Source organism: Dipodomys spectabilis, unplaced genomic scaffold (genome assembly GCF_019054845.1).
Source record: "Dipodomys spectabilis isolate Male_0828 unplaced genomic scaffold, ASM1905484v1 ptg000096l, whole genome shotgun sequence".
In the NCBI taxonomy this organism is placed as follows: Eukaryota; Metazoa; Chordata; class Mammalia; order Rodentia; family Heteromyidae; genus Dipodomys; species Dipodomys spectabilis.
In genome coordinates this window covers 21,733,757-21,855,652 of record NW_024870773.1, presented here as the reverse complement: position 1 = coordinate 21,855,652, position 121,896 = coordinate 21,733,757, and the positions used below count along the sequence as shown (strand labels likewise).

General features: G+C 41.4%; 1 protein-coding gene and 1 long non-coding RNA gene across 3 annotated transcripts; one reads left to right on the top strand and one right to left on the bottom strand.

Moving 5' to 3' along the window:
* Positions 1–260: 260 nt before the first annotated feature.
* Prkcq (protein kinase C theta) lies at positions 261–84,991 on the bottom strand. 2 transcript variants are annotated; one of them, XM_042686116.1, is made up of 18 exons: positions 84,541–84,991; positions 49,969–50,095; positions 46,556–46,755; positions 43,494–43,554; positions 35,242–35,404; positions 33,440–33,471; positions 33,258–33,343; positions 31,756–31,885; positions 26,537–26,646; positions 25,107–25,224; positions 23,547–23,710; positions 18,828–19,001; positions 15,121–15,212; positions 12,439–12,501; positions 10,877–11,015; positions 6,394–6,582; positions 1,938–2,066; positions 261–1,614 (listed from the first exon to the last, which is right to left on the bottom strand). In XM_042686116.1, the coding sequence occupies exons 2-18, from the start codon at positions 50,084–50,086 to the stop codon at positions 1,459–1,461; spliced, it is 2,124 nt and encodes a 707-aa protein (XP_042542050.1). In that variant the 5' UTR covers positions 50,087–50,095; positions 84,541–84,991; the 3' UTR covers positions 261–1,458. The 2 variants fall into 2 exon arrangements, with proteins under 2 accessions (XP_042542050.1, XP_042542051.1); XM_042686117.1 differs by lacking the exon at positions 84,541–84,991 and adding an exon at positions 84,057–84,299.
* A 12,737-nt stretch (positions 84,992–97,728) lies between these two features.
* Positions 97,729–105,582, top strand: LOC122113157. The gene is made up of 4 exons (XR_006148392.1): positions 97,729–97,822; positions 101,252–101,353; positions 102,984–103,069; positions 105,291–105,582. It is a non-coding gene; the product is annotated as an uncharacterized LOC122113157 (long non-coding RNA).
* Positions 105,583–121,896: the final 16,314 nt, after the last annotated feature.

Sequence of the window (121,896 nt, the reverse complement as noted above, 5' to 3'; positions counted from 1 at the left end):
CCAAAACACGCATGCAAATGTTTCAGTGAAATCGATTGCTGTGTACCATTAGTATGCACTAATAATTAGGAAAAAAATAAATAGATTGTTCTCAGCCATTGGGTTTGATCTTTTTATCCACTATGCAGTTAAGAACTACTGACCCCACAATTACCAACATGACCAAGGTTCACTGTGTGCATACACGGACAAGTGAAAATAACATCCCTTTGTGTAATTAAATTGCTAATTAAAAAATGAAACATTAAGAAAAAGAGGAATACTAGAACCATCTGGGGAATTTTTAATGATTTCCAAGTTGTAAGACATCCATTCAACATTGGCTACATTTTGGCGAACAACATGACAGAAGCAAGTTCTTTGGGGGTAGGGGACTAGAAATTAAACTATTAAGAGATATCTTCCTCTGTTTTAAAATTCCATTTTATGTATCTACTTCTTTGTCCTTAAGTCACAACACTTTATCGAACTATACAAACACAAATACTTTCAAATGTATAATTACACTTCTAATTAAACAAGATGGACGACTACCTATGGCATGCATGGGTCATTTATCTTGCAGGATACCTACAGACTTGCCATGAAATCCCCAGTAATGTTATAATAAGAGATAGGCTCTCTTTTCTCTTAGAATAATTGTACACTTTGTTTCTTGTTTTGCCTTGAGATGTGAGGATGGTCAATGGAAATCAGCCAAGAAGAGGTGGGAGACAGCAGGGTTTTGGGAGAAGGAATAAAATCACATTCTCTTTGTTGGACTTTAAACTTAATTTCTCTATGGACAAGATACCCAGCGTTAAGTGTTCTAGTCAACCTTTCTTATCACTGACATGAGCTCTGCCCATTTGCCGTCTTTCTCATTTCCTGGGAATGTCATGGCCAATCAGAATGAACATATCGGTAAAGCTCAAGTTACAAGCTATGTTTATTGTGAAGAAACCCATGAAAATTTAACCAGCCCCTACCCTCAGCCATTTACACATCCATAGATACCCACAGAATGAAAGGGGTTAAGTGGCTCCTTGGCCTTGACTGAGGATGCCAGGCAATGAGCTACTTCGGTCTTGAAAAGTGATTTCTGCTTGTTCCTCCATTCATCAAGCATTCCATCCATGAGCCGTTGGTAACCTAGTGAAGAGCCATCACTTAAAGCAGGCTTAAGTTTCAAATCCTTCATAGTGTGGGAAGCCATTTTGTTTTCAAGTAAACCCCTAGGGTTAGTAATGACCTAACTCCATGAAAGATGCCAGCAGATAAAAAACAAGGTGTTGTCATTAATGAAAGCAGAGTTGGTTTCTGCTACAGATAAAAAAAAATCATGTGAGGAGCTAAAAGATCTCAGCCTCTATTGAGTGTTTCTTCGCTCTTCCAACCTGAAAAAGGAACCCAAGAAGTGCTACTTGAACCAGTTCCTGGAGGGAAGGAAATTCCTTCCAGTCTGCTGACAGAGGAGGTTCAGGAGATGAACCCCTCCATGCCTGGATTCATGAAGGAAAAGTTCCTGAACATGTTCTGGTCCATGCTGTTGATCAGCACTCCGTCGGCGAATGACAGCCGGGGCTTCTCGCTTAAGAATTCTTTGTCGAAATTGCTACAGTCGCAGGGTGATTTCTTGATTGAAGTTTAAGAGGGAGAAAAAGAGGAGGGGAAAAAAATTCAGCCATTAAATCCACGATCTCTAAGGTTAATAATCTGTATATAACATTTACTGATAACTTTACAGGGGCTTTTGAACTACAGAGGTTAAAGTTTGTAAGCAAGAGCAATGTCCCACTACCCCAAGTCACATGACCTAAAGAAACACATTGTGCCCAGGAAGAGAGAGGGATGGAGGGTAAGGTAAGGGGCTTGGAGGGGTAAGAAGCTGCCTAGGTTGGGTCATGCCCACCGCCTGTAAGGGAAGAAACCAAATGCTCCCATAGGGGAGTTCTTACCACTTTAGGTCTGAATGGGGGGTCGATCTCCTTTCTCTCAAGTTCTTCCCAGTTGATCTCCCGAAACAGAGGGTGCTGGCGGATGTTCCCCTTCACTCCCAGCCTCTTCTCAGGCTCCCTCACAAAGAGCTGCAAAGGACAGAGAAGGGGCAGTTGACCTTTATAGGAATAAACCATTAGAGTCAGGTAGGGGTGTGTGTTTCTTAGCATCCCAGACTCCTGTGTTTCTAACCTTACCCTTCTCACTCTCCTGGATGAAGATGAGTGAGGATCAAACTTTGTCCTGACCCCTCTCTCCCTGATGGAGCCTTTCTGCACATTCCCCAGTCTGCGCTTTGATTTCCTCCCTTCCTCTTTGTCCTGGGCATGCTCTACTTGAGGTCAGTAGACCTGATAAAAGATCGGCTTCTCTTTTTCTTATTGACAGGATCTCTGGCAAAGGGACAGACCCCACATCAACTTCCGTGCCTGGAAAGTGAGATATGTGCCCTCCTCCAGAACTGTTCCAAAGATGGCACGCAAGAGCAACAATACACACATGCATACATGCATGTAACTTGTACACACACACCCTCACACACATAGGCATATGCTGGAAAGACAGGACAGACACTGGAAAGCTTTTCAAACTTAAAAGAACCAGCCAAGGCCGCCAAAGATCAGAACAGTGTAAATATGAACTTGGAAAAGTAACAGGGTCTGAGCGTTGGGTGCCATCATTCCTCCTTTGTCCATCAGCCCAGTGTTTGTGTATAAGTGGCAGCGAGTTATAGGTTTTAAGGGAAAGGATGGATACTTCAAATAGAAAGCCTGGTGAAGGGCCAGGATCCTGCAGGAAGCTCCAGGAAGGACTTGTCTTCCATCTTTTGTTTCTCCTGCTTACAAGAGTGTCCAAGCTTAGCCAGGTTTGGTGCTGCATACCTGTAGTCCCCCATTTGGGAGGGAGATGCAGGAGGCTCTTGAGTTTGAGGCTACCTTGAGCTATAAAACATGTCTCAAGACAGCCTGGGCAAAGAGGCCCTGTCTCAATAGCTCAAAACAAATGAAAACCCCAGGCTTATGTGCTTTGAAACACTGATTTATTATGTCATCTTACTACCTGAAAACTGCAGAGGTGCCAATTACCAACTGATAAGACCTTGGCATTGCCCTAACCTCCCCTCTCCTTGTTACCCTAGGATGGCCAAAGAGTGCTGGAGTTCGGGGCTTTATAGAACCACATGAGACTGCCATCCGAGAGCTCTACTACCACCCGTTCACCTTTGGGTAAGTTTTCTGAGTGTCACTTGTCTTTGTGCTAGTCATCTGTGTCCATTCCTGTAACGAGGCACCTGAGACAATTGTCTTGCAGAAGAGAAAAGTTTTATTTTGGCATATGGAGTCAGGGATGCCTTTTCTTATCTGCATATCATACCTCTACTCTCATTTTTCAGTATATAAAAAAAGGCACCAAAGAGATAAACTTTTCTGTAGACTCAAAACCCAGCAGACAGATTCATTTAGAAGCAGAGGAAATCAGGGACTTACCCACCTATCTCGTCCCTAGAAATAATTACACTAAGTTCTTGACCATCACTAATACTATTTTTCCCCCTATTGGGGTTTGAACTCATGCTTGCGAAGCAGGTGCTCTTGCCACTGAGCCAGACTTCCAACTCTGTTTTCCGTTAGTTATTTTTTAGAGAGGGTCTCACTTCCTGCCTGTGTTAGGCTTCCCGCTGTAGCTAAGACAACAGGTCCACACTACCTTGTCTAGCTCTTTGTTGAGGAGTCTTGAACACATTTTTGCCCAAGCTGGTCTTGACCATCAGTTCTCCAAATCTCAGCCTCACAAGTAGCTAGGATTACAAGTGTGAGAAGCAGCACCCCGCTACTGAGGGATATTTTGAAGAAAGAAGATTAGACAGGGAAAGTTTATGTGTCTCAAAGATGGGGGACCCGAAACGAGGTGATTGTAATGCTTCAGTGAATTGTTAGAAGACTTCCTTTGGTCCTGTATGCACCATATGTTTCCCATCTGTTTTTTTTCCCATCAAAAATATGGGACATTGGGACCAAGATAATCATAACAAAGAACCCATGGAGTATATATATGTATATATGTATGTGTGCATATATCTATATCTAACTATAAGTAAAATAGATAAAGAGAAGCTGTTGGGGTTGCAGCTAGATCAGGGGGCTCCATCCTGTGCCAGCCCTGAGCATGAGGTGCCTCTGCCTCCAATGGTGCAGGAGACACCATGTTTAATTTTCTCTGTTCCCAGTGGATTTTCTAGCCCAGGCTTTTAAGCGCAACCCTCATGCTAAGGACTGAGTTGTGTCCCCTCAAAATCCACATGTTGATGCTCTAACCACCACTGTGGCTGTGGATAGGGGATGTAGGGAAGAGTTCAGGATGAGTGAGGCTCAATAGAATTAGTTCCCTTATCAGAAGGAGGCAACAGTATTCTCTCTCTCTCTCTCTCTCTCTCTCTCTCTCTCTCTCTCTCTCTCACCATGTAAAGACACGACAAAAAGGTAGCTACATAAGATCTAGGAAGAGAGCCATTATCAAGACTGACAGCCTTCGAACCCTGGACTTCCAGACTCCAGAACTGTGAGAAAGAAGTCTACTGTTTCCGTTGCTCAAGGTAAAGGATGCAATTGTATTTCTAGATGACAGGTGAGGGAAGATGAGGGAGAGCTGATCTGTATGTCTACTGATCACTGCCAAAGACAATCTGCAAGGCAGGCAATGAATGGGTGGAAAGAGTTTGTTTTGGAAGTGCCAGTTGATGCATACAGTTCACACTGAGTCCTTCATAGAACCAAAGGTAGAGTAGTTACCATCCTACTGGAACTTGTGTTTCTATGATGGAAAATCAAGCCCTTAAAAAGAATCAAGTCCTTGATAGAGCCAAGGGTAAGGTCCATGTAGCCATTGCAACACTGAAAATCGCACTGGCATATTTATTTTTATTGATGCCATCTTTCTTATTGGCTAATTTGGAAATTAGATTTCATTTTACCTGTGTTTCATGCAGTCATTAAAAGTGAATTTAATTGGTTATTTGGGGGCATTCTAGGTTTTATTGTGTATTTGGCTCATAGTCAGAAAGCAAATGCTGAACGAAACAGGTTCCGATTTTTAAATTGGGAGTTCCATTAACCTTGTGCTGAGAGCCTCGTGGATGCCTCTCACTCACGACAAGCTCATGATTCCTGGGAGAGCTCTTGGAGTTCTTCTCAGACCTCTAATGCTGCAGACAAGTTGTCACTTGTCTAAGGGAGGTGGAAATGTAATGCCCTTTAAATTGAATTCCTCTTACTAGTGAACAAAAAATGAACTCGGAAATAGTTTTCAAAGCTTTGATTTGAAACTCACGAATGGCTTTTGATACTGAAGAATCTATTTCCATTTTTTCATGGAGTGAAAAAAAAAAGCCCAAAATGACTCCATTCAATGGTAAGTCTTTTTTTTTTTTGGGTCGATGACATATGAGATTTTAGAAATCAAAATGTATCCTGAGCTGTCATGGGTGTCTGTCTGACTTCTGCCCTGCAGATGAACTCTGGGTACTGCTACGAACATGGTACAAGCCTGATCTCTCAGAATTTGTATCTGAGAATTTGTGTTCCTCTTTTGAATGCACCATGTGGACGGCATGCGGAGAGAAAAGCAGTCGGTCTGTGTGTATTTTAAGTACTGTTTGAGACAATCTGCTGTGTAAGAAAAAAGCAGTAGGAAAGAGGGCTGCTCAATTACTGTTTGGTATGTTACGGAAGGCAGGCAATAGTCTGAATAGCCTGTCTCTCAAAAGCTTCATCCCCAAGTGTCCCCAAGATTAAATATTTCAAAAGAAACCTACAGAAGTTTCTATCCATCCAAAAGAGGATGAGGGACAGTCATCCAGAGCATGCCTGTAATCGCTGCTCCAAAACTGAGCAGCGGACAGACACCATCTCTGACCAGAAAACAGATAGAAAAAGTCTTAATTTTGACATGGAGAGCCATGTGGTAACTGACGCTTGTGGGTGGGGTCATTTTCAACTGAGTCAGGGTTTTATGACTTAGACAAAAGTTGTTGTTCTTTTTTAAAGCTGAGACTGAAACAGAAGATTCATGTACCCTGCCTAGAATTCCAGAGGCAGGAAAGAGAAATTGGACTAACCCCATCTGTTCAATAGAAATTGCTTGAAACAGTCTAAAGTCGTGGAAATTGTTTTGGTGCATTTCTTTTGTAAATGATGCCCCAGAATGTTTATCTTAAATTTATGTTTCTACTTAGTGTACACAGTGTCCGAGCCTGAGTTGCAACAGGCAGTGGGTATTTAAGTCCATTTAAGTTAAACCAGTCCAATACCAGCAGTTTCACTCTCTGATATTTCAGTTAGAATGTAGCCATGCATGGGAACACTGAGCAGAGAACCGAATACAAATCTCAACGAAAACATTTTTGCCCTCATTTCTTACCTTTACCAAAAGGTCTTTGGCCTCCTTCTCGAGCCACCGTGGGTAAAAAGGATTGTCCATGCGGATGGAGTGGAAGAGCTCTTCTTCATCTTGCCCATGGAAAGGTGACTGGCCAATGAGCATCTCATAAAGGAGCACGCCAAAGGACCACCAGTCCACAGAATGGTTGTATTTCTGACCCAGCAAGATCTGTGTGACCAGAAGAACAGGGACATAATTAACAGATGAGGTTGATCACTGATGACACTTTTTTTTTTTGGGTCCGGTCACGGGGCCTGAACTCGGCCTGGGCGCTGTCCCTCAGCTCTTCAGCTCAAGGCTAGTGCTCTACCACTTGAGCCACAGCACCACTTCCACCATTTTTCTTTTTGCTTATGTGGTGCTGAGGAATCGAACCCAGAACCTCATGCATGCAAGGCAAGCGCTCTACCACTGAGCCACCTTCCCAGCCGGACACTTTTTTTTTTCGGTCTGTCTTGGAGCTAGAACGCAGGGCCTTGGGCACTGTCCCTGAACTCTTTTGCTCAATGCTAATGCTCTACCACTTTGATCTACTTCTCTGATGACATGTCTTAAAGCCACTTGGTCTATGATTTCCAGTCCCATCCACTTTTTTTTCTGTAAAGGGCATAATTTCATTCTTCTTTCTGGCTGATTAAAACTCCTTTGCATATATGTATCTGATTTTTCTCTGTTTAGACATCTGTTGGTGAGCCCTTAGGCTTTGACTAAAACTTAGCTATTGTGAATAGTGCAATAAACATGGGCGTGTAGGTATCTCTATTGCTTGATGACTTAGAGTCCTTCATGTAAATACCCACCAGTGCTAGAGCAGGATCATATATATTAGTTCTACTTTTGGTCTTTTGAGAAACCACTGTACTGATTCCCATAGTGGTTGCACCAATTTTCATCCTCATTAATATTACAAAAGTTTCTTCCTACTGCATCCTCATTCCTACCAGCACAATGTCAACATTTTTGACTTTGGATAAGCATTTTACTTTTCCTTTGGTCTTCAAGGGAAATGGTTGAACCCTGACTCTGTCTTCCATTTTCCCATCTGAACTGTGGGGGACTTGGGTGGTAGATATTAGAACCAAAAAGGCTGGTGCGTGTCTAGATTCTGCCATGCCTCTGACGTGAATGTATCACCAAGCCCATGTATTTTGGGGGGGATTCTACTGCTGCTGAGTCTTTGTGTAATATTTGAAAGCATCAAGCATCTTATGGCATTACCCAACAATGTCTGTCCTTAAAGGATAAAGAAAATGTGGTGCATAAATACAGTAGAATACTGATGGGTCATACCAAAGGAAGGAGGGAAACGCTGCCATTTGGGGCAACATGGATGAGCATGGTGGAATTAGGCTAATTAAAACAAATCAGCCCCTAATATAGTTCCACTTTCACAAGGTACTTCAAGGGTGGGTCAATGAATGCAATGTCCCTAATAAAAACACAACGAAACACAGGAACATAAAGGTGACTTCCAGATGGAAATTACTACTAATGCTGTGATAAATGTCTACTTGGAGAAACACATTCCCATTTGTGAAAAGTCAATGTCAAGTAGAACACAGAATTTTGCAATCTGCCACTAATTTCTAGCATAAACATGCTACCTGCTAGTTTTTATTCAGTATTTGCATATGAAAGTTCACCTTAAAATGGATAGAAAGAAAAACTTTGTCTGAAGGAATAAAGGTAGATCTTGAAAGAATTACAAGGGAAGAACGGAGGCCTACAATTAGTCTGTGAAACTTTCTTCAGCTTCGTTTGCCCAATGAAATGGGTCCACATGCAACTCCAAAGATTTACCACAAGGGGGTGCCAAAGGCAAGTGGAAGCAGCTCTGAGTAATGACAGTTTTTTTTGTAAACAACTTCATTTTGGCAGAGCAAAAATGAAAAGGAATTTGGAGGACAGGAGACAGCTGTGGTGCAAATTAAACCTTCTAGGCTAGGTGATGTTGAAAAAAAAGATGCAATCTTTCATTAGGAGGAAGAAGGAAAACGGAATCCAGAATCAAATGCAAACAGAATATTCATGGAAGGAACTCTAATAAGACATGACAGGCGTTTCCGTATAACGTATCTACATGTATAAGAGCTCCCTGGGGAGAATGAGGCTCATAGAAGCTATGATTCTCGTTTATTTAAGGTCTCCTAGTTAGCTGGGTGCTGGTGGCTTATGTCTATAATCCTAGCTACTCAGGATCGAAGTTCAAAACCAGCAGGTGTGTGAGACCCTTGTCTTCAGTTAACCAGCAAAAAGCCAGAAGTGGAGATGTAGCTCAAGTGGTAGAACACCAGCCTTGAGCAAACAAAAAGGCTAAGCAAGAGTGCAAGGCTTTGAGTTCAAGTCCCATTACTGCCAGCCCTGTCAGCTCTTCTTCTTTTATTCTCCTTTCTTCCCCCCATCTTTACCCTAAGGATTGAGAAGCACAACCCTCTAAAGCACAACTCGAAACTTGAGAAACCAGTAAATGACTAATAATGGTTGGATACCAGTGGCTCATGCCTGTAGTCCCAGTCACACAAGAGGTTGTGGTCTGAGGATCGCAATGCAAAGCCAGCCAGGACAGGAAAGTCTCTGACACTCTTAATCTCTAATGAACCCTAAAAAGCAGAAGTGACACTGTGTCTTAAGTGGTAGAGTGCTAGCTTTGAGTACAAAAGCTCAGGGACAGTGTCCAGGCCCTGAGTTCAAGCCCCAGGACTAGCATCAGAAACAAAATCAAATGATTAATAACGGCTTCCTCAGTTGATGTCACAGTTCCTTCCTATCTTTTCCATTGAGAAAAGTCTGTCTGATCTTTGGCCCCATGGAGCTGGTCCATTAAGCTCTACACAGACCTACGTTGAGTGCTAAGTGATCCTGTGGAGCCAAATGGCCTTGATTTCCATGAGAACCTGCTTTCTGCAGAGAGAGGCCTCTATTACTGAGATCCACATGGCTTGCCTAGGTAGCCAATGAGAATCAGGAAGTACGCGATGCCCCTCCTACCTGCCTTTACTATGGGATGAAACATAGATTGTCCTCATTCCCATAGCCGGGTACTGGGGAGCAACAGGAGATTAAGAGAAGAATAAAGGAGTCTTTTGTTGAGAAAGCCAGTGGTGGATCTGAGCCATATGAGTGTATTTTTAGGATTATTACAAAGGGGATCTGGTGTGCAGTGAAGTGTGTCTGCTGAGCTCTCCTTCATGTGTGCCCTGTTTAGCTTTGACTTCACTGCATTGATATTTGTGTTGGTGCTCACCTTAAGGAAGTGCAGATTTCTACTATCAGAAAGTTATTAAATCAAATGAGCAGTGTTCTGTGGCTGCCATGATTCCTGGACAGCTGGAAGTCATCCTTCTTTGCCTATCAGAGGTCAACCTTGCCTTTAGACATGGTCAAATGAGAATGAAATACACAAACACAGAGCAAAGCCACATCGTCCTTAGACTCCAGCCTCTGCAGTTAATTGGGCAATGACAGGGACTTGTTGCAGAAATTGTTTTATGAAAGATCAACCCTATCAGTTGATCCTTCTCTGTTTACCAGTTTATTTGGTCATTCGTTCATTCTTCCTTAGGCTAGTTAGTGACCTTTTAATGTGTCAGTCTCTGGACTGGGCCTTGTCTATTAAGGGGAAGATGGGCTCGCATCTATCTGTGGAGGAAGTGCCAGAGAAGCCCGCACTCCTGTAACCAATGCTCGCCTCCTGCTTTTCATATTGGGCCTGAGCTATGGAAGATGCAGTCACTGCGGGAAATTGCAGACATTTCTACATTACGCTTGCATCGGCCTGCGAATCTCTAGTTATTTCAAGTTAAAAAGTTAAAAGAAAAAAAGGGAATAAGAAACAGTACCAGACTTTGGAACCAACATGCAGTCATGTAGGAAGATTCAAACACACACACACACACACACACACACACACACACACACACAACAACAACAACAACAACAACAACTACTAGGACAAATACTATGCTATGGCAAGGACCAGATAGTTTACCAGTCTCTCTCTGGGGTGGGTACCTGGAGAAGAATCCATAAAAGGAAAGAGGAGGGTGGATTTCTTCTGAGCAAAATGCTGTTATAGAAGAAATCCGGGGAGGAAGACTTTGGCAAAGGCCTCTCTTCTCCCTGCGATCAGTTCCTCTAGCCTTACAATGACACCTTTGGACGGTAGTGGGATGCTATTTCCCCTGAGCATCTCACCAGCCATTCCCTCTGGCCAGTCTGAGCCGGGTGTGGTGTCTGAAGGCTGCTGGGGGTGGGCGGTGTCCGAGCCATGACTGAAAAAACCGTGGGATGTTTTGGCTTTGGCAAGGCATTAGGAATACGTTGCCTGACGTCCCTCTAAGGCCTCAGTAGCTACTCATGGGCATCTAGGGAGTGTTTGCTCCCAAACACCAAGTACCAATTTCAAATCCCGAGATAGAAAACCTTGGGATGAGCAGGGCCAGGCCAGGCGCGGCATCCTCACCTCGGGGGCGATGTAGTCAGGAGTTCCACAGAACGTGTTTGTCTTTGCCCCTCCTAGCATGTTCTCCTTACACATCCCAAAATCTGCGATCTTGATGTGGCCATCTCGGTCCAGGAGGATATTATCTAGCTTGAGGTCCCTGGAAAACGAGAGCGAAGCAAGAAAATCTCACTGGAAGACATGTGACTCGGTTAAAAGGAGATAGTTGTGGGGTGGCAGCTCATGTCTTCCCAGCTGAAGAGGGGCTCCCTGTGAGGAGCGTGGCCGGTCCTCTCCCCACCCCCATGCTAGCCTCCAGAACCACCCAATTTCTCTTTCTGGATGTTAGGATTGCTATGTGGGCGCTAGTCTGTCTCGGCTGGAGACTGGAAAGATACCCAGGCTGCTGTGGTACTTGCCCTAGATGAAAGAGAAGACTAGCATATAAATGCAGAGGAAAATAGTGAGTAGGCCAAAAGCAGAGAAAGACACACACACAGAGACAGAGAGACAGAGAGAGAGAGAGAGAGAGACAGAGAGACAGAGAGAGACAGAGACACACAGAGAGACAGAGACAGAGAGAGACAGACAGAGACAGAGAGACAGAGATAGAGATAGAGGCAAAGACACACACAAGAAACATGCAAAAACGAGCACCAGAGATGTCAAGCAAGCTTTGCTGGTCTCTGATGGCTCCGGTTTCTTAAGGAAACCTTATTTATGCTTATGGAAACATCCAACTGGAACTGGAACTTGCCACCAGCATGCATATTCTTCTAACTTTCCCATCACCGTGCCTCCTGTCCATGTCCTGCGCTTGTGAAGAGTCCCATGGTGAACGTCAAGCGTGTTTTTTGAGAAAAGAAGATGACCAGAATACCACAGCTCTCCTCCCAAGGCTGTGGCAGCCAGGGGTGAGATAATATTGTACAACAGAGAAATTGTGAGTTCAAGCACGGGGACCCCAGGAAGGTTTTATGCACTTTTCTATAGAGTATAGACCTGCAGGTTTCCACAGGAGTGTGAATGTTCCTGAAAGAGCTTCCTTCTCCCAGCCAAGAGGAAAACATTTCCCAAGCATCTCCACACATGGTAGAGGGGACACGTGGTACAGAGGGGACACGTGAGGGAAAGCAGGACTCAGGCAGCAGGAAGGGGGGTGAGGGAGGAAGTGGAAGAAGGGCAGAGAAAGGGAGAATAAGAACGAGGACCCAATTAAGGGGCAGAATAAGACTAGCTTGTAGGCAAATCATCATTCTGTGTAGTCACGAGGAGCAGCAGGTGTGGATGAGGAATGTTCTCCCATAGAAACACACTCACAGGCTGGCAAGCGCAAAGACACACCCAAGAGCTTAGTGTTTTCTTTTTTTTGCCCAGTCCTGAGGCTTGAACTCAAGGCCTGTCCCTGAGCTTCTTTTGTTTAAGGCTAGTGCCCTACTACTGGAGTCACAGAGCCACTTCTGGCTTTTACTGTGTAGGTGGTACTGAGGAATCGAACCCAAGGCTTCATGCATGCTAGGCAAGCACTCGACCACTAAGTCACATTCCCAACCCAATATTTGTTTTCAAAGAGCGTAATTTACCTATAGACAATTCCTTTGGCATGAAGGAATTGCAGGCCCAGGATGATTTCAGCAGCATAAAACCTGAGGTGTGGAGGGGGGAGAGGGAGGGGGAGGAGAGAGAGAGAGAAAGCCAAAATTCAGCATGAATGCATGAACAGAACAAAATACAATCCACTTGGTCTGATCTGTGAGGTGTGGACAGTGTCAGAATAAATAGTATTTGCCCATAAATGTTGTCAACTTTTTTTTTAAACAGGGAAAATGTCACTCTGTGTACTCTTATCATAAGAGATCTCTAGCCTCAGGTTTCAGAGTATGAAACAGAGCTACCCTCTCCTCCATCAGAGATTGTTCTTGCATTTTATACTACGCTTGTCCTGACATTATTTTGCTAATTAAAACTACATAAATATTGACTATGACAGCATAGCACTGCAGGAAAAGAACTTGTCCCTTTATTTCAGACTCTGCTTGGAGTTCTCAGACCTGTCACGTAGGCTCATAGCAAACAGACTTGGTTGGTTTATTTTCATATTGACAATGTTTAACCGTGGGCAGGACATACACGCCAAGAGGTGGAAGAAAGGAAATGAGGAGATGGGAGGTGATTAGTCACTCCTCATCTTCCATGGTGACAGGCTTAACGGAAATGAGTTTACATCAGACACAAGGCAGAGCTTTCTGGAAGGGAAATTTGCTGGGCGAATTCTCATGAGAGAATGCATTAGGAGTCCCTTTTGGAAAATGCTCAGGACATAATAGATAGAGAGCAGGTGTCCAACGTGGATTCCTGTTACAGTGCTGGACAGAGGATTGGGCTGACTGGATGGATGACTTCTAACACAAAAGCACTCAGTAGGTGCTTTGCGGAGGTTTTCTGAAGACTGCTGGATCACTAGACATGACAAAGCGTCAATTTCAGTGAGAGTGTTGTAGGAACTGCTAGACTAAGTCCATGTTCAACCCATTTCATGTTCAACTCCAACCACTCAATATGGACATGCAGAATGGAAGGAATAGTGAGCAGCAAGTAAATAGTAATAATAATTAATAATGATGATAATGATAATAATAATGAAGAATAATAGCAACGTAGCACATGACTAACATTTTATGATTGCTGCCAGTACTGGGGCTTGAACTCAGAGCACTGTCCCTAAGCTTTTTTGCTCAAGACTAGTGCTCTACAGCTTGAGCCACAGCTGTACATTCACCTTTTTGGTGAACTGGAGATAACAGTATCATGGACTTTCCTGCTCAGGCTAGCTTTGAACTGTAATCCTCAGATCTCAGCCTCTTGAGTAACTAGAATTCTAAGCAGGAGTCCCCGGTGCTTGGCTTCAAAACTACCATGCCTGTAATCCTAGCTACTCGGAGGCTGAGATCTGAGGATTGCAATTCAAAGCTAGCCCAGGCAGGAAAGTCTATGAGACTCTTATTTCCAATGAACCACCAAAAAACTGGAAATGGTGCTGTGATTCAGAGTGGTAGAGCACTAACCTTGAGCTGAAGAACTCAGAGACAGCACTCAGACCCAGAGTTCAAGCCCCACGACGACCACCACCACCACCACTACCACCAAAAAGCCATACAGTTAGATCTCTATTTATTATTATCTTTAGGTATTTGTGCCAAGAAGTTGCCATGACTTCGCTTTTAAATGAGCACTATAGTGCAGCTCCCTACCATGTGATGGTCAGGGTGGGTTTACTAGGTGGGAATTAGGAGTCAAGGGAAATGGCGCCCGCAGGTGCTGTGGGACCTAACTGCAGTCTGAGCAGTTCAGCACAGCCTGCTCTATTTCCCTTGCAGCTGCACCTTCTTGATGCCTTATAAAAGGAAGAATTATTTTCAAAGAGACTTAGTGTCTCTTCCCATTTCTTGCTTCTCATGCACCAGGAGCCCAGATAGATGCTTTCTACCTTGGCATTGAACTTCCCACAAAAGGCCTCAGCCAAATGTTTCATCCCTCAGCCACCTTGAAGATTCTGTTCTTGTCAGAGGGCAAGTATTTGCTCCCGTGCTCAATTATTTCAACTAGGGCGGGAAGCCAAGTACAAGTTTTTTTTTTTTAAATTGTGAAAATTACGTACAGAGGGGTTACAATTACACGGGCAAGGTAATGAGTACATTTCTTATCAAGCATTGTTGCCTCCTCCTTTTTGTTTCCCTTTCCCTTCCCTTCCCATCTCCTACATACAAGTTTTTTAAACCACGGAAAAAGGCATCAAAACAGAGTCAAAGTTCACTCTTACAAACTGGGAAGCCACTGACTGGCTTGACTGATATTCTTGCCAAGGGTATACCTGGCCCTGATTTGTAGACACGCCAAATGAAGAAGCAAGAAGAAACTATCTCTGGGTGCCGGTGGCTCACGCCCGTAATCCTAGCTACTCAGGAGGCTGAGATCTGAGGACTGCGTTCAAAGCCAGCCCGGGCAGGAAAGTCCATGAAACTCTTATCTCCAATAAACCACCAGAAAACTAGAAGTAGTGCTGTGGCTCAAGTGGTAGAGCGCTAGCCTTGAGCTGAAGAGCTGAGGAACAGTGCTCAGGCCCAGAGTTCAAGCCCCATGACTGACAAAAAAAAAAAAAAGAAACTATCACTTGGGAAAATATTCTGTGGGTACCAGATGTGCATGGATGGACAAGACCAGAGACCCCTCCCTCCCACACCCCTGTGCTCTGTGGAGGCTCTTACGTGGCTCTGGAGAGATCGAATTTGTGGCAACTTTGAATATGGTACATCAAGTCCCCACCATTGAGATATTCCATCACAAAGAAGAGGTTTTCCTGAGAAAGAAACAAAAACAATCCCAAATTGTAGCTTCTTTCATTAAAAAATATAATTTTATTTTTATCATTAAGGTGCTGTACAGAGGGGTAATCATTTCATAAGTTGGGGAAGGAGGACATTTCTTTTTGGACAATGTCATGGCTTCCTTTGCTTTCCCTCAGTTTCCCACTCCCATCCCTACCCACAAGTTAGGTAGTTCATTGTTTATATAGTATATACTGAATACCATGATTGCATTTGTTCATCCTTCCTTCCTCCATTTTTGGACCCCTTTGTCCACCAAAAGACAGCAAAAGGAATAAAGAGAAACAAAACAAAACAATTCTCCTCCCCACCAAATGCCCCCAAACAAACAACACCAGCCCTACCACCACATCACCACCAACTAAAACCCACATTTCCATTTCCCGGAATTTGTTTCAATAAATAGTAGTTTAAATGGTTGGAAGCCTCATGCCTTTGAGTTCCTCCCTTAAGAGTATAAAGTGTAGCTTCTTTAAAAAAACAGTTTTTAAAAAAAGAAAACCAGGATGAGCTTTTAAGCAGGTTAGAGAATTTCAGCTGAACCACGTTTCATCTTGAAATTGCCTAGGGAAAGGCTGTAAAAATCATTTAGCTGATTCCACCACTGAAAATCCTAGTGAGCTGCTCAGTAACCTCTCTTTGAGAGCTATGCCATGATCCCATGCATGGAGGCTGGTCTCATCCGCACTCACGGGACAATGAGACTCTGTGGAGCATGGAATCCTTGTTGATAATCCACTTATTGAAAGTGGTCAGGTGTGAGATGGAGCAAAAGATATGTAGGGTCAGCACCCTGGGTCTCTGACTCAAGGCCAAGACACAGAAAGATGAAACACTCAGTAAATCCCCACTGGCCATGCTCTGCGCATGTTCAGACTGCCTCACCCATCAAAGATAAAGGAGACCTGGGCCCTATCTTTGGGAACTCGTAATTAAATTTTGCTTTGTTATCCTGCTCGTCCTTAGGTCAGAGGGCAGGCAACTGTCTGAGAGCTGTGTTTCCTAGAAGACTAGTTCCCCACTAGCGCCCCCAAGGGGCAGCACTAGATGGAGGCTGGGTGGTCTTCAAATTGTGAGACAGTATTACTTCAACCCAAATGGTCAGTAGCTCCGTGAGCACCTTTGAATTTTCCAGGGATCTTAAGAATCACAGAATTAGTAGCCATGGAATTGGGGATGTTGGGCGTGTCCGTGCACGCATTTGCACCTAAAATAATCTCACGTGGATGACTTTTTAACAGCCTTAACCTTTACAACTCCACGTGAGACTCATCAGGGCCTAGGAGGAAATGGTACCAATGGAGGTGTGGGCCCTCAGTGACATTCACTACCTGCCAGCTTCCCCGCAGGTGCGAAGTAATGACTTGAGTTGTTTTTTTTAGGGCCAGGTCTCTTATGTCATTCTAAGCTAAGTGGAGCCTGTGGTGTCCTTATCTTCTCTTTTTAGTTCCCTCGTTCCAGGTCTCTGCCAGAACACTGGTACGTGGGGAGGTTCAACAGCAGAAGTAGGGTTCAATTCAGGGTGGACTACCCTAGGCTATCAGCCTCATGCTCACATATTAAAGGCACACAGATCACCTTGTCCCCCTAAACAAGGTTTGAGTTGATTAGAGACTCTGAGAGCTGTGCTTCTGGCATTCACATATCTGTGGCTGTGAGAATGATTCAAGCAAGACCACAGAGCTGGCCAAGCACATGATTGCTGGGAACAGAGTGGGGGGAGGGGAGGAGGTGTGTGTGTGTGTGTGTGTGTGTGTGTGTGTGTGTGTGTGTGTGTGTCCCACAGGCCAACCTATAACACTGTGTGTTAGTATGCTCACACCAGCATGGAGTTTCTTACGTATGGTGGCAATTTGGACTGGTGGAGTGATTTTGATTCTGAAGTAGTTTCATTTCCTCCTGATGTATTTAGCGGTCAACAAAAACATCCTAGAAAAATTTTTGCTTTGTTTTTTAAAAAACTTAAGGATTCATTGTCAAAAAGTCCCAAATAATTGTTTGGGTACGTTCTATAATTGTGTTGTGCTGTGTGTGTGTATGTATATGTGTGTGTATACACGTGCATATAAGGGAGAGAGACAAGGAGGGAGAAAAATGGCATTCTGAAAATCAGCCAACTCATTTATTAAGGCCTGTTTGTATTTCTCCTGTGAACTCTAATTAGTCAAGCTGCTCTCTTCCATAGACTCATTAGGGAGTGTTAGAAATAGCCCTCCTGAATTTCTATAGGTCTGTGCCTGGCCGGAGGGATTAGAGCCGAGTTGGCAGTGACTCCCTTAGTTGTCCCATTGGGTCTTCCTGAATTAACCAACACAGTTATTTTCCTTTACAACAAAAAGTGCAAATAGACCCCTAGTCATGAATTTTAAAGTGTTTTCCTTGATGTGGTTAGAGCTCTGAGGAGAGACAGCCAAGTAACATCTTGGGCTCCTCTACTTAATTACAGACACTTGTGGCCTGGGGAGGTGGTAGGGCATGGGTGGGAGGGTAGTGGGGGTGGGTTGCTTAGTTCCTTGGGACTGCTTGCATGCCCTTATCTGTGAAATGGGGGTAATAATAATGGCCACTACGTGGAGTTACTAGGAAGATTAAGTGAGCTCATGCTTTGGCTCATAGTAAGTGATTTATAGATCTGAGATGTCATCCTATGTGTTACTCTAGTTATTGAATATAATATATATGCTGAGAAATGCATATTTCACCAGCTCAGAAGAGTCCTAGGACTAGACAGAATTTTCAGTACTATAAGTTTGATGACAAAATGAGCATTTTCTACTGAATATTTTAAAAGTATTAAGTTCTCACTACTTGTGAAAAGCAAAGGAAAAAAGACATTCAAAATTCTATCTGGAGTGCTTTTGAATCCAAGAGCTATTCCACTTGTCAGTATATTTTGATGTTATTTTATAAGTAAAGGAAATCTTCAATGAATTTTACTTCTTAAAAGTGATAAGCTGGAGGCTCACACCTATAATCCTAGCTACTCAGGAGGTGAGATTGGAGGATCTGCTTCGGCAGAAAAGCCACGGTGAGACTCTTATCTCCAATTAACTACCAGAAAACCTGAAGTGGTGCTGTGGCTCAAAGTGGTAGAGTGTTACCCTTGAGCAAAAAGAGCTCAGGGACAGCGTCCAGCTCCCAAGTTCAAGCCCTACAACTAACCCCCCCAAAATTCAATCAAGGAGGTCAGGGGGGAAGATGAATAGAGAGAGGAAGGATGAATACTGTCATCATATTCAGTGTCCAGGTGTGAAAATGGAGTTAGGTAACTTGAGGGTTGGGAGAGATGGGGAGGGGAGAGAAAATGATGGAGGTAATGAAGTCAATTAAGATACATTGCACTCCTAAACTGACATTTTGAATAGAATCCCCTTGTACAGCTACTTAAAGATAATAAAAATATTTTTAAAAACTTCAAAGGAATATATCCATGATATTTAGGAGAGAGGGAATGTTTTAGATGGAGGGACCAAAGGTAGAATGAAGCAAGTAAGAAGGTCAACATAGACGTAAGAGCTTCACGACAGGCCTGGCGCGTGGGACAAGCTGGGGCGAGGGTGGGGAGGATATCCAAGCAGAAGCCACACCTTGGTCTGGAATGTACAGAACATGTGTGTTAGAAACGGATGCTCCCAGGCCAAAGACAGGACTCTCTTCTCCACCATGGTGCACTCCACATCGTCGTCCATCAAAACCACATCCTTCTTTAAGGCTTTGATTGCAAAGAATTGATTGCTTTTCTTGAACTCTGCTAGGAAGACCTAGAAGGAAGGGGAAGAAACAACTTGGTTATAGAATTTAGATCTCCTCCTCATTTAAAAGCATTTTTATTGTGAAGGTGATGTACAGAAGGGTTACAGTTACATAAGTTAGGTAATGAGTACATTTCTTCCCTATTCTCTCCCAGGTTTTCCCCTCCCGACTTCCCCCCTCCCAGCAAGTTGTATAGTTCATTTCCAATAGTCTAGTGGTTTTTACTGCTGAATTGCTTAACCCTTTTGTCCCACCATTTCTGTGCTTCCTCTGCCCCTCCCCAATCAGATAAACTTATATACAAGACATAGGGTACAGAAATAAAAAAAAAGTGACAGAAGGGAATAACCCAAAGAAGGAAGAAAAGAAGAAAAGAAAAATAAAAAGAAAAAAAAACTAGAACTGAAAAAAATACCATAAAAACCCTCTTGGAGCTCATTTTGATTAACATCATTTTATATGATAATAGTCACATAGCTCTTGAGCCCTTGAGATTAAGAATATCCTCCTTTAAGGATGTAGCACAGTGGCAAAGCGCTTGCCTAGCAAGTGCAACGTCCTGGGTTCGATCCCCAGTACCAAAAAAGAAAAGACAAAAAAAAATACAGTTAAAAAAAAGAATATCCTCCTTTGTTCTCACTGTGTGAATGTTTAGTCTGCTGTTTAATTAATCACGTCCAGGTGTAATTATTTGTATTTTACTCACCACTGGGTTTCCTTAAGATTTATAGGCACATTCTAACAGATGCTAGAGGGGATGTGGCCAAAAGGGAACACTGCTACATTGTTGGTGAGAATGTAAACTTGTTCAACTACTCTGGAAAGCAGTATGGAGATTCCACAAAAGACTACCCATAGAGCTTCCCTATGACCCAGCAATCCCACTCTTGGGCACCTATCCAATTGACCACAAACCAAGCCACACTAAAGCCATTAGCACAACCATGTTCTCCTCCCTCATTAAAGATGAGACAGAGTGCTGAGAGAGATCTGTGTTGGACAGGGAAAAAAGTGCCTTCACTAATCCCCCTCCATCCTAGATGGATGTTGGTGAGCAGTTAACCTGAGCTCCCATTTCCTTACGTGTAGGAGGAACTAGTATTGCTTTATCTCCTAACTTACAGGATTATGGTGGAAATCCAGTCAGAAGCTACGTGAGAAAGTAGTTGTGAACTCTATTAACATTATATTAAAACTATATTAAAACACCTGCCATTGGTTTCTTTAACTGACTTTTAGAGAATGACAAAGTCAAGGACAGCAAATTAGTACTGACTCACAATGTGTCTAGTTTTTAAAATAATCTTGTATGGATCTGTGGCTTGATCAAGAAAATGGAGCGTAGATGAGAATTCAAGTAAATGAATGATGCTTCTAGCTCCAGGAAACATGGCATGTGTTCTTCTAGACTTAAAAGTGGATTGAGATCAGGAGTAGCCATTATGCTGATAAGCCCTATTTTTCATAGGGAGTCAAACAGGAAACACAAGTTTCATAGTGTTCTTGGTATCATGAGAAAGGGAAAAATGACAGTCCCATTTGGTCCTTCCTTTACTGTTATCTGTGTGCAGGACTCAGTTCCCAGAGGAAAGGGGCATCCTGCTGTGGACATTTAGTTGAGAAACTCTGAGTTCCAAGCCAGCCCTGGGGATATTTACTGAGGCTTGTATGAGGCTTGTATGTTTAACTGAATGTCTTTCTTATTAACCTTGTTCAAATGTAGAAATTCACATGGGAACTCAGAAAGATAAACATTTCATTAACAATTAAAAGTACGCTTTTGGTAATTGCTTCTTTCAGTAAAACATCCTAAAACCAGTCATAACTAAGAAGCTGAAAAGGCAATTTCCATCTATATAATGTGCTTTCAATTTTTGGTAACAGGTTATAATTGGACATTAATTGCTGCTAAATTATAATAAAGATGGCCTGTAAAATTGCTTATTACACTCAGATTAACACCAAATGAGCCTGTGGTGGTTCATATTATTGTGGAAATGAGCTGAAAGAATTTGTGGATGCCAGACACTGAGTGCAGGGCAGGGAGATTTTTGTGGAAAAGCAATGCTTTGGGTGTTTAAATCCAAACTTACTGGAGCACAATCTCATTGAGCTATGTTGGCTGCTTGGTAGCATTTTAGTTTATTATTCAATAAACAGGGTAAAGTTTCCTGCCAAAGTTTGATGAGCAGATGCTCAGCATGATGTTGGCTTTGGATGAGAAAATTCATGGACAGGGGTCATGTGATGGGGTCACGTGACATGGGGGTCATGTGACTGGGGGGCCATGTGACATGGGATCCCATGACAGTAGTCAAGTAACCGGGGTCACATGATAGAACAGTGCTGGAGGAATATCAATATCAAACTTTAAACTTTATTACAAAGTTGTAGTTATAAAAACAGATTGATACAGGCACATGAAAGGTCTGAGGACCAATGGAATAGATTCAAAGACCCAGAAATGAACCCACAGATCTATGGCCAACTTATTTTTAATAAGAGAGCCCAAAACACAGGATGGAACAGTGCGGAAAACTGAAGTTAGATCCTCATATATCACCCTGCACCAGAATCAATTCCAAATGGATTAAAAACCTCAACATAAGACCAGATACCCCAGACATATTAAAAGAAGGCATAGGGAAAACATTAGGGCTCCTTGGCACAAGTTGAAACTTTCTATGTAAAGGTGCAGAAACACAACAAATCAAAGAAAAGTTGGATAAATAAAATGAAACAATTTCTGTGTGGCAAAGGACATAACCAGCAAGATAAATAGAAAGCCCCAGAATGGGAGAAGATCTTTACTAGCTATACATCAGACAAGGGCCTCATATCGAAAATATACTTAGAGCTAAAAAAATCACCCCCCCCAAAAAAACAAATTCTCAAAGAAACAACAACCCCATCAATAAGTGAGCTAAAGACTTAAAGAGAGACTTCTCCAAAGAAGAAATAAGAACGGCCAATAGACTCATGAAGAAAGGTTTAACATCTCTGGCCATATAAGAAATGCAGATCAAAACCACATTGAGATTCCATCTCACCCTAGTTAGAATGGCCATATCAAGAAAACTAATAATAACAGATGCTGGCAGAGATGTTGCTAAAAGGGAATGCTACTACACTGTTGCTGGGAATGTAAACTTGCTCAACCACTCTGTAAAGCAGTATGAAGGGTCCTCAAAAGACTAAACATAGAGCTCCCCGATGACCCAGCAACCCCACTCCTGGGCATTTACCCAAATGACCACAAACCAGTCTGCATTAATGCTACCAGCACAACCATGTTCATTGCAGCATTATTTACCATTGCTAAAATATGGAAATAAACCCAGATGCCCTTCAATGGACAAATGGATCAAGAAAATGTGGTATATATACACAATGGAATTCTATGCTTTCACCAGAAAGAATGTCATTGCCCCATTCATAAAGAAATGAAAAGCTTGGAAAAAAATTATATTAAGTGAAGTAGCCAGACCCAAAGAAATATGGCTGCATGGTTTCTCTCATTTGTAATAACTAGAATATGTCTATAAATCTACAAGTTAATCCAATGGATAGTAAAAGACAAATAATTACATTTGGACACAATTCAACAGCACTCTAAGCATTAACACACTGAGAAAAATGGAGGATGTTCTTAGGAGAGGATCACAATGGCTCAAAAGCCATGTGCATATGACCATTTAAAACAATGCTATGGAAATGAACTCTAGGAAATGGAAATAAGAGTTTTTTAAATTGTATTGTTTGTAGTCATTTCTTTTTTCTCCTTTGGTTTGTTCCCTGTTGTCACTGTTCTTGATTTCTGTAACCTTTGTCTTGTATATATGTTTATCTGATTTGGGGAAGGGAAGGGGAATCAGAAATGGTGGGACAAAGGGTGAACTAACTCAACAGTGAGACTCACTAGACACTATGTTGGAAATGAACTTTATAACTTGGGGCAGGGGGAAGGTGGGTGTGGGGGAAGTGGGAGAAAATGAGTGAGTGACACTCTTCAAAAAGAAATGTACTCATTACCGTATGTAACTGTAACCCCTCTGTACATCACCCTTACAATAAAATAAATTTAAAAAACTAAAAAGAAAAAATAAAGGTCAGGAGAAAGGCTTCAGAAGTAACCACCCTAGCAGTCATCTAGCACACAAAAATACAGATGCTATAAAAGGATACTCCAGGCTGGAAGAAGAGGTGATAGAAGACAAAACAAAACCAACAAAATGCCTGTGTGAAACAGGAAGTAGACAAAGCATCTTTCTGTGTCTTTGATGCCCAAAGATACCAAGCTCATGAGTATGCGGCGTACAGGTGTACCCTCAGCACAAGTGGTTTGGGGGACAAAGAACCCCAGGAAGCAGAGGCTCCCAAGGCCCTACAGTTCCTATGTCTCCATCGATTGTGGGTGTCCTTCGCTTCTCCCAGCATTTCAGGACCTGTTTTCCCACAGCATCCAGTCCCAAGAGTTTAGTCTCACACACCCAGGGCACTGATCTTCCGTCTCTGCTGTTTAGTCCATAGAATTCTACAGTATACTAACGTACCTTACCAAAACTTCCTTTCCCCAACATCTTGTGCAGGATAAAATCCTCGATTTTCAGTTTCATCTGCTGAGATGGTTTTTCGATGTTCAGTTCAGATTGTGGATGATGGCTCGTTATTTTATCTGCCCCATCCAGTGGTGACTCCCAGGAGATTCCTTGAGGCTCTGCAAATGGCAAGTTGGGGTTAAATGCCATCCCTGAAGTTACTATCAGCATCTCTTTCCCACTTCCCATTCTGAGGCTGCACCTACAATGAATGTGGTATGTCAGGCAGTGTTAAGGCCTCTCTAATTTGTGAGCCTGGCCACATTCTAACCAATGAAAGACAAGGAACTTTTTAATCCTTTCTAGAACTGTCAGAGCCTAGGCAATTGGGAAGTTTAATCCAATCTGAAGACATTGAAAGACTAATGAAGAACTTAAAAAAATACTTTTAATACTATCAGATCTTGGAATAACAGAAATTTTAATCCAATTTGAAGAAAAAGGATTCTAAATTGTCAGTGTGGCTTAGGAGGGGTAGGGTAGGGAGGGGACGGTGGGGGTGGGTGGATGGGTGGGGGTGGGGGGTGAGGGGCAGGAACAGTGGTGCCAATTTCCATAAATCACTCCAGAAATGGGTGTAGGGAGCACGTGAAATCCAGAAGATTGCTACAGAGAGCAACTGCATTATTCGTTAGTATTCAATTAAGATGCTATGCTCATCTTGTCTAAAATGCCATCTTCCTCACTGCTTGGTTCTTCTGAGATCTAATTTAAACCTTCCTTTTAGTCTTTGTATACCCATTTAGTTCTTGCCCAATGCCAGAAGCCATATAGAAAAACTTTTTATTTTTTCTGGCAGGAGATTGGAGGTATGGCTCAAGTAATAGAGCACTTGTCTAGTAAGCACAAGGCCCTGAATTCAAATCTTGGTACTGATGAAAGAATGAAAGAAAAACTTTTGAAATTTTCTTCATATTACAGTATTGTTACATTATTATAATATTGTTGCATTACTTCTACATTTAAAAATTCATTCACATTCTTTCTTAACTCCAAGAGTGACATTTTACAGTGCATATTGAAACAATTCAAGTCCAAGAATCAAATTGTGGGGAAAATAGGAGTGTGATGTGTGGTATGTGTTTAGGGCATTGGGCCTGGCCGTTCTTTTTTCTACCCTTAAATTTCCTTAAAAAAGTCTTTCAGGTACAGAATATGACCAACTCCTATAATTTTCTGACCATCTCACTTTATGATAGATTCCTTTCTACAATACCATTTAATACAGACAGGAAGTAAGAGTATAACTTTCTAAGGAAGGATTTGAAGTTTTTCCTCCAGATCAATTCTTCCTCCCATCCTCTCTCCCCAGAAAGATTTCCTAAGAATAGTCGTTTGATTTCCTTTCTGAGAAATCCCCGCCTCTTGGTTAGTGGCTGAATCTGTAATCTTTAAACAGGAAAGGGCTGTCAATTGAACCAGGTGAACTGAGAGTTTAAATCCATAGAACAAAGGTTAAGGCTGATCAAAAGTAGTGATTGACATTGATTGACAGGGGACCATTTCGACAGCTACCTCTTTTTCCAGGGGTGGGGAAGTTTGGTTGCCTTGTTTCACTTCGGATGGAACATGGGAGACCAATTTCGACTGGACCTTCTCGGAAGATGAGTTCTGAATCTCTTAAGGAGCGAGCCTGGATAACAGACAGATAGTCAGATGCCTAGCCTTGTGCCATGGGGGGACAGCTCAGTTTGCTGTTCCTGGGGACAAAAGCCATTTAAGATTCCTCAATTTAGACCTTATGCAGTGGCTCATGCTTATAATCCCAGCTACTTGGGAGGTAAAGATCGCGGGGATTGCAGGTTGAGGTCAGCTTGGGCAAAATCTTAGCAAGACTGTATGCCTGTAAACAAGTTTGGCTTGGTGGTGTACGTGTGCAATCCCAGCTACATGGGAGGCATAGGTAGGAGGATTACCAGCTGAGGTCAGTCTGGGCTAGAAGCATGATGACATCTAAAAAAATGACTGGAGGTGTGGCTCAATAAAGCAAGTACAAGGCTCTGAGCTCAATTCCTACTTCTCTTAAAGATTCCTCAAATGCACAGCATGATTAAAGCTCATCTTTGTCCAACACCCTTTGAATTCCTTATCCCCTGAGAGTTTTTGTATCCAAGGCACTAGTGGAGAATATACAACTACTTCAAACTTTTTGGGACCAACTGAAATCTTTCATGTTCTTGATGTCATTCTATAACAAGAAAGAACTGGTCAGTGGAGAAATAACTTCCATAGGCCACAGCCACCCTCAAAGAAGATTTGTTCTTAAGGCAGAAGTTCAGGGAGTATGAAGGCATAGGTAAAAGTCATCTTGGACTCAGTACTCTGAGGGAAAAATGGGAGACAAACCCATTAAGTAAGTATTTCTCTTCAAGCTATTTCATAGTCCTTATCAGTTATAAAACGGGTAATAAATACTCAGTGACTTTAATAAATTCATGTCATTCTGCCCTTCCTCATCTCACAAACAATTTAAGAACTCTCACTCTTGTGGCTCACACCTGTAAACCTGGTTACTCAGGACATTGAGATCTGAGAATCATGGCTCGAAGTCAGCTCAGGCAGGAAAGTCCTGGAGCCTCTTATCTCCAATTAACCATGAAGAAGCAGAAACTAGAATTGTTGGCTAAGTGGCAGAGTGCCAATCTTGAGTGGAAAAAGCTAAGAGAATTCAAGCCCCAGTACTGACACCAAAAACTCCCCAAACAAGCAAAAAAAAAAAAAAGAGAGAGAGAGAGAAAAATAAGTTTTCTTAAAGATCCACACAATACAAATGCATGGATTTAATAAGCAAATGCCTCAAAGGAGTATTGCCATGCAGATGCAAATGAGGTCCCAAAGGAGCTGCTCAAAATTACATTCCTTGACATTCTGTAAGTCTGCTACAGACCAGAGAGCAAAAGATTTGAGGTGACATAGGGGGTTTGCCAACTCAACACCTTCCCTACCTGCTGGGTGCTTTCGATCATTGCCAGTGCTTCAGCCATTAGCTTCTGGTTTATGCCACATAGGTTGGCCACTTTGGTCTGGCACCGGTGGTGGACATTCATGCCACATGCTGAAAGTAAGAAAGGGGGCAGTGAGCAGGAGGAAAGAACCCACTGGTGCTTGGAAATGGCATTCTCTTGGGGTAGGACCAGAGCCTCTTGGCTCCGGAGGAAAGTCGATGATCAGCATGCATCCGGGTTGGGCTATGTCTCTCTGAAGGTTATAGAAAGTAATGGAATAAAGAGGAAGCTCTCTCCCTCCCTGAACTATGTGGGGCTATTCTATCTTCCAGGCTGAAGCCTCAGTTTACAGAATGGAAACTGAGAATGGATGATATGTGTATGTGTGTGTGTGTGTGTGTGTGTGTAAGGGTGAACTGGATGAAAGGAAAGGGACCTGAGGTCCATAGGCTCATCCAAGAGGGAGGTCCAGTTAATAAACTCACTGGGTAGGACTGCTGCTCTGTGGCTGTGGGGTGGGGGACAGCCTTGAACCAAGGCTAATAGGGAAACAGTCAGGACAATCTGAGTCTCTTGTGAATAGAACTGGGAGTATGGGTAGGTAGAGACCCCAGGGACTTTTGGTTATTCACAGGAAATTTTATTTTATTTTATTCTAGATGCATTTGAAGGGAAAAAAGTAAAATCCTTTATTTTTTTTTTTTGGAATCCTTTCTTTGGAACAACAACAACAACAAAAAGCAGCATAAAATGAAGGGACATTTGAGTCTTGATACTCTTTTCCCTCCTATCTGACATCCTTGATGGTTGCCTTTGTAAACCCTTAAGGTAGCCACATTGACTTCTTTCCAGCTGGCTACAGGGATTCATACAGCCCCAGCACAGCTTTCTATATGCCCTTCTCATCCCCCTGTGGATGCTCAGTACAGACCCTTTCCTTTGGCTACAGCTTGCTTCTCTACTTTGGTCAATGGATGCCTTTCCAGCAGCTGTTCACAAAATGCAATGCCAGCTGGGCACTGGTGGCTCCTACCTGTGAATCCTAGCCACTCAAGAGGTCTTGTCCATATGCTTCCCCAGTAACCATTAGAATCCTATTGAAGTGCATTTCAAGGTAATAAAGAAACTGGTATTTCTTAGGTTTTGTTTTTTGTTTTTGCCAGTCCTGGGGCTGGAACTCACGGCCTGGGTGCTATCCCTGAGCCTCTTTGTGCTCAAGGCTAGCACTCTATCACTTGAGCCTCAGCACCACTTCTGGCTTTTTCTGAGTTGATAAGAGTGTCATAGACTTTTCTGCCTGAGTTGGCTTTGGACCATGATCCTCAGATCTCAGCCTCTTGAGTAGCTAGGATTTATAGGCATGAGCTACTGGCACCCAGTGAAAATGGTATTTCTTGCACTTATGGGTTAATGGTTTAAATTTACATCTCTGATACAGTTATAGAAAGTATCTATGATATGTAAACATGTCATATGGATCATATGCATATATGCACACATTAATTAAAGTATGGTATGTGCAGGGGAGAATTCTAGTGGTGTAACTCCTTTGAACAACAAACTTATTGTCTCATGATCTAAATACCAGGAAGCTGGTATTTGGGGTATCAGGAAAAGTCGAGGAGAAGAGGGGCAGATGAATGAAGAGGGATGGGAGGATGCAGTCATAATATTCTATGTAAATATATGAAAATAGAGCTAGGAAAACTGAGGGTGTGGGGTGGGGTTGGGAGGGATGGAGAGAATGACTAAGGAGGTGACATTGATCAATATACCTTGTACACATTAAGTTGTACACATTGGGTGCAACTTCTTCAAGATAATGAAAAATTTAAAAAGAAAGTAGCTCAGAAAGTAAGTCTTTGACTCTTGTAAGTCAAAAAAGACCTTTTTCCCCTTTCCTTTCCTTTGGAAAGGAAAAGAAAGAGAAGTGGGAATCGCTCTGGCTGTGCTAGGCAGAAGGTCTTATCTTGCACAGTGAGTAGGCACTAACGACCATACACAGCCACCTCCTCTCCAAGGGCTTTTGAGCAAGATTCCTAGCACCAAGCCACACTCGATATAAACAGTGTAGCTCTGAGTCCTTATGGATCAGCCAAAAGGGCTAATTTCCACTTCTGTGACCTTGAGATCCTTCTTGGATGAAGTGGGGAGACAGGGATGGGTGTTCCTGTCGGTCAGTGTGAAAACAATTACATCTCGTTATTCCTTTCAGAAAACCCCAAATTATGTTTTTTTTTTTAAATCAACATTGCAATGAACAACAACAAACACATAAAGATTTCCAGACGCTAGCTTAGAGGATTGAAATGCAACCAGTCTCTCGCTTCTACTTAATGTAACTAAATGTGATAGAATTAGGCAGAAAAGCCTGTCAAACACACCCTTTTAAAATCTTATCAGCTTATTAGTAATTTGTGTTCTGAGAGCCTAGAACAGAGAGTGGTGTAACCAAGTAGGTGCTCCACAAATACAACTGTGACATACACATTAAAATATCTAGGTGATATTTTAACAGTTCTCACCTTTAGTTTTTTGTTTGTTTGTTTTTGTTTTTTTGTGCCGATATTGAGGCTTGAACTCATGGCCTGCGTGTTGTCTCTTAACTTTTTCACTCAAGGCTGGCGCTCTACCACTTGAGACACAGCTCCACTTCTGGCTTTTTGCTGGTTAATTGGAGATGAGAGTCTCACGGACTTTCCTGCTCAGGCTGGCTTCGAACCGCGATCCTCAGATCTCAGCCTCCTGAGTAGCTAGGATTATAAGCATGAGCCACTGGTGCCCAGCCTCACTTTTAGTTTTATCAAGCCCTTACTTCTTTGGATAATTCATCATAAAGCAAATCAAATAACATTTTCTATGTAAATAAGCATATTATTAGTCCCAGTGTATATGCATAGATATAGCCAAAAAGATGCATTGGAAGCAAAATCTTTTATATATATTCAAAATCTCTAGCAGAGTAAAGATGATGTTTGTTTGTTTTTTTAATGATGGAGTCCAGAATTCTGCATGATCCTTACGTCACACTGAATCTATTTACTAGGGTTTAGGTCTTGGATGGACTGAGCCATGATTTTCTTACTTATTCTTGAAGTGCAAAGTGTGACACTTATTGAAGAGTGGGTAGAACTAGATTGGCATTTTACTTAGGCTGGCATTTTACTTTGCTCTTAAAATGGTAACCAGATCTACACTTGTCTTAGATGGACATGGTCAGGAAAGAAAGACCCTTGCTCTCATGGTAACATCACGAGTCTTTGTTACTAACCTAGGAGGTGGTAACTGGATCTCTGTGAGCTCAAATAGTCCCTTCTGATGGCTATTTTCATGGGAAATGTCACAGAGGAAAAGAGAAGACAGGGTAAAAACTAAGGGACCCTACCTAGGAAGTTAACTTATAAGGAAACAGGCAAGAATGAGACAAAGAACAAGGGATGAAGAGAACTGGAGAAGACAAGAAGAATCAACAGATGAGGGCAGGGCAGGTGGTGGTCAGCAGAGTGGAGAAGACAGGGAAAGTTTGGGGGGGGGTATTAGAGGTAAGAGTGGAAATGAAAAGGGGAAGGAAAGGGAGGGGAGGAGAAAGGGGAAGGGGGAGGTGAAAGAAGAAAGGAAGGGGAGCTACTTGAAATAAAGAAGGTACAGGGAGAAGGGGAGAGAATGGAATGGAAAGGAAAGAATGTTAAGGGAAAAGAACGGAACAATGCATTTTTACAGATGAATGTGAAATAATGCTAAGGAATCTTTGGGGAAGTTCTAAGCTCTGCCTTAACTATTAAATAGGTGCTCAGGCCAGTGAGAAGTTGGTTTCTCTGGTTGCTGTTTGTATAGTTAGAATACTTGGACATTTTTTCCCCCCATGAACTGTTAATGATATTCTTCAGTGTATCCTTCATATCCATATTTTGTTCAGGAACAGGTGTTTGGACAAAAGTAGACAAGTGTTTTTGTTTTTGTTTTCTTGCTCATGAAGGGATTGTGGAGGTTGTTTCTCACCGATGACCAGTGGCCACCTTGGTAGTGATGCAGAACCTAACCCTTTCCTCCGTTTGGATGTCACTCTGAGCTCCACCAGGTACACAAGCACTGCCAGGTAAGGAAGGAGAGACAGGGCAGAGTCTTTCACCTTTAGTCATGTGGCTGTAGTACTTAAGGAAAGGTAGCCCATGGCATAAAGTAGGATTGCAAAGAAAAACAGAAGGTTTATAGATTTAGTGTAGCAAATAAAATGTCTGTGTTATGGCTTCATCAACTGAGTTTGACTTTATCAACTAGGCCCTGCACCTGCTCTTTCTTTTACCCAGAAGGCAAAGGGCTATTTGTGTGTGTGTGTGTGTGTGTGTGTGTGTGTGTGTGTGTGTGTGTGTGTGTGTACTGGGGCTTGAATTTGGAGCTTTGTTTTCTCTCTGGGCTTTTCCATAACTAGTTCTCTACCACTTGAGCCAAACCTCCACTTCCACTTCCAGCATTTCACGGATTAACTGGAGATTAGACGCTTTCCCTGTCTGGCTCTGAATCAAGATCCACAGAGTTCAGCCTCCTGAGTAGCTAAGATTCTGGGCATGAGCCATGGGTGTCCAGTTTGTCTATTTTTTGTTGGATTATTTTTCCTGCTTACTTTTTAATCCCGCCATGACAGCATTCCAGTCTTTGAAGGTGAATGCCTTGGTAACAGGATTTAGAGGGAAACTGAATTGTTCTTTCAGGGTAGGGCTGAGTGGCCACCAGCAAGTAGTAGCATGAGCTAAGCTCTGCTATATTCCCAGCCCCAAGAAAAGAACAGGCAAGGAAAACTGGTTCCCAAGGGTTGGACTCTGGCTCATTCCTGGGCTCTATGTTAAACCATAGGCAGACATTCCAGGTTCAGAACCCACCAAGGAGAGAGCAGTTTGGGTCAGAGTGGAATGGAATTCTGGGAAGATGAGTGAGGTAGAGCAGAAAGGCTGACTTCATTAATCCCCAAGATTGTGTTGGTAGAACCTAAGATCATGGGGTCAAACTTTTGACCCCATGGTCAACACTGGGCTGTTCCTGCCTTCTCTGGGATGTGAGGAGAAGGGCGTTTTGGAGTGGAAAGAAAAGAGTCCCAGTGGCATACTGTGCCAAGAGGCTGGCATGCTTCGTCCCAGGTTTGCCAGGCTGGTGTGGACATTGTCCCTGCTCATCATCCCCACCCCCACCCCCCACCATGCTGCTCCGGGCTACACAGGACTCACCATCACACTTGAGCCCCTGCCTCGCCAGGCCCCACAGCAATGTCCCACAGTGCTCACAGAACGTTGGGCTCTTGTAGTTGTAGACTTTGAAGCGGTGTGGCATGTCGATCTTGAATCTCTCCTTGTGGAACTGGAAGACAGGCAGTAGGTGTGTGACCCTGTGCCCATCCTTGGCTCCCAGATTTCTAGTATCCTCACAAACACTTGAGCATTGTGAACAGAAAGCTGTCATTTACACATGGGCAGCATGAGTGTGGAATCCATCACAGATGCTGTTGGACCGTCTAGTGCCTGAAGAAGGCTGAGCGCCAGGGCCAAGGCCCCTGTCCGGGTAAGGACAAACATACCATCTGCATTTGTCCATCAACATAGCCAGGGATCATTCCAGAAAGAAGGGACAAAGGAGGGACATTGATCCAATGGGAGTTAGGAAAAACACTGCTCCCATTTAAACAAATGAAACTGCCCTTCCTGCTTTGGTAGAAAGATAGCCTTTTCTCTCTCCATCCAGAAGAGTACTTCACGGAAGATGTTCGAAACACCTCCTCTAGAGGAAGCATCTTGTCTCCGCTACGTATTTGCTTTCTTCATAACATTTAAGACAATCAAGACTCAAATTGTTTTGTTTTCCCAAGTTGCAATTTCCAGGAGGATGAGAACGGTTTTGCTTTGTCCTGGGCTATACATCTTTCATAGTCGAATGCCTTCTATGCTAGATACACAATGAATATATGTTGGATGAATAAGAAAAGGATAGAAGAAGAAAATCAAAATATTTCATAATGACTTTCTTATCTCAGTTTCCCTCTTATATGAGGTAAAAATCTAACTCGTCTTTATACTACAACTTGGCATTCATTCTGAAAGGAATATTTGCTTCTTGACATATGGATTATCTTTCTGTCAGGATCTTGTGCTAATTTACAAAATGCTTATGTCTCTTGTATTTTGTAATTGCCTTATTTAGTCTTTGTAATGCATTTTAATTTTTATTGTAAAGGTGATGTACAGATGGATTATAGTTACGTAAGTCAGATGCAGAGTACATTTCTTTTTGAACAATGTCACCCTTTCCCTGGCTCTCTACTGTCCCCATCTACAAGTTGTACAGTTCATTTTCACCATAGTGTCTAGTGCTCTTAAACAGTCACCTCTAGCTGTAGATCCTACAAGGTGTATTTGTTTATAACCAACTATCTAAGTAGGCTTTCTGGAAAAAGCCATGTTGGTTTTATTACCTCCCTTCCCACCCCTCCCCCACCTCGGCTCTGGAAAGTACACCTTTTTCTCTTGGAAATTAAAATTCATATTTGTATTTTTTTATTTATTTCCTAGTTTTGATAATTCAATCAATATCAGTACTGAAAAGAGTTCTTAGATTGACATTCATTGATAAGGCTACAGGTTTAAGTGTAGGCATTATTAAAATCATGAACTATAAAATTAAATGTCAAGATTAAACCAGGTATAGGATAAAGAGAAGAATGTGGTTAGGTATGTACCATAGTTTCTCGGCTATTGATAGCTGATCCTGTGCACTTCGCTATCACTTTATCGATGCACTTCTTGTGAATTGCTGCATTGCATTCTGAAAAGGGACAATGGCAACTTAAGATCTGCAGGAGTGAAGGAACAGCTGAATGAGAAGCAGAATGGCAATACAAGACAAGTCCGTTTTACTTACGTCGGCACTGGTAGCCCTGTTTGTTCAGACCCCTGTAACAGAGCACAGAGCACAGACATGATTTATTTGGTTGGTCAGGTGAACATCAGGACAAAAACATTTTAGACTGAGGGTAGGGATGGGAAGAGGGAAAATGAGGGAGAAAGATGGAAGGGGTGACATCCATCAAGATGTATGGTACTTACAGCCTGATTCGTGGAATTGGAACCTCTTTGTGCAACTACTTAAAAAATCCCCCCCCCCCCCCCCCCCGCCCACGCCGTTTTAGAGATAAGGAAGATCTCATGGTTTCCTAAAGCCAACACGTTTTCTCTGATTAAGTTGATGATAGCACTCCCATACATTATCTGCCCAGAGTAGTTTCTAAATTTTAAGTTGCTTTTGTGAAAAGTGTGACAATAAACAAGGAGATGTTGACTTTCCTTTCATTCTTATATTTTGTAAGCAGTTATGGGATCAATGCTTGACCAAAATGCACCAGAGGCTCTTAGCAGTCAATTTCCAGGTCCTAAATTTAAAACCCAAATCATCATCTCACTTGAAAATGCATCACTAACAAAGGAGGAGACAACAATGCTCCATAGGAAATGTACTTATGACTTTACTCATGAAATGGTAACCTTTCTGTACACTATTTTTACAATAAAAAAGTATTAATAATAAAAGAAAATGCAACACTTCTCACATACCCTTTGCTAATGTATAGACAATGATGTGTGTAACACATTTTGTTTCCTCTGTCTGTCTGAGAACATTTGCAACCAACAAAGCTCAGTGTGAAGGCAGATTCCAGACCAACAATCATATGAAAAATGAAAGCAGTTCAAGTGATTAGGTTAATGAAAAACCACCCAAATCTATGTGACCCTCGGATTTGTTGGTAAATTAGGACTTGTACATGAACTGATTCTGGTGCCCAGGGAGAAGAGCATCTCCTGGCAGGCACAGATGCTGAGATCAGAAACTGGAGTGAATTCAATCTCCAGTCTCCCATCACCTTGGTTATGTAGTTACTGATGCTTCAGCTGATCTCTGAGGTGAAGACACCCTAGGGTCTCATTGAAATTACTCATTCCAATGGGAAAGTGCCATCTGTTGCAAACAGTGCAGTGGGGATGGTGAGGCGGAGGAAGTTTTGACTGTAAAATCGTAGAAGCATGGTTAACAGGAGGTACTGCCTCTTTGGCTTCTTTCCTCTCATCCCTAGCAGCCTCTCATTTAGTCAGAAATTAAAAATCCTTTGGATTTCGTTATGGTTGGGATCTGAAATGTCCTCCAAAGGCTGGGTTCTGATTTGTGGTGTCATTAGAATGGATGTCACTGAGGAAGAGATTTTGAAGGGGATATCAGTCTCTCTCCTGTATCCCTCTCTCCATTTACTTCTCCTTCTCCATCTCCGTCTCCCTCTCCCCTTTTCTCTCTCCCTTTTTGCTTCCTGTCCACCATGAGATGGGCAGTTCTTCTCGGTCCTGCACTCCTTGCCATGATATTCTGCCTTGCCATAGGTAGGACAAAGCAGCAAGATACAGCAGTGATACACTAAAATCTCTTTGTGAGCCAATGTAAACCTTCCCATTGAGTGTCCCAGGTTCTTTGCCACAGTGGATGTTAACTAAGACAGACCTTGAGCCTGAGTGGAGTTGGATCCACAAGAGCCGCTTTGTGTTAAAGTCACACCCCTCAGATCTTGGCAGTCCCTGTACGGTTGTTGTTTCCCAGCATGCCACACTTGGTAGATTAAGACAAAATGGGACAAAATACCCAACCCAGAGCTTGTAGCAGAACACTGCAGTTAATCATACCAGACAAACTCATGGCAGACAGAGCAAAATGTGGGTTGTGGGAAAAAGGTGGCGGTGAACTCGTGACACTTGACGTGGTGGACTTTGGCTTGTTTGATGGCCCCTCGGCGGTGGTGCAGTGAGAAGAAGCCTTCGGTCTCAAATTCACTCATGTCCTTTGGGTCTGCAGGGAGAAAACAGAGCAAAGTGAAGCTCTGGGATGCGACAAGCTCAGCTCAAGAGGGAAGGGTGAAAGCTGGGTGAGGAACAGAAGTGGACAGAAGTGAATCCAAAGAGTTTTGAATCACTTACTCTGGCATTTTTTTTGGGGGGAGGGGGAGGGTAACTATAAAACTAGCACTGAGCACTAGTGAAATTGCCAGAACTTAGCCGTGTGGGTAAGATGCTAGGTTTCTTTCCTTGATTCTACAGTATGGAATTATTTTAGGGTCTGTTATCAGAGGATCGAAATGAAGTTGACTTGCTGCTTCCATCCTTCCATTCTTCTTTGATTGAGTGGTCTTTCTGCTTTTAAAACCGGAAATCTGAACTTTTTTCGGTTTAGCTGGAATTAGGAAGAATACTGCTGTGATAGACAACAAATTGGGTACAGACTTAATCTGTTTAGACAGATTGAACTGTGCTATGTGTGTAAGCAAAAGAATTCGGGGAAGTTGCTCTGTTCTGGTCACTGTGGAAAGGTCCAATAAATTAAGAGATCACTAGACTTGGAAAGAAGTATGTACGTTATCTTGTGTATTACTTAGTCATCTATATCAGTTCATCAAACTCACATGGGCTCCATCTACCTTGAGCTCATGGATATTGGTGATGGTACCTTGGATACTTAGTGTTTACAGTGACCTATCCCCAGATTAGTTTTCCCAAAAAGTCCAAAGAATTCTAAGATGGTAGAGTTCTGAGAATGACCAGCTAACACATAGGACCCCAAAGAGCAAAAGAATGGCAAGGTAAACATGGTTAAAGAGTCTGATCATGGGGCTGGGAAGTTGGCTCAATGGCAGAGCGCTTGCCTTGCATGCCTGATGCCCTGGGTTCGATTCCTCAGCACCACATAAGCAAAAAGAAAAAAGCTGAAGTGGCGCTGTGGCTCAAGTGGTAGAGCGCTAGCTTTGAGCTGAAGAGCTGAGGAACAGCACTCAGGCCCAGAGTTCAGGCCCCACGATGGGACCCCCCCAAAAAAAAACACCAAAAAAAAAAGAGTCTGATCAGGTAAGAGAATATAGCATGGTAAACAGTAAAGAAAAAAAAAACTCCCACAAACCTATGACCCTGCCTGAATAAAAGATTATAAATGCAATCATTGTAATGAATAGAATCACAGTTTTGTAATTTCTTAAAGATTTTTGAATCACTTACTCTTTTTTTGTATATATAACATCTAGAAGTTTAGTGAAGAATAGAAGTCCATTGTGTCTTAAAAGTAAAAAATGTTAGCTGGATGCCAGTGGCTCATGTTTGCAATCCTAGCTACTCATGAGGTTCAGATCTGAGGATTGTGGTTCAAAGCCAGCCCAGGCAGGAAAGTCTGTGAAACTCTTATCTTCAATTAACAATCACAAAACAGGAAGTGACACTGTGGCTCAAGGTGGATAGAGTGCCAGCCTTGAGCACAAAAGCTCAGGGACATCACCAAAGCCCTGAGTTTAAGCCTCATGAATGACAAAAAACGGTATAAAATGTTAACAATATTGAAACTTTCATTATGGCTATGCCCTGCGGAGGTCTAGCAATGCAAACACCTTTGCTAATGTGCCATATTTTCCCATTCCTGACAATGTCTGGGCTAGAAACTTACTAGACAAAAGAGAGACTGTGCAGGTGGAATTCTCTCCCATAGATACTCCGCCCAGTTTCAAGATACAGTTTAGACCTGACATCATCTCTATACTGGCTCACAGGTTTGTTCTACAGTAATCACAAACTCCAAGATAGAGGGAATTGCCAATAATTCTCTAGACAGTTCTGTGGATATGCTGTCATTTTTTGTCTAGTACTTTAAAGCTATGTAAGTCAGATTATTGTAGTTGGACCTAGGCAGAAATAAGCTGGCTTTGGTAGATGAGGGGTTAAATGAAGGTCATAGAGCCTCCTATCAGTTTTGGCAGATCTATTTTCAATTTGTGATTGTTACAGTATGTCATTTCCTAGTAAGATCTGACTCATTTTTGGTTTGAACAAGGCACAATGAAATGAAATAAGGTATAAATATATGACTGTAAATTCTACATAGTGTGTTTGTATATATTAGACTACTATAAAATTTAAAAATATTAAGAAGGTTTAGAAATGAATTTGTTTCCTTGCTTGCTCTTTCCTCTGATTTTTTAAAATCTCTAACCATTTTAATCATCATAAGAGTAAATACATAAGAACACAAATTAAAAAAATTTTGGTATTGTATTTCTGAAATAATTTGCTCTTCTATTTATTGGCTTGAATAAAGCCATTGGTTTAAAAAGATGTTTGGTTATTTACTTTGTACCAATGACTCCAAATATTACCAAAAAATCATTTAATAGAAGGGTCATCTGTTTACAGTCAGTCAAAATATAAGTGTTTCTGCAAAGCTCTGAAGTAATTGAGTATTCTGAAGAAATCTTAGATATTCTTCCTAACTCTTGAGCCTCTATGGTCACCCAGGGCAAAAGAGCATATTCAGGAAGAACAGCTAAGTACAAGAGGCAGTGTATGACAATGTAGAGTAGACTCAAGGACACAAGTATTATTAGGAAGTAGGAAAAGGACTTGCTAAAAAGAGACCAAAGAGAATCAGCTAAAAAATTAAGGGGAAGTTGGGTGCCTATGGTCTACACTTGTAATCCTAGCTACTCAGGAGGCTGTGATTGAGGATCATGGTTTGAAGCCAGCCTGGGCAGGAAAGGTCATGAGACTCTTAGCCTGAGTTCAAGCCCCTGCACTGGCACAAAAAATAAGAGGAAAAATGGAAACTGTCATATCAGACAAGCCCCCAGAGAATGGGGCCCTCAGCATTGTGTGGTGTCAAGGAAGATGAAGGATCAGAAAAAGGAACTTGTATAGAAGGCTGATATACTTGGAGGAAGCCACTTCAGAAAACTGATCTCACTGTAAACCAGACTCTTAAGATTGAAGAATTAAAACCTTAGTGAAAAAAGGGACTAATACATAGTCATTATGACTAACGCTATGTCTCCAAGAAATATTATAGGAAATAAAAGTAAAAAGGAGGGCAGTAAGAAGGTTAAAAAAGAGTTTATTCAAAATAGGGGAAGAGGCCTTAATACAGCATGTCTTGGCAACGCAAAGGAAACCACAGTCAGCAGGGATACTAGATTAGAGAGGAAGTGAGTTGATGAAAGAGGGCTTCTGGGCATGAGAGGCCTGAGTTGAAGAAAGCAGGAAGATTTTTTTTTGAGGGCACAGGAGCAAGGAGGGCAAGCATGTACAAAGAAACAGCTGCACTCTGAAGTGTACAGATAGAGGTTGAAGTCTCCATCAATTGTACTGAGCCAGGGTCAAATTCCAAGAAGGAGAACAATAAGAAAGATACTGTTGGGGGGTGGTGAGGGAGATGGGAAGGCATGGTAAGGGGGAACAAAGGAGGAGGCATCAATGCTTGATAAGAAATGTACTCATTACCTTGCCCATGTAATTGTAACCCCTCTGTATGGTATTTTCACACACACAAAAAAAGACATTGTCAGAATTCTAGAAGGATGGGCACCAAAAGGAAATTTGGAAAAGCTATTGTATGGGCATCAAAAGGAAACTGCTAACTGACCTGAGGAGTACAAAGGAATGCTCCAATACAAACTTACTGTTCTCTTTCAAAATGCCTAACCTGCAACTTGGTTAAAAACAAAAAAGTAAGATGTGGTTTGACCATTGCTACTCTGAAAGGAATTGAGAATGCAATGCATTTCAGAATACATATATTCATCAGATGTCACTGGGCTATGGAGGTAAGGAAACTGTACCAGCTAAGGTAAGGGAAGTTGGGAACAAAAACTCTATATAAAAGAAGAGATTGGTAGAGATGGTTTCTGAGCTGATCCTGAAGGATGAATAGTGCCTACTAATGTGTGGGAGGAGGTATGGCAGGCAAAAGAAGATGTTCTCTCTAGGTAGAAGACAATCAGCAAGGATAGAGAGATGAGTCCTTAGGATGAGACTGAGAGGTCCTGAAAAAGTTAAGAATTGTCAGAGTGGAGAGAGTGCAGCAGAAAAGCTCAGTGGTCATTCACATCCACTGGCGCTTGGTACAAGTGCCAGGTCACTCTGCACATTTGAGGACAGAGATTGCCTCTGTCATAGAGACACTGGTATGGTGAGGGTCAAGCTTGGGAAATATACATTCTAGCATCAGCATAGGTGAATGACTGGGATACAATGAGAAGGAACAAAATAAAGAGATGATAAAATTGAACAATATTGGCAACGAGGACCAATTATTGAAGTGGAAGGTGGAGGTTCAGGAGGCTATAAAACTTCCATGTTTTATAGGAAAATTCATAATTAACTAAGATCATGAGTATAGATGGCAGATTTATGGCTGAAAATAGACACTTTACATTTTGTAATTTACAATGAACAACATTTAAAGTATGTATGAGAAATCCAGTTGGAGAGGGGTCAACTCTGAAGTCAAATTATATGAATCTGAAATATGGGAACACAACCTTGCACTTGTAAAAGACTCAGAGGAGTAGCCTTTTCTAGCCAGGCTGTGGAGAACAAGAGTGGGGAATGAAAATTTTGAGGTCAGAACATCTATAGTGGGAGAGGGAGAAAGAGATAACAGTTTTTTCCCAAGTCTTTGTATTTCCTAACAGATGGAGTGATGTCACTCTTTCTGATGGAGGCATAGAATTCCATTTTATATATATATATATACATATATATATATATATATATACACACACACACATATATATATATATATATATATATATATCACATTTTCTTGATCCATTCATCTACTGAGGGGCATCTAGGTTGGTTCCATATCATAGCTATGTAAATAATGCTGCAATAAGCCCAAAGAAACATAGGTCCCATGGTTTCCCTTATTTGCAATAACTAGTATATGTCTGGTACAAGTAGAAAAGGTCCAAAAGCTATATACATATGACCAGATAAGACAAAGTTTAAGCAAAATGAACCCCAAGATAGGGACACAAGTGGTTTTTTCTTCCTTGATATTGTTTCTAATGTATTTATAAGGTACCATGTGATTTTTTTTGTTGCTTTGTATGTTCCTCCCCCCACAGTATAACCCCTGTTTTCACTGTATTTAATGTTGGTATAATTTGGGGAGGGGGAGGGAAAAAACAAAATGTTTAAATAGGGATACAGGCTGAACCCATTGCAACAATGAGATGTAGACGACACTATGTTGAAAAAATGGGGCTGGGAAGGTGGCTCAGTGGTAGTAGAGCGCTTGCCTTGCATGCATGAGGCCCTGGGTTCAATTCCTCAGCACCACATAAGCAAAAAAAGAAAAAAGCCGGAAGTGGTGCTGTGGTTCAAGTGGTAGAGCGCTAGCCTTGAGCTGAAGAGCTGAGGGACAGCGCCCAGGCCCAGAGTTCAGGCCCCACGACCGGACCCCCCCCCCCCCCAAAAAAAAAAAAAAAGAAAAAAGAAAAAAATGAACTTTATAGTTTAGGTGGGGAGGGGGAGAAAAGGGAGGAGGAGTGTAGTTGTGGAGGTGGGAGGGAAGGGATGGTAGGGGAAAAACAAAGGAAGAACCAACAGTGCTCCATAGGAAATATACTCATTACCTTGCTCATGTAACTGTAACCCCTCTGTACCGTATTTTCACAATAAAAATCTTAAGAAAAGAGATAACAGTTTTGTCAAGGGCAGATTTTTCAAGGACAAGACTGGAGTAATCTGTGTATGGAGAGCTAAGGTATTAACCCTTTTGTGGGATAAACTATTGTTGAGCCTTCCGTGGAGGGATTCAGGAGACAGGATATTATCTTCAATGTTATTCAAGTTTAAATTTCCTTAAACTTCCCTTTTCTCTTGCCTTCTCTTTCCACACCATCTTTCACACTTTTTATTTTCCTAGTGTACACATTTTAAGAGCTAGCTCACCTTTTTTTTTTTTTTTTTGCCAAAGGCCAGCCTCTCTACCACCTGAGCCACAGCTCCACTTTGGGCTTTTTGGGGGAAGAGTCTCACAGAATTTCCTGCCGAGACTGGCTTTGAACTCTGATTCTCAGATCTCAACCTCTTGAGTAGCTAGGATTACAGTTGTTAGTCACCAGTGCTCAGCTCATTTCTTTTTCTTTCTTTGAAAGTTTTATTATGGAAAAATTGAAATATGCACAAATCTGATGAAATATTAAGATCAATTTTCAAATGTTAACTATTCAGCTTCAACAACAATCAACTCAGAGCCATTGTCTTCTACTAGAACCTTATCTACTTTCCCTATCCTGTACCAATAAATTATTTTGAAACAAACCCCTTGTATTACATTACTTAGCCTATAAGAATTTCAGCCTGTCTGTAAAAGAACAAGGCTCCCTTTCAGAGAGAAACATAGCGATCATACATTGTTATCACACAGAAAACATGAAGAGCTATGACTCAATCATCTAGAACCCGGTGAGTGTTCAAGGTTTCCCTGACTGTCCCATACTATTGCTTTCATTGTATCTGGACACATAAGGAACTAGATGTGTTTTACAGAAGCAATGTAAATCTGAGCGAAAATTCAAGGGTTGAACATGGCTAATTCCAAACTCTAAAATAAAAAATCCAAAACTTTTTTCATTTTCTTGACCAACATTTGAACTCAGGGTCTCGTGTTTGCTTGGCTGGCACTATCACTTGGGCCATGCCTCTAAGTCCCTTTTTTGCTGGTTAACTGGTGATGGAATTTCTTGGATTTTCTGCCTGGGCTGGTTTTGAACCCTGATCCTTCGGATCTCAGCTTTCTGAGTTACAGAGATGAGGCCCCAGTGCTTAACACAAATCTGAAACTTTATGAGCACTGACAGACTGCAACAGGTGTAAAATTCCATGCCAGAAAATTGCTTCATGGACAAATTTACTTAAAATATATAAAATTATCTTCAGGCTATGGGCATGAGATATACATGAAACATTAGAAAATTCAATCTCTCAAGGTATCTCATATCTCATTATGGATGCTTAGATATCCCCAAGTCCAAAGTCAACTAAATCAGAAATTCTGATCTCAACCATTTGGGGTAAGCAATATTCAACCTGTAGGAAAACAAATTTAGGAAGAAGGAAAATCAAAGCAGTCTAGCATCAGGGAGTTCGCAAGTTCACTCTGCAGTGTAGAATTTGATGATTTTGGTCCATATCCATTTAAACAGCATTGACAGACTCTCAAAGGCATCCAACACACAATTCTAGTAATTTAGCTTCTGTGACTAAAGTCTATACAGTACACGGAACCTAAACTCTTTTAGCACTGGGCTTCCTTATGCTTTGTTGTTCCTGAAAGGAACTAATTTTCAACTCTAGCATTATGCCAGTAGATTTGTGGAGAATTTATTGTTAGTTTCTTATTTGTTTTAGTAATAGTGTAATATTTGTTCTGGAAATATATATATATATATATATATATATATATAGTGTATGTATGTATGTGTGTGTATGTTTGTATATATATGTGCACATATGTATGCATACATAGCAACACATTATCATTTTACATTAAATTCCTAAACTAAAACAGAGACTTAAAAGCACCAGGCATGAGTTCACCCAATTAAAAAATAAATGATGTAAATGTTTTGTATTTACATTTCTACTATATTTATTTATTTGGTGATACTGGGGTTTAAACGAAGGTCTCAAAACTCTTACTAGTGTTGCTTACTGCATTGACGTTCTACCACTTGGTCATGTTTCCATCCATGCTTTTTGCTGGCTATTTGAAGATAAAGTCTCAAGGACGTTCCTGCCTAGGCTGGCCTTAAGAATTTAATCCTTGAGCAGTTTGGTGTGAGCCCCTGGTATCCATCAACATTTGTGCTTTATTTTTATTTTTTTTCATTTCTAGTTGTAATTTCTATTTAATTTCTAAATTCAATTATTTCTGTTTCTTTTTCTTTTATGTCTGTCTGGCCCAGATAACTATGTCCAATTCATGTCTGTAGACTACTGAAAATTTTAATAAAGTTCCTTGTGCTGCTTTTTTCTCCTTGCAACAGTGAAACAAGTTACTCTTGAATGATAGTCTGTGCCCTTCCCACCCCCAAACAGGAAAAAGAACTGTCACTTGCCACTCATTTCCAGAAAGTATCTTGCATTCATGAGCATTCGGCCTTGAGGTTTCAGCTCTAGCTAGGGGAGAGAGGGAGAGAAATATCAGTCAGGATGTGACGCCAGCCCTGAGCTTGATGACGTCATCACCAGCCACGGGGTGAGGGGTCAGGGAAGAAACCATCGATTCTGTCCTTCGCTTGTCATCGTCTGAGCCGTGCAGCACCCCTGACTACAGACTTTTTGTAGGAAACCACCTCAGCAAGTTACCCACTCCCCTTAGGGAGGAAACTTTGCATAAAGTAGAGGCAAAATTTGGTTTTCATCCTGTGTGACACTGTTTATCTGAAGAGCTCCAAGAGTGCAGATCCTGAGTTTCATCACCGACAGAAGTAAGCAGCCATCAGGACTAGCTCCCAGAGGACAAAGTAGGGCTTTTGAAAAGAGAAATTCTGCTTTGAGAGACCCACGACCCTCCTGCTTTTCCCATTGGATGCAAACCCAGGTTAGATAGGAGAGTAGCCTTTGCTTTCAGAGAGGCAAACATTTCCTTGGGAATATTCCAGATGCTCCATGAAAGGGATTCTAATTAGATGGGTCTGATAAAAGAATATATATATATATATATATATATACATACACATATGTTGCAGACATATACATAGTATGTATAAAATGTATACAATTGGGCTGGGAAGGTGACTCAGTGGTAGAGTGCGCTTGCCTTGCATGCCTGAGGTCCTGGGTTCGATTCCTCAGCACCACATAAGCAAAAAGAAAAAAGCCGGAAGTGGTGCTGTGGCTCAAGTGGTAGAGCTCTAGCCTTGGAGCTGAAGAGCTGAGGGACAGCACCCAGGCCCAGAGTTCAGGCCCTGCAACCGGACTCCCCCCCCCCAAAAATAAAAAAATGTATACAATCAGTATATATGAATATAAGTATAAATGCTTATACATAAGTATATGAGTATATTAAGTATATATACATATATGCATATATGCTTATATATGTGAGCAATATAAGTTATATAGAAGGAATCAGAACAAAGTGCCATGTTAGGAGTTGATTCAGGATCTTACGTAATGTGACATATATTGGAGAACAGGACAAAGCTCAGAGGACATTCATTCACTAACCAATCACTAGCTTTAATATATATGTGTATATATTTATATATCATATATATTTATGTGTCATATATACACACAGAACATTAGTGGACTAAAATGAGTAAGAAAAGAGGTGAGTCAAAGGCATGATTTATCATCGCATTCATGGATTAGCTGAAATAAATGAGAGCTAGCAAGAGATGTGCTTTTAAACCTAGAGTTGAATTTGAATTGCAGTTAAATAATTTCCTACCCATGTGACCTTATATAAACTGCTCAGCCTCCCAAGATGTCTGAGAAACTGACATAATAGTAATCGCATTTTAGGATTACAGTTTTATGATAAACTCTGACTGCTTGGCTACCTGTAAGTTCTCATGTAAGCTTAAATAGATCAGTGGGTAGAGAGATGTTTTCAGTATCAAGTAGAGACATCATGGCTGGCAGATTTGTGAAGCGAGCAATAGAAATGAAGGCAAAAACAGAAAGAGAAGAGGGAGGAGTTGGGGCCTGATCCTCACTGCAGTGGTGCAATCAGTAAAACGTGAGGAAATGTGTTATTGACATTCAGGACACAGCGGTGATGCAGGAAACTAAACCAGGGGCAACGCAACTACTGGAAAGCGATGCTCATAGAAAGACATGTTTTTCTCTTGCTTCTGGGAGTAAAGGAGAAAGCCATGAGCTCAGTGGTGACCTGAAAAAAGCAGGAGCTCAGTCTCAATGCATTACTTACTCACAGAATAGTTGATGGAGATGAAAGGCAAGTTTGAGAGAATCCCTTTATAATGGAGGAATTAATTTTTAAAAAGCAGTTTATAATAGAAGCAAGGGAAACTATTAGTTTAAGATAATCTGAGATAAAAATAAATTAAGGACCTCTCTCCCACACCCCCACCACAATTACAGCTTAAAATCAGAAAAGGATGGTGAATTGGTTAAATAAGGATCCAAATGCCGCCTGAACACTATATGACCATCTGTAGCATCAGTTCTTTAACCTTTCCTGACTCACCTAAACAGCTGATCTAGAGGAGTCTGGATCCTTTTATCCAAGCTCAAAGCAGAAACACTCAATTGAAACCTCTGAACTACGTTCTATACACGTACCCACCTTCAATAAAACCTTGGCTTGTAGCTGTCTGTAAAGATTACATCAGTTGCACCAGCAAAAATTTGTATACTTTCCTAAAGAATACTTTTTCTTGTGTACCCAAAATGGACACCAAAAATGTAGTTTTGGGCCTTCTCTCATTCCCCTGTGAAACCTGAGAACTGAAACTCTTTTGTGTAGATTTCTAAAGTCTGAGGTATAGTAAAGCAAGAAATGGAAAAGCAAGATCCTCACCTTTGGCATAAATGATATACACATTAGTAAAATGTTTTCTGGGTTTCAGATCACGTAAAGGCAGATTTTATGGATACACTTTTATTTCATTTGGTGTCCTTAGAAGTTTGTATTAGCATTTTTTAATGCACCCATGTTTTACTCCTCCCTTTAATATTTCTAAACATCTGCTACCCCAACAGTTATAACCTAGATTTGCAAGAGTGGTGTGCTAAGCATGAGTTGTGGATGATGTTTTTGGTACAGCGTAAGCTATTTAACTCCATTATGGCTTAAAACGATTGATAGACAAACTTGAAAGAGGTCTTTCTGCTAGCCTCTTGCAATCAGATATCTTGAAAATAGTTTCTCCCCTTCAAGAGGAACTTTTGATATTTCCAAACTTAACAGTGAAAGATCAACCACAGATTTTCATAGCCTTCTCTACTGTTATGTAAGCACCAGAGAGATCTGAATATATTTATACATTTTGAAGCTCATAATAAATTGTCATTATCATTACTAAATCACTAAGGAGGAAGTGTATGCGTTTACTCCAGGCCTGGGAAATCCTGACAGAAACTTGGAGCTGGCTAACAACAAGGTGCATAGATTTGATGAACTAGAGTTCACAGATCCAACTCTTACCCATAGCTCTGTCCTCCCATTGTTCTTCCTGCATCTCTCGGCCAGCGAGTAGAGCTCTACTGTAGTTTCTGAAATGAGGTCCACATTTTTGCCTTTCACAATGATCTGCATCACTCTTCCCTTGTTAATATGGGCGTCGAAGGTGCTGTCCCAGGGCGGGTACATGGTTGGTTTCTTCTGGATATACATCTGCCCATTTTCTAGGACCACAAAGGTAGAATTCTCATGACTCATTCAGGCAATGTTAGAGAATCATTCAACTTAATAGTAACACCAACTCCCTCTGCTCTCTGGAATGGGTAATTCTGTTGTGAAGACAAAAATAACAGAGACAACGCAGGTGACAGAACACACCATTCCATGGTCGAGATGCGAGGTCATGCGCTGAATCTTCAGAGTCGCATGTAGGTTATTTATTTATTTATTTTTGCAAACATGTCAAAAGTTTAGTGAAAATACTGAAAGATGTTTGATTATCCCTTCAAACAAAGCACAACCTGAAACCAAAATAAAGGATACCAAACTGTATTCTAATTACTGACTGTAGGTCTTAGTACACACTCATTTATAAATTACCTTGGCTTATGTGTTTGTAAATAGAAGTTCTTCAGCCTTCTGGAAATAAATAAGAAAGTATAGTCTCAAAATATTAAGTGTATTTTGAGGAGATCCTTCAAAAGTATGACAAACATTATATGCCATATTTTCAGAAATGTTTATACCTATCACTACAGCTATTCCATTACTTTAGTTTCAGTAACTTTTCCAAACAAAATGCATTTAGGTAATTTAAATAATAGGCATCGGATAATGTCTTAGACTGCAAATATTTATGAGTTGATTGCTTCACTTTGGGAATGAATGTCTGAGCAAATAAAACTTTAAATAAATCTCTAAGACAGGGCACATACGTGGAATGCCTACACTCTAGAGGCTGAAACAGGATGACTCAAGTTCAAGGCCAGCTGGGGCTAGATGGGAAGACCCTTTCCCAAAATATCAAAAACAAAACACATAAAGGGAAAAACAAACTTAAACTGTTCTGCCTTTTGGTATCCTCCTTTATTAGACGGTTGGTCTTGGTCATGTGATTAATTTCCCAGGCATCCAGTGAAAATAATAGTCAGTATAAAACAACTGCAAGACGCAGTGGCACAATCTGGGTTTATAATGACAACCTCTTTAAAAAGAGCTAAACATTGCCATTTGGCATAAATACACTTAAAAGTTGAACCACTGCCTTCTCAAATTCTTCTTTTATCCTCTCTTTCTTTAGACAGTGCTGCGGTTTCAACCCAGAGCTGGCTAGGTTGGTGCTCTACCACTTGAGGTATACCTCCAGCACTATTTTCATTTTTTGCTGGCTATTTTGGAGATGGGAAAAAGAAGTCCTGGTTATGGTTAAGAACAAAGCTACAGACAGCATAGTTCCTTTATGAAAAGCTGGAGAAATTTTACTAGTGGAATTCAATAGTTTAGTCACATTTCTACCCACATTTGGATGAACAGGACCATTTTCAAAGGCTCACAAACAGAAAGCGCCTGCCACAGCCTGTTCATTCTCTTGACTCATCTCTCTCTCTGTCTCTCTCTTTCTCTCTCTCTCCCTCTTCACACAATGCAGCTTCACACAAACCAAAGTTCAAAATTTTCCTTAAGTCCTGTAAGAATAATACTTGCGTGATAACATTCAGAGTGATTTCTAGTGAGAACAAAACCAACAACACAAGAATCAAACCGAGAAATCGCTACAGTCCACAGGCCAATCTTTTAGAAAAACTGTTTCCTTCTTTTCTGACAAGGTCTCTTGATCCACATGGCTGATTAGACCAAGTTCAAAGGCAAGACCAAAAGAAGAAGGAAATTTCAAAAAAAAAGAAAAAAAAGAAAAAAGAAAAGAAAAGAAAAAGACTCTCCAGAGGCAAATGTCAGCGAGACCTAAAGCTGGAGAGAACGCCAGGTCCAGGAGACACATTGAGTCCAAAGCAGCTTTGAAAAACTTAGACATTTTACACTTCAAAGATGTCTGTGACATTTGCAAGGGTTTAGGTTGGGAGCAAGTGGCATTCTCACTTTTAACTAAACAGGAGAAAACTTGGGGCAGAGGGGAAAAAATCAAGATGTTCCAGTCTCCTTGCCTTTGATGTACTTAGAGTGGCTGGAGGGATGAACTGAGCCATAAAATGTTTTTGCTTTATTTTTGTTTTTTGTTTTAGCTATTGGTTTGAGGCAGCACAGTGGGATTTAGACTTCTCAGAATTCTGACCTGTTCGCCTCCAATGGAGGTTCCACCACTTGACTCAGTTTCCCCTTGCATCTGTGAGTGCTCCCAGTCCCCTACAGAGGTCTCCTAAGGACTACTCTCTGTAGAATAACAGACATTTTTCTGTATCCATCCTTCTCCTCTCCCTTTAAATGCCTTACTTACCATTACTTATCACGTTGTAGTTTGGACGATTGCCTTTTGCTATGAGAGTAGGAGCTGTCAAGGAAGAGAGCTCTTTCTGGACTTGCTTGCTATTTTTTGTATTGTGTTTTCCTCTCTGCTCTAGTCCCAGGGCCCTCAAAGTAGGCTCTTCAAGAACACTTTTGTGTATAGTAGATGTGAAGACTTACTTCTCTAGTTACTTCAAATCTCTACCCTTGTGGGCTGGGGGTCACACGTCTCCTGAACCAGTCTGAATGCAGGGAATCAGGAAAAGGTTATGAGGATGGGAAGGTTTTGGTATATAAACTTTCTCCTACCTTTCCCTTGGAAAGTCCTTAGAATCCTAAAAAGCAGAAGGAATGAATGGAAGCCGAAGGGACCACACACATAGTCCATTAGAAACAGAAGACTCTAAGTCTACGGAGGGAATCTTGGCTCACAGACACAGTTTGACCCCTTGACATGAACTTGCTGCTTGGACGTGTTCACCTAAGACATGGCTATACTTCCATTCAGGTAGGATCTTAGTAAGTGCAAGTTGCTAGAATTTGGATTATAATGGATCATGATAGATTCACTCCCCCAAACTTCACCAAGCTTAGCCAAGGAAACAATAAGCAGTCTTTAGAGTTGATCCCAAGATCAAATTAGATTAGTCAGTATTAATCTACTCGTAATCATTTAAAGCAACTAGGCTTATGAGTAGAGGTTATACATCCTCTATGTGCTTCTTCTGCATTAACACTTCACCTAATTTCCTCAACCTTTTGCCTTATCTTTGTTTATGTGAAAAAACCCAAAAACAGCAGTGAGTCTTAAGGTTCTAGTCAGTACGTATCACTTAGTATGCGTCCTTAAGACACACTGGACATTGATGTCTTGAGCTGTAAATTCCAGTTGAATCAAATGACCTTGAAGGTCTTGGAAGGACATCACCCAATATTCATAGCCAGAGTCACCTCCCCACCTCAGTCCCCATTCTTACCTGATTCAACATACTCTTTTACAAGTACGGCACAGTATGGGTTCACAGCCTCACCCTGACAGGACTGGCAGGTCCCACAGTCAAAGTTGGACAAACCAATCCGAAGAAATGGTGACATGGTTGCTCCCTGGAAAATGACAAAAGATAAGCACTGTTTCAGGCTGTCAGATATTTTTGCTGTTCTGTTCTCCACTTAACCAGTGTTTTATTATGGACAACCAGAGCCTTCAATGGATCCACTATCCAGCTGAACAAATGCTTCTATTTCCACTTCTGCAAAGCACATTCTGGACTCCCCCCAAACCACAGACTGACTTGCCAGAGATCTAGCCTGTCTGGAAGTGTGCATCCAACTTTGCTAGTGAGAACGAAGGAAAGAGCTAATTGCAAGCAGTCTCAGAGAGTTAAGTTTAATGGCTTCAGCGTGAAGCAAACGTTTTCCAGCATTTTGTTTTGTTATTCCTGAGGTGCACAAGAAACAGCACATAGTAATCAGAAAATGAGTTGACAAAGAGTGAGTCTATTTTAGTCACGCCAGTTAAATATGACACTGCAAATTCTTACATGGTCTATTTATGTGGGTATTGGAATTGTCTCTAGGCGTTTAGCAGCTGATCCGTATTCCTTTTGGATATTTTTACAAAAGTCTGTTTTTGTAATAGTCGCTCTCTCTCTTATGCACACACACGCATGCACAAACATACACTCACGTGCTCATACCCACACAGACATAAAATGAGCCTTTGAAACACAGACACTTAAAAAATATCTTAAGCCATTAGCTATTGAAAAATATGGTTTGAATATTGTATGAAAAACAGCAATGACTTACTCTCAAAAGATGAACTAAGTTCTTCACAAATGCAAAAAAAAAACAAAACAAAAAAACCCAAACCCCACCCCTTTTTTCTTTTGCTTTTTCGGTCTGAGACTGGTGTTCAAACTAGATACCTGATGCTTTGGCTCATAAGCTAGTGCTCTACAAACTGAACCAAAATTCCTCTTAATAATTAGGCTTGCCTAGAGATCTAGGTGAAAGTTATCACAGTGTTGGATACAGATTCCAGAAACCCAGTCTGGTTGATCTGCTGTTATGTCTTTGTTTGCTTTGCCCACTCACTTCAACTAAATACCTTTTCTTTTTATATATTTTTTTTAATTTTTACCAGAGTCTCCATGAAATATTATTGATCTGAAACTGAGGTCTTTTATTCAGCAACAAAGTTATTTCCTTGCTTCCTCCCTCAACTTGAACCTTTCTACCCCTATTTCCCCAAACTTCGTTAAGTCAACAAATAATATTGTTGGTCCTTCCTGCCTCTGTATGGCAAAGTCAGAGACAGTAACCTAGCTAGAGTTTTGGGCCTCTCATAGCTAATCTAACAAAACCCTAGGAGAACCTCAAGTACTCCAGAATGTTCTTTGGATAAATTGTGTGTCTGTAGAGAGACAAATTGACGGACGCTCTTAGTTTCACAGACATTGGTGAAGTCTTGATTTCCGGTAGAGTTTGGAAGGCTTATCAAAAGGAAGTAGTTATCTGAGCACCATTTATTGGGTGTTGTTAGTTTCTGAAATGTTTCTGCACAGACCACAGGGTGGAATTCCAGTCAGATGGGATTGTCACTGGGGGCATCCTTTGTCTCATGACTTAGAATTCTTGGGCAGCAGCTGGGCTACTGACTGGAAGTCCTGACAGGATTTCTGGGAGAACTTTTCCTTCCCTGGTAGTTTCCACCTGGGGGTGAGTTTCAGGTTGTCTTGATTTCTCCAGCCATCAGGAAAGAAATCCCTGAGAAGTCTCTGCTTTCATAGAAATCTTAATCATGGTAGACCTTGAAGGATTTCCTCTGTACAAGTAAGGGGAATTCTAAGTTAAGACCTAATTTGAGTGCTAATTTGAGGGCTAATTTGAGTCCAGGCGGATCACCAAGTCTGAGTTACTACCACTCTGACCTTTGGGAACTTGTCATTGCTATTTTCAGGGTGTGTTTCTCCATTAGGCAGCTGCACAACAGGAATCTGCCTCTGGAATGGATAGAAAGCTATGAGGTTGCTAGGGTTTCTCTTACTTCCTGGGAGAGAGCTGTGGTGAGCTTCTCCCTCATTCTCAGGGCCTTGATTAGATATCAATGACTTCCTTAACCAAAAATGCCTTCATTAGAGTCATTTGCACTATTCTCCTACCCATAAGCCTTTGGACAATTTACCCACAACATGTATCTTGTTTTGTTGTTTGTTGTTTTGGTTTTATGTGTTGGGCAATATTGGGATTTGAACTCAGGGACTTGCATTTGCTCAGTAAGCCCTCAGCCATTTTAAGTCAGGTTCACTGACTCTTTTGGTTTATTTTTCAGAGAAGGTCTCATGATTTTTTTTTTTTTTAAACTCTAGAGTAGGCTTCCAACTCTAACCTTCCTACTTCCACTTTCCAAGGAGCTGGTATTACAGTTGTGCATCACCATGTCAACTGTACTTCTGGGAAGGTTTAGTTACAGATCTCTGGAATTTGTGTAGGTACATATGTCAAGAGCAAAGGTGTGGGGTAAGCCTGGTGGATGAAATTAACATCAAAGACATCCGTAGTTGTTTGGCTCTAGGAGCTCAGAGCTGATGGTAGGGATAAGGGGAATTTCCCTGACTGTTAAATAGAAAGGAGAGCTCCTTGGGTACAAAATGATCGGCTAAACAGCATGCTTCAGGGCAGAACTTGTGGAGCTGTCCTCTGTACGTTTCAATTAGCCTAGTCTTACTCTCCATCCAACAGTCTCACACGACACAGCAAACAGGTATGTAAGATGACTGATTGGTCCGGCTTTTTTAACAGGGCAAGATCAGGTCCCTTCATGTACTCAGTCGAGCAATAAATTACATGCTCAGTTCTCCCCTACCATCTCCATGTTTTGCACTTATATTTCTACCAGTCCTCACTTGGAGCATACCACCTTCCTTTTCAGATCTGCCCCCTTCGTTTGCTTTGCCAGCTACGTGGTGGCATGACCTGCAACCTCTCTTGGCTCTTCCTCACTTGCTTTGTCTCCTCCCTGCTTGCCTTCGCCTACAGTTTTGCCTCATCTCCATCTGCATTGCCCCTTGTTTGACGAACTATAGCAGACGTGATTTATTCTGCCTTTGCTTACCCCCTCATTCTCTAACATCTCGATGCTATTGTCCATATGGTTTTAGGATCTTGCCATTGATTCTCCAATGGCTTCATAGCTCTCCATTTTTAGTAAATCTGTACCCCACTTCGGAATTGTGGTCCTGCTTCACTCCGTCCTTTGCCTCCCCCTAAGCTACCTTCTTTATCTGCAAGTTCCTGCTTAGTCTCCTCTTTGGTTCCGCTCTCCCCTCTTGCCATTACCATCCCACCCACTCATCTTGTTGAGATTCACTAGGTCCTTCTGTGGCGTCCTATGTACACTGCTAGACAGCAACTACCCCCTTTATATGCCTTGGCACTACCATTTCTAAAGACCGAATGTGGTACCATCTAGGAGTCCTGTTGTGATCTGATGTCTCCAGGTCTCTGCTATCATAAGTGGTGGGGACTTTGTAGAAACCCACCAGACTGTCTCCTTCTTAATCCTCAAGATGCTTCACAAACTCAACTCAAGTGTAGATAGAAATCTCATTTGCAATAAAGTTAGCAAAAGCCCCTGTGAGTGAGGGCAAATGGGTCCCTTAATTCCTTTGTCCTTAAGGTAGAAAAAGGATTTCCTCTGTTACCCCACTCCCTTGGACAGGCAGTTGGCCCATGGGGGATGGGAGAAGCAGCAGTATGGGAGCTCACATTGCCTTACTATAAATAGACCTATGGCTGTCTTCCCTAAGAAGACTGGATGTTAAGAGCATGGACCATGATGTCATCTACTCTGCTTCATAGCTGACACCCTGCCTCCTACCTGGTAGCTGCTCAATGCATTGGTTTTACTAAGGCAGTTAATTGGTAAAAGTAACCTGTTACGTAATCTCTTTCCCTCATATTTTTCTTTTACCTGCAAGGACACACAACAACCAAGAGAAACAACAGTCAGGGGTTAGAGGAAGTGGCACACAAAGGAAACATCCCAACACTGGTACAGTCAGAGCAGACCGATGCCCTCATGGGCTCAGCCACTCGAGTTCTGTAACCTCTGTCTCCCCTGTTTTCTCATTTGGAAAGTGCTGGTATTACTGCTAGTAGTCTCAAAGGACTACGAGGATGAATTGGGCGAACACACCTAAGAGGCTTAGAATGGAGCTGGCACATAGTAAACTCTCAATAAATTTTAGTTAGTAGTATTACCACCCTGATATGTTTTCTAATAGACTTTCTTCACTTTATTGATTTCTGCCAAGCAGGGCAGGAGAAGAGTAGAAATAGTCTTTCAGGGACACAGGGTATCTGAATTATGTGACCTTCATCTGCGCTCTGCTACCCAGCTCTCATCCAGCCTCCATAGATCTTCTGCAGAGTACCCTCTACCCTCAAATACGGCCATTACACTGCTAGCACTTACCCTGATGAACATTAGCTACGTCCATGGAATCATCCACATTTTTGCAATTCCAGCTCTAAAACACCATTGTAATATGTGCTTGAAATGACTCCTTCCAAGCGCCACAATTTCACCTTTAAGTGTGATCTCATTTGTCTTTGGCACATGGCTTTGATGCAGGTTATTGCTCGGTGGGTATACTTTAGGTTCCAGGAACTGAGCAGAATGGAGAATTCTGGTCCCCTGACTCACTGGATATGAGGCCTTGCTTACTGAAGCTGACTCACCCTGCATAAATCACTTCACCTGAATGCTTTTGTGGTGATGCTAGAGTTGTCCACATACCTGAATCTGATGAGGCTCACATTCACAGAGCTAGAAAGTAAATAAATGTGCTATATCTGCATAACAGCCCAAAAAGAATGCCAGGCTTTCTCTTCCTGTGCAATAGTGAGTCTCTCTCTCTCTATCTCCATCCCTCCTTCCTTCCCTCCCTCCCTTCTCTCCTTCCTTCCCCTTCCTTCCTTCCTTCCTTCCTTCCTTCCTTCCTTCCTTCCTTCCTTCCTTCCTTCCTTCCTTCCTTCCTTCCTTCCTTCCTTCCTTCCCTCTTCTCTCTCTCTGTCTGTCTTTTTTCTTTCTAAATTGGACTGCATATTAATTGCTTTGATTTGCCTAGAGAAGTCTCAGTGGCAGGGGAGAATACTATAGGAATAAAAAGTCATCACTTGTATCAAATCCTCTAATGTGCAGAAGAGAGAATCCAGACTAGTCACTAGTAAACTTGGAGATGAGAGGGAAACACATTTAATGTTTTCCAATTACATCAGCTCAGCTAAACTGGGTAAGCATTAGCTCAGAAAAAAATTTGGCAAACTAAGCTACATCCTACAGCATTTACATGATTTTGACTTTCTTCTCTCCTCCCCTTTCCTCCTATTCTTCCTCTTCTACCTTTATTCTTTCCTCCTGTTCTCCTTCATCTTTTCTTCATCGTCCTCATTCTTAAAATTTTTTTTATTGTTATTATGAAGGTGATGTACAGAGGGATTACAGGTAAAAGGTACATTTGTTTTTTTTTTTCATGTCTAGCATCTTTCCCCCCCCCTTTCTTATTGTAAAAATAGTGTACAGAGGGGTTACAGTTATATGAGTTAGGTAATGAGTACATTTCCTATCGAGCATTGTTACCTCATCCTTTGTTTTTCCCCTACCATCCCTTCCTTCTCCCCTCCACCCTCTCCCTCCCCTTCTCTCCCCCTACATTTGTTTTTGGACAATATCACCCTTTCCTTTGCTCTCGTTCCTCATTTCTTTTCCTTTTGTTTGTTGTGGGGCTTGAACTCACAGTCTGAGCACTGTTTCTGAGCCTCTATGTGCTCAAGGCTAGTGCTCTACCACTTGAACCATAGCACCACTTCTGGTTTTTTAGTGATTAATTAGAGATAGGCGACTTTTCTGTCTGGGCTGGTTTTAAACTGTGGTCCTCAGATCTCAGCCTCCTGAGTAGCTAGGATTATAGGCATGAGCTACCAGCACCTGGCTTCCTCATTCTTTTTGATAGTACTAGAATTTGAACTCTGAGACTTATTCTTCTTAGGCAGGCACGGTATCACTTGAACCATTCCAGGTCTTCCCATGATAAAAACAAAGAGTGGTACAATTATTTTCCTTTCTTATGGTATTACCAAGATTTAGCCAAATAGGAATTTGGGAACTTAGGCTCCTGCTGTGGGTTATATAAAGCTCACAGCTCTATCCGACCCATCTTTTCTCTGTTTCTCTTTCACAATTTAACAAATGACCCTTAAATTCAAATGGGTGCCTGGGAGAGAGGCTCACTGGACCCTGTAGGCTTTCATATCTCATAGCCCACCTGCCCTTTCTCTCCCTGCACTTTTAGTCCCTGGGAGGTGTCTGCCAGTTATGTGAGTAGATGTCATGCATATATGATAGAGCCTCATCATATGCCACAGAGCTCAGGAATTCATAGAACCAACATTTACCAGGGCACCAGGCTTTCCTTTCAACTTCCTTCCACATTACAGTGTTCCAGATGATTGGTATCTGTCTTGGAAACCCAGGATTTGTTACACAGATCCAGTACATTTGGAGTTCCAACTACTGTCCTTGAAGTGAGTAACTTTTGAGCTGGTTTTAGTGTGAGTATATGTATGTGTATTGACTAGTAACAGTGGTAGTTACTGACAGTATTGACAGTCACACTAGTAGTTATTATATTAAAACTCAATACACAATATTGATCCAATATAATTGTTTTCTTTTCTTTTTTTGGGGGGGAGGTCCGGTTATGAGGCCTGAACTCTGGGCTTGGGCGCTGTCCCTCAGCTCTTCAGCTCAAGGCTAGCGCTCTACCACTTGAGCCACAGTGCCACTTCAGGCTTTTTTTGCTTATGTGGTATTGAGGAATTGAACCCAGGGCCTCAGGCATGCAAGGCAAGCGCTCTACCATGGAGCCACCTTCCCAGTCCTAATATAACTGTTGTCCTTTGAACATTTTGTGCCACCTTAGTGCCTGCCCTAAGTGTGAGTAGTTACAGTGACTACATTGCATTTCACTTTTCATTTCTTTCTTTCTTTTGTAAGTGGCAAAGCAAGAAGTTTAACTGGGGGAGAGAAGGTGTATTGTTAAAGAAAGAGGAGGGCTTCAGCTAGATGGCTCAAGAATCAGAGAGAGAAGGAAAAAGGAGAAGGAAAGGGAAAGGAAGAGGAAGAGGAAGGAGGAGGGAGGGAAGCAGAGAGAGAGGGAAAAGAGAGAAGAAGAAAGACAGATCCGGGGGGGTGGGGAAGAGAGAGAGAGAGAAGGAGAGAGAGGGAAAGAGAGATAGAGAGGGAGGGAAAGAGAGAGAAATGTCCTGTTCCTCAGGCAGGAAATGGGAGTTAAAGACTTAATTTTTCATTTCTAAGCAAATCACCCAGCAGGTGTTCTACTCATTGGAGAAGATGACAAAAGTAAAAATGGGAAAGTATTAACTGGATACTGCAGATGCTTTTGCTTTAAGTCCCTGAGCAAAAAAAAAAGAAAAAAAAAGAAAAAGAAAATGCTCACTAACGACTTTTCTCCACCATCTGTAGGCAGATGAGTCTTCAGCTTGGTATCCTTGAGGGAGCTCTAACTGGAGGCCATGAAGCAGACTTATGAAGAAACTCCACTCCCCAGGGCTATAAATCTAAGTGTGGTGGTGGGAGGGACAGGTAGGGAGACAAGCTTGGCTTTTTCTTTTCCCAGCTTCATGCTTGGACACCTCAGGTATCTCATGGTGGTGGGCCCTGGGAGGAATCCTTAGGGAATTTTCCAGTGACTTACGAATCTGTTTCTTAGGCAGCAGATGGGTGGTGTACTTGATATCCATACTCTTACATCTATAATATAAGGATAATAACATTTTCCTACTGACATTAGCTTGCCATTGTTCACTTGGATGTATACAGATGGGAATAGGGAAGTACTCCTGCGTTTATGAATGGGAGCGCCATGTCGAAAAGCCAAATACTATCACAGATCGAGACTACAGTCATAGAAAAATGAGTTTACTCTCTCTAGGACTATGTTCCCACATCTGCAAAATGAAGAGTGGAGTAGATCCACTTCAGAGTCGGGTCTCTGAAAGACTGGCTCTCTATCTTTGTGATGAGGATTTAATAAACCAATTCACAGCAAATGCTTTTTTTAAACAGTGTTTGGTGGCAAAAGTAGCTAGTTGATCCCCTAGGAGTTTTCCTCAGCACTGGCCAAGTAGATGCACAACACACATACACACTTACTTTTGGCCATTCCTCAATAAATGTTTGCTAATGATGTTGAGTTTGTGGATATCCCTGCTCTAGATAATCCATGGTACTGTGGCATGGGGCAGCCCTCTAAAAGGCATCAAGGAAGGGGATACTGAGATCCTGGTCTCTCCTTTCCTGCCTGTTAAACCTATGAGTGGAGTGACATGGTCAGTTAACCTGACCTGGGTGTTAAAGACTGGACAAGAAATAGCAAAGCCAGCGTTCACTGCTGTGTACATCAGTAGCAAAAACACTCCTGTGCTCAACTGTGCTGCTTTACAGCCTCTCCCACTTCCTCCTGAGGGTGTGTGGATGTGTGACACATTTCAAAGAAAATACATTATGTATAGTATCACCACAGCAGGCGGAAATAGCAGTCTGCAGTCCTTACATGAACTGACGGTTTTATACAGAACAACAACATACACGAAACCCTCGATGTGTGAGCTGGAGAGACAGTGGTGGTCTGAGTCATAGATGAATCACATGAAGGATGCTGCAGATAACAGGGATGGCTCAGAGCAGGGCACCAGAAGGGTGGGAAAGCAGAGCTGGGACACTGTGAAAGTCATGGTGTTGGGTCACCTTGGCAATGACCTTGGCAATACCTTGGACAACTTGAATCTGGGACCCTTCCATAAGGGAAAAAAAGTCAACTCTATTCCTATCACTTTGGACTCTTGTGACAAAAGCTAAATTTAAAGACAAACAAACTGTCCATCTTAGAAGACTCTAGTAAGAAAGAAAACTATAACCACATACGTTTCCTGAAAGATAAAGACCTTAATCATGAAATACACTCATTATTATCCTCTAAAAGTCCTCCTCCTTTTCCCTCTCTTTCTCTTCCTCCCTCTCTTCCCTTCCTCCCCTCTTCTTCCTCTGGCTGATTCTCTGGCTGGGGGCTGGTGGGGGAGGGGATGAGCAGTGACAATCTAATGACGGCATTGGGTGTCACAGTTGACAGCACAAAACCAGCCCAAGTCACCCTCCTCCCCCCAGGAAGAAACCTTTACAATCTGGATAAGAGGAAGTTTGTGTTAAGTGATTTAAAAATGTTTGTTTTCCCGGGAAGGAATCCTGGGAGAAAAGACAGATGGATGTGTCCTTGGACTGCAACTGAGGAAAGGGTTAAGCTCTGCTGGCACAGCATTTCTTCCTCCAAACAGCACAACTTAGGACATCTTGGATCTCCTTTTCCTCATCCCAGCCCTCAAATTCTCCCATCTCAGGCCTTCTTGGCCATGGAGATGTGTTGAATGCCTATAGGAAGGTTGGAGAACTTCTTTTAATGAATTATTAATTAATTCATTTTAAAGGAAACTTCATCTTGTTCTAATGAGGGATTTTCTTCCTCTGGCTCTGCTTACCTTTAAGAGAAGTAAATGGGAATGGGACCTTCACAAACTTGGAAATTAATTAAAAATGCCTCCCACTTTAATGACATCCTCTTGTAATACATTCAAGATGATAGCTAGGTCTGTTGGTTTTTTGTTGGTTGGCTTGTTTTGTTTTTACAAATAGGGAAACAAGCTCAGAGAGGTAAAACCTTTTTCCCAGTGTTGCATGGGGAGCCCAATCCTGGAGAGACCAGGAACTAACTCCAGCGCCATGTCCTTCCCTCCCTCAGGGTCTACTCCAGAGGCTCAGTTTTTTGTTTGTTTTTTGTTTTTCCCTAATGTCCTATATGCTAAGTGCTGCTGTATGCGTAATTACTTTTAATTGCATTTGACCAAGCTGGTGGCTGTTGAGATCTTTGTGAAGAAACCTCCGGCTTCCCACTGTGCTCTGCACAGATCCTCACCGCAGAGAAGTACTAATTAAGAGGTGACTTTAATCTTTCACAGTGATTATCTGATGCTTCTTTGGGGTTGTCAAAAGACACTCCCACTCCGGGAGTTCCCGGTGATGAAGCACACTGCAGTCCTCTGATGTGTGTCCAGGGAGACCAGAATACACTGCCCTCTCTGCTTCTACTTCTGTCCTTCCCCACACTTCCTCCTCCTGCGGAGGCCTCTGCAGTTCTGAGCTTCCTGGCTGAGGGTGCGTGAATAAAAGGCAATGTTGGAAATACAACATCAATCTAGGCCGATCAGGGTGGGGGGGGAAAGAGGAAGGTGATAGATTTTTCTCTGTAGGAGGAATTATAAGAACTATAGGACTCTCTGGCCTCTTCACTTCCTTTTTTCCTGCCCTGGCTTCAGGGACTCCTGCAGGAAGAGATTCAGGGTGGAGGCTGACTGTGCTATGAATGGCAGGGTGACCCAACTGGGGGGCTGTCCTAAGTGAGACCCCCCAAGATGAATTGAATTTGAAGAAAATACATGGAAATCCATACTCAAATCCACTTTTGTCTCCTCTGGACCTCTAGAAAGCTCAAAGAATCAGCTGGCTTTGGGATTGGAGACATAGGAATGACTTCTAGTAGAGAGACAGTAGGGATTATGAACTTCTTAACATGCTCAACCTAAAATGATGCAGACCATGAAGTTGAAGGTCACAGGAAGTGATCACACCCTTCTTTCCCATGGAAGGCAAGAGCCTGGGCTGCAGAAATTGGACTGTGGTTCTAACGGTTGATTATGTCTTGTGCTTTCTCAAGAAGGCTGAAACCGGGGCTGGGAAGGTGGCTCAGCGGTAGAGCACTTGCCTTGCATGCAAGAGGCCCTGGGTTCGATTCCTCAGTACCACATAAGCAAAAAGCTGGAAGTGGCGCTGTGGCTCAAGAGGTAGAGTGCTAGCCTTGAGCTGAAAAGCTGAGGGACAGCGCCCAGGCCCAGAGTTCAGGCCCCACAACCGGAACCCCCCCCCAAAAAGAAGGCTGAAACCAACAGGAAGTTCCACAAGGAGATGGCTAAATTGGGGGGAAAATCACTTAACCCACTGGAGACTCAGCTTCTTTGCCTATGAAATGGTTAATCTCTGCAGTCTATTTTATTCCAAAGGCCTGCCATGTGCAATAGCTTGCCTGGTTTAGTAGGTGGACCCCCTATTGCACCGAAGTCAACCCATGGGCAGATGAGCCTTCCATCTTGGGGAAATAACCCTTGTATTCTCACGTGATGGGACCAATCTAGAAATGATCCGTGCTCACTAGCCATATTCAAAGCAAAAATAGTCATCGCGTATGGACTGTAGGCAAGCACAGGTAGGAAACAGAAACTCTGTTCTTGGAATACGTGTATTTTAGTGGAAACGAAATCCTGAATATGACCTCATGATAGAAACTGTGGAGATCCAAATAGGTGACAACAGAGCATCCATAATTCTAGAACTAGTTTTCCTTCTGAGACAAGAACAGAGCTTGAACACAATACTGAGGTGGGATTACCTGATATAATTCCCAACCCCTTTTGGTATGTTCACTTCCAGCACAGAGGGTTATACATCACGTGGGATGCTGAGATTGTGAGGACTCCAGGCTGGCCTGGAGCTGAACTAAAAAAGCTGGTTGTGGTGGCACAGGCTTTCATCGCAGCGATGCAAGGAAGCATAGTAGGCAGATCTCAGACCAGTTTAGCCCAGGCAGGAAATGAGACCCTATCTCAAAAATAACAAGAGGAGCCAGGTGTGGTGGTTCAAAGCTGTAATCCTAGCTATTTGGGAGGCAGACATCAGAGAGTTTTGGTTTGAAGTCAGCCCAGGTAGAAAAGTCTTCAAGGTGCCATCTCAATCAACATGTGGCATCAAGGACCCATAGCATCCCAGCTATAAAGTAAGTGCAATGGCTGGGCACCGTGGCATATGCTTATTATACTCAATGACACAGGAAAGTATAAGCAGGAGGATCACAGGCAGTTTCAGGCAAAAAGTGAGGTCCTACCTCAGAAATAATCAGAGTAAAGACAAGCTAGAGGTGTGGCTCAAGTGGTAGAGAACCTGCCCAGCAAGTGTGAGGACCAGAGTTCAATCCCAGTAAGGCAATACTCACAAGGAACAAACAAGGGTTGGAGAAATGACTCAGCAGTAGAGCAACCATCAATCAAACCCCAGTAAGAAAGAAAATGAAAAGGAAGTTTGAGGTTGTCATGGCTAAGTACATCATTCCTTTTCTAGACCATCTAGGAATTCACTGGGATATAGAATTCATACAGTAGAATAAAGTGCAAAGCCTAAGTCACAAGAGGGACGCTTTTTGCCTGACAAAATAGAATAATTTCTTTTTCTGCTTGACTTCCAATGACCTTAAAAGCTGGAAGGAAATCCCATTGCCAATGTACCTTTAACTAATACATGCTTCCTGCACCAGGCAGTCAGAAGTCCCAGGCTAGAGGTATGCTCCTGGGCAGGCCTAACTCTTCCTTGGTAGCAGGAGGTAGAAATCCTCTCTGCTGTGCTGTGAAGCTGTGTTCTTCACTTAGCCGGGCAGCTCCCACGTTTCCGTGTGTTCAGTTATGGGCCTGCTCACATCCTGCTGTGTTTACTTTGAAAAAGAAACCAAGGATAATGTCACACAGGTGGAGCCCAGGCATCTGAAAATGCCCTACCTTGCCACTGAGCCCCTTGCTGTATGGTTGACTCTTGTGTCTTTTTGTCTCTAATGTCTCCAAACACAGTGAAATGGGGAAGGGTGGTGTTGGGAAGAAGGAGAGTGAGAAGATGTCAGAAATATGTCATGGCTAAATTCACCAAGAAAGTTTGTAGAATGAGAGTTCGCATATCATTTTAAAGCCAACTCCTGTCACCTTTCTCGATTAGAGAGATAACCACTGCGTGGTAGTTATACTAGAAAAGCAAACATGTACCTCCAGATACTAAAAACACTGTCACTGGTGATCAAGTGCAGTCCCCCTGACAGGACAAGGTCATGCTTGCGGACAAGGTTTATATGCCTCATGGAGCTTTCCTCCAGAGAGAGACACTGAGAAGGGCTGAGGACTCGACTAGAATGGACACTAGCTTAGAACAGAGAGTTTCAAGGAAATCTGGGATGGGCCACACTCTGTCCTGTTATTTGATCTTTTTGTCCAAAAAAGGATCTCATTATGTAGCTTAGGCTGTTCTGGAACTTCCTAGGAAGCCCAGTCTGGTCTCTAACTCATGATCTTCCTACTTCAGCCTCCCAGTACTAAGCTTACAGGTCTGTACCACCACACCCAACAACATCACTTGTTCTTAAAGTACATGCTTCCTGGCTGAGCTGAGGGTGGCCTTGGGTGGCTTATATTCTTCAAAGGCAGTTGTCAGACTCAAAAGGACAGCATGTGACAACCCTCCCTGTCCTGAGAAGGAGACCAGTTGCCATAAGGTAGTGAATTTTCTAGTGTGCATACAGCTTCAAAGCAAATGGCCACCATGGCCATTTTCCTCTCAGGTAAATCAAACTGGTTTATCATTAATCTCACTACAGCCAAATTACTAATGGGGAAAAAATCAATCAGAAAGAAACCAGGCTGTTGATCATAAGAGTCACCATTTTGATTTTAAACTACTTGACATCCACTATGGAAAGTTCTGGGTAGCTTTCTATTTTACCCAGAGCAGCAGCATTCAAGGTTCCTTATCAGATAGATTTGCCTCTTTAACAACTTAGACACCCTTCGGACTACAGTACCAATTTTCCATTTTAATAATGCAATGACCACAGACTTTGCTGTTCACAGCAAGGAGCAATAATATAATTAACTCGACAGTGATTAACTCTAATTACTTAGGCCAAGGAAAATAACAAATTAACACAATGGAAATCTGGGTAGAGACTCTGTGGATTTGATTCAGGGTGCTTGGCCTCAGTTGTTGAATTCATATAAGAACCCTACAAGCTTCTATCTTATCTAAGCTACTGGAGGTCTGACCATCTGATGAGTTCTATCTACTTTGCCTTGCTAAGTGACAGGCATTGCTGGAATTTTCCTTTCCACCATCATTTCTCCAATGCTGGCACTCTGGGAGCAATCTCTGTAACTTACTAAACAAGAGCATTTCCCTATCTAATTCAACACAATAAGAACCATGGGGCACTTACTGATTATAACATTAGGAAGTAAGGAAACAAGAGAAGAAAACTTCTTGTTTTGTCCTTATGCAATTTATAATCTAGAAAGGGAAAGGAAGAAAGCTAAACTAGCATTTACTGTGCTGGGGGAGGGGGAGCTGTTCCTCATTTTTCATGATCCTATAACATCTGAAAGAACATCTGAAAATAGGCTGCTATGTATTTTCTTTCTTCTTTTTTTTGCTGGTCCTGGGGCCTGAACTCTGAGCCTGGCCACTGCCCCTCAGCTCTTCAGCTCAAGGCTAGTGCTCTACCACTGGAGCCACAGTGCCACTTCTGGCTTTTTCTGTTTATGTGGTGCTGAGGACTTGAATTCAGGGCCTCATGCATGCAAGGCAAGCACTCTACCACTGAGCCACCTTCCCAGCCCCTGCTATGTATTTTCTATGGTAGAAGCAAATGAGGCTGAAAAGATAAAAGTAGAATATTACTGAGCCTTAAAAAGGAATGGAATTCTAACACATATGAACCACACAGATGAACCACGAGGATACTGAGTGAAATGGAAGAAGCCAGTCACAAAAGGAACAAAGATTGTATTATTTCATTTAAATGAAGTACCTACTACAGTCAGATTCCTAGAGATCTGGAGGGGGATGTGGTTGCCAACGGCTTTGCGAAGGGAAACAGGAAATTGGGGTTTAATGGGTCCAGAGTCTCTGTATGGGAAGATGGAACAATTCTGGACATGGATGATGGTGAAAGTTTTGTTACTGAACTGTGCACTTAAAAACAGCTAACCTGGTCAAGTTATGACATATCTGCATATTTTCCCACAGCAACCAGAAAGAAAGGGTTAAATTAGATTACCCATGGACTCACAGCTATAAATGGAGCAATCAGGAACTAACATCACACACTAGATGTTATCCAGATGTGTCCCAGGCCCCAGGGTGTACTATTTCTGTTCCTCATCTTCATGTTACAATGAACAAACCCATTTGAACATAAAGGGCAATTAAAATAGGGTGGTAGTGGGAGGAGGAAGAGGGATGAAGGACTGACTCACCCTAACTTCTTCCAGGCTGAGGGAGAGGTCCTTGTGCACAGTTGATAAAGCTGATGGGGAAAAGAAATGTTGGCATGGTGCTAGGAAAAGAAGTAGAAGGTGCTGGTGGCTGACATGTGTCATCCTAGTCACTCAGGAGGCTAAGATCTGAGGGTTGCAGTTCAAAGACAGCCCAGGTAGGAAAGTCCACGACACTCTTATCTCCAACAAACTACTCAGAGAAAAAGCCAGAAGTGGAGCTGTTGCGCAAAGTGGTAGAGTTCTAGTCTTGAGTGAAAAAACTCAGGGACAGCACCCAGGCCTTGAGTTCAAGCCCCACGACTGACAGAAAGAAAAATAAAGTAGAAGGGATGGGAAGCCATTGGAGTCCAGAAAAGATTCTCTACTTAGTTCTGAGTGTATTCAGCTCGCTTATGTGTGAAAGCCCACACTGAGCCTTTTGTCCATTTATACATTCATCCACCATAGACACCAACCACAGCAAAGCTGTTAAGTTAGCAGATGTATGCCCCTGTCTCCCAGTAGATTCTATTCTAAAGGTGGTGATCAAATGCCTGTGAGACTGGATCCAACACATGAGACTGTGGAGTACAGTCAGTTCCTCACAAGGTAAGTCAGTCCATAGGTAGGGGGAAGCCAAAGTGGCCTAGGTTGGTTCCTGTGGCATTCTGGAGAAAGTAGTCTGTGGGGGTGTGTGGGCATTCTGCCATGAAATTTCATCAGAGTTTCTTTGGGATGGCTTTATGCAGGTGGAGTGGAACTATAGAATATTCTGGAAGGTAGCTTGCTTCAGAAGAGCCAATTTCAAGGACTGGACCAAAGTGAGGAGTCTGGGTTAGACATTCAATTAGATACTTCAAAAATAGTCAACTGGTAAGTAGAGTGATGAGATATCTCCATGTCATGCAAAAATCCTCTTATAGTGATTAATTAATTTATTTTTACTATGATAAAAACCATAGCAATCTTATTCATGTTTAGTTAATCAAGTGTTTAGTACCACAGCACTTCTTATTCATGTTTAATCAAGTGTTTAGTAGTGCTGTCTAAAATTTCCATCCGTCTATCTGTATATTTCTCTTTGCATTGTTGTGCACTCATGCCCAGCCCTTTTTTCATTTTGTAAGGAAACTTGGTACCCATGAACTGATAACTTCCTTTTCTTACCTTTCCCACCAATTTAATATATCTTTATGAATCAGATTACACAATAGGTCCTTCAAAGCACTATTTGTCCTTTTTTTGACTGCCTTAATTCCCGTTGCATTGTATCATCAAAGTTCATCTATATGGTGGCATGGGAAAAGATTTCCCTCCTCTTCAAGACAGAAGAGTATTCCACTTTGTGTTTATACCAGATTTTGTTTATTCATTTGTCAGTGGCTATTTGTCTTTGCTGCCATGAAGAATGCTAAGGAACAGAAGTGTACAAATATCTTGTCAAGACCTTGGTTTCAATCACGTTAGCTATAAACTAAGAAGTAGAATTGATGGATCGTATGTGGATCTATTTTTACTTTTTTTTTGAGAAGCTACCATATGCTCTCCATGGCACCTGTGCCATTTTACATTCCCAATAACAGTGCACAAAGTTTCCATTTGTTGGACAACATTCATTATTTTCTATTTTTCTGATAGTAGCCATTATAATGGGCATGGAGTGGTATCTCATTGTGGACATAATTTGCATTTATTTTCTAACGAATAGTGAGTTTAGCACCTTTCCATGCACTTTTTAGCCATTCACATGTCTTCTTTGAAGAGATGCTTATTCAAATCTTTGTCCCTTCTTAAAGACAGGGTCTTTTCATATTTTGAAGTTAGTGACAGTTATTAATTTTTAAATTGTATAATACATGATGTTTAGGCATATAAAAATATAAAAAATCCTAAGTGAACACTGCCATATCTATAATTCAATTAAAAAAATGTAACCAATACTGTTGAAGACTCCAGTTTCTTCTCCTAAAGTTGTATTCTCTTTCACACCCTCAATAAGAATTATTATGTAGATTTTGGAGTTGGTTATCCCCACCATTTTTATACATATGTAATATATAGCTATGCATTTCTAAAAATATATAATTTGCTTTTCTGGCTTCCATTTATCTTGCTTATAACATTTGCTCTGGTTGACATGAAGTCTCAGTTTATTCATTTCTGCTCATGGCAATTTGTTCTTAATCTTCTTCTTCTTAAGATTCGTTCACTCTCTTAATAATTCTTAAGAGTGTAAAAGAGCTTTGATTTATTTGTCTTATACCTACTGATGTTCATCATATTAGAAAATGAGACTGAAAGTTAAAAATAATTCTTAATAACACAAATCCTTTGAGAAAAGCCACACACACTTTTATGTCGCACAACATAGTTTGGGGAAAGGGATATTATTTGACACTTTTGCAAATCTGTTAATGTCTGGCTCAGGAGAAGACAATTGGTTTCTCCTATTGGCTTTGCCTTTGGTCTGTTGCTATCAGAACAAGAGGCCCTAAAAAAGCCCACCGTAGAGAATAAATGCAGATTGGGGAAGCAAACCTTCATAGAACTATGAAATTAGTTTCAACTTTGCAAATTCCCTAAAGGGTCTTCAGGAGCCAAAGGGTTCCTTGGAACATACTTTGAGAATTGATGCTCCATTGGGGGAGAATAAATATATATCTATATTTATAGCTATATATCTATGTATTCTGTTCTATTGATGTTCAACCTTTTCCTTCCCCTCCCCCCCCAAAAAAAAACCCAGGGACTTCCTAAGTCAGATGTTTGGGCCAATGTCATCCATTTAAATTGTTTTGCTGATACTCAATTTAGTTATAATCTTGAAGGCATTTTTTTTTTCTTGAACTATATGCTTGTTTCCTCCAGACTCCTATCTTTAAACTATGTGTGAGATGTCTCCACATGAGCTACCAGCCTCTCAAGTGACTAAACTGTGAATTCCACCTTTCCCTCTAATGCCTATGCCTCTTTTCTTTCTCCTGCCTTGATCAATGGAGTGACCATCCACCCAGTCTTCAAAGCCAGAAATGTGAGAATCGCCTTCCAGTGCTCCTTTGTTCTCACCTCCTGCAGGTCCCCGCACACATGGAGTCCTGCTCATTTCACCTGAGGAGTTCTGCTGTATTCTACCACATTCTTTATCTTTCAGCTTGAGAGCTTTAGATATATTATCTGGACTATCACTCATCCCTTTGCCTCTCATATACCCCATCCTTTTACATTTGACACTGCACCTTCCTCCCTCCCTCCCTCCATCTCTCCCTCCCTCCCTCCCTCTCTTCTTTTTTTCCCTTCCTCCCTCCTTCCTTCTTTCCTTCCTTCCTTCCCTCCCTCCCTCTCTTTTCTTCCCTCCCTCCTTCCTTCTTTCCTTCCTTCCTTCTCTCCCTCCCTTCCTACTTCCCTCCTTCCCTCCCTCCCTTCCTCCCTCCCTCCCTCCCTCTCTCCCTCCCTCCCTCCCTCCCTCCCTCCCTCCCTCCCTCCCTCCCTCCCTTCCTTCCTTCCTTCCTTCCTTCCTTCCTTCCTTCCTTCCTTCCTTCCTTCCTTCCTTCCTCCCTTCCTTCCTCTCCTTTCCTTCCTCTCCTTTCCTTCCTTCATTGCTTCTTTCTTCTGATGCCAGTCCTGTGGCTTGAACTCATGGCCTGAATGCTGTCTCCAAGCTTTTCTACTCACAGCTAGTGCTCTACCACTTGAGCCATAGCTCTACTTCCAGCGTTTGTTTTTGACAGTTCACTGAAGATAAGAGTCTTATGGACTTTCTTTCCCCAGGCTGGCTTTGAACTGTGATTCTCAGCTCTCAGCCTCCTGAGTGGATAGGATTACAGGCATGGGCACCAGCACCTGGATTATACTTCAGCTTTATTAAACATTGCTTCCTTGTTTTGAGGTATGAGTCTCCTTTGCCTGACATATACAACAAACTAATGAGCCACATGATCTCACCATTACACACCAACTTTCAAACATTAAGGACGTACAATTGTGACAAAAGATATATTTTAAACAAAGAAAAATGTTTAAAAATGTTTTGGTTTCTTAAGTTGTGTATCCTAAATAGCCTTGAATTGGTTTAAAAGAATCTTAAGCAAAACAAATCTTCCCGCACACAACTGTAAAATGAAAACAGACATACAGTGTGGCTTTTTTTTTTAAAGCCTTAGTAAACACATGGAGGAGATACATGCAGAAACCCACAGCTGATTTAATTTGCAAAACCACAGCCTTAGCTCAACTAAAGTGAAGATGACTTAGATAAAATATAACCAGAAATCTGAGATAAAAGATACAGGGTAAATAACTTCAGCTGATGGTTTAGTAAGCAAACACCATGGGTATAGGAGGAAGAGCTGAGAAGTAGCTGTGGTCTAGCAAGCTGCCCATGGACTCCTATGAGCCTCTGGAACATTGCGTGCTGAGGGGCAATCGCTGCTTCCTGGAATAGAGTCCTATCGGACTGCGTTCCCGGCACTTTGTGAGGTCAGCTTGACACACAGGAAGAGAACTAGAGATTTGGAAGATCAAGTGAAGGGATCGAGTTCCATCTTTTACTACTTTTATCTTTTATGTATGAAGACTGGAGGAAATTCTCAGATATTGTTTTTATCTGTAGGGTCTAAGAAAATGAATCAGAGGAAAAAAGATTCTTCTAGAAATAAAGATTTGTTGTTGTTGTTGTTGTTGTCTTTGAGTGAGGGTGTTTCTGACTCCAGAGGAGCATGCCAGATGAACAATGGCACACAGCAAGGTCCATCCCTTCAGAGGTGACATGAGTAAGGCAAGGGAGGACAGGAAATGAAGGCTGTAGCCTTGAGTTTCATGAGTGGGAATCTGGTAGGTCCTGAGGTTTCCTCCACTCATTTGTCTAGCTGCTAAAACTTCAACCATATGCAATAAACATTAGGGATTAAAAGTATGAGTGATAGACCTAATTATGAATACAGATTACATATGAGATTCCTTAGCATTGTAGTCACTTAGAAGCAAGTATACAACAACTGTGTAAGAAGTGTTGGACATGCATACACCAGCAAAGGAACACCATGATTGAGAGAATCAGGCATGGCCCCAGACCTGCTGGAGGAAAGAAGGCATGAGTTCTATTTTACTGGGGTCCTCTGAAGGAAGAATATGCCTTTTTTATCTTATTCTTTTTTTTTTTTGCCAGTCCTGGGGCTTGAACTTAGGGCCTAAGCACTGTCCCTGAGCCTCTCTGTGCTCAAGTCTAGCACCCTACCACTTGAGCCACAGCACCACTTCTGGCTTTTTCTGTATATGTGGTACTGAGGAATCGAAACCCAGGGCTTCATGCATGCTAGACAAACACTGTACCACTAAGCCATATTCCCAGCCCTTTTTTATATTATTTAATAACTCATCTGAACCTTCCTTTTGTTTCCTGCCTCCAAACCAGAATTCTGTGGCCATGATATCTAAGAATGTTTTTCTCTTCCTCACATTGAAAAAAAAAAGAGCAGAGAGCTAGCGATCTAGAAGCAGGCCACATTCTCCAAGTCCTTTTGACCTCTGCAACCCTTACGTTTGAGTTTCATAGCACCTGACATTACCTAATACTCCCTTAGTTATGTGGTTACCATCTTGCTCTACAAATGAAATTAGGTTTCCCAAGGGCTACTGCCTGGTTCCTTTTTTCTCCTCTCTAGTCTCTACACCCAGAACAATGTCCGACATGTTTAGGTGCTTGATCAATAAATATTTGTTAGTTGAATAAGTCCAGTCTACTCTTGGCTCATAAAAGGTTCCCATTTTCTCCCCATTACTGATTAAGCCACTCTAATGTGTGGCTTACAATCTTTAAGAGGATCTATGTCCAGTAAAATCCTAGCTGGCAGAATTTCAGGTACTGGAATAAACTGTAGCAAGAACTTTCTGGACTATTTTGAGATTAGGTAGAAACAGTGTTTTAAAGGCCCTCTGTATACCCTTCACCCAAATTATAGAGAAGTTAATCTCAAAAAAGCAATTTCCTTTTACAGCTTCATTTAGGAATGAATGTAGAGGTCCTCTAACCATGGAGGCTGGGGGAAGTCTGCATATTAGAGATGATAAGGACAAAAGGGAAGACATTAATTTAGCTGTGGATTTTTTTTGTCAGTCCTGGGGTCTAAACTCAAGGCCTGGGCACTATCCCTGAGCTTCTTTTTGCTTAAAGATAGTTAGTGCTCTACTACTTAAGCCACAGCGCCACTTCCAGTTTTTTTCTGTTTATGTGGATCTGAGGAGTTGAACCCAGGGTTTCATGCATGCTAGGCAAGTACTCTACCACTAAGCCACCTTCCCAGCCCTAGCTGTGGATTCTTTACTTCAGCCTCTGAGTAGGTCAATTGTCAGCCTTGACAATTGCTCTAATTTTTGCATTTATTCATTTCTAGTTTAATATTCATATATTTATTTTCTGAAAACTGCCTATTTGCTCAGATATGAAGTCTCCCTTGTATGTATGGTTTTTGTTTGGAAACCAATCAAAAACAAGATATAGGTTCGCTAAAGTTTCAAAAATTATACCATTTGCCAAAGCAATGCTTTCTTGGGTAAGGATATCTTTTGGAAAGTTTCAGAATCTACTGCTTTAGGAACCTATTAAATCACAAGCAATAGGCATAAAAGGGATTAGAAAATGAATGTGAAGTTACTCGTTCATATATACGAAAATATACTAGCTAAAAAAGCAAATTAAAAAAGTTATATCAGGCGAATACTAAAAATAAGACTGTCACAGTTTGGCAGACTAATTTGCTTTTTTTAATTCCCAGAACAGTTCTGTAAAGTTGAACCTCCAACCTCAAAGTTATTACTCAAGAATGTTAATCTGGCTGTATTTTCTTTTGCACTTTTAATTAAATAAAGTTTCTTCTTAGTGGCTGTTTGCAAATTACAGCAGTGTGTGTGTGTGTGTGTGTGTGTGTGTGTGTGTGTGTGTGTGTGTGTGTGTGTGTGTAGATCTGACGCAACTTGCCTTGTGTAAAGCTATTCAACAGGTGGGATGTGATGGCCCATTGGGTTTTGCACAGCTAAGAATTCTCAGAAGCAACTACATCACTTTGGTCAATATCTCTCCTCTGCTGCTGTTGATTGGTGCATGGCCATCATGTGACTGAGTGCTGCCTGCTAACTTGAGATGCAAGCCTGGATGTCCCACTTGTACTCCTTCCCATGTGAATACTCATGACCTGGTTGGCTGTGAGGATTGGAGTCCCTGTCTTCTCTTTACTGCTTTCTCTTAGCCCTTAACCATGGTACACTCATCAACATCTCTTATGTTGAGCTTGTTTTTCTAGTTTCCTTTGTATCTTCATTGCTTGTCTTTCATTTTCTCAGAGCATTCTCATTGGCTGTTCTTTCTATGTCAAGAACATGTTAGCTCTTGGTCTGTCCTACTACCATATTCTACTACCTTCACAGCCTTGACTCTTCTATTCATCATACCCACCTTCTTCCTGTTTGGGGTTTTCTGATCTCTCCCTCCACAGCTGTGTCATTTGCCTATACTAAGCTGACATTTAGTACGTGTTTCCTGAGTCCTTGTTGTCTGTTAAGGGTGAGAGCTGGGCTGGAGATAGAGACACAGAGACCTCCCTCCAGGAGCCTGTGTCAGAGCAGGGATGGAATGCAATTGTGCCATCGCAGCAAAAGTATCTAAGTGTACAGGGTGGCAAGACACACTGAGGAGCGACATCGCCTACACAGAGTCTTCTCAGAGGAGGAGACATCTCAGGGAATGGACAGCAAAGTGGCAGAGCGGAAGAACACTGCAGTCCTGTGTGACTCAGTATGGAGCTACTGTGCTGACACAAAGGTCATTTGGAGGACTTTTTAAGACAGGCAGAGTAAATAGCAGGAAAGATCTACCAACCCCTTGGCAAGAAGTCTAGATTCTATTCTGTAGGTAAATAGGGAGCAAGCACATCATTTGAAAGCAGACAAGGGAAATTGCTCAGAGTTTTGTTTTAATAGACTTCTGCTGCCAGGTACATCATGAGTGAAGCTGGAGGCTCAATCTTGGAAAACAAAGTCATCTTTATGAGATGTTAGTACATTAAGAGCTTAAAAGTTTGTGCTAGCTAGTGCTTCTATAGACACCTGCCATAGCCTGTCCCATTCCATCTGTTCTTCTGAGATGTGATTCAGGGTGTCTTGATCCTGCCTAGTAAGTAGCCCTATAATGGCTTTATTTAGTTCTTAGGAGCTTTTTGCCTTTGAGCTTGTGTCCTTGTACATGGGTACCCCTCGCTCTTAGGATCTCATGACTAAGGACAGCGCCCAACACAGCCATGAGAAAATAAAGCAGTGTTGTTTTAAGCCATTATGTTTGGGCAGTGTTTGATTGATATCCAAAGTAATAAATAAAGAATATAAAGAATAAAGAATAAACCCCTGGCAATTTCAGAGGAATGACATCAGTTCAACATCAATAGATATCAACTTGAACTTCATTCTTGATTACCCGATACCAAACCCCCTTCCAAACCTATGTCACATTTAACTGATTAGAGCTTAAGCTTTTTAGAAAGGAGTTCTTTGAGAATGTAATCCTCTGATCGTGTCTTGCAAAAATGCTAAGAAAAAGTGTCTGGCACAAGGATTAAAAGCCCTTGGAATTTGTGGTGAACTTTTCTTACTGGTTTTAAGACAGATAGCCAAACAAATGAGTGTTTCTTTTTTCTGAACCTGTAGAATATTTGTTTGCTAGTTCTTTAGCTGTATGGCTAAGTCTTTGGTGCTATAATGGTACATGAATATATTCTGTCTGTTCTGAATTCCTCAAGTATGTTCTTCAAAGGAAAAGGGGTTTGTTTCCACCTTCCATTTTTATTGTGATAATGAAATTCAAATGCCACACTTTGTGTTGACATTTCTCTCTGTCACCTCCAGCTATGAGAAATGGTTAATGGATGAGTTTTACTTCATTAATTTCTAAAATGATGTGCTAATTTATGCCCAGCAATATTAGCCTTTTTGGTCAAATAAATTGTATTTATTTCATTTTAATTAATTTTTTAAAAGAAGGCTTTTTCTCTTGGTTCAGACACTTTACTTTCCTACAGCGCTGTTAGTCACAGATCTCAAGTGTACTATAAATATTAACACATCTGAATGACCAGGAGCTAGGAAAGTGGCTCAGAAGTGAAATCTTGCTCTCTTTGGAATGAAGGGAAGAATATTGAAGGGCTGTATATTTGCCTTTGGCAAACACTCTAGCAGCTTCTGATCCAGAAGTTAAAATTCCACAATGTATTTTCATGGAGTTAATCTCATCAACGTTAAAAGGTGTTTTTTTTCACACAATTACCTAGAAAGGGCTTAGTTGTACTTAAAAGGTAGGGTAATTTAAGTTTTTCTCATGAAGGAGTTCATTTATGCCTACTTTTACTATTACCCCTGTTGCATAGCCTGAATATGTCCTAAATAAAATGGACACTGATTTATTTTTCTTTTTTGAAAAGAAGAATAAAAATTTTCCAGTCTTAGAGAAAATTCCATCTGTCTATTAATTATGGCTGTCTGTTCTTCCAGAAATAAAGCCCATTGGGAGAGAATGGACTTGTCTTTTTTTTTAAGAAATTAAGTTTTTATAATATTCTTTGTATGGCCATCACCAGTGATTGAGTTGATTTCCAAAATCAAAACCAATTGTAGTTACATGACTTCCATGTTTGGATGACTACAGTTGGTGAAGGGTTACACCTGCAACTATTGATTACATTTAATAATATACATCAGTAGTTACAATGGGATGGATTAACCATTGTCCAGGGCCTTGAAATGTATCTACTTCTCCACCATGCCATTTGTTCAGGTGAAATCCTGATCTGCCTGGAATGTAGGATACCTAGAAACAACAACACACCATTCGGTTCAGGAGGAAGTCTGGGGATCTTTGTACCTGACTCATCTAATATGGTGAAATTGATAAAAAAAATTTCCTCTCTCTCCTATTTCTGTGACTTCTGCTATCCACCTTCAGTGTTGGGTGGCTTTGAAAGATTGGCATGATTACGGTCAAGTAGGATCAGGCAGGTGAATGAAGAAATAAGACTCCACAATCTCTCTTTTGTTGCTTTTCCTGAAAGAGGTAAGCTGATTGGAATCCATAATTCCCTCTTGTGACAACTCCCAAATGTCCCTGGTCACTGCAAGGAACCTGAAGAACAGCCAGGTGGCAAGGGATTAGAAAGATGATGTGTCCAGATCTCACCTAGAAAGCTGGAATGGCACATTTCCCAGCAACCACTGGATAAGCAGATGCCAAAGACCAAGGTTTCCATGGACTTGACCTCCTCCCCACCCCCCAAAACCCCCCACATTTCAGACAGATTTCCTAAAACCCACCCTGAGAAAATGGAACACAACTTAGAAAGCTCAGAGTGCATAACAGTGATGCTTATTAGGCCCTGGAGATGAGCTATTCATATTTGGAAAATGATACATCATCAACTAAAGGAAAAGAAAAATACATTGTCTGGCTATGGAGGCTTCACAAGCCTTTACAATCCCAACTCCAGTCTGAGCTCTGTGCCAAGAGTCAGATAGAGCAAAAGGAATAGGAGACTTGGTAGGTACTCTTAGACAAGCTTACTCAGGAGGCAATAATTAAATTAAGATATCATGATTGAGCTTCAGTAACGAGCTGAGGAGAAGCTGTAAGTCCCAGGAGAAGAGGGAAAGCAGAAAAAGGAAGATAAATGCCTTACAAGTGACTGAGAAAAGGCATAACACATTAGGATAATTTGAAAAGAACTGCTCATGACATAGAAGCAAGTAGTGTTGTGGTTTGAATGGGGAGTTTCTGAACAAAGTGAGGGATGCACCTGGCACATGCTGGGAGGGCAGGCATTATAATTTCCCAATCCAAAAATTAAGTCTAGAGCTGGCATTGGAGGCATTGGAGCATGCAGAGGATTCATGGCAAGTCTTTCACAGTAAGAAGTGTCCTCTGCAGACAAAGATGAACATAATGAATAGCTTGCCCTTACGTGACCCCGGGCTAACACCTCCTAGGAGGGCAATGTCCCCGTGGAGTACAGTGCCTTTTTCCCTTTGAGAATTGTGCCGTTAATATGGTTGATAGGTTGGGATAGTTTTGGAGGTATGAGCCAGAAACCTAAGCTCTGGTTTTAACATTGTTTCAGCTCTTGCTTAGTAGTTGTTAGGAACTCATCGTATTTTTCCACTGCTGGGATGCATTTTTAAAATTTTTCAAAAGATTTTTTTTCTTTACTTTCATAGTTTTAATTATTTTATTGTTGAATGAGCCCCTATAGAGTTTATCTCTACTTAAAATATAGGTTAAATGTTTTTGAGAATGCTTTCACTAATTTTAATCTTTGGTACACTTCTATTATCTTAGTTTTTAAACTTATTCTTTTACTTTTTATCTTTCCCTCAACTGCTGTAATGAATTTTAAAGTAATCATGATTTAATTCTGAAGAATCCTTAAGCTCTTTATATCATTTAATTAAAATTATTTCTCAATTTTTTACCATTTTATTTTTTTATTAAAATGACTTCAGGGTCCTCAGTGTATCTACATCTTATATTCCTTATTGCTTCATCTTTTTGCTTCTAGTATATATTTTAGAATATTTTTACCATGACCTTCTATTTCTTGATCATTCTTAATCTTTTTTCCCTTTTATCACTGACATTACATGAAGTGAGAGGCCATGAAGATGACGGAGGAAGAAATCACCACATACTGAAGAGGCAAGGGCATCTTTTTCTTGTAGCAGGTCATCTTCTAGGACTTTGAATTGTAAAAATCTATTATAACCAAGAGTAGTAAAGAGTTTCAGGCAGTAAACATTACCCATCACCTCTACTTCTGATTTCTAGTAGAACTTATTGAGATAATTCCAGAAGCTAACAGGCAAGTTTTTTTTTTTTTTCTGGATGATAATGGTTCTGCTTATGCTGATATTTAAAGCACTAGATTAAAATTCCTTCCTTTTAACATGACAAAAAAATCCCATAGGTATTACAAAACTAAAACTTATGGGTATTCATTTCTTCTATTAGTCTTTATTGATATCTACTATATGTTAGATACAATACTGGGTGTGAATAATGTGTTCAAAACATCGTCCTGACCCATTGGAAGATGAGAAGTAAACACACAGTGCTGACATGTCCATCCTAAGGGTTGCTGCAGGATGCACACTGTGCTGTACATTTTACATAGATGATCAGACAGGTGTTTTGAGAACATGAGGAAGGAAACCAAATTCTGACTTGTGGAACCAGGAAAACCTTTAGGAAAAGATGCATGAGGCCTGAGTTCAGATAGGAATTAACCAAAGGAAGGAGAGGTTTAGGGGCTAGACAAAGTGTCCAAGAGAAAAAGCACAGGGGACCTCTGAGGGTCCTGGTGAGGCTCAGACTTGGAGGAATGTAAGGCCTGTGTCTGGAGAGATTAAGGTGGAGAGGAAAGGATTAGAACTCCTTCTAATCCTTCTTAAAGATGCTGTACTTCACCCCAATGGTCCTGAGTAGCCATAAGAGAACTTAAGGCAAATGCTTGAATCTGGGGTTTAGAAGGGTCTTTCCTCCTTAGACTAATAAGGAGGTTCAGGCAGGGATGCAGAAGAGAAATCCTGGTGGCTGAAACAGAGTAGAGGAAGTAAGGGGTGGAAAAGGACCAAGAGAACAAGCAAATATTCAGGGGGTAAACTACTAGATCTTAGTTTAGCTGAGCTATTGAGGTATAAGAAAAGGAATCAAGGAAGAATATCCAGACTTTAGGTTTGTAACAGGTAACAGCTATGCCAACTACAGAACTGGGAGCTGGCAGGGATCTTGGAAAGAAAGAAAAGAGAAAGATGGAGCATGCAGCCCAAGGTGTGTAGCACCAGACACATCTATAAACTATTGGGGATCAGTAGGAATTTGGGTCCCTAGTGGTTGGGTTGAAATCAGCAGGGAGATAGCTGTTGGGGCCAGTGAGAGAGAGATCAAGTGCCTCACACAGAGAGAAAATTGAAGGTCAGACTTTCAGGTTCATGGAAGATGAGTCAGAGTCTTCAAAGCAGAGAAGGAAGGAAGAGAAGTGGGAGGGGAAGCTGAAGGAAGACAAGACTCTGTGGATGCAGGAGCGCTTAGTAGCACAGCTATAGAAAGTCCAGTTAGAAAGGGGTGGGCTACAGCAAAAGTTTGCATGGAGGAGAGTGTATGTGATGCTTTCTGAAGGGAAAGCCAGGTGTCTGTGGGTCAAGAGATGTGGAATGAGGACAGAAGTGGTAAGTGTAGAGACTAGTGTAAAGATTTGGGTGGTAAAGAGGAGAGAGAGGAGGAAATAGCTGAAGGAAAGGACAGAAGCATTGCCTCTTTTTTTTTTTGGCAAAGAAAGAAGGGATTTAAACAGGTCCAATGCAGTGAGCACAGGGCCAGAAATGAGGGAAGGAAAATGGTGGTGGGAGAGAAGATACTCAAGTGAATGAGATTCATGAGAATGCAGAACTAAATGGCACTCGTGGGAGGTGAACGGTGGGACCCTTCTGGAGGTGAGGCATTTTCTTATTGCTGTTGTGAACCAAGGGAAGGACGGGAGCATGGGATGCAGATAAAGTGAGGTGCACAGCTCTGTGGTCATGAGGCTGGGGGGTTATTTCTCATCTGGAAAATTTCTCAAGTCAAACTGGAAGCAAGGCAGGCTGGTAAGGGTGAGGAGTAGGACAAGGGAGGCAGGTAAAGGCCTGGAATGGCTGGTGTAGAGATAGCCATGGAAAAGTGTGAGGGCTTGTGGGGGAGGGGGAAAGGGTTATACAGCCCATCTGAGGTTGGAAATCATGGACTTATGACATGGTAAATTTGCATGGTTGCATAATTTTTTCCAGCACAACTCATCAACCTATTTATAGATGCCGGGGAAAGTAGACAATTCGATTCCACAGTGACAGTGACACCAGATTTGGAAAGAAAAGCATGTCACCTCACATGGCACCACCAGGTTAAGATTCCCCAGCAGAGATGCTGGGGTGGGGGGTGGATGGGGCACATCATTAGAGGGATGGATGGCCATGTTTTGTTTTGTTTTTTTCCTTGCCAACTTCATGTTGAAAGACCATGTTCTATGGTCTTACTAATAGACATGATTTCTTCCCAATCCTCCTCTAATCCTTTAGGCAGCTGATGAGGTATCTGAAAGTTTACATTCTTCCTAGTAAACGAGGGATGTGAATTCCACACTTTCCCAGAGGAAGTATCTTCCCCAAACAGTCCAACAATGAATAAACTTTGGAAAATACAACTCATAGACCCATACAAAGAATGTTCAGTGAGAAGCCAAGAGATCAGGGTGAAAAACAGGGTGGTGAGTACTCAAAAAGTTAAATATAGATTTCCTACATGACCCAGTAATTCCACTTCTGTGTAACACCCAAGAGAACTCACTGAGGGATCTCAAGCAGGTCTGCGTGGTCTCACCTTTAGAATGCCGTGAGCTGCAAGATGGTCAAATGGTGAAAACAACTCAGAGGATCCTCCCTAGATGAATGGATAAGCAGAACACAGTGTACACGTGTAACAGAATATTAGACTTAAAAAGCAGAGAAATTTTTGGCACATGCTGTAACATGGGTAAATGAACCTTGAGAACATCAAGGTAAAATTGAAATCAGCCAGACATCAAAGAATGCCTTCTGAGGCACTTACATGGGTCATACTATCTGATTCTTTTGTGAAATATCTGGAACAGGGAAATTCACAGACAGATAGAAGAGTGCTTATCAGGAACTGGGGATATGTGTTTCAAAGATACAGAATTGCAGTATTTTGCATGATGAAAAGAGCTTCGTAGATGGAGGGGGGTGGTGGTTATGTACTTAGAGAGTGTACTTAGAGCCTCTGAACTATTCACTTAAAATGGTTAAGATGGGAAACTTGATGTCCTGCGTATTTTATCACATTACAAAATTTTAATTGGTAGACGAGCTGGTGCTGTGGTTTATAGCAAGAGTTTAATTGTCATATAAACCAGATTACCTCCTAGAAGGCATAAAACCTAAGCAAGTACTTTAGCTCTTCTGAGCCTTAATTTACTAATCTGAAAGAGATTAGTAATATCTAATTTACCAGTAATGGCTTTATGAAGACTAAATGAAGTAGTAATTTATTAAATATAAAATTCTGTTATATCTAGTACATAAATTACAATGACTTACATATTATAGTGACTTCAAGTATTTCTGATTACTATTATCATTAATATTATTAGCTTAATACAAAAGCTAACATCAACCTGTCCAAGGATGTACTGCTAAAGTGAGAAATTTTAATATCTGTTAATTTAATCCCAGAATACAAACCTATGATTCTAGGCTTGGTGGAGCTATCCCTAATTTCTAAAACCTCAGATTCTCTTTTAGCCCTAAGATTATAGGTAGATGAGGAAATGTTCATCATCCCTGGTGGTGAAGGAAATGCAAATAAAGACAACCCTGAGATACCACCTTACCCCAGTCAGAATGTCCCACATCCACAAATCAGCCAACGACAAATGCTGGAGGGGATGTGGAGAAAGAGGAACCCTATTACACTGCTGGTGGGAATGTACACTTATACAACCACTTTGGAAAGCAGTCTGGAGGGTCCTTAGAAAGCTAAAGATTGACCTCCCTTACGATCCAGTCATACCACTTCTAGGCATCTACCCTGAACAACAGGAACCAATATACAAGGACACGTGCACCTCCATGTTTATTGCAGCACTGTTCACAATAGCTAGGATATGGAAACAACCCAGATGCCCCACCACAGATGAATGGATCCAAAAATTGTGGTATTTATACACAATGGAATATTATGCAGCCATTAGAAATGACAAAATAATGGCATTTGCAGGGAAATTGATGGAGCTAGAAGGAATCATGTTGAGCGAGGTAAGCCAAGAACGAAGAGACAAACGGTACATGGTCTCCCTGATAAGTGGATGCTAAATCCAAAATGTTAGGTGACACGACAAAACTAACAGGACTTAAGAAACAAAGAACTCCCGCTCATCCGGTTGAACCACTACTAAATATCCCCATGCTGCTGATCACATATATGGTATATAACATGTGAACACCGTTATATGTTACAGACTGTGATAGACAATTTGCTCCAGGAAAGTTAGAATGAACTTGTGACTTTAAATGAGCATCATTATTCCACAATACTGTGAAATTCCAGAAATTATGTAATCACTTAATCACAATCAAAAAAAAAAAAAAAGAACCTCGGGGAAGGGAGGGAGGGAGAGGATGGTAGGGGGAAAACAATGGAAGGGGTAACAAGGTTCAAGAGGAAGTGTACTCATTACCTCACTCATGTAACTGTAACCCTCTGTATAGTATCTTTACAATAAAAAAAAAGATTATATGTAGAGGACACAGTAATCAGAATTTGACTGTGTATAAGCCATATAACAAAATAACAAAAATTATTTCAGTCCTCTTAAGAAAGCATATTTTTACTCATTTTTTCTGGCTCAGCATCATGTTTTCTACTTTAAATTTCTCATGATTGATGCCTTAACAGATAGAGTAGGTATGGAAAAACTAAGTTGAGTGTATGCCACTGAGAAATGTGATGTTTAAACTTGAAAAATGGTGACTAAGAACAAAAAGTATGAAGTTAATGTTGTATTTGTCACCAGAAGCCTAATCTCCCTATTTCAAGTTATAGATTTAATTTGGGGCATTTATGTATATATGCATGCACACATGTATGTAAATAGTAGGTAGGTAGCTATTTTTTACGTTTCATTTCTCTCACTGGAACTTTTCATCTTGTAATAGTATATGATTGTTATTATGTGACAGATAATAATTAAATGATTTGGGGGAAAATTATTTTAAAAATTAAGACAACCCTATGAAAGAAGAACTTACCTGAAATCAACTACAACCATATTGACTGTCACATTAATTAATACATCAGATTAATAGATCAGCAACATTCTCAGGGGCATATAACACAATCAATAACTATAACACATTAAATACATTAGAACAGGAAGTCCTAATTCAAATTCCTATTTCAAAGAAAGTCAAATACACTATAAATCAATACCACATGTGAAGGAGAGGCTTGTGAAATGAACTTGTATAAGTTCATTCTAGAATCCCTGTAGGTAGAGACTTGTTCCATAAGCCCATAGCCCTGAAAGAAAATAATGGACTAGGTCCACAGAGAATTCATTATAGAAAAGAATTTCATCTTTTCCAGGCGAGCATGAGAGAAGGTCTGTATTGCAATGGAATGAGGAATCTTGATAGAAATTACCAAAGACATATGCTCTACTTCTGGAGGCCTCAGATACCTGCTTCTAACTGAGAGACAGAATATCAGTGTTGAATAGGATCAATCACTGAGATCCTAAAAGGAATGTTGGTATGAACAAACATGTCTGTCCTCCCTGAAAGAGAGCTAAGATGGCAGGAGAAAGCCAAGTTGCAATGGTAGCTTGGTGTAGCAATGCACACTCTCACTGGAGGAGGAAGGGCTGGTAGGAGGGCAGGTGTAGAAGTTTGCCCAGGTCCCTATCACCCTGAGCCACCATAGCACAAGAGATCAGCGGAAATGAATGCAACAAAGCAGATGGTAGCAAGATTCCTTCCCCCAGCAGTTTACATTTTGAAAGCATAGAAGACAATCATGGGACTTTGAAAACAAAAGCTGCTAATGCCAAACAGGTTGCACTTGAAAATGAGAAACAAAAGTTGATAAGAGGAAAAAACAAAACAAAACAAAGGAAAAAGATAACCTCAATTTAGATGGAACATCTCTAACTTGCATGAGCTTTGCAGGTTTCTAAAGATCATCTTGTCTTCAAATGTATGTGCATTTAATCAACAAAAGAAAAGAGACACCTGCATCAAACAATGGTACTGGTTGCAAGTAGGGAGGGGCAGAGAGGGATCTTAAACAGCTGTGAATAAACTTCAAAAGTAATTGCAACCCAAATAGCAAAATGTCACCCCTTTCTACTAGACACAGCCCTTTTTTTTTTTTTTTTAAAGATGAAGTCTCTACAGTCAGCCTACCATCTTAGGAATTATTCAAGATCAGTTAACAGTGATTGGTTCATGGATTCTGGCCAGGGACCCAGGATTTTCAGAGCACCTGCTCGTCCATCCAACATCCCCAATCAGCAAAGGCCCAGTTGTGGCCAAGGCTTCTCAAGGCATTGCTCCTTCCATGAGCCTCCTGGATCCCCATGCTTGGAATTCCCTTTGCCAGGCAAAAGGAACAAAGGAGCAGAGTGGAGGAGGACAGGCCTTTTGGGCACACTCCATAGGCCTTGGAAGGCTGGGAGGCATAAACCAGAGGACTGGCTGTTGGGCATAAATGGCCCATTTTCCCCAACCACTTGCTGTTGTGGAGAGCAAGTCCCCTTCTCTCCCTATCCGTCCCTCCCCCATTTGTGCCAGGACTGAATGATCTTTGATGAACTCCCTGTCCAGCTCACAGAGTGGCAGGACAGGAACCTGGTGTCACTCTCCTGGCAGAAATGTCTAGAATCTTCCAGTGCAGAAAGCCCCAACTCCCTCCATGCCCACGGGGAGCATTTACACCTTTAGTATGCAAGCCACTTAAATCATAACTGTGGCTCATCATCATCATCATCATCATCATCATCATCATCATCATCATCATCATCATCAACAACAACAGTACAACAAGAAGACTCTAATAAGCAAACTCTGTTCTGTGAACCGGGGCCCCTCAGTGGGGTCATCAACAATCTTAATCAAGATGGCAGAATTAAGCACCTCAACTTTTTAAAAAATATATATCAAAGCAGCAGTTCCTCACCTCACTGGAAACCTTTGAAAAGAAATTTGATTTCCCCAGAAGATGCAACGTGTGGCATCCTGTCTACGGCTCCCCGCAAACTGGCAGAAAAGATGGGGTGCTGTCTGTCTATGGATCGGCAGCAGACGACACTTTTGGTCTTCCAGAAAGCGCACACACATTTGGCCAAGAACCTACAAACTTTCCACCGCCTCTCTGCTTCTCGGTTCAGGGGAGAGGGGAAAAGGAGAAGGAAAGAGGAGGCACCCCAAACCCAGACCCCACGGCAGCCACCCCACCAGCAACACACGAGATCAAGGTGCGTGCGTGACAGGCGAACCCCGACTTTGCTTGGGCTTCGGCTCCTTTTCGGTTTCCCTCTCCGGCTCACCTTCCCGCGGAGACCCCAGGCTCCTTCCTGACACCGTGGCCCTTCCCGGAGGGGTCCGGGCTCCCCAGCCCGCTCCCTCCCCGCCCCTGGGGCGAGGGGCGCAGGGACCCTTACCTGGGGTCCTGGCGCTGCGCGGCGGCTTCTCCGGCGACGCGGGGCCGGGCGCGGGCCGGGCCAGCCGCGCGCTCCGCGGGTGGCACCAACCAGGGGGCGCTCGTGGTCACCCTCCCCCGCCACGGCCCGGCTGGCCCGGGGAGGCGGGGGACCCCGGGACCCCGGGACCCCGGGACCCCGGCGCTCAGCCCTAGACCGGCTGAGACCGCCGATTGCGGGCTGCCTCTCCCTGGCTCCTCCCGTGTCCCCCCTCCATCCTCACGGCTTCCCGGCCACCTGTCGCTCCGCGGCGACCTGCACCCGAGCGCGCGGCCCCCTTCTGCGAGCCAGGAACGAGGGGCGCACGCCGTCTCCGCCCCACGGACTGGAAACCCGCAGAGAGCCTCCCGCGGGCGGGCTCAGACCGTCGATTCCAGATGTTTTCTCATTAGAACGACTTGCAAACGTGGCTCTCTCTCTCTCTCTCTCTCTCTCTCTCTCTCTCTCTCTCTCTCTCTCTCTCTCTCTCTCTCTCTCTCTCTCCCCCCCTTTCCCGCTCTCCCCACCCTCTTCTTTCTCCCTCCCTCCTTCTCCCTCTCCCTCCCCCCCCTCTTTTTTCCCCTTCCAAATTACCACCCAAGAAGGTTTGGGTTTAATTCGGATCCCAGGATAATGGTTTCTCGATTGCATTTTGCCGATTCTCTGCATCTGCTCATTATCTTTAATTCTTTAAATCTTTAAAGCAATTCAGGTTTTCCAAATTGAATGGCTTGAAACTCCGCAAGTCTTTAAAGTTGCAACACGGTCCGGAAGAGAGCGTTTCTCATTTTAGGATTTTTTTACATTAAAAAAAAAAGATACTAAAGATGATCACAATGAGAATAAATAGAGCAATTTTTTAACATGTGTCAAACAATTATTTTTTATTCAGATTGGAAATTAAAACTATGTTACAGAGTGATTTCTTTTCCATGTTGACACTAAATGATAACTAATATTTGATTGTTGCTGTAATTTACTAAGTTCAAATTAGTCTGAGCAATTAAACAGTAATCATTTCTTACCTCCCTCCCTCCCTTCCTTTGTTCCTTTGTTCCTTCCTTCCTTCCATCCATCTTTCCTTCCTTCCTTTTCACTCACTCTTCTCTCTTTCTGTCTGTGTCTCTCTGTGTCTTCTCCTCTTCTTCTTTCTTTAATTACAAGTGTACCAAAGAACCACAAGCCTTTGGTGATATTAGTTTCTGATTTTTGAAGTATAGAATATTATTTTAAAAGGAAATTCTGAGGCTCCAAAGTTGGCTAACTTGATTCAGTCATTCAGGACTGGGCTAGGAAGCCAGACACAGTGATTTTTGTATGAACCTAGCAAAGCTAACACACACACCTTTGAAGGTTAAACATACCTGGAGGCATGGCTCATTTGACAGCGTGCTTGGCAAGCGTGGGTCCTGAGCTCATTCATCAGCACACACACACACACACAAACACACACACACACACACACACACACACACACACACTCCTATCTTCCTTCCATTTGTACAAAGATCTAGCAGCAAACAGCATTGAGTTGTACTTGGAAGATGCTAGCTCAGAGGTATAAGTGTTTTGTCTCATCTGTGACATCACCAGAGCCAGGTCAGTCCCTATGATGTGTTAATGGTGAACATTTCACACACAAAATAAATATGTGCATTGAGAAACAAAGTGAAGGAATGATACCTACTGCATATTGTCTCTGCAAGGGCAGCAGAGACACTGCTTGTTCTAAATTCCCCTGGAGTCCTTCTCCCATCATCCTTCAGGGCAGCTTATTAGGTATGATTAGCCTGAGAAGAAATGGCAAGATGGTTGCTATGCTGAGGGCTTCTCACAGCCCCACGTCTGGATGTAAGGAGAAGAAGGATACGTACATTCATGTGTGTATGTGCATATGTGTATGTCTGCATATGCGTGTATATGTGTATAGCGGGATGTATATGTGTGAGGTGGGTGTATACAAGAACTCAGGGAAAGTTTGTGTGTTGTTAATTTAGTTACCTGTCAGTGGCTTTTAAAAATGTTTCAAAAGGTGATAATGTTGACTTTCTACTAAGTACCTATTTAACAGGCCATATGATGGACACTTTAGAGAGATGACATTTAAGCTTCATATCAATTTTATGAAGTAGCTATCAACACCACCACCACTATCACCATTATTGCCACTTGGCATATGAAAACAATGTGATTTAAAGAGATGAGTGGCTTGTGCAGGATCTTATCATCAGAATTCAAACCCTGAGCAGCCTGGAGTCAGCCTCTGGAATCATGCCAGGTTCTATCAAATCCTGCCTCCATTCTTATGATCACTATGTTTTTTTTCTCTCTCTCTTCTGCATATCTCGTCTCTGAAGACTCATGTACTCTAAAATTCTAATCTTACAATTGGAATCCCATTAATTTGAAGGCTAGCTCTTTTCCAACAATATTCATCATATATCTTAGGAAAAAATGTTCATTTGTTTAAAATTTTATTATAAGACTCCCAATGTCTTCTTGGTACATGACACAGGAACCTGTGGACTTGCTGATCACAACTGTCCACCAGCTTTCTTCTTCCTCAGACTCAGGATTTTCTATGATCAGACCCTCTGTTGCTGTAGTACATGGGACTGGTGCCAAAAGCTTCTCCATACCTTTGTTTCTTGGAAGAGGAAATGGCATTTCCGGGAGAGGATGACATGTGGGTGGTGAGGTTCCACTCCTTGTGTTAAAAAACAACTTTCAGTTCTGCACTTCTTTTCCTCCTTCAGTGACTGCCCCCAGGGTTCCTGGAATTGTGCTGAGTGTCGTGTAGGGACACTCCTGTGGTTCAGTTCACTTTAGTGGGGAGATAACACAGTTCACATGCTGGATCCACAGCTTCCTGGAGTGCTCGGGAACAGAACCAGGGAAACCCAGGCAACTTGAACTGAAAGCTCTCAAGACTCATTTTCTTGAAGGCAGCTTGAGACATCACTTCTATTATCTTCTGGACCAGTTGAGGAGGATGCACTGTCTCCATGAAAACCACCTCTGTATCCTTCTGTGGAATACCCTTCCAGAAGGGATTTAGGATAAAAAGTAGAGAAAAAAAATCTCTCTGTCTCTGTGTCTGTGTCTGTCTCTCTGTCTCTGTCTCTGTCTCTCTCTCTGTATATAGTGTGCCTGCCTCGATTTTGGAGAGAGGTAGGAATGATCAGCACAGATAATTTGAGCACAGTGTTAATGGACGAGGGCATTTCTATCCTTGCAGAAAGTCATCACTTGGAAGAAACAAATTTGGACAATTTTATAAAGAGCTTGGTCGTATAAACGACCATATAAAATGATGCCAAGCAATTGAATCCCAAGATAAGGTCACAAGAGGTTTTATCTTTGTTGCTGCTGTTTTTAATGTACTTGCAATGTACTGTGTGATTTTTTTTTGTTTGTTTTGTATGCTCTTCCTCCATGCTATAACCCCTATTTTCACTGTATTTGATTCCAATGCCCTGCATCTTGTATATACATTTTTCTAATTTGGGGAGGGGAAGGGAAATAAAATGCTGAAATAAGGATATAGGATGAACCACTGTAACAATGAGATGTACAAGACACTAGATTGAAAACGAACTTTACAGCTTGGGCTTAAATAGAGACTGAAGAAACATGTGGAACCTAAGAATTCAGAAAATGTCAAAATAATTCTAAGAGGTATGTGTTGAGGTAAAAGAGGCACACACTAAACCACATATTCCCATGTGCACCTTGGACAAGAGAAAGGGAGGTGTGTGTTTTCAACTCGACTATAGAGTTTCGAGTGACAATGGTTGCTATTGGAAGTCAAGTTTAAATTCAGAAGCAAAAACTGGCTTTTCTGTTGGGGCATGAATAAGCTTTTCTACTGCCGATAATAAGGTCAATAACTCATGCACTGAGGGCAGAACTGAAAGGAGAATGCAAATTTTAGCCTCAGGAGAAAATGGTCATAGTGCAGTTTGGGGGCATTTCATTACTTGAAATATTTATAGATACATTTAGTAGTGTTAAGCTACTTTGTGATCTCAGACAGGATAAGAGAAGTAAATTCTATTTCTTCATTTAAAAAAGAGATTCTGATGATGATGGACAAATGCCTTCAAAATGTATTATTTGGTCCCAAAGAGCAACCTGAGGATTCATGATTTATGTTATTTTTTTTCATTTTTGACTTTGCTCATATATTGTAAGTAGATCTAAGCTGACATTTTTCTCTTTGCTCTTCCTTTTTTTTTTTTTTTGTTCCTGTCTCTAGAGAGAGCAAACAAAAAATAAACAGCTCTGAGTTTGGGATTTAGCCTTTCACTCACAGAGCAGATATTTCATCTCCAAAGGAAAAAAAAATGCCAACACACATAAGGGTGTCCAATATACAACTAAAATGTACAGTGATATAGAAATACTGGTCATATTTAAACAATCATATCAATCACTTACAGTGATATATTTACTCAACATCAACATGAAGAAAAGCAAAAGAACTAATTGTTTGGTATGCCACATGATAACTTGATTGGACATACTGTTTGGAGAGCAAAAACAATGGGATGAGATGATATATTCATTTTTCCAGATAGACTGCAAATGTGGTGTATGTCTTCACGAATTCCTTGTCCTATAAATGTGTTTTTTAGTAAAGGAGCAAGCAAGACATGTGCACATTAAATTCTGGCAATTTCATTGGAATGACTGAGTAGATAAATCAAAGATTTGATGCTTATAAATGTCTAAAGGGAATGATGTCTTTGACATTAATAGTCATCTTTTATGTAGCATTTATATTATAGTAGTTTGCATATATGATCTTCCTGAACCCTTAGAGCAATCCTAAAATATGAATGTTATTCACACTTTAGAGATGGAGGCTCAGAGAGAGTAATTTACCTAAAATCCACAAGGCAAGTGAGTGTGAATGCCAGGATTAGAACCTGGGTAAACTTTATTCAGAGCCTGGTCACCAGCTATAGAGGCTACAAACAAGGGTCATACTCCATGTGCAGACTTTGAAAAATAATGTCTGTGTTTTTTTACATCCACTCATTTACCTACGAAGCTAGAAGTTAAATAAAAAAGGGAAAGAGGAAACGATGATAATTCCAGAGTCCAAAAACAATTAAGTGTTTGGTGTATATCGGCATAACTTTGAGAATTGTTTTATAAATGTAATATGATTTTTAATTTTTATGTGATTTTAATATGATTTTTAAATGATACTGGTTGTCAATAAAGTAATTGATATTCATCATAGAAATTAAGAAAATTATATATACATATATTAAAGTATATAAAACTTTAATCATTGACAATCTCAAAACATGAGGGTAGCTGTTGAGCCATTGATATTTTATCCTAATCAATGAAATTACATATCCTGAGTTTGAACCCAAGAGTATCTACATGATATGGTTTATAATTTATTCCACAGTGTCATTTAAAAATTATTTTGTTTTTTGCTTGAGTTGTTGATGTTTTCTTGAAATTATGAATATGATTTTTAGGCAGATGGTTAGAGCTTTCTAGTTGCTCTGAGTAGGACTAGTTAATTTCTACTTAAAAACAAAAAAATCACTTTCACAGGGCCTGGCCTGGTGGTACAGGTCACATTTGAAGGCTGGCCTGGGCAAAAATATGAGACTCTCTATAAAAAAACAAATGAAAGCATAAACAAGTGAGTTATGACCCAAGTGGTAGAGCACTCACCTAAGCCTCTCAGTACAACCCTAGTATTAGGAGGAAAAAAATGTCTCCCTTCTCCTGACACAAATACTTCAAAGAGTGAATTTCACTGTAAAGCTGCTCATATACCTACTTCCTCTCACCATGCCTTAAAGCTTTTCTTTGTATTTGACTTTTCTTAAGCACTTTCCGCTTGTCTTAAGCACTTTCCAACTTTTTGTTTACTAATTGGAGTGTGAGCTTTAGAGGAAAAAGCCTTTGGTCTAGACTAAAATAGTCAATATTACTAGGTAAATAAGTTTAAGTGCTACATGAATCAAATCAAGAAGCAAGAAGATCTCTTCTTCCTCCTCCTCCTCCTCCTCCTCCTCCTCCTCCTCCTCTTCCTCTTCTTCTTCTTCTTGTCAGTTGTGGGGCTTGAACTGTGGGCCTGAACACTGTCCCTCAGCTCTTCAGCTGAAGGCTAGCGCTCTACCACTTGAGCTACAGCACCACTTCCGGTTTTCTGGTGTTTTATTGGAGATAAGAGTTTCATGGACTTTCTTGCCCGAGCTGGCTTTGAACCGTGATCCTCAGATCTCAGCTAGGATTACAGGCATGAGCCACTGGCGCCTGGCTAAGAAGATCACTTCTTGAGAGCCTTTATGCCACATGATATAACCTGTTCAAAAGTCTTAGAATCTTAAGGACTCAATAAACATTATGGCCTTAGTGGCTCATGCCTGTAATTATAACTACTCAGGAGGCTGAGATCTGAGGATCTTGGTTTGAAGCTGCCTGGGCAGAAAACTCTTGGAGATTCCAATTTCTAATTAACTACCAAAAATCTGGAAGTTTAGGTGTGTGTAGAGTGCCAGCCTTGAGCAAAAAGAGCATAAATTCAAAAAGAACCTTTCAATTCCCAATACCAGCACAAAAATCAATAACACAAAACCCAAGTAGATACACGCTAGGCTACCTTTCTGTGCAACAGTGCCACTAAGCTTTCATTTTTTCCTAAGAATATGAAAAAAAATTGAGCTAAATAAACCAAATAACAAGTAACTGAATTTTTCTTTTAACAACAAGGCTTGATTTTATGGTCTTATACATTCTCTACAGAGTGCCAAAATACCAAAAGACAGTCCAGAAAACTCATGGGCATGCATCTATCTCCCCAAACCTCTCATGTGCTTTCAACTTCTACAGAATCACAACTTCTCTATTCCTTATAATTGCATTTGGGTAGAACTCAAATTTGTCCATGATTCTAAACTTAAATTATTCCATTTACTTCTTAGCTATGAAAGAACATTCCAAAAATTCCACACTGTACTTAGCAGCTCCCTGGATATAGTGGCTCTATTATATACATTATGGGGAGGTTGTGGAGAAAGTAGAATTCTCATGCAAAGTAGTCCAGCTTCGCAAAGTTGTTTCACAGTATCTGCTAACGCTGAACAAAGACATAACCAGTGACCCAGGAATGTTGTAGGCACGCACGCAAAACACACAACTGTGCACATATGCACTACATACATAGATGACATGTTCACTGGTGTCCTGTTTAGAGTTCTCTACAGCTGGCAATAATCCAAGGGTAGAATGTGGTACTCCCATTAATTGAAACCATGCAGCATGTCATAGCAAAATCAAATCTCACAAGTATAATCTTGAGTGCTAGAAGACAGGTCCTGTACTGTTTGATTTCATGTACACAATGTTCAAACACGAGTTAGATTCATTCATGCTCAGAAACATAGTTATTACATTTTGGGAGATGAATGGTGGGGAGGGGAAGGGGATCTAGGAAAGGTATTTATTATTAGAATATTTATGGTGTATCTTTTTACTCAGCCTGAGGGCATGATTTCATGGTGTGTCTACTTTGTAAACATGTCCATTGGTGATTTGTATGGTTTTCTGTATATGTCAAGTCAAATATAAAGGATTTGTCAATGGACTGTGATATTGTATTTATAAATCCTTTCTGTGTAGCCACAGTAGGGTTAGTTTCCCAGGTAATGAGGAGTTCATCAGAGTTCAGTGAGTGGAACCCAGGTGGCAAATATGTTCATTTTTCCTGCCCTGTGCTATCCACGATGCTAACACATGAAGCTTAATGACCTCAAAGAAGTCACTGGTGTTTTCTGAATCCCTTTTTCCTATTTGCTAAGTGAAGGAGCAAAGAAAATGTCTTTTCCAGTCCTTTCTGACCCTCACCGCTGCGGTGCTGGAGTTCCCTACATGCATCCACTTGTGTTCTCTCTCTCCTTCTTCCTCTCTCTCCTTCCTTTCTTTCCTTCTTTGGTCTAAGATTGTGCCTATCCTGTATTTCTTCTGATTTTCCATGGCAGTGCCTTGCTAATAGCAAATAATAACCCAATGTTTTTATAGGGGCAATAGTTCAGTAAAGTTAAAATTCCACATTATAGTCAGTAAAATGCCTCAAAGATCGAAAACTGAGAATTTTCCCAATGTGGGCAAAAAGCAGTTCATGATATTTAGGTAGAATCCAATAATAAAAGTGTGCAAGAAGGGTAGACGAATGAAGCAGTGATACTCCCTGGACACTGTTTTGAAAATAAACTAGACAACTTGTAGGTGGGGATAAGAGGGGGAAAAAAAAACAGGGAGAAAGTGAGGGAAGGGGTGACATTCTCCAAAAAGAAACACACTCATTTGTATAACTGAGTTCTATAACTGTAACCACTCTGAGCATCACCTTTATAGTAACAATAATTTTTTTTAAATGTGCAAGGAACAAATGAGATCACTGTATATTATTATTTGGAGGTAGCTGGTCTTCGAGAAGAAGTATGTAGTCATTACTACAAAGTAGGAACAAAGTAAAAAAAAAAAAAAAAGAGAGACAGGTTGGTTTAAGAAAATTGAATTTGAAGTCATTAAGGTTTCAGTGACAGAGTCCTGGGGACTGATAAAGACTAAAAGAAGAATTGAAGGGCAATGATTTCACAGTGTGTGTTCACACTTATTCAGTTGTGCTTAATTATACTCCTGTAGGGATGAAGCTGAAAATGTGGCTAACCTCAGAACAAACCTCCATTTGCTCAGTATAAATATCCTTGGAATGACTTCCTTTTTTTTTTTTTTTTTTTTTGCCATATTCTTCTTCATCACAGTTTCCTTGGTTCATTTGGACTTGGGTGGCAGGGTGCCAGGTCACTCTCCTGTATAGATTCACAACATCGTGCTGGTGATATGGACCGAACTGAAATGATAAAATTGCCAAATGCAGGCTCAGGTGCAGGAATGGAAGCAGCTTCCCAGGTGCCCTGAGAGGAGAGTAGGGGACAGTGAGCAACAGAGGGAGACCTATGAGGCCGCGCTGGAGTGGGTATCAGCTTCTGGCTGATTCCGTCACTTGGTTGCACCTTGGGTCTCTCCCCTGCCTCCACCTGTGCGTGTTGAGTGGCACACACTCTGTTACAATGGGGTAGCCATCAGGTTATAACAGAGTTCTGGAAGTTTCTATGGTGTTCCTGAGAAAGAAACTCAGAGGGAATTTTCAAAGAGTGGGTTTTGGTTTTGTTTTCTGGTTGGCTATGGGGCTTGAACTCAGGGCCTGGATGCTATCCCTGAGCTCTTTTTGCTCAAGGTTAGCACTCTACCACTTTTAGCCATAGCTTCACTTCTAGTTTTCTGGTGGGTAATAGGAGATAAGGGTCTCACGGACTTTCCTGTCCAGGCTGGCTTCAAACTGTGATCCTCAGATCTCAGCCTCCTGAGTAGCTAGGATTACAGTCATGAGGCCACCGGCACCTGGCCAGATAGCACTTTTAGAAATATGGAAGTAGCTGGGAACTGGTGGCTTATAACTGTAATGTACTCAGGAAGCTGAGATCCAGAGGATCATGGTTCAAAGCCAGACTGGTGGAAAAGTCCATTAGACTCCCTCTTCAAAATAACCAGTCCAAAACATGTCTAGAGATACGGCTTAGATGGTAGAACATCAGTTGTGAGAAGCAAACAGGAGGCACTGAGTTCAAACCAGCCCAAGTACTACAACCCCCCCCTCCCCCAAACCCTTGAAATACATTCAGCCCAGAAAAAATACTCTTACCTCCTTCATCACCTTCAACAGCCACACATGCTGGCAGTCAATATCTCTATGGATGAATACAGAGCCTTCTCACCCCTCCGACTCTGCTTGCCTACTTCACGGATGAGAATTAGTTCAAATAAAACAGGTGGACATTCCTAACCAAACAATCTTACTGTCCTCCTTTTTCTGAAACCACTGTAGAAAGAAGAGAGAGTGTGGTGTGGTGGAAAGAAAGTGGGCTTCTTGTTCAATGACCCCAAATCTGTGCTTGCTGTTATGTCTGGGCCTACTACTACTGGTGAGATGTTTGGACTTGGGGAGTCACATCTCTTGGTCTCAGTTTCTTTAGCTGTAGAGAAAGCTACAGGGCAGAGAATGTCCATTTGCACTGGTAAGATCCAAAGGAATGTAAGTCTCATGGATATTTGCACTTGTTTCTCTGCTCTGCAAGAAGACATGAGCTTTGTATTCAGCTGAGATTGACTGCCTAAAAATAACACCTTCAGTTTACTAGAACTTCTTGCCACAGAAGCAGCAGAAAGTAAGATGTTTCCATTTCCAGTGACAGGCACCTTGTATTTTAATGTCTTCCATTTCATTCTTCAGTGTTTTCACTAAAACATATGTGGTTTTCAAACACAGGAAAGAAAACATGGTAACCTGTGGTTATAATTTCCACTAGAAAAGAGAAACAGCAGAGCTCAGAAAGACACCTTGTGGGGAGTTCCTTTCTGCTTGAAACAGGAAAACCCATGTGAGAAAATTTTGCTCTTGAGATGATCACTATTAAAGACTGGCATTTTCAGATGGTGTTGAAGGAGGCCTTGTGGTGTCAGGTGTCAGGACTGAAAGAAAGTTGAACAACTAACTGTATTGAACACATGAAGTCTTTAGAGAGTTGTTTCTTCTTTTCTCCCCTTTAATGGAATCTGAGACATCAGACAGCATCTTCCTAGACATTTCCCAGCCAGCTCCAAGATGATCTTATGGGCATCCACTGGAAGAAGAGTGACCTGGAAAATAGATCTTCTCTTGTGGTGCTGACGTTCATAGTTATTTCCCACACCGGTTCCACCTTCCATGGGGCGGGACCAGTTGAGTTTGTTCTGTATTGAAATCAGTTCTTTAATAACTGTTTACAGATCACCAACTACATTTCTGATATGAGTTGCAGAGTTAATCAGGAAAGCAAAACACAAATGAAAAGCCATTTTCTCAAATCTAACAATCAAATACCAAAGCTATAAAGCAACTTTTATGTAAATGGACTTAAGATACTGTTATTTTAGCTTTTGGGGTAGTTGGGGTGCCAAACAGTAGAGTGAGAAACACTTTTGATCGAATCCCAGACATTGGCTCAAGAAGCCATGTTCTCAACCTTCAGGAGAAGTCTGTGTCTGTGGAGTCATAAAGTATAGGGAATTTTACTTTTCCTTCCAGTTGTCTTACTGGTTGTCATCAGATAAAAACATAGAATGTATAGCTTGCAGGCCTGTAATCCTAGCTACTCAAGAGACCAAGATCTGAGCATTGCAGTTCAAAGCCCAAGGGAGGAAAGTCTGTGAGACTCTTATCTCAATTAAATAGATATTTGGTAGTTAATTTACCAAAACAATACTGGAAATGGAGCTGTGGCTCAAGTGGTAAGCTAGCCTTGAGCAAATAAAGTTCAGGGACAGTACCCAGGCTCTGAGTTTGAGCACTAGGACCAGCACAAGTTTAATTAATTAATTATTAATTTAAAAAGAATACAGAGAGCCCGTCTCTTTAGTGAATCCAGAGGGACAGAGGCCAATGTTTGTTGTTCACAGGTGTGTTGGGTTCAGAGGGCTTAACAGCAGCATACACAGATCAAGAAAGCCAGTGGGGAGGGTTGTTCTGTACCTCAAGCTCTTATCTGCAGAGAGCATCATTTTATAGGTGGGTGTGTTTTCACACTGCACAGAGGAATATGGTAAAATATACACTTCTATCTGTTCAAGGTGGCACTGGGGAGCACTCCTGACTCTTGGTCCATGGCTGCTTTTTCTCAACAGAGCAACCACAAAGATCTGGTTTATAGCACTTGGCAGGTGTGTGGCTCTTTCATGCAATTCTGTGGGGCTCGCTTCTTCCAATGCAATCTGCCTGAGCAAGTTTCTCACCCATGCTTTTTCCTCACTGAGCTCAAGCCCAGTGGTCTCCTCACTAGTCCTTTGCTGCCCCTTAGGCTACAGATTAGAGCATCTGCACAAGGCCTCCTTCTTGGATTTGTCTGAACATTCATTCCTCTGATGATTTTCCTGCTTACCTTGGACGTGGCCAGGATCCAGAGCCTCATGCCTGTAATCCTAGGATTACAGGATGGCGAGACCTGGAAGGTTGCAGTTTGAAGCCAGCCCATTTAGAAAGAGCACTTAAGATTTGGTCTGTAATCTACCAAATGCTGGACTGGAGACCTGGTTTAAGCACTGGAGTGCCAGCTATGAGCAAGCGAGTGAGAGTTTGAGGCTCCAAAAGAGAAAAAGAACAAGCCAGATACAGAAGAGAGTTAAGTGCATGGACCCATTTATATGAAACACAAAGAGGAAAAAATAATCTGTGTATAGTGGTAGATGGGTCTGTTTATAGAAGAGCGGTGGGTGGGTCTGGAGATTACAGAGGAAATAGAAAATTTCTTATAAAATGAAAATATGTTATATCTTCTTTCCCCAAATATTACATATGTATTCATTTAAAATATGTTTAATATCTTTCAGTAGTTGGACAAAGGAGTTGCCATTCAATGAAGTGGCTTATGAATACAATGCATCTGGATCAATGTTACCACTTTCAACAGTCTCACCCATTCCCTACCCACCACTTCCCTCATGTTTCTTAATTTTGTAGGCTATGCATTGAATTTTTGGCTGCCTGCTCCTCACTTATTCATTTATTTGTTTTAATTAGCAAATAAAAAGTATATGTATTTATGGTGTTTTGAAATGCTTTAAAGTATGCATACGTTGTGGAATGGCTAAATAAGCTCCTTAACATATGCATTATCTCAGAGACCATTTGTTTGTGATGAGACCACTTGAAATGTGGCCGCAGCAATTTTTCAGTGTATAATGCCTTGTTAGGAGCAGATGCATATATCAAACGATAGATCTCCAGAATTTACGTCTAAGGGAAGTTTTGGATCCTTTTGACAAACAGCTCCCCAGTGTCCCCAAACAAGATCTCACATGTTGATTGAGGTGATGGTTACATGGATGACATTTGGCAAAGTTATTTATTTTCATCAATGGTTATTTTTTTATCAGTTAAAGAATAATGTTACCTGCAATGAAATTCACACAACCTGAGTTTTTCAGCCTCAAGACTTCAATGGATGGATATGGAGAAAGAGGCAGAGGATATAATGTAGCCCATAAGAAAAGGTAAACAACTAGCTGTCTTCTATTTTGTACTTCAGGGAAGCAGAGTGGCTTCTAGGGACAGACGACGGCTAACAGGATCTGCAAGAACGAGTAGATTTTCTTCAAGGGGAGAAATAGGCACAAGACATCTCAAGAAGAGGTAACAGAGCACAGATAAGAAGCTGTGCAAATTCCTAATGCCTGTGGAAGGCATGGGGATATTATGTGCAGTTGGTGTAGCAAATGGGTGGCAGGAGAGCTGGGTGGTAACAGGGGCAGCCACACTAGCTGGCAGCATGTCTGCAGAGAAGAAAACTGCAAGCTCGGTGGGAAAGCCTGGATAATGTGATTGCATCCATCCCCTAAAGCCCAGCCTCTGCAAAGGAGTTCTCTGCAGAGTCATTTACTTCACTTTTTTTTTTTTTTTGGTGGTTAAATTACCGCCTGTTCCTGTTGATGGGTTTGCAGAGAAATTCACAGATGTTGCTGATATTTTCAACCTAGCCATGTTGGTTCTGAACAATGACTGGTTTTGCCTTTTGTGAGTAAAAATACTTGCTTGTACAGCAGCCTTTGAAGGAGACATTGCAAGGTCAAAGCATTTTTGCTAGATGCCTTGAGCTACTGATTGAAATCACATTTCATGACATACCTTTGCTCTCCTTTCTCACTGATGGAGATATCAATGGTGGGTGAAGATGGTAGATTTTCTCCCAGCTTCAAACAAAAGCAGCTCTTGAGACTAAGTCTGCTAAGCTTTTGATGTACGGTCTTTCGGTTTTATGTTTCTATAAGTAACAATGGCAGCTTGTACTATCACTCTTAGGTAACTTTTACAACTTGTGTGACTTTTTCTTTTCTTTTTTCTTTCTTTTTTTTTTTTTGGTGTGTGCCAGTCTTGAACTCATGGCTTCTGGCTTTTCACTCAAGGCTGGAGCTCTACCACTTGAGCCACAGCACCACTTCCTACTTTTTGCTGGTTAACTGGAGATAAGAGTCTCTTGGATTTGTCTGCCCAGGTAGACTTCAGACCTTGATTGTCAGATCTCAGCCTCTTCCAGAGTAGTGAAGATTACAGATGTGAGTCACTGGTACATATCTTACAGCAGTCTCTTTAGGTAAAGAAAAAACATGGAGAAGGAGCAAATAGCTTTGGCTGCCTGTGTTGGGGGAAATATAACTACAGCTTGTGTACCTTGCTACTTCTATGATTGAATAATAACCTTTTTTCTGCTTTATTTTAGAATTCAGAGGCCTTTTAGTATAAGAAAACAGTACATGGCTTTAAAATGCTATGGGGCAGTAGGAGAAGGTATGGAGAAGACAGTGCAGACTTAGTCACTAGGATAAGCAGGGCCAATGCCGAATGCTCCAGGCCTTCCAGAGATCTCTGCATGTCCTAGCAATCAAAGGGCTCCACATGTTCAATTCATCCGTCAGATAACTGCTCTTCCCACACTCATTCACATATGTGTATCCAGGTTTAGATGCCATATGATTTGGTTAAGTAGTAAATGATTATTTTTCAAGAATGCTCTTAGGGATTAATTGTACCGTCTTAGGAGTGAAAGGTAGACAGAAATGAAAGCCAAATCTCTTAATTTGCAAATGCTAATTAATTTTGCATAACTAAGCATCATCATGGGAAGATGGACGGGAAATTTCCTAAAGTAGACATCCTTCATGCAGCTGTGAGCAGTGAGTTTCCAGTAGCTGAGACAAACATCATTTGCATATGCAAATCCAGATAGCTTAAACAATGTATTAGTTGTTGTTATTTAAATGAGGAGTAAACAATTAGCATTCTTAGAGCAGGCCAGCTTTCACTTAGTTGACTGTGTGGATTCAAACTCCAAAATGAAAACAATGCCTAGATCGCTTCCACTGGCCAAATTAAACATAAACCCAGAATTCTTAAACTTAGAAAGAGTCTTCCTCTTGTAGGGAGCATTATTCTCTAATGCTACCAGTATGTATATATTCGTTGTGAACACAGAGTGAAAATCTTTTCTCCCAATATTCTGAAACAAAATTAGAGAATTAATAAAAATAGAATTAAATACAATCCCACAGACACAGCATGGAAAGAAGGGCACACAATTGCAAGTTCAATTTTGTTTGGACAGTACTGAGTATGAAATGGAGGGTTTTGCATATACTAATCACACATTCTACCACAAATCTACCTGTGTAGCCTTTCCATTTCTGTCCACGCATGGTGTACTTTGAGGTTGAATTTCCTTTTATTTGCAAGGCAACCGGCCCTGAGTTGTCAGTGCTCTGGCTCATGTGCCAAGAAGATCTCTGGCATGTCCTGAGCTTACCATGCAGCTGTTTGGCTTTTATTACTTTTGCTGTGCAGCTTTCCAGCTGGTTCCTTGATGGTTCAGGAATCTTTCAGAGTTTTCTTCATGTGCTTTCTTAGAATAGAGGCTGGAATGTTGAAAACTGCATCTCCTAACCTTTTTTTTGATTTGTTTATTTTTAATTAGAGATGATTTAGGTTGTGCTGTGCAGAATTTTTGCTTGGAATGAGAGTTGGATGTGGGAACTGGGTCTTTTGTAGAGTTTCTGGAGCCAGCAGGTCTAGAAGTGGATTTGTCCCTGAGATGGCAGCTTCCGAATGTCTGGTTGTGACAGAAGCTGTAGCCTTCTTAGTGCCAGGCACCGCAGTGTAAACTGAAAGTTGTTTTGTAGAAGGGCAGTCAGTTTATTTCTGCAGCATCCCTAATGATTCTGGAAGAGGTCTAACAGCCCATGATAAGAGGCAACGCATCTGTTCTCAATCACTGAATTATTACCTTACAGTGATTGTTGTCATTCTGCTCAGGAAAATGAGGGGTTCAGAAATAAAATTATCCGATTGCAGTTGAAAGAAACAAGGATACTCTACCTTCAGAATGTGAGTTGTTTTAAACTGTACCAAAAAGATTGAGAGAGAAGCCAGGTACTGGTGGCTACACCTGTAATCCTACCTACTCAGGAGGTAGAGATCTGAGGAGCATGGCTTCTAGATAGCCCGGGTAGGAAAGTTCATGAGACTATCTCCAATAAACTACTCAGACAAAGCTGGAAGTGGTGCTGTGGTTTAAGTGGTCAAGCACTAGCTTTGAGTACAAAGAGGTTCAGGGACAGCACCCAGACCCTGAGTTCAAGACCCAGGACTGGCATAAAAAAATTGAGATTGAGAGAGGGGGACAGAGAGAGAGAGGGGGACAGAGAGAGAGAGAGAGAGAGAGAGAGTACTCATAGACACAGACATACACATACACACACAGATATTAAAGGTTTAAATTTTCTTTTAAGAAACAGAGATCATAGTGACTTCTGTAAATGCCCTGAAAAATATTTCCATGTCCTGTGGTCACAGGGTTGATGCAACTGAACATCAGATGTGCTCTGCACTGTGCGTTGCACGCCTCCAGCTTCTCACCAGTTCTTGTGTATAGAGAAATAATTCTAGGCAGGAGAAGATGGGAAGGAGGGTGTTTGGGAAGATTCAAGGCCAGGGAAGCTCCCTCACCAGCCCTGGTAGATGGTGTTCCCCAGTGACTGAGTGGAAAGCTCTTACTTTGGTGATCACCAACAGGGACCGCAGCTTTGCCCCGAGGACCATCCTCTGACCTGCTCCCTCCTGATTTCTCAATTCCTGACAACTCTGGAGGGAACTGTATCCCTGCAAGGTTCATAGGTAAGCACAAAGTCTTTCATGGAGGAGGGAACCTCACAAGCTCAATGGATGGCAAGAATCTGCTCAAGACTACTTGTAACAGAGACCAGGCAGTATAACAGAGTGGATTTTACAGGCCAGGAAGGCAATGATGTAATTTTAGGTCCAGGCTTGGGAACATGCCTATAATCCCATCTACTTGAAAAAAAAAAAAAAAACGATTTAGGGGGATCAAGGTCTGAGGCCAACATGGGAAAAGCACAAAACTCTATTATGAAAAATAAAGCAAACATGGCCAAGAACATGGCTCAAGTAGTAGAGTACTTTCCTAACAAATGCCAGGCCCTGAGTTCAAACCCTAATATTGCCATAAAACAAAACTCCCATAATTTTGTATTAACCTGGATGTAGATTATTAACCTTAATATTATTAACCTTATTAACCTTAATCAGAGCTCTTGCCAGAAGTTCTGGATTTAGTGTGCTCGCGGGAGTAACAGGGAATGGTTCTGAATGGTTGCTGAGAGAATCAGCTCGGATTCGAACCCTGAGAGGGCAGAAATGCCTTGGTAAGGTGAAGAATCAGAAGACAAGCTGATCAAAGTGCTGAAGGAGATTTGCTACATAGAGCTAGCTAGCTTACCCCTGGTATGAGTGTCCGGTTGTCTCTATAACAAGCAAACCACAAACTATAACAAATAACCACAAACTTAGTGTCTGAAAATAATGTTGGTTCTGGGGGCCAGAAGTCCAAGGCATTGAGGTATTGTCAGAATGCATCCCTTCTGGGTGCTGAGGGGGGAGAATGTGTCTCTGATCTTTTCTGGTGGCCATGTTCTTTCACTGTTGTCTCTTTTCCGTGTCTGAAGACAGACACCACATGGGGAGAAGAACCGAGGTTTCTGCCTTTGAGCCCAGGGTTCTTTGCCAGTGTGCTGGCTGACGATAGAATCACTCAATAGGGGAACAAGACTCAGGAAGCGAGATCAGCCTGGCCTCTGTGTGATAACACAGAGCACCACAGAGGCCCCTATGTCACCTTCCTTTGCCCAAGATGAGAAGAAGCTTAGAGCTAAGAGTAGCGGCCTTCCTCTTCTCTTCCCACCAGCCTCACCTAACACCCAGGACATGTCAATAGTCAGCCTGTCACATTTGCTACCCACTAGCCAGATTCACTACCCCTCCAACCCAGCTAAGCAGCATGGAGAACTACAGATCTCCATGAGGCTCAATTCCACAGCAGAATATTGAGAAGACACAGTTGGATGAGGATTGATGTGAATACAGATAATAGGGCTTAAATGACATTTAAAATGGAAAATGACATAATATAGTTTTAGGAACATATGCATCTCGACAGTTTAAATGACTAGAAATGGATCGGATTTCTCCTGCATGGAAGCTGGGAGGCGGGTATGATAACAAACCAGAGGAATATGAGAAGGCACCTTAAATTTTTGGCTGAAGATCTAATTAAGCATTTGGCTCTTTCTGGGAAGTTTTTATCTAATGCTAAAAGAGTCACTTTCAGTGTTGGGGCCAGAAATGGTGGACAGAAGAGTGGAAAACTTGGCTTGGAATCAGCTATGGCTAAGTAAGCTGGACATCTGCCCTGACAGTTTTGTTTTTTTCTCTTCTTCTATTGTGCAAGGCAGGACCAAGTGATGTCATGGGAACCTGCAGATGGCTCTGTCCTCTTCTTTGGCTGGTGCTGAGAAAACTGATCTTTGCAATGAAGTGAGTTCTTCACCCAACCTCCCCCTCCCCCCCCCCACGCCTCCCCTCCCCCGTGTCCAGATTCATCAGTCTGCCATTTGTAAACCTGTGGCCACCAGTCCGCTCGTGGGACCTCCAGAATTCCTTTTCTTTAGAGATACAATGTCCCACCGCCTTCAGCTTCTAAAAGAAATGCTTGTTTATCTCTGGGATGTTAGGAAAGCTGGTTTGCATCTCAGCTGTGTTCAGGGAGCACACAGAGAGGCAGAGTAATCAATTCCTCTCCTTTTCCCCTCCCTTGGCATTACTCAGGACCTTGAGCTTTGGAGACTGGAGCAATATTGCTCAGTCATACTGCCAGTTCTGCTTTTCAACAATTCCTTTTAGAATAAAGTCTCATTTTCAGCCCAAGTGTGCAACAGAGCCACGATCCACCTACTTTGGGGCTTCCTGGCATTGCTGGGATCACAGGTACACATGACTGGGTCCAGCTCCCTTTCTGTGGAAGTCTCTTGACCTTTCTGCCTGGGTTAGCTTGGGACCCAGATCCCCCCAATCTCAGCATCCCATGTAACTTGGGGTGACAGGCACCCTCTGTGTTCTCAGATGTGGATTGAAAAGGGAGTCTCACTACCTTGGGTGGGCTCAAACTGCCATCTTCTTATTCACAGCTTACCAAGTAGCTAGGATTACAGGCATGGACCACAGATACTGGGCTCCTATTCTTTCTTTCTTTCTTTCTTTCTTTCTTTCTTTCTTTCTTTCTTTCTTTCTTTCTTTCTTTCTTTCTTTCTTTCTTTCTTTCTTTCTTCCTTCCTTCCTTCCTTCCTTCCTTCCTTCCTTCTTTCCTTCCTTCCTTCCTTTTTTTGGTAGGTTGTGGGGCTTGAACTCAGGGCCTGGGCTCTGTCCCTGAGCTTTTTTGCTCAGGGCTAGTGCTCTACTACTTTGAGCCACAGCTCCATTTCCACCTATTTTCTTTTATATATTTGTTCATTTAAGGAGACAACATTTATTGTCTACTCAGATGTTGCAGAAAGCAAAGAATGATGTCACCTAACTTGCCCTAAAGGTAAAAAAGCAAAGAAGTTGAAGTAGGCAACAAATAGCTACCGTACACTGTTGGGTAACCACAGCAATAACAGCATAGAGAAGATCATCTCACATAAAACAGGAGGACCTTTTGGTCATGGTTCAAAATGAAACCAACTTGTGAACTAGACCAGAGCCTGGTTGGGGTCAAAAACTCAGATTTGCCTGAGATGGCTTTCAGGATTTGTTATCATTTACTCAGCAGAGAAGAATGGAAAGGGAGATTAAAGAAACAGATTTACAATGAGACAAGTGATAATCTCTCAGTGTTTTTTTTTTATTGCTTCTCTGAACAAATGACACAAGGTTTGGGCTTACCTAAGTTTTAGGATCCTTTAGCTTTCAGGCTGAGATCTGAGGATCATGGTTTGAAGGCAGGCTAGGTAGGAAAGTCCACGAGACTCTTATCTCCAATTAAGCACCAAAAAGCCTGAATGGAGTTGTGGCTCAAGTAGTACAGTGCTAGGCTTGAACAAAAAAGCTTAGAGATAGTACCCAAGCCCTGAGTTAAAGCCCCAGGATTGGCACATACAAAAAGTTACCTTCAGAAAAGTGGCTAAGTAGAACTTAGTAGCAGAATGTAATGCCTGAAGAAAAAAACAACCAGGAAAATTTATAGCTTCAGTGAAAACTTACTAGCCAACAGCACATAAAATGAGACTGAGTTGCATGCTAGGATGCTTTTCAAGTGTATGAAGTTGAAAAGGCCTCAACTCACAAACAGTATGGCAAATTGACATACTGGTGACAGACTACTTGATGCTGAAAGATTCTATATAGTAAGTGTATAAAAACAATTTCCTGATCTGGGAAGGTGGCTCAGTGGTAGAGTGCTTGCCTTGCATGCGTGAGGCCCTGGGTTTGATTCCTCAGCACCCCATAAACAGAAAAAGCTGGGAGTGTCACTGTGGCTCAAGTGGTAGAGCACTAGCCTTGAGCTGAAGAGCTGAGGGACAGCGCCCAGGCCCAGAGTTCAGGCCCCACGACTGACAAAACAACAACAACAACCAAAAAAACCCCAACTTCCTCATCTAGCTTTGTTATCAATTAAGTCATTTGTAAGATTTGTAGATAAAGAGACCCCAGAGATATGTTCAGTTACACTGCTCAAACAGGCAAGATATAGTTTATATATTTTGTTTTCATATCTTAGAACAAAGCACCCATTTTGGAGGAATTGTGCTGGCACCCGGACTGACGATACTTCATCCCTTGCTGGCTTCATACAAGGCCTCACTTCTTCTGCTGAATAGGAAAATCTGGACACTGTCACAACACACTGGTTTGTTCATAAAGAAATGCTGGGGTCAAATACTCTTGGAGAGGAAAGAATGCATTTTGGATGACGTTGTAAATATGGTTAACTTTATTGAAGCGAGATCAGCTTAATGGAGAATGTTTTGAAAAATAATTGGGTCAAGACTCAACTAGAGGAGATAGAGCCTTCTCTACCAAATAGAAATGTCATGGTTATTTGAAGGGAACTTTTTTTTTTTTTTAAATTTAATTTAATTTTATTTGTGAACATACTGTACAGAGGAGTTACAGTTACATGGGCAGGATAATGCGTACATTTCTTACCAAGCATTGCAGCCTCCTCCTTTGTTTACCCTTCACATCCCTTCCCAGCCTCCCCCCTCCCCCCCTAATCCCAATCCTTCTCCTTCCCCCCCTTCCCCCCCTCCCCCCCCCCCCCCTTGAAGGGAACTTTAGAAAATATAAAAGAGTAGAGTTTTTTCACAGTGCTTTGAAGATGAAGAATGGCAGAAGAGCAGATGTTTCTCATGGCAGGTACCAGTTAAAAAGTCTCCAAAAGGCCCTGGAGAAAATGTTTTTACTCCAAATGTCAAGAGTTTCTGGATTTAAAAGGAGCTGAGTATTTTTTTTAAATCAAGTTACAAAAGTAAACCTTGAGAAGCTTTCATTAAGGCTGAGCAATTATTCTTAATTTTTTATTGAGATGAATCTGTATGAATGGCAGAATAAAGTGGAACCATCCCCTTCTCTCTTCTTAGATGCAGAGCTGTCATAGGAACTTTTCTCAGAAGTTGGCATAACCCAAGAACATTTTGGAGAGATGCAGAAAAGTCACAGCTGTCCTCAGATTGTGCTCTCTAGAGAGACCCAGGGAGCTTCCTAGAGATTAGTTGCAGGTTTCAGGCTAAGACATAAGTCATGTGAGCCACAGAGCAGCAATAGAGCAGTTCCTGCAAGTTCAAGTTCTCGCATGCATCACAAGATTTCTGTTATTTCACAAGTTCCAAGAGTAATGGCAAAAATCAAACACATTTCAATTGGAAATGAAATTCATGGTAGGTACTGCAAGTTCAACTAAGGACTGAATTTTTAGGTGGTACTAAAATAGCATGGGTAACCTATTAGCTAGGAAAATGTGATTCTTTTTTCAGTTTCAAAAATAACACATCTTGGGGCTGGGAAGGTGGCTCAGTGGTAGAGCGCTTGCCTTGCATGCCTGAGGCCCTGGGTTCGATTCCTCAGCACCACATAAGCAAAAAGAAAAAAGCCGGAAGTGGCGCTGTGGCTCAAGTGGTAGAGCGCTAGCCTTGAGCTGAAGAGCTGAGGGACAGCGCCCAGGCCCAGAGTTCAGGCCCCATGACTGGACCCCCCCCCCAAAAAAAAAAAAACACATCTTAAGTGTGTTCCTATGTCTATCAGAACAAAGAATATCTATCTATCTATCTATCTATAATTTTGTCACTTCTGGGCCTACCTTTGAATCTGATTATATCGTTAGTAAGAAACTCCTTTTTTAAAAAAAATTAAAGATCATATAAAAGCATAACTGAAGCCATGTTTTAATCAGCTTATACCATTGTGACTTTAGAAATTTTGATATTTATTTGTGTATTACTTTTCATTCTATGAATATCAGTTAAAAATAGTCTTTCTTGAATTAAATCTTTTGTGTCAAAGTTAAAAAGATTACAAAAATTAAAACCTCAAGGAAACAACAACCGAATTAATAAATGGACTAATGAGAAACTTCTCAAAGATGTAAAAATGGCCAATAGACATGTGAAGAAAAGCTCAACATCACTGGCCATAAAGGAAATGAAAATAAAAACGACACTAGATTTTACTCCATCCCATTTAGAATAGCCATTATCAAGAAAACAAACAAGAACAAATGCTGGCCAAAAGAGAACTTTATTACACTGTTGATGGGAATAAGCTTGTTCAACCACTCAGGAAAGTCATATGGAGGTTCCTCAAAAGACTGAACATAGAGATTCCCTGTGATTCAAGCAATTCCACTCCTGGGCATCTATCTAACAGAACACAAACAAGGTTACACTAAGGCCATCAGCACAAACATGCTCATTGTAGCACTATTCACCATAGCCAAGATACGAGATCAGCCCAGATGCCCCTCAATGGATGAATGGATCAAGAAAATGTAGTGTATTTACACAATGGAATTTTACTCATCCATTAGAAAAAATGACATTGTACCATTCATAAGGAAATGGAAAGATTTGGAAAAAGTTTTATTAAGTGAAGTAAGCCAGACCCAGAGAAACAAAGGTTGCATGTTTCCCTCATTTGTAATAGGTAGAAGGAATCTATATATCTGTATGTAAACACTTTGGGTGCCATACAAGTAGCTACAAATGAATTAACTGAAGTATAATAGATTCTGCAGAGAGCTCAAGTAGCATAATTTTTTAGAAAGACTAGGAAGACTAGAAAGATAAAATAAGCATCAGGAAAGGGGTACATGGCAAGGGTGGGGGCAAGGAGAGAGGGATCAACAAATAATTGGTGGAAGGGGAGGGGAATACAGGCAAGAATTCATTGCATATGCCACAGAATAAAGAAAAGTAAGAGAAGGGGTGGGTTGAGGGTTAAGAATGTTAAAGGGAGTGACACTGATCAAAATGCATTGTATTCATAAATTACTTTGTTAAATGGTACTTCCTTTGTACAACTTCTTAAAGATAATTTTAAAAAGTTACATTGTATTTTGGCTTATTCCAGTTATTTACTAGGTATTCATTATGCTTCCTTTATGAGTATTGAAAATGTTGAAGCAAAAGAAAAGGCTTAATTTGTGAAAAGTAAACCAAGATAACTTATCTGTTTGCCTTTCTCTTAGGGAAGGTTCATTTACAACTCATCATCCATTTTAAATAAGAGCAAGACATTCCTTCTTACATATACTGTATACCACATATAGCATGCATCTTTATTTTTTTTTTAACTGAAAATCATGTGAAAGGTTCCTCTAGGTTAAGAAATGATTGAGAAAGTCTGCTCTTTGGGAACCATTAGCTATTGCCTTAGAACATTACCTGCCAGGGGCCACAGTGACAGGAGGTCACACTGAAGGTCACATTCCCATATGCATTTACCACAAGACATTTCCCTCCTTTTATACCTCATCAACACCAAACCTTTTTCTAATGATTGTGATCAATGTTAAAGAATACATTTGTACTTTTGAAATTAGCATCTAATAAATAAGCATGGTTGCTGGAGACAGATTTTCAGTGGTGACACTCAAGGGTTACAAGTAGCTTAAAATTATTTTGGAGACATTAATCATAAGCACAGTGGCAAAATACATCCCTGCATAGACTTGTGTCTAGAAATGGGTTTAAGGCTTTGAGTTGCTCAATGATCAGTATGAGGGTAGGAGAGTCTTACCTCTGAAATAATGTGTCTGCCTCCAGTGTTGAATGTCAGATGTGGACAGATCTCTAAAAGGTCAAGAGAGCTGAGACTTCAGTGAACTACTGGAACTTCTTCAACCACTAGCTTATAAAGCCATTTTATTCTAAATGTCATGACTATATGTATGGCAGTGTTTTATCTGTTGACTTTATTATTATTATTATCATATTGGTAGAATGAAGATGTAGTTAACCCCTATCTACTCCAGAGTTTCTATATAGCTGTTATCTGTCAAAAATAACCAAGAATTTTGCATAGCCAAGTTCAAATTGACATGACACATTCATTTTCTCTTTAATGGTTTTCCTTCTCCCCTCTTTAGGAAAAAAATGATTTCAGCACTGTGTCTCCAAATTAAACTTCAAGAACATCCTAGATAGGAGATGAATTCTTGATGAAGTCCTTTTATTATTCACTATAGTAACCTCATGTCTTGATTTTGAAAATATCTATTTCCAGCTTTTTCCTTCATGGTTCATTTTCTTACATGCTTAGATGGTAAGTACTAAATGAATACAAAGACATTTGGCTGTAGGTTTTTAAAAATAACATTTGAAATAGAGATTTGTTGCAAAAATTAATCAGAGGAAGTTTTCCATGGAAATGGGTTTTGGGTTAGCCAGTACTTCATTTTACATTGAAAATGGAAACTCACATAGTTCATTGTCCATCTTAATGTGGCTTTATTATTCCACTGTGTTCACCAATGTAATGTTGCTCTTCCATGAAATTCTTGCCTGGGAAATAAAATCTGTGAATAACATTGGTCATTTCAAGAACATCTTGAAAGGTCTGTTGATTCTCCATTAGCAAACATCAAATGACAATTTCCATACACCAAGACTGTTTGACCCTCTCGAAAATATTTGCATTGCTTTATGTAGTATTGAACAAGTTCCTACACTAAGAGACATACCTTAAGTCTGAGTTAACATTTTCTTATTGTGAGATTCTACTGTTCAATACTAATTACAGAAGGCCCTTGATTCTGAGTTCCTGCCGTAGATCCAAACTGGCCATAGTAGCCAAAATGGAGTCAGTCATGCCAAGTGTCACATGATCAAATAAATACTGTAAGGAAAGACCCAAACAGATCAGGTTTTTTTTTTTTTTTCCTGAAAATGTGTGATTGATCTTTACTTGAGTTAGTGTAATAAGGAAGGTTTTACACACACACACACACACACACACACACACACACACACACACACACACACCCTGAAGTAACACAGTGTCAATCAATTAGCTTTTTCTCTCTTATTACTGTTTCCCTGTTTACAAACTATTGACAAGGAGATCTCCATCAATTGGAAAGAACAGAGGCTACTCTGATTCAAGAATTATAGACAAAAGCCAATTCAATTCCTACCCAAATTTGTTGTCATTTTGTCTTTTTAACACTACTAAGAATGCACTAAGGACAAGTGAAAGTAAAAGTATATGCTTATTTACATTAATGTTCAATTTTTATAACCTTGTCATTATTCTTCTTGTCAAACAATATGCTAACACTCATTGAGCATTAGTATGCATTGGGCTGAGTCACCAGAGTTTTCAAGAAATTTTATGCCTGGGAAATGAAGTTAGTGCTAGTCCATTTTCAATACAAAGCATCTGACCCTGGGTGAAAAGTTTCTAGGAGTTTGCTTACACACATACAATGATTTATTGATGTGACAATGATAAAGTTTATGTTCTTGGACGGTCCCTAGTCAAAAAGTGTAGCACAACAGGATATTAGAAGGAGACCAATTAGTAAGGGGAGGATGGAGCACAATGAAATGAGAAAGTAAGTAAAAAAACTGTATGCACGATAGAAAGCAGGTATCCACCAATGCCTTCCTGACACTAGTGAACAAATGGAGATGGAGTTAACCAAGGCCCTCTCCTAAAATCCACCCAGTCTCAAGAAATACATATAGTAAAATTAATCTAATAAAAAATAATGAAACTGGGATGGAAATGTGACTTAGTGGTAGAGTGCTTGCCTAGCATGCATTTATGCATGAAGCTCTGGGTTCAACTCCTCAGTACCACAAAAACAGAAAAAGCCAGAAATAGCACTGTGGTTCAAATGGTAGAGTGCTAGCCTTGAGCAAAAGAAGCTCAGGGACAATGCCCAGGCTCTGAGTTCAAGCTCCAGGACTGACCAAAATGATGATGATGATGATGATGATGATGATGAAGATGATGATGATGATGATGATGATAGTGAAACTGGTGATGTCCTGAAAGATTGTACACCCCATAGTACTCAGCCAATGAGAATCTAGGGGAGGGACTTGCACATGAAGGAATCAGTTGCTTGGTGTAACCTCAGACACAGGGGTGTGCTTTCCCACTAGATATCCAGCCTTGCAAGACCATCACAAAAATCTTGTTTCTGCTGTGTGAGTTTTCTCTGAGCTTATTCTTTTAGCCTAGCCAGGTGAGTGTATTTCTCACATGGGAAAAGTACTCTTGCTGTTTCTGTTTTACTGAATGGAAACCCAAGGCTCTTAATGACCAAATTACTCACCTTCCTTCCTATACAATACATGCCACTGACTTTTTTTCCTTTGCCTTCTTGTGATCTGTTCTCTGCTGGGTCAGGACTCAGCCCAAACATTACCCACTCTATGGCTGAGTATGGATCCTATACCATCTCAGAGAGAATCCACAGTTATGAGTCACTTATTCTTTTATAATCTACACCGACCAAGTGGAAAAGAGAACTGCTAACAAGTTACATAACCCAGTCACTGGCCCTGACTTAAAGCAATGTGCAAAGGGATTTGTGCACCTCCTTTCTACTACTGTTGCACCCAGGACTTGACTCTGTGTAGGCTGTATAATTACTCACATCAATCCAGTAAATGATGGCAAGATGCTTGGTAATGATGTCTAACTGGGGCATTTCCAAGGACCCTTTGTAATTTAATTGAGAAATAATGGATGTGACAGTGGAGAATATTGGGTTAAAAGAGGTGCTTGTGTGTCTAGTTCAATACAATGGCTTTCTAAGGCAACTCTTCAGATAAATTGACATCATTATGGTACAAGGATTTAAAAGAGGTCATTATTCACTCACTAATTTTTTTTAACATACTTAGGAGCAACCAGTGACTATTGGGGGTAATAAAAGTTGCACAGATGAAGAAATGGATTGAGTGCATAGGTTTAGGTTCTGTAACCCCTCATAGGCCCTCACTTAGCTGCTATCTTTCCACATGGAATCATAGATTTAGAAACTTATGTCTTCCTAAGTGGGAAACATGAAACCATTAAATTACAAAACACTTCTGCATTTGTCATTCCTAGTGGTAGCTCCTCTGATCAGGTTTTCTCTGTTGCAAGTAATATGAAAGCAAATTAAGCCTATTTAAAACATGTTTTAGGGGAAGGGAAACCTAATAGCTAGGAGAAGAGGAGGCTTAAGTGTTTGATAAGAGTCCTGGCTCTACTCTAACCCCAGACCTTCCCCCTTCCCCCCACTCTACCTTCCTCTGAATTTCAGCTTTGTCCTCAGGCTGATTTCACTCATGTAGGGAAATAGATAGCTGTGAAATTGCTTTCTGAAAAGACAACTCTCTCTTCAACTCTGCCAGCCATCTAACAAAAGCTCAGGATTATTTAGTCCATGTCTGGGAATTCATCTGGCCAGGAGAAAGGTGTGTGCTGATAAGCTAAGACCTGGGATGTGTGACCAAGAGGGGTGGGACCATGCTGATTGGTTTAAACCCATCTGCCTCCTCCAGTCCCTTCTTCTCAGTCTACTGAACATGGGATCAAACATTCATAGGCTGTAAATGCTACACATAGTGGTAGAAGGGCAGGGGCTCTGTAGATAACTTTAGTGTCTGTTATAACCACACAAGGATGCAACATTAAGAATAAGACTCTGCCCCAGGTGTATCAAAAGAGCCACAGAGCAGAAAGGCAGCAAGCGATCATTTATTAGCAGAGTGACTGTGCACCTTGATACATGAAGTGTGCAATTTGGATAAAGGCTGATTGTTCTGAAGGCATCAGGTTCTTATTATGAATAAGGCAGGGTAACTAGGTGGCACAACATTAGGGTTCTCTTCTTGTGGCTCTTCCCAAATGGTTTGGTGATTATATAATGGCTGCCAGATGGGGGCAGTCATGTGTCTGCACTTTCAAGAAGGTGCTAGTCTGTCTGAGCATTTGATTTTTTTTTTTTTTTTGCCTACTGGGTGTAACATGGCCAGCAGAAGGTCCTACAGGAAGTAGTCATTGCATGGACCCTCTTGCTCTGGGGAGTGTGCTACATGATGAGGATATGGGGCCAGGTTCTATCACTGGCCCACAGTTGGAGCCATCTGGGGTTTTGTAATTCTGCATCTGAGAAGGAGAATGGAAAACCGTAGCCCAGAACATTTCCTGGTTCCTGCTCATGTCTGCCTAGCAGCCTGCTCTACCATAACCTGGTCACCATGTGGGAGAAGCCATTTAAGGTAAAGATCACATCTTAAAGTAAAATGTATTGCCTTTCCATGTCCATAACTAATTGCTACAAATGCAGTAGCTTAAATGATGACGAGGGGTTAGACGTGTGGATAGGGCTCCACTGGCTTCTGGGTTTAGTGTCTCACCCTGGTGAGACTAAAACAAAGGTGTGGCCAAAGCTGTTCCTCTCATCCAAACACAGAATTCTCTTCCAAGATCCCCAATGGTTGGGGGGAAAAATCCATTTCCTTGAGTTTGAATGACCAATTACATGTTCCTGCTTCTATGCCCATGGAGTATCTAGACTGTGGCTTCTGTTCTCTCTACTGGCTTACCTCATTAGATCAGACCCACCAGGATGAGCGCATCATAAATGCAAGAGACCTGTCACCCAATCATGGCAATGTATCTGCTCAAATTTCCAGTGAGATTCATTATATAGAGCAGGCACCTCAGAGGAATTTTGTCTACCACCAGTCTACCTGGTGGCTCTCAAAGATTTAGATCATTCCTCAATGCAAGATAAGTCTACCACTCCCAAACTTCCTCAGTCTTATCAACTCAAAGTCCAAAATCCCACCTAAATTTTATCAGCTGGAGTTAAAAATCTAATCAGTGTCAGAGGGAATGAGTTGCTGGATGAAACTCATCTGATATCCATTCAATGGTGCTGTGGCCCAATTTCCCTTCAATCTTGGGTGTGGGATGCTAAACACACACACACACACACACACACACACACACACACACACACACACACACACACACACACACACACCACAGAATACTCACGTCCAACATACAATGGCTGGATAGGCTTAGTGGCTGTAGGCATTGTGCTTAAAAAAGAAAAGAAGGGGAATAGGAGACCTAGTCTACCTGACAGGAGCATTTCTGAAATGCATTGGAGCAAATGAGAGCTTAGGGATAGTGTTCCTCCACTCTCTGATACCTTTGGGCTCAAGATTCCATCCTCAGCACCCTCCAGAATCCTTCTTTTTTAATGAAAGGTGGCTCAAGTTTGTAAACAGATAGTTTGATCAGCTAACATCTTATCCAAAACATTTGGGAATCCAAGTTTTTTTTTTTTTTCTTCTGAATTTAAATCAAGGGCCTCACAATCACTAAGCAGGTGAGATAACCACTTATTTTAAAAACAACCTCCACATTCAAAAAATTTTTTTGTCTTGAACTACAATCTTGTGATCTACTGCCTCCCATAGAGCTGGAATGATAGGTCAACACCACCATACCTGGCTTGTTGGTTGAGACAGGATCTTGCTAACTTTTTGCCTGTGCTGGACTTGAATCACAATCCTCTTGATCTCTATCTCCACCCCACAGGGTCTAGTCTCTCTGCTGGATCAATCTGCTTGTTGTCCAGAGGTCTATTCCCCACCCTACTCTCACTCTTCTCCATCAGAGAGCTGTTCAGCTCTGCAGGAAGTTCCCCAGCCTGTTGTGTTTACAGGCCTGCCACTGGGTTCAGTTCACCCATGAGGATTTGGAAGACTGAGGAGGGGAGAGGCCATAGCATAGCTCTTGCTTTCCTCCCTCATGGTCTTAGGGACTCCTCTGTTAGCAGTTGCTCCTCTTTGTGACTCTGGCGCCTTCCAGACATATCTGATGGGTTCCAGCTTCCATCAGGTGGAGGTGGGTCCAGGGCCCGGGTGTCATCACCACAGCAATTTGCCCCAGCAAGTGGCAGCTGTGATTTCTTGCTGTTGCTGATCCCTGGATTTTCTGTTGTGGCATCTCAGCTCTACCCCTATCCAGAAGTCCTCTTACTTTTACTGGGTAAATGCTAGCAGATACAGTCCCTTACAAACTGCCTTGTCCCTGGTTGTCTGTAACCGGGCACTGATTCCCTACAATCGTGATTGATCCTGTGGACCAGTGACCAATAAAAAAAGAAATGCTAAGGTTCCTTTTAGTTCTTGCATAAAATGAAATACAACTGTATGGATTCACTTTTATAGCTAGGAAGTGCTATTTACTAGCAAGTTAGTAAGTGGATTGTAAAAGGTTACTAACATTTATACTACCCACAGCAAAAATGCCTTCAGTAGCATCAATAAAAATATTTATAAATATGAGAGGTCGGTTTTCTGGGGGGTTTAAATCACTGCAATCCTTTGCAACAGAGTTTCTTGACTATGTTGTGGATTTTAAAATCAGACTTGACGATTAAAAAAATAGAAATCAGAACCCAGGTTCACAGTATCTAAGGTTATGAAGAAAAGGGGCCCAGGAATCAATGTTTTTAACAATCTACCTAGGTGACTGGTGTTTTTTTGGAAATATTTTTGTTAGCTCATATTAGTAGTACATGTAGGATTTTTGACATTTCCATATATGCTTGCAATATATGGAAATATATAAAGGGGTGATAAACATTTCTCTCCTCCGTCACTCTCTTTCTGTCCCTTTACTTCTCTTCTTAAAATGATTTTGACTGGTTTCACTGTCCTATTTTCAAACATAAATGTAAAGTACTTGGACCATATTCACCTTTTCTATTCATTCTTCCTCCTCTACTGGTACTCTCAGCCTGGACAGGATTTGTTTTACATTCCATCAGTAGTTGGTTTTCAAGCTGATGATGGGTATTTGGGAAAACAGTATAACAAGTAGAAAGCTAAGCTTAAATACCATTTTCCAGAATTCCGATTAGTTGGCTATGTGATTATTACCTTTTACATCTGAGAACAGAGACTGCAAATAAACACAGAGCCTTAAAACATCCAAACCCTCTTAAAACACTGAGGGACCAGAAGAACCCTCTAGATTTCCTTGAAGCTATTATCTTCTGAGGTTGACTACAAAAGCATTTAGTTATTATGAGATAGGAAAGGGGGAACTTTTTACTCATATTAGTAAAGAAGTTCTGGAAAGGTCTTATATTTCCACAAAATAAGCCAACTTGGTAACAGCACCAGTCTTCTTTGTACTTGTTTTGAAATCCCTGAAACTCAAATGTAGCCTAGGTGATAAAAAAAAAAAGGTCACACAAAATAGTATTTTCTGAATGCAAATCCATCTTCAAAGCTCCCAGATATCTTCCTGAGAGTACTTAGGGTTTTACATTTATGCTCACTGTGAGAGAGTTTGCTGGCTGCCCTTTGGAAGACTTTGTTTTTCCTTATCCTCAGTGTTAGGACTTTTAAACAAGTTTATGGCTTTCATAATTACATGCATTTCTCTGTTTTCATTTTGACTGGCGTGATCATAGGCTAAGCTCTGGGCAGAAGTTGAATTTGGGAGAGCTCTGCAGGAAGTCTAGAATAGAGAGAAGAAAATCACAATTCTTGTATTCCTCTCTTCTTCCTTCTCTTTCTCCCTCCTTTCTCTTTCCTTCCCCCCCTCTCTCTCCCTCCCTTCCTCCCTTTTTCCCTTCCTTCCTTCTTCCCTTCCTCCCATCTTCCCTTCCTCCTTTTCTCCCTCCCTCCCTCCCTCCCTCCCTCCCTTCCTTCCTTCCTTCCTTCCTTCCTTCCTTCCTTCCTTCCTTCCTTCCTTCCTTCCTTCCTTCCTTCCTTCCTTCTTTCCTTCCTCCCTCCCTCCCTCCCTCCCTTCCTTCCTCCTTTCTAGGGGACAGGGATGCAAAGGTGATGGCTACAAGTGGGCAGAGTATGGATGAAGATAGTGGCACAACTGGAAGGAAGGGGTCTGGGATTTGGGATGTAGAGTCAATATATTAGCCAGAATTTTACAGTGATTTGGAGAAGTGTCTTCTCCGTTCCTTGTTCACTGGCCCTGTCACTCACAAGTCTTGGTATTTCTACACCTCAGCAAACATGGCTTATAGTGAACCTGATAGTGTGTATGCAGCATATAAGCAGAACAGGAAAAAAATAAATCTATCATTTGCTGCAGGCTTCTGAGAGAATGGCCACAGTGCACGTGTGTGCTCAGAGAGCATCTACTAGCTAACCAAATAAATGGAGAATTCTCTTCATCCCGCCGAGCCTTAGGTTTGTTGTAGAAGTCTCCCTTTCTCTGGCTGGCAATCACATTGTTCCCTTCCAGGCTGAACACTTGAGTTTTTTATTTTGTCTTCGGTTACTGGTAGTTTCCCAGAGTTTTCTCTCCCACATTAATTATCAACTACATTGCATTATATTTAATAACCAAGACTGTGGCTCTTGGCTCATTTGTATGCATATTTGTATGTATTTAGATTTATTACATATTCACTAACACAAGCATAATTTACAAATTTTACATGTTGTCAATCGATTCTCACAGAATGCTTTGATTGCTTAATTTATGAGACTCTTGTGTTTGTGACCAACCTATAGTATAGTTGTCATGGAAAAGTGAGCATAGCTCTGATAACTGTTGGCTGGCATTTTTATTTACATTACCAAGACAAAACTGACATGAGGAAGACGCGGTTGGAAATAGACCCACCTGTCAGCAGCACGAGTGGCTCCTTGGCAGACCCAAGTAGCAGTTTCTAGTATCAGAGAGGTATCATCCTACTTGCGTGCCATTCTTTATATCATGCCTATGGACATGGCACTCAGAGAAGCACATCGGCATCATTAATATTTCCTGCCTCCTGAACATGGTCAGTGAAGCCCAGATTAGTAGCCGTTGATGTTTTCCACGATGAAAATGGTCCCCAGAAGGCACAATTCAGTCTATCAATGTGATATGGGTAAAGCAGAGTTGACAGGAGATGCCCAGTAATGCCCTACTGTACTGTATTTCCACCAGAAAAAGAGTGTAAGACTCACATGAGTACAGGCAACACAGAAACACAATAAAATAAGCAGGAGATGACAAACGTTTGCTATTTGTGACTTTTAACGAATATGATTCGTTTGGTTAATTGTAAGCGTACATGATTCAGTTTCTTAAGGAAAGCCCAACTGGTAGCCCATTTTTTTTTTTGTCTCCAGTATGGTATACTGGAGAAAGACATTACAGTTGCACATATGATTTAGTTTTAGGCAAGAGCAGTGTGTAACAGCTGTTGCACTAATTCACTAGGATGTGTTAACTAGCTTTCTGAAAGGTCCCAGAAAGAAGCTAAAAAATATTGCTGGGCAAAGGAGAAAAAAAGCTCAGTGTTTGCCGGGGTAGGGGGAAGAGATTGGTAACTGTAGCTGATGGCAAATTCCTCCCCTCCCAATTTCTGTATTGATACCTGTGCTTGTGGCTTACTGTCTGTCACATGGGGTCAGGCCTCACTTAGACTGGCCATGCCACTCTGCAAGTTCAACTATCTCTCATATCTACCATTGCTAAGCTATGCACAAGAGAAAAATGTCTGCCATTCATGGTCTCAGGTTGACTTGGACAAAAGTGAAGGACTGTATCTGAAAAATAAACAAAACAGCAAAAAGCTTGGAGAAGGTAGCTCAAATGGCAGAGTGCTTATCTAGCAAGCACAAAGCCTTGAGTTCAACCCCCAATACTGAGAAAAGATTAAATTGATTAAATGAACAAGAACAATGGGAAAAGGCAATAAGATGTTCATGGTGTCAGTGTGAACCCAATGTTCATTGGTATTATGATAGTTAACATTTATGCATGACCATTATATTTATGGCCTCTGACCTAAGCATCAGTTTGATATACATAATCCTTTAAAGAGTGAAACTGTTATCCTTCTGTGATAAGCAAAGAAATGGAACAACAAGGTATTACGGAATGTTAGGAAACAGGAAATGACAAGTCCATTATGGCCATGTTTCTGCAGGCAAAAGCCTTATTCCTGTGTCATTATGGAAAAAGCTTCTGTATGTGGTTAAAAAGAATGCAACAGGTTTACAAGTGAGCCATTGAGAAGCAATTTCCATAAAGGTATGGGGTTTCATTACATGTCATCAGAACCTTATTTGATATCTGGATGTCCCACCTAATGTACAAAAATGATACCACTATCTCTATCTTGTGTCATTGTCTCCTAGCAGAAAAGGAAACAGAATGGGGCTAATTCCTCATTCTGAGCCACAGGTAGCTATGGTGTCTCTGCCTCCTTGTTCCAGCGATTAGCTAATGACTGGATGGCAATTTGCTAGAATACTCGGAACCGGTAAGTCTCTGACCTTTGATGAAAGGCTGTGTGTGTTGATGTACTCTTCTATGCTTAGGCAAGCAGTTTATAACTCTTTTTTGCTGGTCACTTTCTGCTGATACCATGCCTAGGATAGGCAGAAATGTGAACCTGAGGATTTTCTCAGGTCTTATCTGGATAGATTCACATTCCTAGGCTAGTACAGTACATATATTTTTGTATGTGTGTAGCCATCTAGATTTCCCGGGATAGGTCAGAATTTTACAAGCTTTCCTTAAAGTCTCATTCCTCAGATTTCCCTTTTAAAATTACTTGATTAGCTCCTCTTTGTCCCAAATATCATGGCTAGTTTAGAAAGCTTCAATGTTACAGGTACTGCTGATAGGTTTTGATGTTGTTATTGTTGTTGATTGTGGGACTTGAACTCTGGGCCTGGGCACTGTCCCTGAGCTCTTCAGCTCAAGGCTAGTGCTCTACCTCTTGAGCCACAGCACCACTTCCGGTTTTCTAGTGGTTTATTGGAGATAAGAGTCTCATGGACTTTACTGCCCGGGCTGGCTTTGAATTTCTTTCCTCAGATCTCAGCCTCCTGAGTAGCTAGGATTACAGGTGTGAGCCACTGGCACCTGCACTGCTGATAGCATTTGACAGGCATGCTAGAAAAACAAAATCAAAAGAAACATTGTTCACTCTTAGTAGCACAGATGCACCCTTTTGGGTGCAGATTTCCATGGTCGTAGTAGAGCTGGGCAAATAATGCCAATTCTCTGAGAATGATGCTTAGCAGAAGTTCCAAACTCATTCTGCTTCTATTCTAGCTTTTGTAGGATGATTCTTTTATTGTTATTTCACTGCTACTGTTTTTTAAGGTGACTCCAGAACTACAGAGAGGAAAATAGTTGAAATTAAAATAATAGGAAGCTTAAACTCATATTCGACCTTTTGCTGTGGAACACAAGCTTGAATGGATGACTGACTTTGGCTACTTGCTCATGTAACTGTAACCCCTCTGTACAGCAGTTTTACAATAAAAAAAGTACAAAAAAGAACGTTATTTGACCATGTTATCCAGTATTCTCATGGATTTTTAAAGGTTCATATTCCATATTTCCTACTGGTATGCTTCACACAAAAATTACATAAGTTAATACACAAGCTGAACCCAGTGGTGTACACCTATAATCCTAGCTATGCAAGAGGCAGACATTGGGAAGATCACTGTATGAAGCTGTCACCGGCAAAAAGTTCACAAGATCCCATCATATAGGTATCATTGTGACAGGAATACTGCTCAACTGATAGAAAGTGTAAGTAGGAGGATTAAAGTCCAGGCTGACTTGGTTGGAACATATTTCCATAATAACAAAAGGTAAAAAGGACTGGGGAGAGGGACCATAGCTTGTGGTAGAGCACCTGCAAAGCTAAAATGAGACTATAAGTAGAAACCCCACCACTGCCAAAAACTTTAATAACTATAAACTACCTGCAGAAGTATCTGGCACACATAGTAAATTGTATTTAGTGAATTTCTCTCTAGGTTATCTGTATTCTTGGAGAAGTCTGCTGAACGAAGAAGAAAAACATTTTCTTCTCATTTACAGAGAAGTTTCTGTAACGGGTCCCACAAAATTCACAATGTTCAGCCATAGTTTCCAGAGTTATTATTCTGGTGAAAGTTTCTCATTACTCTGAACCTTATTTTTATTTTTTTTCCTAGAATTTCTCATTGAAACTTTTTTTATTTCATGGATAGTCAGGAAACTAACCTGATGCAATTCTGGCTTCAGATTCAACTCTCTGCTGGTTTTGACTAATCTGTGCATAGTTTAATGCTTTATATCTCAAGATCTCAGAAGGCAAAGGAGCAATGTTGGTACATGGAATTAAAAAAGAATAATGAGCCAGATGCCAGTGGCTCATGCCTGTAATTCTAGCTACTCAGGAGGCTGAAATCTGAGCATCATGGTTCAAAGCCAGCCAGGGCGGGAAAATCCGTGAGACTCTTATCTCCAATAGACCGCTAGAAAACCGGAAGTAGTGCTGTTGCCTAACTGGTAGAGTGCTCGCCTTGAGCTGAAGAGCACTGGGACAGTTACCAAGCCTAGAGTTCAAGCCCCACGACTGACAAAATAAAAAAGAATCATGAGGCATTAATCTCTACCATTCTTCTTCTAGCTGATAATACATCTTGTTTTGTTATAAATGAGAAATGTGTGTTAATTTTCTTTTTTGTTGTTGCTGGGGAATGAACCCATTTCCTCATGTCTACAAGGCAGATAGATACTCTAGCATTTGAGTTATGCTTTCAGCATGAAACAGAAAAACATTTCTCTCTTTCCTTGTTATTTGAAGTGATTGCCTTGCTGGCTGATGGATACTGACAGTTTGAGGGAGAAGGAATCTGTATACTTAGAAATGTGTATTCAGGTGAAGACTGATGCTAATGTTCATGGCATAGAAGAACAGTTAGCAAACCAGTTTACTAGGGCTTCTGTGCATCATAGGTTAATTCTTAATGTTGATCTGTTTAGAAAGTTACTCAATTTATTGCTTTCTTGTTTATTTTAAGGCTGTGCTCATTTCCACGTTC

Coding starts and splice junctions, on each gene's coding strand:
- Prkcq (XM_042686116.1), bottom strand. CDS start 50,086: ATGTCACCATTTCTTCGGATTGGTTTGTCCAACTTTGACTGTGGGACC. Junction 33,344..33,439: donor ACAGGGCTACCAGTGCCGAC/GTAAGTAAAACG, acceptor GTCCCTTTTCAG/AATGCAATGCAGCAATTCAC. Junction 26,647..31,755: donor GCAGGGGCTCAAGTGTGATG/GTGAGTCCTGTG, acceptor TCTTACTTTCAG/CATGTGGCATGAATGTCCAC.